Source organism: Molossus molossus, unplaced genomic scaffold, assembly GCF_014108415.1.
Source record: "Molossus molossus isolate mMolMol1 unplaced genomic scaffold, mMolMol1.p scaffold_m16_p_1, whole genome shotgun sequence".
Taxonomy (NCBI): domain Eukaryota; kingdom Metazoa; phylum Chordata; class Mammalia; order Chiroptera; family Molossidae; genus Molossus; species Molossus molossus.
In genome coordinates, this window is record NW_023425344.1 from 195,466,018 (window position 1) to 195,610,196 (window position 144,179).

Consider the following 144,179-nt stretch of genomic DNA (forward strand, 5'->3'; position numbering starts at 1 on the left):
AGTCCAGTGGATTCTCTTTCTTTCTGTCCTTTGGTCCCTACATTATAACATTCTTGCCCTTTATTAACTAAAATGTCATGGAAAAGAATGAAATTGTTAATATGAATGCACTGAGGATGTTTTGGAGGAAAAGATACAATGGAAATCTCAAGGGCTAACAGTAAAAAAAAAAAAAAGACCATAAATACATAGTGCTGATGACCAATGACCGGTGAGTGTCTGTGTGTTGTGATGCTATTTGTAACACCACCTTCATTTGCCTTCATGTCAGAATCATAAAGGGATGAAGTTTGAGGAATTTTCTGCTTTGCAGAACAAAGTATGTCTATCTTGTTCCGATCCCTGCTACAAAGAAACTCTACAAAGGCACCTGTCCAGAGGCCTTTCAAATGGTCAGTCTATGCCCATCTCCATCGCGTTTTCTTCCTGACCCCGAGGGAGACGAGCGGGAAGCCTGCCCCTCACCTATCGAGTTCGTCCCAGAGCCCGGGGACAACCCTGCGACCCACCCCAGGGCCGTGGGAGTCAGGGCAGGGATCCCAGGCACAGCGACACGGCTCTCCAGGCCCGAGTTCCTGTCTTTGTCTCACTGGACCAGGACTTGGGTGCAGATCCCAAGGGCTGGAAGGAAGGGACGCGCAGGTCTACAGAAAGCTCCCCAAAGCTCCGCTCTGAGAACTGGGCGAGCAGACAAGCCCCTGCCGGCTGTGCGGTGCCCTTCAGCTTCCGTCTAACGGCAGCACCGATGCTGCATCAGGCTGTCAGCTTTGGCTTCGTTTTGCTGTGGTGAATAAAAACGAAGCCACTGCTAAAGCCACCAGCAGTAGCTGTCATCACGTGGCCATGTGTGTGAGAACAAGGCCCCCAAAATCCCTCCCCATTTTAGCTTTTACAGGTTATTTTGAATGAAAATGGTCACTTCATGTATTTCAGAGATAGTTACCTTGTCTGCACACGCAGGTCCTAAATAGTGTCAGAAAATAAGGGCCTTGTCTGCCCTTCGGCTCTGCGACAATGCCCTCCCGGGCTTCTGCTCGGCCGCCAGACGGCGGGCTGCGGAGCCCAGCAGCCGAGAGGAGGACTCTGATGTGCTCTGTCCGACACAAATTCGTAAACAGTCCGAGTCCCAAGGAGTACACAATATAAATGCTTTATTGCTAGCACAGAGGTTTCTTTTTAAGTAAATTAAAAGAAATAAATCTTCATTTTCACATTCTATATTGCAGTTCCAGGGTAACTAGCTGGTTACTGGATATGTTCACTGGGACACGCTATAGGGGAGCATGACATTCACGTGGAGAACTCAGAAACGTGGCATCTCTCAGAGCATCGGCCACTGAGTGCACTGTCGTTCGTAAATCACAGCAAGTGGAGACTCCTTTACAGTGCCACGAGCAGACAAGGGTTAGAAAGAGAACACCGGCGTGGTTAGAAAGCAGAACACAGTTAAATACAGAAGGCTATATATGTGTTGCCCATATTCCATATACTCTAGGTTATGTTTAGTACTTTTAAATAAATGATCTTCATCTAGGTGAGAGATGGGGTTGGATGTGGCAGCTGGAAGGAGGGAAGGAGGAGAGAAAGCGGACACCACGCACATCACACCGTGGGCTCCCTGGGAAGCAGAGGCCTGCGTGGCTGGGACGGGGGAGCCAGCGGCTTCCCGCCGCCCCGTCGGGACACAGGAGGCTGCACGGGGGCACTGCTGCGGCAGAGCTCTGGTGTGGCAGGGCAGTCGGGGCGCATCGAAACCATGCAAATGGAAAAGAAAACCTCCCAGCTTGGCCAGATTTTCCAAGGTTCCTGCCAGTGGGATTGGGGCATTTTAAGGCCTGAGAGGCCAAGGTAACACCCAGAGCACTGGGAGTAGCAGCTGTGTGCGGCAGGGGCTGGGAGGCAGGAGAAGCAATAGATCCAGCTGCAGAGATAAGTCACTTGGTTAAGAACTGTCCAGCGGTATTGGAACAAAGTTATTTCTGCAAGGCACCCAGCATTTTCCAAATTCTCGAGCCTACTCAGATTGTTTTGGTTGATTTTAAAGATAAACTTTGGGAAAGATCTTAGTAATCTATGAAAACAAGCCCCTCCCTGCCTCATTCTAGGATAACCGAGAAGGAATTAAATGCACTTGCGCACACAGCCCCCGACACACAGCCCGCGCAGGGCCGAGCCGGCGGGCCTCTGCATCGCCTGCCTGAGCTTTCACTCGTGTCACTCATGGAGGCAAGAAAACACTGGGTCTGGAATCTCCCACGTCCTTCCTTCCTTCCTCATGTCTGCAGGGTACAGCTTCTGGCATTTTCAGCCTGGCCTGGCTCTAACTAAAACCATTTCATGTTTTGCTTTGAAGAAATGGATGACATGAAACGGTAATTTGGCTGCAAAACCTTGGAAAATTGTTCCCGGCCCAAACATCTGCCCCATGAGCCCACTGCGAGCGAGCGAGCGAGCGCAAGGAGCAGGAGGGAGGGCGAGCAGGAGGCCTGGGCAGGAGGGCGGGGCCGTGGAAAGGCCGCTTCCTTCAGGGGCGCGCTCTTTGGGACGGAAGGCATCAGGTAACACGGCTCCCTCGTTCAGCCCCCTTCAGAAAGATACCCCGATGTGCCAACAGTTACCCCTCTGACCTTCACCCCACCTTCCCCTATTTGGTATCATGAGGGGATCCCTTACAGAGTGCCAAGAAACTGTACCCAGCCAGTCTGCTGTAGTGACGCAGTGACCAGCCTGGCTGTATGTTATCATTTAAATCTTTAAATAAGGACCGAGTATCAACTTGGATTCCTGAGAGCTGGGCCCCACAGGGAAAGCAGAGGGGGTCGTGCAGGCGGGCCTTCACCTTCCTTCTTGGCCTTCTTAGGAATTCTTCTGGGGGATCTTTACCGTCACAGTCTTAACTTCGGAGTACTCTCGCAAACCGAACTCTCCCCTGAAAAGCAGAAAGGGGCAGTGTCACTGAGCGAGGGTCAGTCCTGGGAGGGTGCAGCTCACCACCTGCTAACAGGGGCCCTGGGGGTCAGGTGAGAATTCCCGACGGAAACCCAGCCTCCATCTCAGGGAAAGCAGTCATGTTATAAGCAGTCACTGTTTCTTAAAGGTACAGCACGATTTGTCCTCACAATATCACACAGGAAGGCCACAACTCCCAACTACTCAGAGAAATGGGCCTGGAGGTCCGTCCTGGCCAGCAGTCACCAGGGACCCAGCTGTGCCCCTGGGTGGGCACTGTGGGCAGCGGCAGACCCAGGTCTCTAACACCGGGGCTGTTTCTACCGCAGGCGCCCTGGCTCTTCAGGAACACTTGTGTTTCCTCTGCAAACCCTGTCCCTGCCGCTGGACACCCAGGACACGTCTGTGCTCTGGTCGCGGCCCCAGAGCCAGTCCACCCTGACTGAGAGGACCATGAGATCCCAGGCTGAGGGCCACTCTGTTTGGGATTCGAAATTCCTTCTCATTGGTCCCAGATCTAATACGTGGAAATGACACCCAAAGGCCTACCACGGAAGAGCACCAATCATCTGAAATGCCTCCCATACACAATCCTGAATAAACACTGTCCGTAGCCCTTAGTCATCAAAAGCACTAAAAATGAACTGAGAAGTGGTAATAAGCTGTTTCCCCAGCCCTGTCCCAGTCTCTCCTTTGGCCACTTTCCTTCCTGGCTCACAGAGCCTCTGGGAGCTTGGTCATAGATCAAGGGTTGTCATTCTTGGTAAACACACATAACCGAGCAATTACTTTGGGCAGCACTGCTCTGGCTGGGCAAAGGAGAAACGCAGTAATTAGCCCCAGCCTCTGAGGAGCCCGCAGGTGGCTGGGCTGAGAGGGAGGGGTGGAGCAGGGTCACCTGTCCAGGCAGCGACAGGAGACTGGGGCAGCCCTTCCTGGCCCTCAGGACATGCTCAGAGTCATTCCAACCGCTGCCTTAAGGACCCTGCCGGGAGTCAAGCCTTGTGGCTATGTTGCTATTTTTCTTCACTTTTCTTCTCTAGCCCCTCTCATCGTCACCTCTTGTTAATAGCCTTTTCTTTCTTTTCTCTCTCTTACTGTAAAACCAAGCATGTTCTGTCTTTTTCTTTAAAATGCTTTCGTTCTCCCCTTCTATTCTTTGTAAAGTTACGATTCTGTGAAGCTTGTCCTGCCGCTCAGCAGAAGCGGCTCCCATCCTGCTGTTTACAGAGCCCTGGACCCACTTTGACCACAGCCCGTCACAGCGGGAGGGCCGCTGGAGCATCTGCCTCCCCCAGGGCCCGGCTCTCGCTGACAGAGCCCCCTGCCCTCCACCAAACCCAGGGCATGCGCACAGTACCAGCTCCAGGGAGGGAGGGCTCTTCCCATCCCATCCCCCAGCCCCACCCTGTTGGCACACCATCTCTGCTAGGAAAATAAAGTGAAGGAGCACGCAGAGATGTATTTGAATAAGAGAGGGCTGAGAAGGGCTGTCTTAACAACAGGACCACACAAAAGCCAAAGTTACTGTGCCGACTTCACAGCGAGGCCTGCTCTACAGGACTCATGCTGCTTCCTCCCGGGAGTCCCTGCATCCCTACACAAGGCTCCGGTCCCCTGCCAGCAGGTCCTCCAGCACCAAGGCCACCTGAGCGGACATGCCCGCTGCCCCCGGACATCAGAGAGCAGCCAGGGGAGGCTGGGGCCAGCGTGCTGCTCTCTCATCTGCACTGGCCACTTTGTTTACAGGAACGGGAAGAATAAATTTGGGATTGCCCCACTTGGTATACAGTTCCCCATCAGCTCTATCCAGGCTCTGAGTCTCCATTACCTGCTCAGCTCTCTCTGAACTTTTTCCTGCCCTTGGGCAATCTGAGTGTGCCCTTCACCACGGACATCATCTGCCTCCTGCCTGAGGCAAGGTCACTCCCTTCTGGTTCCTGGCTTGTGCACGCACTTAGGGCGGACAGACCCTGACCAGGCTGAGACACACAAGGAAGTCTACAGGGTCAGAGTCTGCAGGAAGCAGACCACAGGAAGTCTACAGAAAGCATATGGTTGCTTCCAAGTGTGACGGTTGGATCCCAGAATCTTTGGGTGTGCAATGACTTTGAAATCCTGCTGGACTGGAGGTAATCCTCGTCTGGGTCCCAGGCAGCCACCTGCAGCCACGATCCACACACAGGCTCCTCGAGACCAAGGAGCAGACTCAAATCTGCCACAAAGGCAGCACTGCCCCTGGGCCCAGGGCCTCAAAGAAAGCCAGTGAGAGGTCCTAGGGCAATGGACAGGGTGCAGGAAGAGCATCAGCTGGGGGTCAGCAGACAGGCGCGCCAGCCCGGCTTCGCCCTCACTGGCTGTCTGACGTCCATCCTTTCGGTACCAGGCCTCTCTCAGGCAGTGGTTCTCGAACTTCAGCACACATAAGTATCACCCACGAAGCTGGCTTCAGGTGCAGACTCCTGCCCACCCCACTGGAGAGTGTTTCTGAGGGTCTGGGAGGAACCCAGGAGACTGTCATACAGGCAGTTACTTGCCCCACTTTCAGAAACACAGCTGTGAGGTCTCAGAAAGCCTGAGGCTCAGTCTTCAGTCCGTTTGCCATCTCATTCCAGGGTCTTCCTCTCAAATCTACTTAAATTTGCTTAATCCAATTAATGTCTATAGTGCACACAGTTCCAAGCCAAGGGAACAGCAGGTACGTTGTTACTAAGGTGCCGTGGCCACTGTGTGTGGTCACCTTCGCGGCTGGACAATGTTGTCAGGGCACAGGTGCCCTTAGGAGGCTGAATTCCTGTGTCTCAGCCAGACCAGGCTGTATTCCTAAAGTGAACCAAACTGGCACGCCTGCAGATGAGGTAAGATGTTCGATTTGGGTGTCTCTCAGCCAGTGCTGAAGGAACCCAGTAAACAAACAGGGATTTCTGCTCAGGGCGTTGTTTCCCTGCCTGTCCTTTGGCACAGCAGCATCTCCCAGAGCAGGGTCTCAGGCCGCCTGCATCAGAATCATTCCCGAAGCTTGTTGAAAATGCAGATCCTGGGCCCTAGCCCAGACCCGCTAGTTCAGACGGAGAGGGGCCCCAGACGGGCATGCCTAGCGTGCCCCTCCCCCCGGTGCAGGGACTTTCTGTGCCCCAGCCGCTGTGTGAGCATCCACGCACAATGCGCAGGCGCACACCTGTGATCCCGGGAAGCCTTTATTTAGGGTATCCTAACGATGCTTCTCATCTTCAAAACTTGTGTCCTTTGTTTTTAAAAGGCTGAGGTTCACGCTTCCTTTCCAGTCCCTTGACTGTGACACATATTTTATATCTTGGGCTCTATGGCCCCCTGTCTCAGAGGAGCCTAAATGAGGAAGGAAAGGAAGGGCGGAGCAAGTGAAACGGATGGGTTAGCTGAACAGGCAGAACGGAGGGAAACAGCCCAAGCCTCTGACCCGGAGCCAGAGGCCAGCCCGTCAGAGTACCTGCAGAGGGCAGCCCTCTCCACAGCTCTCCTTGGGGGAGAACTCAGCAGCTCCCTGGCCCTCCATGGAGCTTGTTTCCAAAAAGTGCTAACTCCTGTCTCTGTTCCACACAGAGGTGGGCAAGGAGACATCAGGGACCAAAGCTGCACGGAGTCTGCTGGCCATGAGTTGACGATTCCCTCCACACGCAGGTTAAGTGGAGGTTCTAGGACTGTATTAATGAGAAGAGTGGCGGCCAGGACAGGGCAGGCTCTTTCATCCGAAGCGTTTCCTACCACTCTGGGTTAGTTATGAGAGAGAAACACTCGGGGGGAGGGGGCAGGCAGGGACAAAGAAGCATATAATTGAGACAAGATGAAGTGAGTCTCATCAAAGGGTTCTGTCTCCTAATTATTTTTAACTGCACTGGGACAGCCAAGTCACTACAGCACCTACAAGACGCATCGGGAGGCTGTTCTTCAGTGTCTTGGGCCACTGTTCTGGGTGGTTCTGACACAGCCAAACTGTTCCTGGACCACCTTTCTGATGTTTCTGATCAGAACAGACTGGACCTGGACAATGTCACAGCCTGAACCCTGGCAGGAGGCTTGACCACGAAGAGGGGAGCCATCAACCAGCACTGATTTATTACAAGTATATTTTATGCCCATGATTCGCCCTGTTAATGATCTGTAACAGGAAAGCCGATGTGAAAAGCATTCCCAGAACCAGCGACTGCTCCAAACTCTCAGAGCCTGGGGAGTACAAGCCCGGGGGCAGGAAATGAAACGACAAGTTGAATGCAGCTCAACAAACGGAAGCAGAAAGGAAGGCCCTGTCAAGTTAAGGAGAGGGTATGAAGACTTTATAAAAGCTGAGGAGTACCAATAACTAAGCAGACAGGGCCGAGGTTGGTCATGGGTTCTGGCTGTAAAGCAAGTGAGAGGAACTGAAGGCCAGAAGCAAAGGCTCAAGCAAGAGCAGGTCCTCCCTGGCATTGCCAGAGACAGAATGGAACCTGGTGACATTAGCTGGAATTTAGAAAAAATTCTGCCACATTTCCAAAGTAATATGTTTATTAGGAAAAAGGCGGATCACCTACCTAACACTCATCTACAGTACTTGATCAGTAACGACGACAGCAACTAACATTTTCTGAAGGTTTGCCAGACACTGTATTGGTTGTTTGGCATCCTTAATCCTAACATTTAATCCTCACGGTAACCCTCTAGGTAGCTACTATAATTATACCCATCTTATAGATGAGGAAACTGAGGCTTAGTAAGATTAAGTAATTTGCCCAAAGCTGCACAGGTTTAAGCTCTACCGCCAGGATACACATCTGAGCAGGATGATTCCAGAAACTCTGCTCTTTGCCTCAAAGCTACACCTACTTTATGGTTTAATGGCTAGAGGCTAGGATGACCAGCTAAAGTATCTAAAGCATGGGAACCCTCTGTGTTAGTCTTATGGGTTCACGGCACTTCCCCCTAACCACACAGTTCTCCCACAATGCCTTTACTCACTCCTCCCACACCGCCACTTTCTTCCTCCACCAACCCTGAAAAAAGATTTCCCTCTACCTAAATTCCAGTCTCCACACTAGATCCTGTCTGGAGGTTTCCCAGACTTCTCCAGCTCACGGTGGTCTTGGACTCCTCTGGCACTTAGCAGTCTTTCCTGGAATCCTCCTGATTCTTTCGATGACGTGCATTTCTTTTATCTAACACGATTTTAAGTACCTTACTGAGCTGCATCTCCCTCCACCCTGACCAAGCATCATGCTTTGCACACAGTACATGCTCAATACTTGTTAGCAGATTGACTGTGAACTAAGCATTTGCTCAAAAAAAAAAGATGCATCCAGCAATGGCTGAGAGAAAGGGCACGGACGGCGTCTCCTCTCTGAGTCGCAGGATTTAGAAAGCACGGATCCAGCGCCTTTCAAAATAAAAAAAAATATTTTTTTGGATTATGTGGGTGGGTATCAGATCAGGAAGACCCTGGCTATCATTAATCCTCTGAATGCCACTCAAAAAATCCATGTATATATGGATTCTGAAGCCTGCAAATAAAATCCCCCTTGAGTCTCGACTTCCTCTGCTTCTGTCCCGGGTTTCGGGTCCTTAGCACTGCAGGACTCTGCCCTGACCCTGGGCTCGTAGTCTTCACGCCCGGCCCCCGTGCTTCCTTGGCTGGATATTCCTCGAGACCTCGGTCCAAATCGCAGATCTGTCCCTTACTGGCCACACAACTTGGGCAAGCTATGCAGCCCCTCTAACCCTTGCTCCTCCTCTGAACCGTCTGTAATATAAAGAAGAGTATTTACCCTATGAGATCACTGTGAAAATCGAATCAGACAATGTTAGGAGAGAAGTTAGCATAGCAAAATGTAGATCAGACATTTAATTAATGGTATCATTATTGTTAATACAAATTCCTTCTAGTGGGTCTTCTTCCCATAATTTCTGCCAAAACATCTCTATGTGCCAGGACCCTTGGCCTTAAAAATGCTGGGGTCTCCTCAGCTCCCACAGAATGCCCCTTAAAGCCCTCTGAGATTCAGTTTAAACCCTTCACCCATCCTGTGTCCTAACTCTGCATTCCTAGACTCAGAGAACTGACAGGTGCTGACAGGTGACCTAAGTAAGTGGATGAGGTGTGTGTAAGTGAATGACAACCAGCATGCAGGTCCCAAAAGCAACCGGAAGGGTGGGGGAAATGGCTAACGGCAGAACTCACGGCTACAGCAATGTTGCCACCGAGAGATGAAAATAAGCAAGGCATCTAGCCTTATTCAGAGCCTCCTCATTTTGGAATGGCAGGTAAAGATTTTTAAATGTTGTGAGGCAAAGCTAAAGTTTCCGCAGGCCAGCTCTGCCCTGGGCTAGCAGCGGGTGACCGGTGTTCTAAGTACACCGCGCTCTGGTTTGTCCCCGGACTGTTCTACGTTCGTTGTACCTTCGCGCCTTTGCTCTTGCTACTCTCTCTGCCTGGAATGCCTGCTCCGGAAACTGGTGCCGTCTTCTCTGCGCGGTCTTCTCTGATCTCACCAGGCAAAATTAGTTGGTTTTGCCTCTGTACGTACCAGATGTTTGACATTCTTCTCTAACAGCCCTTATTATATGGAATTACTGACACATTCATTTTTCCCATCCCCACCTCAGGTAAGAGAATTGTGTTTACTCATCTTTGCCACGTGCAGCGCAGTGCTTAGCTTACAGTGGTGCATGTTCAAAGCAATGTTTGTCCAGTGAATGAGAGAATGGAAGTGCTCCTCCCAGCTGCTACTCACAATCCCTGTTTCTCTGCACTCACCAGCAACTTCGGACACTTACATTTCTCTCCCATTTCCAGACATCTTGAATCCCCCAAAGGGGCTCTGGGCATTTAAGGCATTGTAACAATTGATCCTGAAAGAAGGAAATAGCATTATTGTCAGTGTGCGTTCTGCTTGCACAGAAATAACCCCCCAGGTGCAAAACTCCTTTTGTAAGTTTTATTTTTAGCCCCTTTTTTTCCAGATGAAAAATTTATAATTTAAGATTTACTCTGATTTCCTGGTCTAGCCAGTAAAGAGCACATCCCCTCTCAGGGCGCAGTCTGGCGCTTTCGGTCTTCCCCATCCTTCCAGAGGCCACATGCACTCTCCCCGGGCCCTGGAGAACCGCGAGGCCTCTGCACACCTGTGGGACGTGCTGTGCCAGAACGGCGACACGCTGCTCTTACCAAACAGTCCCAGCTTGCATTGCAGAAGACACCGTGAGGGCCTTGTTGATGTCATTGGTGAAGACAGCGGCTACGAGTCCGAAGTCGGAGTTATTGGCTCTCTCGATAACTTCATCCATCGTCTTAAATCTCAGAATTTCTTGAACGGGGCCAAAGATCTGCAACAAAATAGTTTGACCCCACATGGTTGTTTTGCCATTCCTTCCCCTGCTTTCCACATTTCAAAGCAAGCTTTCTCTGCCTTCGTTATTTAAATAATGTTTAAGCTCAGCAGCACAACACTGAAATATCCCAAACTTTCCCAGAATAAAATTACCTAGGAGTCTATCATGAAAGTGTGTTTAACACCCCCACGCGCCACCCTCCCCGGCATCACGTGGCTCTGCGGCGGGCACAGGGGCGTCTCCGGGAGTCTGGGGTGAGCGGCTGGCCTGCAGGCTGGTCTGCGTGGTCCTCTGCCGCACACATGTGAGGCTGCCCGGCTGCCTTTTCTTTCTTGGTGAACAGCCCGGTGCCCCACAACTGGCTATTCCGCTTGTCCTGTTGGCTCCTAACAACTGCAATCGTGCAGCATGTCACCTACTTCCCTGCCTTTTTAACTTCCTCTTTGAAACGGAGAATTCCAGAGCCATGTTTACTGCTGTAGTCCGACTCTGATATCATTTACTAGAAGTGCTCTGGAAGCCATCCCAAGAGAAGTGGCCTTCGTTAGAATCCTGTACTTGACTTTTACCTCCTCCTTGGCAATCCGCATGTCGTCAGTGACATTGGAAAACACCGTGGGCTCGATGAAAAACCCCTTCCGGCCCAGCCCTTTGCCGCCACACTCCAGCTTGGCGCCCTCTGCCACGCCGCTCTGGATGAGTTCCAGGATCTTGTTGTACTGCTTCTTATCAATCTGCAGAAAAAAATTACTTAATTACGCCAAGTAAAATCTTCTATGAGAAAGGAAATATGCACGTTTTCAAGAACCATTTGTGATTTTTTTCAAAGCTTCATGTTTCCTAGTCAAATTATATGAAATGCTGTTATTCAAATATTTTTGATCCATGAAAAATGGCAAATCTGTATGGTTTAAACTAATATACCAAGAGTTCCAATAAGTGAATGTCTCTGATGATACCGCTGAGTCAGAAATATCAGTTTAAGATTTAAACAATGTTTCTAAATGATGGAAACACTACTGAATTGATTATTCACTGTGTGAGGAATAACTGCCTTCTATAACCAAGTGAAGAGTTTGACAAGTTGTACTGATACAAAAAAGATGAAAACAATACATGAGTTAACACACACCTCTTTACGTGGTACATCAAATCCTATTGGGGTAAGTTTTTAAAGAAATTATTACACCTTTAGAGGGAAGAATTGCATTTGAAGAGTGAGGGCGAGTTTCCTACTCCATAAATAAGGTCAGTCTTGCTTTCCCAAAGTTATAGGCTTATCACTCTATTATTATGGTAAATGATACAAAAACCTACATTCACCTGAGTTTGAATGCTCAGCTAGAATGTCTTTCTTCTCTCAACTGGCCCCAAAACATAGGAGGCACTGTTTCCTATTAGAAAACCCCAGAACCTAGATGAGATCGGTTCATGTATTCCTTTAAAAATTCTCAGTCTGTCTACAGCTTAAAACCAGAACTCCACCTGGAATACGCCCTGAGGACCGCGGACAGCTGCAGCACTGGAGTGCGTGCTGCGGGGCTGGGTGGCCTCCCCGTCCCACTACAGTGCACGAGCCGAGGGAGGGACAACCGCACGGCAGAGGGGAAGCAGACAGCCCTGCATGTCCTCACACCCACTATCTACAGATGATCTCCCCAGCAGGTCAGGGTGGTGGGGAGAACCCTTTGCAGCTGGAAAAAGGATCAGTGGCGTCTGAGAATGAGAGATGCCCGGCCTCCTCGCCTGGGCCTCTGTAAGGATGTCTGAAGTCCAGTGCCCAGGCTGGCGCCGGGCTCTAGTGTCAAGACCCATCTTGTCACTAGTCACAAGACCCATCTTGTCACTTGTCACTTGTCACAAGTAGGTCTTTAGGGCTGGGAGAGTCCAACTTACCTCCAAAGTTCAGAGTATCCTTAAGGCAACCCTAAGCCTTTAGGTTTCAGAAATAAAATTCAGAAATGAAAAGAGAATCCTAAGACACAAGCGATGCCTCACCAGCTACTTCTAGCCATGAAGACGAGGCAGAAGAGGAAGGAGGCAGCGGGAAAAGGAAGGTGGTGCTTTGTTGGGGGTCCCACTAGAGTGACCAGTTTCTGTGCTCACCAGGGGTTAGGGAAAGAAAGGGACATCTGTGACTTCTCTACCTGAGGCCCCTGCTCAGTGGTGGGGTCAAAGGGACTCCCCACTATGCGCCTCTTGGCCCGCTCCACGCTTCTCCTCACGAACTCCTCGTAGATGGACTCCTCCACGAAGATGCGCGAGCCCGCCGTGCAGCACTGGCCTTGGTTGAAGAACACGCCCTGGTGAGCCTGCTCCACGGCATAGTCCACTGTGAGAGGAAACAGTCGTGTTCGAAACACCGCTGCACCTGCGGAGGGGCCTGTCCGAGCCACCTCCCTCCCCTCTCCACGGCCCAGGTACCATGTCAGGCTGACACAGAGCAGAAGCGTGAGTAACACAGCGAAAAGCATTAGCTTGAGAATGCAATGAGTTCTGGTTCTAACACACCCTGATGTTACTTGCTATGTTAACTTGGACATCTTCACTTTGAGTCCCTCTCTTGTTCCGTAAATAAAGGAATTGGAGCGCGTCATCTGTAACAGTCTCCATCCCCATATCCGGGGCTGGGCAGAGCGCAAGGGCGTGACTGTGCCGGGCTGTGGGACGCTGTGAGGGACGTGAGGGACGTGCGGGGGAGGGGGGGAAAGCCGCTGCCCTGGCTGTTGCTACGCTGGATATAAGCCCATGGTGGCCAGATTTCCAATTTTAAGAAAAAAACAGCGATCAGTATTTCTCATGTAGTTTTTTTTAAAGCACTGTGTAATATCTAGACATATAAACACAATTGTGCCAGCATTTGGCTGTGACTGCAACCCCTAATCTATAGGGCCCTGTGGCTGTTACGCTTACTTAGTATTTTGGTGAATTAAATTGTAAGAGCAATGGCTTTTTTTCTTAAAGACATTACACTTCCTCTATATTTACGTGGAATTGTACAATAGCCTATGATAACTCTTTCATTTCCATCTCATACTTCAAGATAGTATTAAACCTGGTGTGTGCTAGCTGCTAAATGACTGAATCAATCCATCAACATCATGTCAATGAAGTGTCTACTCCTCAGGAGGATTTAGCTGTAAGAATTCTGATCCCCTTGACATCTGGCATAAAGCTGAGGCTGAACTCTTTGCAAATTCCAGGCTGGGGCTGAACTTCAGGCAATCTGTGTTCTGTTCCCTCCAGGGGTGCAACTGGGGAGCAGCTCGGCCTGGCAGGATGTGGAGAGAAAGGATGACTGAAAGAGGCTTTGGGATTTCATTCCCTGGAAAGTTTTTCAAAACAGAGAGACCACACCTGTGCAGAGTGAGCGAGGCAGTATCCTGCCTGGAGACATGGGGTTTCCTAGGTTACTGCTTCAAGCCTCCCTGAGGTCCTCCTGCCAAGGCCTAATCACCTCCAATTTGGGCCTGTTCGAACAGAACTGACCATAGTGTGTCGTCATCTTGACTGAAAGGCATGGGAGCAACAGAAAGAGGTTGGGATAACTAAAGGAGAAGGGGGCGAGGGTTGGGAAAAATGTGGGCAGGGCTAATGAAGTAGAATTTTTAATGATCTACAAAGCCACCAGGCACACTAGAGAAGTTTCGAATTTCTTGAGTCTAGGCAGAGAGGTTATGATCCAGGTGTTCAGAAGCTTAGTGCATTGGTCCTTCCACTACACAACACTGACCAGGCCTTCACCCCTACTCTGCAACATCACACAATCAAAATGCTCTACACTGTCTAGAAAATAAACCCTATTCAGGTCCCCATTGATAAGTGCTCTTTCCCAACATTAAACTGTTTTCCCCTTTGAAGGAAGGGTCCAGATCCTTCTTCTCGAGTGCCTCTAGCTTCAGAGATCTTTTTCTTGGTGTCCTGTCAAAAGCAGAGATACGACAGAGCACTGAAGGGCATGTGCCGGGACACATATGAGGCCTGTGGTTGACTTACAATCAGCATCTGCAAAAATAATATTGGGACTTTTCCCTCCAAGTTCCAGAGTTACTCGCTTCAAATTACTTCTTCCAGCTGCTTCTTGGATAAGCTTTCCAACCTGAAAGGAAACGGAGAGAGGCTTTGCACATGTGCAGCTGAGCAGGTCAATGGCCAGAGCTAGCTCCAGGCAGCAGGGACGGAGCCTGCACAGCAACACACCCACGGGTGACACAGGAACAGCTCCGGTGTGCAGCTCATGTGCATGAGATGGAAGTCACTGCCTCAGCAACGAAGAATGCCACCAGCTCCTCCGAGTCTGCCTCAGCTAACAAGAGCCCTCTTGCCAAGAGGATACCCACCCCGGGGTGTCCCACATCCACCCACCGATGGTGGCAGGGGTGTAAAGGCCCCGTCCTTTCAGCCGACCACAGGACAATTCCGAGACCACATATGTTATTCCAGGCCCACACGGGTGGCTGAGCTCGTGCCCTGTGCCCACTCCCCTCAGCAGAAACCTGATGGACAACCTGCACCAAACCCCATGCCAGGGTCTTCCCCTGGAGAACCTGACCAACGGGCGCTGCTCTACTGGAGGGCAGAGGTCACTTAAAGGAAAATGTTGGGATACCACGGAGACCACGTACACAGTTTGCTCTCGTCGAGATAAAAAATGCTACTTAGCCTGGGTCCTATTGAAAATTCAGTATTTTAAAAGCCTAGAGAAGAGAACTGCTGATTTACGTTGGATTCCTCCAGCCCCTGTTGAGATCCTCAAGCAGTGTAGAGATGTGATTAAGAGAAAAGGCTATGGGCCTGAATTTTTTTTACTAATTCTTTTTTTTTTAATCCTCACCTGAGGACATTTTTCCATTTATCTTCAGATAAAGCGGGAGGGAGAGAGGGGGAAGACAGAGAGAAACATCAATGTGAGAGAGACACATCAAGTGGCTGCCACCCACACGACCCCAACCGGGGCAGGGGACAAATTGCAACCGAGGTACATGCCCTTAGCGGGAACCGAACCCAGGACTCTCTGGTCCGCAGGCTGACGCACTAACCACTGAGCCAAACCAGCCAGGACTTAATAATTCTATTACTTACTGTCTGACCTTGGGAAACATACTCAGCTTCTCTGAGCCTCAAGGTTCCCTCCTCTGTAAATGAAGCTAAAAATAGTATCTACCTCAGAATTTAGTTGTCCTGAGGATTAAGTGATATAAGATATGTGGCCATGAGAACCGGCCTGGCACACAGGACATGTTCACATGTCAACCACACGCAGAGTGAGCTGCTGGGGCCTCTTCCTCCACCTCAAGTGCAGGGAAGGAGGTCATGCAAAGGAGCTACACATCCTCCCATCAGGTCTCCCCGGCATAGGTCTCCCCTGCATATGCCTCCCCAGCAGAGGTCTCCCCCACACAGGTCTCCCCAGCAGAGGTCTCCCCGCACAGGTCTCTCCCTACACAGGTCTCCCCTCACAGGTCTCCCAGCACAGGTCTCCCCGCACAGGTCTCTTCCTCACAGGTCTCCCCACACAGGTCTCCCCCTGCAGAGGTCTCCCCTCACAGGTCTCCCCACACAGGTCTCTTCCTCACAGGTCTCCCCTCACAGGTCTCCCCACACAGGTCTCTTCCTCACAGGTCTCCCCGCACAGGTCTCTTCCTCACAGGTCTCCCCTCACAGGTCTCCCAGCACAGGTCTCCCCGCACAGGTCTCTTCCTCACAGGTCTCCCCACACAGGTCTCCCCCTGCAAAGGTCTCCCCTCACAGGTCTCCCCACACAGGTCTCTTCCTCACAGGTCTCCCCTCACAGGTCTCCCCACACAGGTCTCTTCCTCACAGGTCTCCCCGCACAGGTCTCTTCCTCACAGGTCTCCCCGCACAGGTCTCCCCTCACAGGTCTCCCCTCACAGGTCTCCCCCCACAGGTCTCTTCCTCACAGGTCTCCCCACACAGGTCTCCCCCTGCAGAGGTCTCCCCTCACAGGTCTCCCCACACAGGTCTCTTCCTCACAGGTCTCCCCTCACAGGTCTCCCCACACAGGTCTCTTCCTCACAGGTCTCCCCTCACAGGTCTCCCCACACAGGTCTCTTCCTCACAGGTCTCCCCGCACAGGTCTCTTCCTCACAGGTCTCCCCGCACAGGTCTCCCCGCACAGGTCTCCCCTCACAGGTCTCCCCTCACAGGTCTCCCCCCACAGGTCTCTTCCTCACAGGTCTCCCCACACAGGTCTCCCCCTGCAGAGGTCTCCCCTCACAGGTCTCCCTGCACAGGTCCTCCCTCATAGCTCTCCCCGCACAGGTCTCTTCCTCACAGGTCTCTTCCTCACAGGTCTCCCTGCACAGGTCTCTTCCTCACAGGTCTCCCCGCACAGGTCTCTTCCTCACAGGTCTCCCCGCACAGGTCTCCCCGCACAGGTCTCCCCGCACAGGTCTCCCTGCACAGGTCTCTTCCTCACAGGTCTCCCCGCACAGGTCTCTTCCTCACAGGTCTCCCCGCACAGGTCTCCCCTCACAGGTCTCCCCGCACAGGTCTCTTCCTCACAGGTCTCCCCGCACAGGTCTCTTCCTCACAGGTCTCCCCGCACAGGTCTCCCCGCACAGGTCTCCCTGCACAGGTCTCTTCCTCACAGGTCTCCCCTCACAGGTCTCCCCGCACAGGTCTCCCCGCACAGGTCTCTTCCGCACAGGTCTCCCCGCACAGGTCTCTTCCTCACAGGTCTCCCCGCACAGGTCTCATCCTCACAGGTCTCCCCGCACAGGTCTCTTCCTCACAGGTCTCCCCGCACAGGTCTCTTCCTCACAGGTCTCCCCTCACAGGTCTCTTCCTCACAGGTCTCCCCGCACAGGTCTCTTCCTCACAGGTCTCCCCGCACAGGTCTCTTCTTCACAGGTCTCCCCTCACAGGTCTCTTCCTCACAGGTCTCTTCCTCACAGGTCTCCCCGCACAGGTCTCCCCTCACAGGTCTCTTCCTCACAGGTCTCTTCCTCACAGGTCTCCCTGCACAGGTCTCTTCCTCACAGGTGTCCCCTCACAGGTCTCCCCACACAGGTCTCTTCCTCACAGGTCTCCCCGCACAGGTCTCTTCCTCACAGGTCTCCCCGCACAGGTCTCCCCGCACAGGTCTCCCCTCACAGGTCTCCCCTCACAGGTCTCCCCACACAGGTCTCTTCCTCACAGGTCTCCCCGCACAGGTCTCTTCCTCACAGGTCTCCCCGCACAGGTCTCCCCGCACAGGTCTCCCCGCACAGGTCTCCCCTCACAGGTCTCCCCCCACAGGTCTCTTCCTCACAGGTCTCCCCACACAGGTCTCCCCCTGCAGAGGTCTCCCCTCACAGGTCTCCCTGCACAGGTCCTCCCTCATAGCTCTCCCCGCACAGGTCTCTTCCTCACAGGTCTCTTCCTCACAGGTCTCCCTGCACAGGTCTCTTCCTCACAGGTCTCCCCGCACAGGTCTCTTCCTCACAGGTCTCCCCGCACAGGTCTCCCCGCACAGGTCTCCCCGCACAGGTCTCCCTGCACAGGTCTCTTCCTCACAGGTCTCCCCGCACAGGTCTCTTCCTCACAGGTCTCCCCGCACAGGTCTCCCCTCACAGGTCTCCCCGCACAGGTCTCTTCCTCACAGGTCTCCCCGCACAGGTCTCCCCGCACAGGTCTCCCCGCACAGGTCTCCCTGCACAGGTCTCTTCCTCACAGGTCTCCCCTCACAGGTCTCCCCGCACAGGTCTCCCCGCACAGGTCTCTTCCGCACAGGTCTCCCCGCACAGGTCTCTTCCTCACAGGTCTCCCCGCACAGGTCTCATCCTCACAGGTCTCCCCGCACAGGTCTCTTCCTCACAGGTCTCCCCGCACAGGTCTCTTCCTCACAGGTCTCCCCTCACAGGTCTCTTCCTCACAGGTCTCCCCGCACAGGTCTCTTCCTCACAGGTCTCCCCGCACAGGTCTCTTCCTCACAGGTCTCCCCTCACAGGTCTCTTCCTCACAGGTCTCCCCTCACAGGTCTCTTCCTCACAGGTCTCTTCCTCACAGGTCTCTTCCTCACAGGTCTCCCTGCACAGGTCTCTTCCTCACAGGTGTCCCCTCACAGGTCTCTTCCTCACAGGTCTCCCCTCACAGGTCTCTTCCTCACAGGTCTCCCCGCACAGGTCTCTTCCTCACAGGTCTCCCCGCACAGGTCTCTTCCTCACAGGTCTCTTCCTCACAGGTCTCCCCGCACAGGTCTCCCCGCACAGGTCTCCCCTCACAGGTCTCTTCCTCACAGGTCTCTTCCTCACAGGTCTCCCTGCACAGGTGTCTTCCTCACAGGTCTCCCCTCACAGGTCTCTTCCTCACAGGTCTCTTCCTCACAGGTCTCCCCGCACAGGTCTCTTCCTCACAGGTCTCTTCCTCACAGGTCTCTTCCTCACAGGTCTCTTCCTCACAGGTCTCCCCTCACAGGTCTCTTCCTCACAGGTCTCCCCTCACAGGTCTCTTCCTCACAGGTCTCTTCCTCACAGGTCTCTTCCTCACAGGTCTCTTCCTCACAGGTCTCTTCCTCACAGGTCTCCCCTCACAGGTCTCTTCCTCACAGGTCTCTTCCTCACAGGTCTCTTCCTCACAGGTCTCCCCTCACAGGTCTCTTCCTCACAGGTCTCCCCGCACAGGTCTCTTCCTCACATGTCTCTTCCTCACAGGTCTCTTCCTCACAGGTCTCCCCTCACAGGTCTCTTCCTCACTGGTCTCCCCTCACAGGTCTCTTCCTCCAGGTCTCCCCTCACAGGTCTCTTCCTCACAGGTCTCCCCTCACAGGTCTCTTCCCATCACCGTGCTCGTCCGCTTCCTCACAGGTCGCTCGTCCTCACAGGTCTCCCCTCACAGGTCTCCCCTCACAGGTCTCCCCTCACAGGTCTCTTCCTCACAGGTCTCCCCTCACAGGTCTCTTCCTCACAGGTCTCCCCTCACAGGTCTCTTCCTCACAGGTCTCCCCTCACAGGTCTCTTCCTCACAGGTCTCCCCTCACAGGTCTCTTCCTCACAGGTCTCTTCCTCACAGGTCTCCCCGCACAGGTCTCTTCCTCACAGGTCTCTTCCTCACAGGTCTCCCCTCACAGGTCTCTTCCTCACAGGTCTCCCCTCACAGGTCTCTTCCTCACAGGTCTCTTCCTCACAGGTCTCTTCCTCACAGGTCTCCCCTCACAGGTCTCTTCCTCACAGGTCTCTTCCTCACAGGTCTCCCTGCACAGGTCTCTTCCTCACAGGTCTCCCCTCACAGGTCTCTTCCTCACCGGTCTCTTCCTCACAGGTCTCCCTGCACAGGTCTCCCCGCACAGGTTCTCCCTCTCCGCACAGGTTCTCCCTCTCCGCACAGGTTCTCCCTCTCTGCACAGGTTCTCCCTCTCCGCACAGGTTCTCCCTCCCCGCACTGGTCACCCTCCACACAACCCCCCTCACACACACACGTCTCCCCGCACACCTCCAGACGGCCTATGCGCATCTACTGTTTCAGGAATGCTACTCGTTAGCTGCATTAAATGGTTTGTGGTTTTAGTATAACTCCACCTCATGGCAGAACTTTTAGAAATAAACTCTCATTTTGAGGGAACAAATATAGATGTCTCTGAAAGGTAAAGTTAGAGTCTCTTCATTGGCAGAACAATGTTACTCACCAAGGAGTGAGAAACACTAATGTCTGACCTTAAAGACGAAGGGGCAGACGTCAGCCCACCGGCCACAGGCCCCCTGCCTGGCCAGCAAGGCTCTCTCTTCTACCACAGGGTCAACGCCCCAGGAAGACGGGGTAACAGAGGCCCCGTTCTCAGGCAAACATGCTCTTCTTCAAGACGAAATACATGTACACAAAGGAAAGGAGAATGTGGCCCCCTGTTCCGGCAAGAGATATCACAACAAGAGAAGTCACCAGGTGAGATTATGACAGAGGCCTGAGACCCTGGCGGGAGAGGGAAAGCAGCGCCTCCACAGGGGCAACAGCACCGGGGGCTCCCCGAGGAGGCTGTGTCCAGACGCCTGCTCTGAGGGGTGTCAGCGGGTGCGGCTCTCTGCCCAGAGGACACCGTGTGAACTGATGGGGACTCATTTTACACTCCAGGACACTAGACGAGTGCTTTCTCAACGGAGATCATCACTGCGGGTCAGCGGCATATTACTCACTGTATGAAAACTAACATGCACTGAGTTGGTCTGTGTCAGACATTTATATGCATTCACTCATTTTAGACTCTCAAAACCTCTAAAAAGTAAGTACTGTCTCGTCTCAAGAGTTAGAAGTCAGTAGATGTTACCAGGTTACCCAGCTGGTCTGGGCAGAACCCGTTGGGAGTCAATGAAGCAGAATCCAGAGCCCAGGTGTGAGCTCGCTCCATCTCCCTCCTCCCTCCCCGCACCATTCTGCCCTGGCTGCCTCCTCTCTGTACATACTGGGCACCTAATGTGTATCTCACGTACCAGAATCTCATCCTCAAACTCCACACTGATTTCAAAGTGAGTAGAAATAGCACCTTTGTAGACACAAATGATGATCACAAATATTCTGCCTTCAGATGGACATTTAAAAAAATAAGGAAAATCGCCCTGGCCGGTCTTGCTCAGTGGTTAGAGCATCGGCCCACGGACCAGAGAGACCTGGGTTTGTTTCCCCCGCTAGGGGCATGTACCGCAGTTGCAGTTTGTCCCCAGTTCTGGTTGGGGTTGTGTGAATGGCAGCCACTCGATGTGTCTCTCGCATCAATGTTTCTCTCTCTCTCTCTCTTCCTCCCTCTCTCCCTCCTGCTCTATCTGAAGAGAAATGCAAAAATGTCCTCAGGTGAGGATAAAAATAAATAAATAAATAAATAAATAAATAGGGAAAATCAAGAAGAAATCACAGGTTTTACACACTGTAAGGCCTTGACTAAAGGTTTGGAGTTGGTAAAGAGAGCACTGGCCCGGTGGGCGTTACATTTCTGTTCGCTCTACTCCCCAACCTTCATCAAACTCTCTGTGGGTTGGTATATATATTTTTTTGCCACTGGGAATGTTGTCTAGTGATTATTTCTGTGGCTACAGTAACTATACAAACATCGTGCTCAGTCTATGGTCGTCAGAGAGGAATACCTAAGAATAATTTTTCCCGTGTCAATGCTTTGCCAGCCTCTCCTTAGAAACCAAATTTGTGCTAATCATGGTAAGGCAAATCTCAGATGAATAATGAATGCCTTCCCTTTTCATCTTTGGAAGAAGGTCAAGTTGCAGCCCAGCCTCCTTAAGAAAGAACTGGATGTGTTAGGCAACGGGAGAACCACTTCCATCTGGAGAGTCTTAAAAAACCTGTTTCCACCAATCTCCTTCGTGCAACACATATCCCCGGGTCTCCTACTGCATGTCAGGTGCAATGCTGGGCACAGTCCCTTAGCGACAAGGAACTCGCAGCTGAGAGGACTCCCATTTAACCTAGCAGGTGCTCAGTAAATGCAGTGTTGCAGTCCATTTAAAGGGAAATCTGGGTCTGACTCAATATTAGATCTGAGCAGATGAAAGTATGGTTCTGTAGCACTTTGTGAGACCACTCTGGGCCTTACCCGTAGAACTGGGCTAGGACGCAACCACTTCATTCATTGCAGTATCAGGTATCCTGTGCCTTCCCATGACATTCTCAGTTTCCAGGTCAGACTCTCTTTGGAGAATGTATTACCACTCATGAATTCTCCCTGGCGGTGGAGCGAGGTTCAGTGACCCCAAACAGGAGGCATGCCTGATTATCATTATCATGAGGGGGAGGGGTGGTGGGAGGACGAGATACAACTCCACAGCAGGGGACTCTTAACAGGAAAGAGAAATGTTTAAAAACAGTAAGTTCAAGTGAGAACTGACTCTGGATCTGCTTACCAAACATGATAGGTGTGATGGTGTTATGGAAACCAACCTAAACTATTACTGATACAAATACCATGTGAAGGTTTCCCAAATTAAAATCTATGGGGTTAGAAAGTCTAAGAACAAACTAAATAGACATCCAACAAAGGCCTGGGATTCACCGGGACATCTTAGATGGGAAGTAGTAAGTAGGGTTCCTTGGGGATATGTGCTACACTGGTCCTACTGAACCCCTTTAGTGCATGATCAGAAGGTGGAAGTGCATGTTGGGATAAATGAGGCTGCAAGGACATCCGCTCAGGTCTTCTGAGCAGCTAAAAGTCAAGTCAATAGGGATGGACTTCATAGAACCAAGCCCTATTCTGATGAAACAGGCAATCTGTAAGATAAAACAGATAAACATATAGTTTGGGAAACATACAGTATGTGAATATTGATTAAACAGGATAAAGGCATAGAGACCACATTTTTCATCATTATCTTTTTTCCCCCAATCAGCAAAGAGTTCACAATATACTCTTATTATACCTCCTGCACCATCTCTGACAGCCCGACTAATTATAACCACGCTCAGGTCTGTGGACTTGGCCCACAGCAGTCAGAAGGCCTAGGTACTACAGACTCTGGCTGGCTCCTAACTCCCTTTCAATTTGGGAAAACCACTTCAAGTCCTTGGGCCTCAGTTTCCTCATCTGATGAATGAGGCACAAGCCAAGCAGTGACTTTGTCCCTTCGGCCTCCAGTTGGTTGGAGGAGTTAAAGACACAGAGGGCCCCTGGAGCCCCCACTCATTCTGAGAGTCCATCCACAATTCTGCATTCTTCTCGCCTTATGGAGCAGAAGTAGTTTTTCATAGAAGCACCACAGCTGCACTGAATGGTAGACAAATCTGATCTTTTTTTCAGTTTCTTGCATGGAGCTCATTATGAAAAAGTGATGGTGTTCCTATCATGTGGTTTCCTAACTTTGCACTCCCTGCAGAGTCTCTCAGCTGTATCCGTGTACCCAAAACAGGGGAGCAAGGGCAGGGAACTGGGGGCTCCCCCACACATAATGTAACTGGGCTAATTCTCAGCAGGAATGTTGGCACAGGTCAACTCTGACTCCCATCCTGGTTTTGAATAGTCTTCAAGATTGATATCAGGAGTATCCCTGGATGAGCCACAATGTACCAGAATCATGTTCACAGCAACGCACAGGGTAGGAAATGAAACTCAGCATTTTGCATAGAAAATAATTTGTTATACAGAATAAAAGAGAACATGGATGGCTTTCCATGACCTTTATTCAAGGATGAACAGTTTCTAAAGCTGGGTAACATTTTTCTTTGTATTAATTACCCATGTTAGGATGGATTTCTTCTCAAAGATAATTCTTTCCCTTGATTAATTAATTGTGCATATTAGGGTGAATTTCCTCTCAGAGATATTCCACCATTTTTAGAAACAGAAAAATCTATAATCGAGATCTCAGTAAACTGGTTAAAGATGCCTGCTTTCTGCAATATATTTTCATTTCTTAAACCTCAAACAGATTGACTGTATGCTCCAACCCTCCCTTGCTTTCTTAATTTTCATGGTTATGCTCACTGGCTCCAAATATGATGGAATAGAAATGCCCAACATGTGTATTATTGGATAGTCCTTAACTTTCTACAATATTCAAATCAATCTGTTCAAATTTCTACCAGAAAGTAACAGGATTGAGGTACCTAAATAGGTTATTTAAGTGGTAACAGTAATTTCAAAACTTTACCTGTGAAATTCAGATTATGAAAACCAATACATCCAGCAACACATTTCCAGGCTCTTTCTAACTATTCCCACCATTACTCAGCCACACGGAACCACCTGCCCTTCCCAGAATGTGCCTGTCTTTGTATACTCTGTTTCATCTGAAATGCCTCTTCTCCCCTTGTTTCCTCCATACACTGATTTCTTCAGACCCACCTGTCACCTCTCCTGACACTAGCTTTCCACACCCACCCTCCCCACAGGTTTTAGGGTCCCAGCTCCACTGGCTGATCTCACATAACTCACACTGTTTTCCTTTAATAGTTGTCTGCCTCATTAGGCTGAGTTTGTGAACCGAGGGACTCCCCCTCTCCCCCACCTCCTGATTTTCAAATTTGATGAGTCAATGGGTCAGATCATGACAGCTGCTCTCGAAGGCTCTGGAAATCAGAGGACATGAAGTCTTTAGGGAAACAGAGGTGAGAGGCTGGGACACAGGACACTTACTTCTAAAGCTCAGCTTTGCCACAACTCAGCCTGAATTTTAGCTGTCCTCTTCCTACTGACCTCTGGCTTAAATTTCTGCATCTTTAATGCAGGCAAGGCTCTGTGGTCCTGACTCCACACTGGAGTTCTGCACACGTACACACTTTTTCTGAGTCTGGATTCTCCTTCCAGAGTGTCTGATCTGCATCTGGAGTGGCGCACACAGGTGTGGGGATTTTTTTTTAAATTCTCAGAACTTGTCAGTGTGTTGTTAGGGTGAAGAACCTTGAGATTAAAGACTCTTTATGGGCTTTTCTCTCATACTGTCTCTAACCCTTCACTGTTTTAGGTTTCTAATTGTTTAATGGTATCATTTATTGTGCACCTATTATGTGCTCCTTGTTCTCACAAACATTATATCATCTTCATGACAACCCTGTGAGGCAAGAATATCACCCTATTTTAGAGCTGAAAAGACAAAACAAAACAAAACCCACCCACGACTCAGAGAGGTCAGGAAATGCCTTGCTGACAGGCACCAGGGAGCGGCAGAGCCAGCGGCCTCCCACAGCCCACGCCAAGCCTAGGGTTCTCTTTGCTCCCTGGTAGCATCTCTCTGTGGTTCCCACTTCTCTTCTCCAGATGTTCCCCTGGGGTTAGGGCCCCTCTGCCAGGAACAGAATTCCAATAGCTAAACACACTACCCACAACTAAGAGATATTCCACATCGACTGCCCTGCACACTTAGCCATTCTGTTGTTACATATGACTCTCCCTTCTTAGTCCAGATAAATGCTTTAAAAATCAAGATTTTGATTTTTTGGTTGCTTAGATAGGAAGAAGCCTGGTATACTCTGGTCAAAGTTACTTCATGCAGTCCCACTAACTAGGGGACCTACAGAGTGGGCATCTTAGGACCTGTTCGTGCTCAGCCTGCGCTGAGCAGAGAAACCTACATCCAATGAAGGAATCTCGTTGGCAGGCAGGGTCACCAGCCCACCGTTCCTTATTCTTCAGTACTCAGGTTAAGATGACAGCATTAAAGGGGGAAAGGAAGAAAGCTAATAATTTAAAACCTGCACACTCAATGGTTTTGACACATCAAACTGGTATATTTGATTTAAATGCTGGACATTTAGTAGCAGAATCCTACAACCTTAGAAAGAGGCCCATTTGCTGGGTTTTCTTTTGTTTTTGTTTTTGTTTTTGAAAAAAGTGAAACTGTAGCATGCTGCTTTCCCACCTATGAAGAAGGAGCGGCTGTGCAGAGAAGACAGCTGACCTGGCTCGGGGCTCAAGCAGCAGAGGGTGACCGAGAGAGCGACCGCGCCGCGCACTGTGGCATTCATCTCACTTAGGGAATGAAAGGGGAACCCCGGCTGCGTACATTAGAATCAGTGATAATACAGCTGTTAGCCACAAACATTTGCTTGGCACGAATCAATCTGGACTCTCCTGTAGTTCGCTTTGATGGTCTCTATTATCTTGTTGACTAATGATGAAATCATGGTTTGTTAACTTAACTGAATAAAGGAAACACCATACAAAGCAAAATGCAAACTGTTTTCCTATACTTTATGAGGTTGTTTGTTGCCTCTGTATTCGCTAAAGTCCTTCCATATCCACTTATTAAATATTTACATGTATTGCCTGTGTATTTAGCTGCAGAAGTAGGAATTAATTGTCTTTAATCTGAGTAACTTTGTTTGGTTTTAAAAGGCCTTTACTAAAGTAAATGGAAAGCAGCCACCTGAAATAAGCTTCCTGCAGCTGTCACAGACATTTTGTGATGTACCAACAGGTCCCCCTCCCTTGGGTAATCGAAACAAAAGTCATGTTCAAATCCGTATGTAAGTGACATGTGCCCTCTGAAAGCATCTATACAATTTCCCAAGTAGCCTACAAAATTAAAAAAGGATGGGTAAAGAATAAAAAAATATAAGCTGAAAAGGGGGTTGAGGATTATGTGATCATTTGACTGCCTGTGAAAATGCTCCACCTGCCACCATTAATATGGCTAACAGTAAGTTGGCTTTCATATTCTAGACAAACGCTTCTCCCTCGGGCTCTATTGTCTGTCAGTGATATCCTTCCAGAGAGGAAACTAAGAGACACTCCAGAGTCCACAGGATTGGTTCCCATCCAAGTGAACGCAAGCCTCTCTCTGGAGAGAAATATGCAATGTGCACTGTCAGAAAACGTAGCTGAGACGTCCTCTATTCACACTGCGGTTAAGCTACCACTGTGGGAGCCGCCTGAACAGCAAAGCTCTTCACAGGATCCCTTCCACCTCATTCCCGTCGCCAAATGTTCTCTTCTGTCTCTCGGTTCCCCCATTTAATCTCTGTATCTTTGAAGATTGCATGTTTCATTTTTACTGCTCTTCCTATGAAGATAAAGAAATGCCTATACTATACAAAGCTACAGCTTTGTTAAACGAATTTTTTTTTTTTTATCCTCACTCGAGGACATTTTTTCCATTTTTTGTTCAGATAGAGCGGGAAGGAGAGAGAGGAAGAGAGAGAGAGAGAAACATCGATGTGAAAGGGACACATCGAGTGGCTGCCACCCGCACGACCAACCAGGGCCGGGGACAAACTGCAACCGAGGTACGCGCCCTTAGCGGGAACCGAACCCGGGTCTCTCTGTACCGCAGGCCGACGCTCCAACCGCTGAGCCAAACCGGCCAGGGCTGTTAAACGAATTTTGAACTAACTTCTTTTTTCCTTTGGTGCTGAGGAGAGAGGTTATTGCTGGGATGGGAACACAGGCACAGCAGACATGAGTGGGACCTGCCCGTTTTCACAAACGTTTTATTTCAGCACAGATCAACAAACTCAGAGCTGCAGGATTTTCCTTAAATGGGCCTGGGAATGTAGTCTGGAGCAGGACCCAACTACTCGAATTGTACATAAACTACTGATTCTTAAACGTTAATGACCATACTCATCGCTACAAAACCTTATTAAAATGAGCATTCCTGGACCCCATTTCCAAATGTTCTGAGAAGACGTGGGGTGGTGCCCATGAATCTGCATTTAAATAAGCCCCGCCCCCCACTCCCTCTCTATCACTGTAGCCTAGGCAGTCCTGCACAGCTGCTGGAAAACAACGCTAACTACATTACACTGATTGCAAAGGACCCTGCCCCTGCACCTGAGTTCAGTTCTGGCAAACTTAGTTGAGGAGTGGCCCCCGATCTAGGCCACGGTGAAATCGTAAGCAAGTTCCTTAATAGGTACCAAGTGTCCTCTTCCAGCACTCTCTCTAAATCCAGTACACTCTACCACTTAAAAAAGAGAGATTCAGAATCAGTTTATCCAAGCAAGCACCTGGGCAATCTTCCAAAAAGTGAAACAGAAGAGCAAATACACACACACAAAAACCCAAACATTTATTAGAAGACAAAAATATTTGTAAAATATTTATAAACGCTATAAAACAAACAAAAGGAAAGTAAAACTGCCAAGGGTGAGCAGGCATCAGCTTTTGATAGACATATTCTTTGCAAATGGAAGTCAAATTCAGCTAATATTTACTGAGTTTTTACAATGTGCCGAGCAACAGAACTGGGACTTACAAATACATTACCTCAATTAATCCACAAACAAACCTTTAAGAACTTAAACAGCCCCTCTTAATAGATAAAGAAATGAGAGCTCAGAAAACTTAAATAATTGGCCAAGGTCACACAGCAGGAGAGGTGGGATCTGGTCCAAGGCCAGTTGAATCCAGCCCCTCCTATTATTATCCCACACTTTCCTAAGCATAAGCTAGTCTATAAATGTCATTTAAAAATAAACAGAAAACAATGGCAACTAATATTTATTGCCACTTGACTAAGAACCAGGCCCTGTTCTAAACACCTTAGATATTCCAGTTTATTTCATCCTCACAATCCATGAATTGGGTAAAATTACCACTCATCTACAGACAGGAAGTCTGAGAGCTGAAAAAATGTGAATAACATGTACTGTGAACAACTCCACACAATCATTATAGGGGTTTCAATTATGTCTAGTTTTCTGACATGGGTATGACATCTTATTTAATCTTGATTGCTTTTAGTATGATTTGAAGGCTGTGTTTGGAACTTCTCATTGAAAAAGTGAGGAATTCCTCTAGTTTTTTTGTTTGTTTTTGTTTTCATTTTTAGAGAAAAGTACGGTGTGATGTAGCATTCTTTCCAGCTTTTTTTTTAGCAAAGGAGTAGGAGCACTTTATTTTCCCTTAAGAGACTCTAAATAAAGGATTGAAAGAAACTAATTCAAGCAAAACTACATTAAAACTCTTAACTTCATAAATTCATTTTAAATTCTATGAGGTCTTTGTTGATCATGAGATTGATTATTAACTATTCAGCTCAGTTATTACCTGTGCTTATGATAAGCCACTGGATAGTTTTGTAGATGAAAATTAACTTGGCCTGAATGTAGGTGAGACTACTGTAATTTGAGGATTAAAAAGATGATTTGTGAGACATGGGTATAGGGGAAAACCTGATATTTTACCTAATTTCTGCACACTTTTGTGTCCCTTAAATATTAAATGCTTTCACTAGAACACAAGGATTATGTGTTCAGCAATCACTGAACATCTGGTGTCCAGCGTTGGCTCCATCCACCAATTGTCCGGGGCACTAGGAAATCAGACACACACTAACTCCTCAACATGTCCCATCTGTCATAATTAAGTCCTTGGGGCTTTTTTCTCCCAACCTCTGTAAGGTTTTTCACTTCTAGAGAAACTTTTAAGTATACATACTGAATCAGTATCTAATCTACAGCTCTGGAATTCAAATGCCTGTGAAAAGTAGAGCTGCCTGAAATGACAAACATGAAAACTACATTTGTTATTGAGAAGCAACAGTGAAACCTCATCTCCCATTTTACATTCCAGCCAAATATGTACCGAGCGTTGTGCAAGTGCTGGTCCTTAATGTCAGACATGGGAAATGACTCTGAGAATTGAACAGTACCAGTATTTGTTGATTATCTGCCAATATCAAGCAACATACTACTCACAAGGGTCCCCCAGTTGGGGTTCCTCCAAGTCCTCTTTGTACTTTAGTTCCCACACCTCTTCAATTTCATTTTGTCCAAAGAGAAAAGGAAATAAACCTACATTCTCCCAGTTGTGAATATTAACAACTGTAGAATTAAGATGCAGAATTATCTTTGTCTTAAATATTATCTTTGCATCAAGTAGCTTTTTATTTAAAATTAAATACCTTCAACTAGCAATACTTCTTTTTTTTTTTTTTTATCCTCACCCGAGGATATTTTTCCATTTTTGTTCAGATAGAGTGGGAGGAAGGAAGGGGGGGAGGGAGGGAGGGGGAGAGAGAGAGAGACAGAGAGAGAGAGAAACATTGATGTGAAAGGGTCACACTGAGTGACTGCCTCCTGCACAACCCCACCCAGGGCCGAGGACAAACTGCAACCGAGGTACGTGCCCTTAGCGGGAACCAAGCCCGAGTCTCTCTGGACCGCAGGCCGACACTCTAACTGCTGAGCCAAACTGGCCAGGGCTACTTCTTAATGCACAGATACATTTAAAAAGCAAATATCATATGATCTCACTTATATGTGGAATCTAATGAACAAAATAAACTGATGAATAAAAGAGAACCAGAGGCATGGAAACATGGAACAGACTGACGAATCTCAGAGGCAAGGGGGAGGAGGGGCAGGAAGAGATTAACCAAAGAACTTCCATGTATATATGCATTACTTATGGACACAGACAATAGGGTGGTGAAGGCCTGGGGTGGGGTGGGAACTGAGTGGAGGAGGGCAATGTGGGAAAAATGGGAGAGACATCTGTAATACTCTCAACAATAAAGATTTTTTTTTTTAAGCATGTTGAGCAAGAGAATTTTAGTTCTAGCCTTAATCTTAGAAAACATCTTCAAAATCAGGAAATTTTTTTTTTTTATCCTCACTCGAGGACATTTTTCCATTTTTTGTTCAGATAGAGCGGGAAGGAGAGAGAGGAAGAGAGAGAGAGAGAAACATCGATGTGAAGGGACACATCTAGTGGCTGCCACCTGCACAACCAACCAGGGCCGGGGACAAACTGCAACTGAGGTACATGCCCTTAGCGGGAACCGAACCTGGGTCTCTCTGGACCGCAGGCTGACGCTCCAACTGCTGAGCCAAACCGGCCAGGGCAAAATCAGGAAATTTTTAAGTAAAGTGGTGCAGAACTATTTTTCTCTTCCTCCACACTCCCACACACATCCCACAATATTAGTTACATGTTCACAGTAACCAACATTCAATCACCTGAGTTAAACTGAAATCACACAAGTTTTCTAAGGTCTAGCATGGTATTTGATATTTAATATGTGCTCAATAAATGTTTGTGGAATTGACTTAAGATAGCTGAGGTTTAATATGTCAGGTCCTATATTCCAGGATGTCAGATGGAAGTATAATATATCAAACACAATCTAAAGATGCTAAAGATGCAATTTTAAAGCAAATTTTAGGAGGAAAAAGAAAGAAAAAATTGAGTTAGAACAGCAACCTTTCAGAATTAGATACTTTTAACCATGCTTTGAACAAAACATGTTCCACAGAGAGATTACCCTTCCTAAGTATCCCCCTGGATATGTCAGTCCTGGTTTTTAATGGCTCCCTCCTCCTATGGGACTGTGTACAGCCCCTTAGCCAGAGAGGCCATGCAGCTCCGTGAAGTGGAGGACAGGCTCTGGATACAACTCTCCAACCTACAACTTACCTGGAAGGTAATTTACCATGGTAATTACCATGGGCAGGTAATTTAACCTCCCCCAGCCACACTTTGCTCACCTGTGAAGATGTAGTGAGATGATATATGCAAAGCACTTAGCAGGTACCCAGCACACAGTAAGTGCTCAATCAATATTGGCTATTAATAACCATAATTAAAACTTTAAATACTTTTTAAAAACCATCCATTTTTAACAGCATTATTGAAATTTAATTCATTCCATAAAAGGCACCTTTTAACATGTATAATTCAATGGTTTTTAGTATATTCAGAGAGCTGTGTGACCATCACGATTACTGCAATCTAATTCCAGAACATTCATCACTCCAAAAACAAACTCCATATCCATTAGCAGTCGTTCCCATTCTCCTCCTTTCAGCCCCAGGCAACCACTCATCTACATTCCGTCTATAAATTTGCCTATTCTGGACACTTCATATAAATAGAATCATACAATATGTGGTCTTTTATAATTGGTTTCTTTCATTTAACAATGTTTTTAAGGTCCATCTATGTTGTACCATGTATGAGTACTTCATTCCTTTTTTATGGCTGAATAATATCCCAATGTGTGGATACAGAAATACTACAGTCTATTTATCAACTATCATTTGATGGACATGTGGGGTGTTTGTGCTTTTTTTTTATCCTCACCTGAGGACATTTTTCCATTTTTTGTTCTGATAGAGTGAGAAGGGAGAGAGAGAGAGAGAAATATCGACATGAAAGGGACACATCGAGTGGTTGCCACCCGCACGACCCAACCAGGGCCGGGGACAAACTGCAACCAAGGTACGTGGCCTTAGCGGGAACCGAACCCGGGTCTCTCTGGACCGCAGGCCGATGCTCTACCGCTGAGCCAAACCATCCAGGACTATTTGTGCTTTTTGACAATTAAGAATAACATTTCTTAATCTTTCTGTGTGGTCACATTACGTGTCTATATTAAATTTTCTTCATAATATATATATTAAGAAAATAATGGTCAAAGTTTTCTAAAGTTTACGAAACCTATGAACTCATAGATCCAAGAATTTCCAATGAACCTCAATTAGGAATAAAAAACTTCACAGAAGCATAATTGTTGAAAACCAGTAAAAATAGAGTATCTTAAAAGCAGCCAGAGAAAAAACATTATGTACAGTAAAACAAAGATAAGAACAACTTTTCATTAAAAACAGTGTAAGTCAGAAAAAAACCCAGAATGACATATTTAAAGTGTTGAAGTTAAATAAAATAAAAACTGTAAAATCTGAATTCTATATGTAGAAAAAGAAGTCATAAAAAATAAAAACAAGCTAAACACATTTTCAGACAGACAAAAGCTGAAAAAATTCATCACTAACAGACCTGCAGTATAAGAAATGTTACAGATCTTTACACAGAAGGAAAACATTATCAGAAAAGAATTTGGGCCTACACCAAAATAAGGCGAGGGACGGAAATGTCAAGTATGTGAATAGATACCAAATAATTTGTTTTCTCATTTTTTAAAAAGGTCCAAAAAGCTGATGGAACAAAAAGAGTAGCAAGGTTCTGTAGGAAACTACAGGACAAAAACAAGATAAAGGCCCTGGCCAGTTTGGCTCAGCAGTTAGAGCATCGGCCTGTGGTCCGGAGAGACCCGGGTTCGGTTCCCGCTAAGGGCACGTACTTCAGTTGCAGTTTGTCCCCGGCCCTGGTTGGTCGTGTGGGTGGCAGCCACTCGATGTGTCCCTTTCACGTCGATGTTTCTCTCTCTCTCTCCTTTCCTCTCTCTCCCTCCCACTCTATCTGTACAAAAAATGGAAAAATATCCTCGGGTGAGGATAAAAAAAAAATAAGATAAAGGATAAGATGAGAAATAAAGAATTCTCTTGTACACTAATAATACAATATGTGAAGTAACATAATACTATGTAATGGTAGACTCTGATTAAAAGGCATATTGTAATTACTGAAGCAGCCACTTAAAAAACAGGTATAGTCATCCCTGGCCAGTTTGGCTCAGCGGTTAGAGTGTCGGCCTGCGGACCAGAGAGACCCGGGTTCGGTTCCCGCTAAGGGCACGTACTTCGGTTGCAGTTTGTCCCCGGCCCTGGTTGGTCGTGTGGGTGGCAGCCACTCGATGTGTCCCTTCACGTCGATGTTTCTCTCTCTCTCTCCCTTCCTCTCTCTCCCTCCCGCTCTGTCTGAACAAAAAATGGAAAAATGTCCTCGGGTGAGGATAAAAACAAAAAACAGGTATAGTCAATAATCCAAAATAGAAGATAAAACAGAGTACTTAGTTCATCCAAAACAAGGCAGAAAGAGAGGAAAAAGGGAGTTCCAGTCAAGATGGCAGCATAGGTAAACAGGGTCTCGCCTCCTCCCACAACCACATCAAAGTTACAACTAAACTACAGAACAACCATCATTCAGAACCGCCTGAAACCAAGCTGAATGGAAGTCCCACAACTACGGAATTAAAGCAGCAGCCACATCCAGACTGGGAGGAGGGGCGGAGGCTGATGGACTGGTCCCACATCCATGTGTGGCGGATAGAAATCAGGAGGACACCTCAGCTGGGAAGGTCCTCCCTGAGGACTGAGGGGTCCCCGTCCCACACCAGGTGCCCCACTCAGGGTTCCAGTGCCAGGAAGAGAAGCCCCACAACTTCTGGCTGTAAAACCAGCGGGAACTGAGGCCCAGGGAGGCTGCGGCTGTGGGAGCCCCAGGCTGCTCCTCTTAAAGGGACCCAACATGGATTTACTCAGACTCGCTCCCTCTGAGCTCCAGTGTGAAGGAGGCAGCTTGAAAGGCACCAGAGACATACGGGGAAGAACTGAGATGTTTGGCATTGGGGCGAGGGCTGGAGAGGGGGCTTTCTCCGGGACAGACGTGCTGTCAGAGGCCTTGTTCCTTTGGTGAGCCCTTCCCTGGGGCGGCAGACAGTCGCCATATCTGGGACTCCAGCAACCTGGCTCACACTGGTTGCCCCGCCCTGGTGACTCCCTGAGGCCCCGCCCCACCCAACTTTCAGGCCCACCCAAGCTGTTGACAGTTGCTTTACCATAGGATTGGCCTGTCTTGGCTCCTGCTTCAGATTTTCCTAAATTCTCTCAAACAAGCAGCATCTGGCCTTAGGTAGTCCCATACCTCTCACTAAGTGGCCCCATGCCCGACACTAGAAGCAGCCTCATCAGATCACTTTGTAGCTTATGTTTGGTGGTCCCAAGTAAAACACTGGCAGTGGCTGACCTTGCCCCAGAGCCAGCACACTCAGTGGACAGCTTCAGACCAGGTGGAAGCACCACCACCCAACCACCTCCACAAGTGACACACTCAATGAGCGGACTCAGTGGGTACCAGAGCCCTGACGAAGTAAGTCTTGCTCTGTGTGGTGGTCTCTGACAGGGCTGATCCTCCAAGGTAGTCAGAGGCCAGTGGTCAGTGGGCACAGCCAGTCCTTGTAGCTGATCAGCCTAAGTAAAACCATCCCATTGACATGCCAACAGCAATCAAGACTCAATACAACAGAAGGGTGGACAGTCCACACAAGGGGTGCATCCCGAGGGTCCAGCTGGGTGATCTGGAAGCTGTGACACTGGACCCTATAGGACACCACCTACTACAATAGGCCACCCTAGGAAGCCCAGGAGACATAGCAACTCTACCTGATACATAGAAACAATCACAAGGAGGCAGCCAAACTGAGGAGACAGAAACACGTCCCAAGTGAAAGACCAGAACAAAACTCCAGGAAAAGAACTAAATGAAATGGAGATAAGCAATCTAACAGATGCAGAATTCAAAACACTGGTTACAAGGATGCTCAATAAACTTAGTGAGGATCTCAAGAGCATAGTAAAGGATCAGTCAGAAATGAAGAATGCACTACTTATATAAATAATAATTTACAGAGAATCAATAGAGTAGGTGAAGCCAAGAAACAAACCATCAATTTGGAATATAAGGAAGCAAAACACAGCCAATCAGAACAGCAAAAAGAAAATATAATCCAAAAAAATGAGGATAGTATAAGGAGCCTGTGGGATAACTTCAAGCACACCAACATTTGCATCATGGGGGTGCCAGAAGGAGAAGAGAGAGGGCAAGAAATTGAAAACCTATTTGAAAAAATAATGACAGAAAACTTCCCTAATTTGGTGAAGGAAACAGACATACAAGTCATACAGGAAGCACAGAGAGTCCCAAACAAGATGAACCTAAAGAGGTCCACACCAAGACACATCATCATCAAAAGGTTAAATACAACAGAGAATCTTAAAAGCAGCAAGAGAAAAGCAGTTTGTTACCTACAAGGGAGCTCCTATAAGGCTGTCAGCTTATTTCTCAAAAGAAACTTTGCAAGCCAGGAAGGGAGTGGCAAGAAATATTTAAAGAGATAAAAAGCAAGATTACAACCAAGATTACTCTATTCTGCAAAGATATCATTTAGAATCAATGACCATATAAAGAGTTTCCCAGACAAGAAAACACTAAAGGAGTTCATCACCACCAAACCAGTATTATATGAAATGTTGAAGGGTCTTCTTAAAGAAGAAGATTAAAAAAAATATGAACAATCAAATGGCAATAAATACATATCTATGAACAACTGAATCTACAAATAAAATGAGCAAGCAGAACAGAAACAGAGAACTTTTTGTTGATAGCCAGATGGGAGGGGAGTTGGGTGAAAAGATGAAGCAATTAAGTACAAATTGGTTGTTAGACTGATGAACCTCAAAGGGAAGGGGGGGGCGGGAAGAGAGAAACCAAAGAACTTCTATGCATATATACATAACCAATAGACACAGACAATATGTGGGGAAAGCAGGAGGGGGTGGAATTGGGGAGGAGGGAGTTAAGGGGGGGAAAAAGAGGGACATCTGTAATATATTCAACAATAAAGATAAGTTTAAAAAAAAAAAAAGAAGACATAGTAGGAAGACCACTATCTCAAGGAATAAACCCTGCTGACACCTTGATTTAGGACTTCTACCCTCTAGAATTGTGAGACAATAAATTTTGTTGCTTAAAGTGCAAAAAAAAAGGGAGGGAAAAGGAACAAAATTCTGAATGGGACAAATAGAAAACAAAAATCAAGGTGAAATATTTAAATGAAACCATATAACTCATTAAACAACAATCCAAAAATGAATACAGAAGAGTGTATATTATATTATCCATTTATACAAAATTCTAGACTAGACAAATTTAATAAAAAGCAGCAGCAGTTGCCTGGGACCAAGGATGTTAGCCACAAGGAGACATCAGAAATTATTTTAGGGCATGGAAAAATTCTATATCTTGATCTGGGTTATGGTTACATGAGTGTGTACATTTGATACTTAAATGAGTACATTTTATTATATGTAAATGATACTTCAATAGTCTTAAAAAAAAATCTTAAATGTGAAAACAGATTTGAACCCAAGCAGCCTGGGAACAAGTGATATGTTCTTACAGGGTCACTATGCCACATCCTGTCTGGCTTGAAGCATTAGGTCATCCATTCAATTAAGTTTCTAATACATGATATTGTGATTTTTTTTGTAAAGTGCTCAGTTTCTAGACTGAAATACCTTTGGAAGAAAATTTAAATGCCTAGAAATTAACTGATCAAGAAATGTGGAAGACCTTTATGGTGACATCAGTGATGAACGTGACAGGACAGATAGGGGATTTATATCATGTTCCTAGATGAGAAGTGAATCTTGTAGAGAAAGCAGGTATCCTAAATTTAATATAGAAAGGTAATGTAACACCAATCAAAATTCCAAAGAGAAATTTTTGGGAAGAAGGAAAGGTGCTTAGTAAATAGATCAGACTGCCCAGAAGTCAACCCATGCTTTTATGGTCAGTTAATATTTGACAAAGGTGGCAAGAGCATACATGGAGTCAAGACAGTCTCTTCAATAAATGACGGTGGGAAAATTGGACAAGTACATGCAAAAAATTAAACTAGACCAGCAGCTTATACCATACACAAGAATAAATTTAAAATGGATAAAAGACTTAAATGTAAGTCGCAAAACCACAAAAATATTAGAAGAAAACATATTCAGTAAAATCTCAGAAATCCCTCGCAGCAATGTTTTTGCTAATATGTTTCCAATGGCAAGGTAAACTCGGGAAAAGATAAATGAATGGGACTACATCAAACTAACAAGGTTCTTCACAGCAATGACACCATCAACAAAATGAAAAGAGAACCCATATTCAAGAGAGCAAATTCGCCAATGATACATACATTCAATAAGGGGTTAATTTCCAAAATATATAAAGAACTCATACAACTCAACAAAAGAAAGACAAACAATCCAATTAAAAAATGGGCAAAGGACCTGAATAGACACTTCTCCAAAGAGGACATACAGATAGCCAATAGACATATGAAAAGAGGCTCAAGGTCACTAATCTTCAGAGATGCAAATAAAAACTACTATGAGGTATTACCTCACACCAATCAGAATGGCTATCATCAATAAATCAACAAACAACAAGTGCTGGCGAGGTTATTGAGAAAAGGGGACTCTAGTGCACTGCTGGTGGGAATGCAGACTGGTGCAGCCACTATGGAAAACAGTATGGCATTTCCTCAAAAAATTAAAATTGGAACTGCCTTTTGACCCAGTGATCCCACTTCTGGAACTACATCCTAAGAATCTCGTAACACCAATCAAAGAATACAGGCACCCCTATGTTCATACCAACATTATTTGCAATAGCCAAGATCTGAAATAGCCCAAGTACCCATCAGCAGATGAGTGGATAAAAAGGCTGTGGTACATTTACACATTAGAATACTACACAGCTGTAAAAAAGAATGAACTCTTATCCTTTGAGACAGCATGGAGGGACCTGGAGAGTATTTGGTGAAGTGAAATAAGCTGCTGAGAGAAAGATAAACACCACTAATATGTGGAATCTAATGAACAAATAAACTGGCAAACAAAATGGAACCAGAAGCATGGATACATGGAACAAACTGGCAGGTGCCAGTGGGGAGGGAAGGGAATATCTAAAGAACATATATGCATATCCCATGGACACAAACAATAGTGTGGTGAAGGCCAAGGGAGGAGGAGGTGGGGGTGGTTGGAGGTGGGCAAAGTGGGGGGGGGGGTATCTGCAATAGCATCAACATTAAAATTTTCATAATTAATTATTTTAAATGGCTGTTTTGTTCTTTACTAGACTGCTTTGAATTAAAACAGGAAGCCTGTTGTATTAAGATTTATGGCTTGGCCATTATGTGCAACACTATGATGTGAAATAAAACATGAATATTTTCAATTAAAATTTTTCTACAGCAAAAAAAGAAAACGGATTTGAAATTTTATCTGAAAAAATGGGCAAAAAAAGCCAAAAGGTTCTGAAAAACTAAATTAACAGGTTATCTTGCCCACTACATTGCAACACATCTTTTAAAAACTAGTAATTAAAGTAATCTGGCACTGGCAAAAAAAAAAAAAAAAAAATAGGCAGATAAAATTTTGAGTCTCAAAACAGAAACATATATATATAGAAATTTATCACATAATGTTAATGTTTTATTCAAATGAGCTGCCAAGGGATAGATTGTTTAATAAATGGTGTGGAAGGAACTGAACACTCATTTATAAGAACAATAAACTTAGGCCTCATCTTTCATTATATATGAAAATAAATTCCAACCAGATTAAAGATTTAAACAAAAACAAAACCATAAAGGTACTGAAAGAAAATGTTGAAGACCATTTGTATAATCTTGAAGAGGTTTTTTTAAAGATGACAGGAAGCCCAGAAGCCATTAAGAGAAAGACTGAAAGATATGACTATATACAAATTTAAAACTTGTGCATGACAACTCATTTTTTTTTTTTAATTAGAACGCAAAGAACAAACTGGGAATATTTGCAAATTGTAGAAGAAACAGAAAATTAACATACTTAATACATAATGAGATCTCAAAATAAAACAGTCACTCTAATACGTTCTTGGTTATAAGCAAATTAACATATAAATATCCTTTTGTTTTGCGATACTACTTCTAAAACATATTCAACAGAATAACATATACACGTGCATGTGCACATACACACACACACAAATCTGATCTCTGAGCATTTTTAATACTCTATGTAATAAACTGTAAAAACGTGAAAAAAAAATGAAGTGTACAAGAATGAGGATTAAAATATGATACACTGATGCAAGAGTATTCTACTAAGCTATTAAAAAGAATGAAGGTGGCCCTGGACAGTGTGTTTAGTGGTTAGAGCATCGTCTCCACACCAGAGGGACTTGGATTCGATTCCCAGTCAAGGGCACGTACCTGGGTTGCGGGCTGGATCCCCAGACCTGATCCGGGTGTATGCGGAAGGCAACCAATAAATTTGTTCGTCTGTCTGTCTGTCTGTCTCGCTCTCTCCCAACTACCTCACTTTCTCTAAAAATCAATGGAAAGAATATCCTCGGGTAAGGATTAACAACAACAACAATAACAAAAAGAATGAAGGTAATCTATAGAGACTCATATACAAAGTATATCTTATTTTATATATTATGATCTCATTTTCATTATAAAAAGATCATACAATCCAAGCTACTCAACCAGCAACCAGAACCATCAGTTAGTTAATAAAAAAAAGGTTGAAGCATAGGGTAAGATACTTTAAGTACTTCCTTTTAGTTTTAGAAATATGTGCATTCTCCAGTCTTTGGAGCTAAGACCAAGGACTTTTCTTTAATTATGGGTCCACCTGTTCTTTCTGATTAAACCATACCTTTAAAATATTGTTTAAGATTTCTGGTTTCAGTTTCTTTAAAATGGAATGAGGAGTTCAAAACATTTGCAAAGCAATCCAGGTGCATGCTCTATCTAGATTTATATTTCCCCCCGTCTTTTACAATTGCCTTGTCCACTCTTCATTGACTGCAGTTTTTCTAACCATCTAGCCCTTAGCAAATTTTTTCAAAGCATTATACTTAGTTCAAGATTTTTAAAAATTGGTTTTTAGAGAGAGGACAGGGGAGAGAGAGAGAGAAACATGGATGGGAGAGTGAAACATCCATCGGCTGCCTCCTGCATGCACCCTCCCGGGGATTGAGCATGGAACCACCAACCTTTTGGTGAGCCAGACACGCAAGCCACACCATCCAGAAATATACTGAGTTTAAATAGGAACAATGATTCTCTTTTACACTCACATTTTGGTTTAGATGTTTCAAAATTATTATAAGGGTACAACTAAATAAAAGGTTGACAAAAACAAAACTTAATCATCTGTAACTATAAATTAAAACTCACATTTATTAATCAATCTCTTAGGAAGTATTTTAACATGAGTCAGTTTAACCAAGTATCATTAACTGTATCAGCTGATATACTCAAGTTCCTAGATCTGTGCTGTCCAATACAGAGCACCTGAAAAGTTGAAGTGTGAATTCAGATGTGCTATAAATATAAACTATATACCATATTTTGAAGACTTTGTATTGAAAAAGAATGCAAATGGGGGAAAAAGGAGAAACATCTGTAACAACAACCACAAAAAGAATGCAAAGTACTGGGATTATAATTTTTATACTGATAGTAAATTGAAATGATAATATGGAAATACCAGTTTAAATAAAATGTATTACTAAAATTAATTCACTTAAAATTTTTTTTTAATGTAGCTAATAGCAAAGTTTAAATTACAAATGTTGCTCTCATTATATTTCTGTTAGGTAGCACTGATCTAGACCTGCAAACATCCTTTGTTCAATAATGGTGTCATCTGTGAAGGTCTACTTGACTCAGACTCTCTTTTCTGTCACCTCTGGTACCTCAATCCAAGACATTTGGGAGCAACACTGTATTAGAAACCTCTCCAAGCAGACTTGTGACTGTAGCAGGTAGGGATCAACAAACTGGCTCAGAGGCCAAATTTGGCTTGCTGCCTATTTAGTATGGCTCACAAGCTAACAGCTTTTGTGTTTTTAAATGGTTGGAAAAGAAATCTTAAAAAGATTAATATTTTGTGAGGTGTAAAAAGTATATGAAATTCAAATTTCAGTATCTCTCGGTAAAGCTTTATGGGCCCGTAGCCATGCTCAGCCTGTACAGCGACTGCGTGGTGCTCCACGGGCCTCGCGGGGCGGCTGCGGCAGAGCCCGCACTGCCTGCGGAGTCTACGCTCCTTACCCGGCCCTTTCGGAACAAAGCTTGCTGACCCCTGCTCTCTATCCGACTCATGGGCATAGTTAGTTGCCAGTTGTATCTACAGGATCTGGTGGAAATAAATAGAAGAGAAAGCTTCCCATTTCAATCTCTACCAGAGATTAGTTTCATTTCCAGCTTCTCAACTTGCTTCTGACATTACTGTTCTTGACTCAAGAAAGTGTTCATAAACCCAGTTATTGGGAAACTCTCTTCTGAAATAGTGTATCTGTTTTTTTGCCTCTGCGTTCCTTTTATTTTCAAAGGTTTTTTTTTTTTTTTTCTGGGACAGATTTTACACAGATGGCATCACAAAAAGGATCAGAGAGGTCTGTGGCCTCAATGGTCGACTTGGAGATCTCCTGTTCCGGCTACTATACCAAGGCTGCCCTCGGAGGGCCTGGGTGCCCACTGCTTTTTGGTGTCCAGGCTCTAAGTAACATTTTCCGTTTTCTCTTACCCCCCCCACTCCTTCGCAGGATTGCGTCTCCACCCTTGGTTTCCCAGGTACCTACCTCGGTAGACCCTGTGAAGGCAATCTTGTCTATGCCAATGTGAGAAGCTATTGCTGCCCCAGCCGTTGGCCCATATCCTGGCAAAATATTGATGACTCCTGGTGGAAAGCCAGCCTAACAAAACAGAATGGGAGGAAACGTGGCGTGTAAGAGCTGAAGAAGCACACTCAGTCAGATATGCCCCAAAGGCCCCAGCCTCGCGGGGCGGGGGCCGCTCCTGAAGGCAGTTTCTCTTACCTCCTTGATGAGGGCTCCCATGTATAGCGCGCTGAGTGGTGTTTGCTCTGCTGGTTTAATAACTACTGTGTTGCCACAGCACAGAGCTGGAGCAATTTTCCAGGCAAACATCAGCAGGGGGAAGTTCCACTGAAAGGAAAAAACCCAAGGTTGATAGATGGAAAAATATCCCTCCGCTACTTTGTTTTCAAGCTGTGACTTCTCAGATTTCTCAGACTAGCCCTCAACATAAATCTTGTCCCACCACAAAGTGTAGATGTTTGGATTTTTAAATTACTTCATTAAGAATAAAATAGGACTGACCTTGAGAATCCAAATTACTAAATTCTAACTACCCAGCAAAAGAAATCGCACAGTGAGAACGGAGACTTTGCTTTTTCTTTGTTTTGTTTTGGTGTTTCATTGTTGTTATTTTATATGTTTTTAAAATGAGAGTTTGGTTCCAGTAAGTTCTTGTATATGAAAAGTTTTTCTTGCATTTGTGATTTTTACACCAGGAATTTCAGACTGGTATGAAAGCTCTCCAGTGTGGAAGAACTAGAAGAGAAAATTCCAGCTGTGAATTATATTTGAGTCAATGCGTATTTCAAGGTTGTGCCTTTTCTTTACATACATGTATTACTATAAAAACATAATGATAAAAAAAAAAAAGAACGCACCTTTATTTTTTGAGTATGCAAAAATTTTAGTTTGCTTCCTTTCCATTGCAAAATAAGCTCGTGGAGACTAAAAAAATGTATGTGAGTATCTGAATTTGGGGTCAAAAATGGTTTAAACTAATTTTAAAAGAATATTGAGCTTGAATTGTCATAAGCAGGCATGAGCCTCAGGACTATCAGGTGTCGTTGATAATTTCATTAAGAAAGAAAACAGAAAGCCTGGTCCCGACTTCAGTCCCTGACCACAACGTGTTTCTGCCTGAAGCATCTCAGCTGCCATCCTTGAAAGATTCTCACTGGCCCTGGCAAGCTTGCAAAAATATACAAGTGTCTTGCCTTCACCAAACACCCAATTTCTTTTCCCCTTAGTTGTTTATAAACTTGGGAGTCCACAGTGATGTTTCAGTTCCATCTACAGCATATAAATCTTGGGGCGCGGTAACTGAGTGGAGCTGGCTGACAAGCACTCTTGTCCTGTCAGTGAAAGCTGCAGCTCCCAGAGTCTGTGAAGGGCGAGGAGAGCAGGTCTCAGTTCCTGCCATTAAGGTGACAGACCTCACCCTGCTCGGATCCAAGTGGGGTTTCCCTGGTGGTTTGGGAGCAGAAGAACTTAAACCAACTCTCTCGTTTTTTGTTTTCATTCTCTAATATATTTCACAGTAACGCAGAGTTTGTAGCTCATGAAAAGAACATGAATGCCTCTCAGAAATCTGTGGCCCTCAAGGCCAAAGATTATCTTAACTCGTTCTCCTGTATTTTGAAAAGAGAAAACTTCTTGTCTACAGTGTAAGAGTTTAGTTTGAGCCTCCCCTAAAATCCTTGCCAGAACGATTAGCTGGAACTGTTGGGAGATTCGATGGTGTTTTGTATAGTGCCAAGGCTGTGTATGAGAGAGAGACAGAAAAAAAAGACAATGTTTAATGTTCCAATCCAAACACTAAGCACTACATCTATTTCCCTTTACAAGACACACAACAGCCCGGCATGGTTTCAATTATGACCGTGACGTTAATGGTACTGCTGTGTCTTCTGTAGAGTCTTCTATCTAGATTCTTGTGAAAAGAAACAGTGGGAAAGAATGGGATTAAAAGACCATATAAAACAATATGTCTGGAAAGATGGTGATTCACAGTTTTAAAAAATAAACAAGCAAATATAGCAAAGCATTAGTTTTCCATAAGCCGAATGGACATCCATAACCAAGGGCAGGTTATTAATACATTGGGCTTGGCTTTGCTTATTTTAATCATGAGAATTCCATGACTTGAGAACTCAACTCCTGGTAACGGAGCTGAAACCCTATTAACCTGTTCAAATAAGCATTTGCAGGGAGGCTGTTAAAGATATGTCAACAACATGAGCTCGGTTTTTTTCCCCCCAGTAATGGAAAACACACATCGCTGAGATCCATGTTTTATGTATCTTTAAGAGAACTGGCTCAAATGAAAATAAATATGAAGCACGAGGAGATACACTCACCGGGATGATTTGTCCGCACACTCCAATGGGTTCATGTCTTGTAAAGGTAAAATAGTCCCCATCTGAAAGAAATGGGCATGGTCATGACCACGGAATTCAGATTAGAAGAAAAAGATGCAGAGGGAGTACTTGCATGGCAGCAAAAACCAGAAATAAAGTTGAAAAAACATCCTACTCAACCATGTATGAAAGTTGGTAGAAGAGCTATTACTGGGCATAAAATATCTCCAGATATGGTGCGCAGACATCCAGAGACGAACCTCAAAGGCGAAATAAGGGGCAGGCTGATGACACTGGAAGCCATCCTGGGGGAGGAAGGGGACGGGTGGGGGAGCTAGAAACTGGAAAATATTCATTACTAACTTTTATATTAAATATTAAAATAATATTTATATGTAGAACAGTTACTTGATTTTAAATCTGAGGTACCTAAAATTTTTAAATAATTAACTAAAATGCTATTGGGTAAATTTAAAATGCTAAGCAACTGGAAAAGGTGAGGAGCAAAAGTGAGATCTATTCATAACTCAACCTGGGTGTCAAATGCACTTCCTGGGCCCTGGGGGGACACAGGCATATGTAGGCCTATTTCAAGAAGGCAAAAGTCGCCCAGGCTGCTGTTGCTCAGTGGTTGAGTGTTGTCCCGTGCACCAGGAGGTCACCAGTTTGATTCCCAGTCAGAGCACATGCCCAGATTTGTGACTGGGTCCCCAGTAGGGGGCATGCAGGAGGCAGCAGATCGATGTTTCTATCTCCCTTTCTATTCCTCTCTCTGAAATCAATAAAAACATATTTTAAAAAAACAAAAGATAAAAATCTACTTCAAAAAAAATTTCATCAATAACCCAAAGCCTCCACCCTCAAACTAGCCATGGAAATGAGGATTTAATAACCTTGTGTTCCTTATAGGAACAAAAGGCAACTGGAGTAATTATCCAGGAAAACCAAACCAAATTTTTCTTTAGGAAAATGCCATTATGTTTATCTGAATTGTTTTAAATGACTAACTGAAATTAACAAAGAAAGAATGGCTTGGTTTTTGTTGTTGTTTTTTTTTTTTTTTTCCTTTATTGATTTTAGAAAGAGAGGAAGTGAGAGGGAGAGAAAGAAACATTGATGAGAGAGAACATCGACTGGCCACCTCCTGCATGTCCCCCACTGGGGATCAGGCCTACAACCTGGGCACGTGTCCTGACCAGGAATCAAACCGGCGATCTCTTGGTGCTCAACCACTGAGCCACACTGGCCACAAGAATGGCTTGTTTTTACATAGGGCCTTTTGTTTCTGGTCCTGGGCAAAGTCTTTGTTTTTCCCTCAGTTGCCAACATTTTGGCCACTTCACTGATATTTGTTTTCTCTCTCAAAAGCCATCCCTCTGCCCTGGCCGGTTTGGCTCAGCAGTTAGAGCTTTGGCCTGTGGACCAGAGAGTCCCGGGTTCAGTTTCCGCTAAGGGCACATATCTTGGTTGCAGTTTGTCCCCGGCCCCGGTTGGGATTGTGTGGGTGGCAACCAGTCGATGTGTCTCTCTCACATTGATGTTTCTCTCTCTCTCCTTCCCTCTTTCCCTCCCACTCTATCTGAAGATAAATGCAAAAATGTCCTCAGGTGAGGATAAAAAGAGAAATCATCCCCCTGGAAAAGTAAAGACATTCAGTTAATACTCATGAAGAGCACTGATGCAGGTGGGGACAGGAGGGGCGTGTGGGTTGGGGGAAGAGAAAATGATGTGATGGTGTATCACTGTCTCACAACACATCTGAATCACTAATATTTATTGCACAGAATTGTTTGAAATTCAAAAGTATACATTTTATAATAATTAAAGGTCTCTCTCTTTCTCCTGGGCCTCTTCCCAGAATTGACAGTTACCTGTTACGGGTAGCATCCTTTTATTCCCCCACCCCCACCCACTCATTTCTTAAAATACAAATGGTATCATATTATTCATTCTTCTGCATCTTGTTTTTCCCCTATAAATCTAACGTATTTAACTGCTGAATGTTATTCCACTAGCTCAACAATGGTACTACTTATAGGCTGTCCTAGGGGACACCGAGATTGCTTTCAGTGCAGGCTATTATAAATAATGCTGTAAACACTGTCATCTTATATACCTAAGTTTTGTGTACAGACGACTCAAGAATTTCCATAGAAGTCTTTCTTTACAATAGTGCCAGTTATTACCCTTCTTCGATTTATAAATCTCCATAAAAGTGGGTTTTTAAAATATTAATACCTTTTTCATGTTTCAGATTTTTTTCCCCAGTAGATATAAATGTGATTTCAGGTTCTTCTTCCAAGGAAGCTTTCCATGGGGAGCAACAACACCAATCAATAGGCTAAAGAGGTTCATTTCCAAGGAAATCCTTCCCAACTAAACTCCACCATTTGGCTAAGATGATGGATTCAGGTGGATAATCACAGACCATAAAAATCAAAGTATAATGTCAAGATAGAGTAATAATGGGCTGAGAAAAGAATGGGAACAGGAACTGAAAAAGAACACAGGTGCTTATTTTAGCAGCATGTGTGGGAAACTGGATGGCTCAGGGAAAATCCACAGGCCCTCGTGCGAGCACAGTAGTGATTCCAAAGCATTTCCCCTTCTACATGCTGGGTGCTTACGAATTTAGTTGTTATTACTTATGTCATTTTGAAAGTTACTGAAGAAATGAAAGAGAGGAGAAAAAGGTGTGGGCAAAATCTTAAAAAACTGACCTCATGAGGAATTGAACTCAACTCCATAATTGTGTCCCAAGAGAAAGTGAGTTATGGGGAATGAAAACTTTCCTGAGTACCTAGTCACAGGTTGGACAATTAGCTGGAGTCTGGTACAGAGAAAGAAACTGAAGACTCTTCTGTCGCTACAGTTCCTCTAAGTAGTTAATAAAGAAATACTGGGTATTTTGGTGCTTGAACTCTTCCCAACAGAGCACTGAGTGAGAGAGATAAAGCAAGGCCCCCAGGCGTTGAGTTCAGTCTGTATTTTCATCTGGTCAGTTCAAGGTGATTCTGGACACCCCTAGTCTGATCCGGGGTGCCTGGCAAGCACGAGAGCTGTGTCTTCTATGTGCACCCTTGACTGGGGCTAAAGGCACCTCGGAGGTCCCTCGCAGCTGCGATGACCCGCTGCAAATCCCACCAAGCTTCTAGACTAAGTTATACAGAAACCAATCGTCAGAGCCATCTTCATAATTTCTGCTATATGCAACTATAACTTACTCTACTACTTCGTAAGTCTATTGAATGGTTACTTGTTAGCTCCCCCTTAAAGAAAATCTATGAAGCAACTGGTTTTGTGAGCTAGCAATACTTTCTTCTGATTTCTTCAAACCCAGTAATCGAAATCACGTTCACTGCTTTGTGTAGAGCCACCTTACATGCCACCAGGCCAGGTGGTGTGCTATACTGTGCTTCTCAAGTTCAAGTGTAGACACAAAGCCCCTGGAGATCCTGACCCTGCATCAGGAAGTCTGCGGGCGGTGGGGGGAGACTCTGCATTTCTGCAAGCTCCCAGGTGATGCCGGCCCTTCTGACCCACAGATCACACTCTGAGTAAGGAGGTTCAAAGGAACCAAGAGGATCAAGGGAGTCCACAGGTATCATGATGACCTACAGTTGCTTTACATTGACTTCATTTCTATTTATTTTTTGCCTCTCTGGTAACTCTACTAATTTGCCTGAAAGGAGTTTGAAGTGTAAGAGAATCTGATCAATGTTTTAAAAACTTTTAAAATAGCAAAATAAGAACAAAAACATATATATTTCTATAGAACCTCACACAATATATCCACATTCTTATTTCATGCCCCAAACAACTCTATGAGAATAAAAATATGGCAGCTATTATTATTATCAGCATTTTATAAATAGAGAAAATATGGTACAGAAGTTCAGAGTCATATGAATGGGTAAGTTGTGGCTCCTGGACTTGAATCTGGGTCATGAGACTTCAAGTTCATTACCCTTAGAAACATGTTAAAGACTGTTTTGTGAATAAGTTATTGGATTTAGGTGAATAACACAAACCATAGAATCTGTGTTATATGAAAAAGGAGTGCAGCCCTGGCTGGTTTGGCTCAGTGGTCAGAGCGTCGGCCTGCGGTCCGGAGAGACCCGGGTTCGGTTCCCGCTAAGGGCATGTACCTCGGTTGCAGTTTGTCCCTGCCCCTGGTTGGTCGTGCAGGTGGCAGCCACTTGATGTGTCCCTTTCACATCGATGTTTCTCTCTCTCTCTTCCTCTCTCTCCCTCCCTCTCTATCTGAAAAAAAATGGAAAAATGTCCTTGGGTAAGGATAAAAAGCAAACAAACAAACAAAGGAATGCAAATGGGGTAAGACCACCACCCTTCTGTGAAAGTTAAAGATGCTTCCTTGAGAATTTGGTACGTGGACAGAGAACTCACATGAACTCTAGGATATTAAGTTATAAAGGGAACGCTGCAGAGCAACACCCCCTTCCTGCAGTCGGGGAGCACAGGACTGAGCGCCTCTCCTCTTCGTCTAGGCAGATTGACTCGAAGGGGCGACCATGTTAACTTCTCTCTCCCTTCTGCACCTGAGATGATACATAATGAGTGCTCTTCTCTGCTAGAAAAAAAATTACTACCCATTTCCCATCGTTTAAGTTAATAATGCTCTCCAAATATGTCAAGATTACTTCAAAGGTCGTTCCCTTCATTTCTCTAGCTTTGGGCTATAGCACATTCGCTCGATGTAGAAAAACATCTACACCCAGCACAGACACTCGTTTGGGATTGCGACGATCCCAGGTCTTCTTACCAAACATGAGGCAGAGAGAGGTCAGACAATAGGAAAGGATGGCATTTGAGGAGGACACCAAAAAAATGTTCTGAATACCACAATCTGAGCCAACAAGTTAGAACAAACAACTATGGTGAAAACTAAAGAAAAGATTAGATACCAAAACAGAAATACTAAATCACTAGTGTGGGCCTTTTACCTCTCACTTAGTCTCTTTTGCATTTCACTCAAGAAAGTGAAAATTGTAGAGTAACAGATACTGCTCTTCCAGAGGTTTAAGACACACCCAGACAGAACTTTCCTGCTGTGTTTTTATACTTCAGTGTTTACATCTCTTGAGGAATATACCTTTTTTTATAATTAAATACTTTATCATACTATGAATTTGGTTGGACTATGGATCAAATTTTACCGAATATTTATAGATTGAGTCTTTTCTAGAATATATTAAGGAAAGTCTTTTCCCCTAGAAATGAGTAATAAAATAAGCTTCTGCTATTTGTGAAATACAATTGAGCCACTGTTCTATGTTCCTTTTTTTTTTTTTTTTGTAAGTGCCCCTAGCGGGAACCGAACCCGGGACTCTCTCGTCTGCATGTCAGTGCTCCAACTGCTGAGTCAAACTGGCCAGGGCTGTTCTGTTCTTTGATGAGGACTCATCAAATTACATAGGAGAGATAGAAATTATTTAGTTAATTAGAAAAATTTAATTATTTGGATTATTCCTTCCATGTAAACATTACTTCTTAAAGCAGACTGTATTGTTGCTCAAAAAAATTTTTCACGGAATATCTGACATTGGCACAGTCAATACAAAAACTAGACAGTGTAACTGGGAAATGTGTACAGTTAATAAAATCAGAAATATCTGAAATGTGCCAGAATTGAGGACCTCCAAAATGAACCTCAAGAACTAGCTCTCAATTACAATACTGAGAGTATTTGAAGAACTGCAGCTAATTTTATATACCTGGTCACACTATAAATGAGTTTATTCAGGGAATGAGAGTCTATCTTCCAGTCTCTCATCTGTGTACAGAATTCCCTTCCGAGGAGCTAGAAACCCTTCTGATTGCTCCAGCACTAAGCAATCAGCCCAGCTGCGCCGAGCCGTGCCATGTCCCCTGACAGAGTCCTATGTATTCGGACACTGAGCAGACCCCACTCAGCTGTTTAACACTTTACAGCTACAATGATAAACTACAAACACCTATACAAACACTGAGACTTTACATTACTCTGGACCTCAGTTTCTTTGTCTGAAAAATGAGGAGACTGGCCTTAGGGATCTCTTAGGTCTTTTCAACCTTGAACCTCTTTTAGAGGTTACATGTGAAGCAGACTTCATGTCCTCCTGTCACCACCAATTCAGGTCTCACTATCTACCCTGGGTTCTTCTTAGGTGGACAGAGCAACTAGCTTCTCCCTCTCGGTGAACAGTAAGATTTCACCATATGCCTTCTTCAAGGACAACACTAAACTAGATGTAGCTGTTGAAGGCAAAACCTCGGGATATGAGTCATTGTCTGAGCATTTTTCACCTATTCTTTAGTTTAACAAATAAAACTGAAAGGGGATGGAAGTGGATAAATAATTACATATGACCTGGGTAGTTTTTTAACCTTTTCTGTAGGCTAATATATCATAAAGCAAATGTTATGTCTTAAAGCACAAACTATATTTTCTCCACTTACATATCACAAAATCAATAAAATCAGCACTTGATAGTTACAGAGGAAAATCATATGCAAATCAATTAACCTCCATTTCTCCCTCCATTAATTGCAAAAAAGCTCTGATCCTTCCTCCATCACAAGGAGTTTGTGGACATGAGAGGATATAGTTTAAAATAATCAAAATAGGGAAAATAATACTCTGCCTGCTGGGATGCTATGAGATTAGAGATAGTATAATGAGCATAAATAAAGTGTTCAATAAATCACGGTAATGGTTCTTTATTATCATAATTAGAAGATGTCAAAGTAGAAGGGTTAGAGCACAGGACTTATGGTCAGAAATGATGACTGGATACCGTGGCAGGAGGTAACGACAGCGCTGTAAAGGGAACATCAAGGCCCTCATGCTTCTGCAGTAACATCTAACCGTGGGCCTGGAGTAGGATGTGATGGAGTGGAATGGGAGAAGCTCTCAGGCAGAGGAGAAACAACTGTCCAGTGGACGGCCCAGAGCAGTCACGCCACAACCCTTTTCTCCTCTTCCCAAATATCCCAGAGGGAGGCAACCCTACTCAGGGAGGGGGACAAGCAGATGCCTGCTCTCTCCCACTGATTATCCATCATGTAATCAAAGTGCTCTTTCTGAAATGCAATTTTGATCAAGGCATTCATCCATTTAAAATAATTCAGTGACTCAGCATTGCTATGAAATAAAACTCAGCACAGTTTACCCAGCCCGGAGCCCCATGGTCTGCTATGTCTGGCTATACTTCCAGATCCACTACCACACTGTACTCTCCTCCCTCCGTGCTTTGCACAGGTATTGCCAGCACCTGGGATGGCCCTATCTCCATCTTCACTTACCTACCCTTCGGTATCTTCTGGTATAGTCCACCTCCTTCTCAAGGAAGCCCTAATACTGGCCGAGATCACCTCTCCTCCGAGTCCCACTGACCTGCCTGCTCCCACATCTGAACAAGCCACGCTGCACTGCGTTGCTTGTCTGCTTGTTGGGTTTTCCTTACTATCCTATGCGCATCTTCCTTACTCTCCTTTGTAGCCCCAATGCTCAACACAGGACCTGAAACATAGCAGGTGCTCAAAAACAAAAAATCTGTCAATGAATTCATGTGTTCGCAGACAGGAGTGAGTGACTGGGAGCTGAAGTTGCCGCCCCATCGAGGAGGTGACGGAAGGGCTCTTCCCATTGTGGGTAGACTGCCCGCCTTGCTCACCGGGCAGGCGTGAGAGACGACAGCATAATTCTTCCCACTCTTTTTGGTTCTTTTTTTTTTTTTGCAGTGTAAAATTTTTATATTTAGAATTAGCCAGCTGGACTCAGTTTAGATGATCTCAATTTTGTTTGCAACATCCAAAGCATCATAGTCAGTGGTTCTTACCTTTTAGTGTCAGAGATGCTAAGCTGGATGATCCATGGAGTATGACTTAGTGTAACAAAGCAGTCTTATATTTTAAATTTTTTAAAAAGTTCAGCTTTATTTTTATGGGTGACCCGGCAGAACTGTGCTTTTCATCTCTGTTTCCTCCAGGAGCAGTGGCTCTGTATTCATGAATGCAATGTCCACACCAACTTTATAGAACATAACTACCAGGAGTAATGAGAATCAACTATATGTTAATCTAAAAATCTGCAGAGGGTGAAAGACTTCCCCAGGGTGACTGGCCTCTTCCTCTCCCTGCCCTGCTGAATGGGCCCCCATAAGCAGAGGGTCTACAACGGCTCAGACAGAAGGACACCCGGGTTTGATGTCAGGCCTGCTGCTTACTAGCCATGTGGCCTTGTTCAGGACCTAAACCCTTGCTGTCTCAGTTTCTCACCTGTAAAATGGGGGCGGAATCTTTTACATTCCAGCCTGCCTCACAGGATCACACACACAATCACAAAGATCGTGTATGTGAAAGAACATTCTACACTCTCAAGTGTTATGCACATATTAAATACATTATTTCTTTATGTTATAATTCCAAACAAAAAGGTATTTCATGAGGAATGTATGTAATGCAACAAAGGCCTCATGTTTAAGGCTAACAGCCTTCTTGTAGTCCAGATTTCATTGGGAAAAAGCCAGGAAGGCAGACACAAAATCAAGCTCATGTTAAATTACCGAGGTACAGATGACAAACACAAATGGATTATTTAAGAATAAATAAATAGCCCTGGCAGGTTTGGCTCCGCGGTTAGAGCGTCGGCCTGTGGTCCAGAGAGATCCGGGTTCAGTTCCCACTAAGGACATGTACCTCGGTTGCAGTTTCTCCCCGGCCCTGGCTGGGTCGTGCGGGTGGCAGCCATTTGTCCCTTTCACGTCGATGGTTTCTCTCTCTCTTCCTCTCTCTTCCTTCCCGCTCTAGCTGATCAAAAAATGGAAAAATGTCCTCGGGTGAGGATTTAAAAAAAGGAATAAATAAGTAGCCCTGGCCAGTTTAACTCAGCGGTTGAGTGTCGGCCTGTGGACCAGAGTGTCCAGGGTCGGTTCCCTCTAAGGGCACGTACCACAAATAAATAAATAAATAAATAAATAAATAAATAAATAAATACGACCCCTCATCCCCTAGTGTTCTCCTCTCACCCCTGGGTTAGTCCAGCCGCGGGGTGTGGGTAACTGCGCAGGAGCCCCCGGCCAGCCCTGATGCATCTGAAACGAGCAGACGGAGAGCTGCCAGGGCCACATCTGCCGGCATCTGCGGGGGTCACGGTGAGCGCTCGCACACCCCTAACCCCCGGCCTCCTAGGAGCTCTTTCTGCCTACATATGACCCTATGGAGAGTCCCTCATCCTGGTATTCCTCCAAATATGCCTTTTAAGAAAAATAAGGGGAACGTAAAATTACTTAGCACTTGAGAATTCCACACTTTTTTCCTTCACAGGCAGAACACCAGTTTACAAGTAAAGGTGGAGAGACTTCTGTGAAAGCCTGTTCTAAGCCCTGCATTTCTAACTCCCAGGTCGACATCCTCAGGACCTCCACACAGCAACAGAGGAAAATAATGAAGCATACAGACCAACCACTTCTACTGCCAGGACAGTTACAGTAGAGCATCAAACACTATCAGAAACTTCAATATCCACTACCTAATTAGGGTCTTCTCTCCTAAGGAAGCAAGTGAAAATCATGATATTGTTAGACCAAGTAGAGATTTATGCACACAACTTTCTGTTTCACCATATTCCTAAGTTATTTGTAAAACATTTGAATAGATATTTAAATGCCTGAAACATATTTGCTGTTTTAGCAGTGAAGTGGCAGGAGGGGTGGGGAGAAGATACACTAGGGCCTTTGGTCTTACTCAGCAGTTCCCAACCTGTGGGTGGCGACCCCTTTTGGGGGTCGAACGACCCTTTCACAGGGGCTGCCTAAGACCATCAGAAAACACATATTTCCGATGGCCATTCATAACAGTAGCAAAATTACAGTTATGAAGTAGCAACAAAAATAATTTTATGATTGAGGGTCACCACAACATGAGGGACTGTATTAAAAGGTCGCGGCATTAGGAAGGTTGAGAACCACTGGTCTTAGTCATCTACCTTTCTGACTGAAGCAGGGAGGCCAATTAAGAAAGGCTGACACATGTCCTGTCTTTGACAGGGTTTAATTCCTAGGTCCTCCAACAGGTTTGCTCCTACCAAGTAGTGATCTGCCTCACTTAGGCAGTGCCCAGGTCCTGCAAGTGATGCTGGAGAACAGTGCTTCTGTCATGTTCCTAGAGCCAGGACTGATCTAGGAATCTGACACCTGCTAAGGGCAATCCATCCTGAGTCTGCTGAACGAGGGAAACCTCTGGATAGATAGCAGGGAAGAGTGCCTATGATGTGCATTCCATTTTCTAAAGACAAACATTCCACATGTCGCCATCACTCTTGGAGGCAATTTTAAAATAGTCCTTCGAAGTCTCACCTATCTTCTCCACTCTCGCTGTGACATCTTCTCTTCTTGCCCCATGCCTAACTGAGGCACCACAACAGCCACCTGCTTGGTGCTGGTCTCGATGCTCTCCGTGCTACTCAAGCAGACCCACAGCCCAGGCATCAGCTGGCAGCTGGCTAGGAATGCACTCTCAGGCCCCACCCCAGGCCCATTCGGTCAGAAACGGCACTTGAAGAAGATACAGGTGGCACATATACACAACGAAGTTTGAAAAGAACTGCTCGAAGCCATCTGCACTACCAACCAACCATCCCCTTTTTATCAATCAACACTCTTGAGCCTAGGAAGGCCCTCACAGGGCACTCCCAAGTTTGCAGCGTTACTTCGCCCTCTTCCCAGCATGCTCAGGGAGAGCAGGTTGTTTTCTGGGGAACACAGGCAGAGAATATGGCACAGACTGAGCACATCCAGGAGCCACTCAATAAACACGTATTTTCTTTCCTTATATCTATTCACCACTCCCAACATCCACATAGCTCCTTCAGTCAGTCCGTTTCTGTCTGATACTTCTTCCTCCAGTATGTAAAATAGATCCTCCGGTGAAGTGAGCCTTCAGGCCCTAATGTTAACATTTCAGCTCTACAACTCATTTTCTGGGTTATTTGGAAAAACTGTTTAACTTCCCTAGGCCTCGGTTTCCTCCTCTGTCAATGAGGAGGTTAATACAAGTGCCTTCCCTTTGGGGTGCTGAGCAAACACTCAGTGTGGTGTTCGTGATCCCTAGTATCCAGGCTCGGATCAGGAACCCTCCACCAACTAAGTTTGGACACTTTCCCTTTCCTTTGAAGAACTACAGCAGTAATAGGCCAAGCCATACGGCTTTAAAAAAAAAGGTGTCAGGATGGTGGTTGTTTTTATAGATTGTGAAAGTAAGTCATGGTGAATATAGAAAAATATTTTTTTAAAAGAAATACATCATTCATAATCTCACCACCAAGAAAACAACTGTTGACATTTTAGAGTATTTCTTTCCAAACAAGTAGATCTTGCGTTTCACGAGGAAAAGAACTAAGTCTTAGTCTTCTCAGAACCTTCCCGACTTGCCCACGCCCAAGGCCTCTCCTCTCCCTGGACCCTGCCTAGCACCGTGCGGAGCACTCGGCAGCTGACACACACACACACACACACACACACACACACACACTCACCTGTGCCGTGGTGACTGATGTACCGATGTAAGTGGCTTAAGCCAGCACATACATGTGAACTGTCTACACACAGAACTAGGGACAGTATCAGTGATGTAACTGTTTGGTTCTTTGTTCGGTTCAGACTGCTCCAAGTGTGCTCATCCGTCTTCTACTGCTCTAAGTGTGTGATCTGTATTCTACATGACTGCTGTTTGTGTTTGGTGGTGAAGGTGTGTTTCCATGGAGCCCCATGTTTCCTTTTTCAATGTACTGAGATTTCACATACCTACAGGGATGGTCATCCCGTGAATTTTATCAGCCCAGCCTGCATAATACCGAAGGGTTTTGATGACCCCCTGCAAATCCACATAAAAAGCTTGCAGGAACGGTTTGCCACCATTGAGGGATTCCATGGTCTGTTGGAAAAGAAACAGAGAGAACTTTCCAGTGATACACAAAATAATTTTTGGAGCAGAATTAAAAAGAAAGCAAGAGAACACAGATGAATGTGAACAGTGATGCATACCTGGTAAACTCTGACTTCTCAAATACAAAGATTTTAGTACTGCAAGTTTAGTTTAGTTTCCAGTCAAAACCACAATGAAGCCCGGCCAGTGTGGCTCAGTGGCTGAGCATTGATCCATGCACCAAGAGGTCGCTGGTTCGATTCCCGGTCGGGGCACATGCCCAGGTTGTGGTCCCGATCCCCAGTGGGGGGCATGCAGGAGGCGGCCAATCGATGTTTCTATCTCTCTCTCCCTTCCTCTCTCTCTAAAATCAATAAAATAAAACAACAAAAAAACCCCACAATGAGTATATATATATATATGCTTTTTCTTGTGCCTGTGTGCTTCCTGTAATCACCATCCAAACACATCCAAACACATAAGCACAAGTTTTTTCCAAGTGATGATAAACAAATACTTTGCTTGTCAAACCACCTTCTTTTATATTCATGATCAGAGCTGGGGTGGGGGGGTGGGGGTGGAGTCTACACCAGTAATCTGAATCTATAAAGAGGAACAGGGACATGGGCTTTTATGCAACTGATGAGAATATAAAACGCTTTTCACAGCTGCCAAGACCCCTGCTGAGAAATGGAATATCCACGGTGCACAGTGGGTTTATTTATTGCCACCAAATAAACAAGATCTCCTCCAGGGAAGCCCAGGCTTTAACTACTTGAGGGCTGGCTTTTTGAAAATATTTATGTTAACAACCATTACATATTGAGAGTCTGGTTCATTTAATAAGAATAGAGATATTAAGCAGTTTTAGATGAGAAATGTTATTTGAATCACAGGTTCTTAAAGTGGGTAAATCTGTAACAAAAAGAATTACAAATGAACACACTGAAATTAGACAAGAGTATTTTGACTTGAGGAATTTTAAAGGTGGGACAAGTTGAACAAACAAAATAAACAAAAACGTGTTTGTAATCTCATGTCCTTCTCTATAAGCACATTTTATAATGCACACTGGTGTGAAACACAGCGCTGAAGAACTAAATCAGACACGTTCTCCATTCAATAACATAAAAATATCGTTACTTACAGTGCACTTTACCTGCTTACTCTGTGTATGAGATGAAATTCCTTTTAAAATGTCATGTTACTTAGCTTCATAGCTATTTCCGACTGACTTATTTTGCTTAGTATAATATTCTCAAACTGCGAACCACACGAGTTCACTCAGATGTGGGAAACTCGCAGACGACGACAGTAAGGCGGTTAGCAGAGGGAAGGGATGGGGAGTGGTGAAGGGGGACACATGTATGGCGATGGAAGATGATTTGACTTTGGGTGGTGGGCACACAATACATATACAGATTATGTATCACAGAAATGTACACTTGAAACCTATATGATCTTATTAACCAATGTCACCCCAATAAAAAATAACATAAAATAAAATATCATCTTACTTCTCACTGTACATCAGCTCACCTTTATTAAAGGTAATCTAATTATTTCCTAGTACTCTTTAGAACATTGATATGTTTGAGATACTACATTCTCCATGTCCAGCACAGAGCCATCTACACTGCACAGAGCGGAATGGAGTCAATAACTAAAATCTGGGCCACCTAAATGGCCCCTTTGAGCTACTGACACCAGCCCCGTTGCCTGAGCGCTGCCAGCCATAGGCTTATTTTCAACTGTGTTCACTTGGATACAGTATTAACTTCAGTTTTCTGGTCAGGAGCCCCCGTGTGTCCCAGAGGCTACCTCTTATCAACACTCAGTCCTCTCACGACCTGGTAGTGTTTAAAAGGAGGAATGCCATTGAGGTGTCATCACAACGAGACATATGTCAGAAAAAGAGTGTCATTTAAATTTTATGACATGAAAATATAACTGCAAAAATGAACCATGTCATCATCTAGTACATATTGTTAATCTAATGCTGTAAATATTGTATATCTTTAACTCAATCAAACTGATTCTTACAGACCATCAGTGTATCTCCCACTGACCATTTATGTGGCAGGAATGGTGCTATGGATTTTTTAAAAAGTAAAATACAATTTTCACTCTCAAAAATATTATAATCCAGTGAGGAGACACGCATACAGACTAGCGTTCCCCAAGGTATCCCAAAGAATTGTTTTGCACAATATTGATAGGTTAGCCAAAAAAATAGTGTTGAGGCTTAAATAAGTTAGAGAAACATTGAGCTGGGCTTTTTAAAGTCTTTACTATGCTTTGTGTCTTGTAAATCTCCAAGAAGGAGCTTGATTAGGAAATGTTTTTGCAGACAAATAAAGGTTACATATAGTGAGAGCTCCAAACCACCTCCACAGAGGACTCATTTTGTTCCCACACTCTGCACAGATCCCTGCGGGCTGGTGGGCGGAGGAGCCAGGGAGAAGGCGCTGAGGAAGGAAAGGCGCCCGCCTCTCCCAGAGCAGGACCCACAGGCCCTGCTCCCCAGGCAGACGGGAGCATGCAGTACTCCTGGCCTGAATGCCCTGGCTGAGCAAGGACGCCCTAAATATCAACAGATCACTGTGGGTCATCCGTGTACAGATCCCTCATGCACAGAACACACGTTTCCTGATGGTTCCAGTTTCCACAAAGTCCGTATTCTCTAACAAAATGACTTTTACTTTAAAAATGGCGATGACGACAAAAAATCACTAGACACTCTTTTTCTGACATAGGTCTCATTGTGATGACACCTCAATGGCACTCCTCCTTTTAAACACTACCAGGTCGTGAGAGGACTGAGTGTTGATAAGAGGTAGCCTCTGGGACACAGGGAAGCTCCTGACCAGAAAACTGAAGTTAATACCATATCCAAGTGAACACAGTTGAAAATAAACCTCGTGTAAGTTCCTGATGTAAGAAGAAGATTGTTTTAGTGAAAGAAAGTTGCTGAAAGTGACAGAAGAACAAGAGAGCAGAAATGCACAAGAAGTCCCTGTCGTGCCCTGTGCTTCTGAAAGACCCTTTTTAGCGAAGAGGGTTAACTCTGGGGAGGTAAAACTGTCCTTCTGGATTCTTAGATGAATCATTTGGTTTTCTGCGAGCAGCATGGTGACTCTCCTGCTGCTCAACTGTTGTGTTTTGTTGGGGGGGGGGGAGGCCGGAAGGTCCTTACCAGCCATGGGAAGCTATGGTTTTGTTCTTCAAAGTTCAGTGAGAAGGAAGAGACACTCAGCTGGTCCTCCACTTACTTCCCCCACAAGACCACAAAGGCCCAACGTCTCTCATTTTTTCACGTGTATTACTCACTCCTTAGCTTGTCCCTGGGTCTGCTTCACGTCCCATTTTCAGAACGAGTGAGAAATCTACATTTCAGTGGAAAGGCACATTTGAGGTGAAGACGACGTTTCCTTAGGCTACTTACTGCAAGCACTGCCCTGTCCCGTTCCACCAGGTCCGCGAGCTTCTCCAGCAGCCGTCCTCTCTCGGAAGCATCCGTCCTCCTCCACACGGAGCCCAGAGCAAAGGCCAGGCGGGCCGCCTGCACCGCTTTGTCTATGTCTGCCTGTTGAGAGAGAGCACAGTGACGCAGATGACACTCCAAACCAAGAACCAGATGCTCCCGTGAAAACGTGACCAAATGGCGGCGGCGGTGTGTGGAAAGCGATTTCATAGGGAGTCTTTCTTCTAAGAAGTACATACCTTGTCTGCTTCTTGAACTTCACACACCTGCTCCCCCGTGGCTGGGTTATAGACAGGGAAGGCTCGCCCGCTCTCTGAGTTCTGCCACTCGTTGTTGATGAAGATCTAAAGGAGTACACAGCAGAATGGGCTCGGTGAGAGAGCTGGCGGGAAGCCAGCAGCCAAAGGCAATCTGTTATGGAAGTACCACGGTAATCATTCTTATTCTATACACTGGCTGCTGTGTGATTAAAGTACAGAATCTGAAGAGTGGTGAAAGACCCTTAAACGGTATGCAGTCCAGTTTCACCTCGAATTCAGGTATTTCCTCTACGGTATTTTTTAACTTCAATGTCATCCAAAGATTAAATATAGTGAAACTGCCATTGAGAGAGTCAAACAGGAATGAAAGGACAGAGTCTCATAAACATACAAAACATACACTGAGGCTGAGAACATATTTATTGCTCCATTGTCCAAGCTCTGGCCAACACATGTAAGGAGTAAGCCGTGGATTAAACTGACCGTGGTCAAACCTGAGGTCCTAGTTTCTCAGTCAGAGGCATTAGCGTCTTCACAGGGAACCTTGAAGGTGTTGAAATAAGCCTTTCCTTAATTTTCAGGCAGATCCTGAGCTGAGCAATGGCTCTGACCAAACTAACTAGTGAATCAAATAAGTTACAAGTCAAATCCAAGTTACATTTCTTTCTTTTTGCTTGGTAGGCTACATGGCTTAGCAAAAGGAAAAGGTCTATAACTTTCAAATTGGTCTCGCTAGGCTTTCTTAAGAGACTTGTCTTCCTTATATAAAAAAATGAAGGTTTTGTTAAAATAGCAGAGACTCATGATTTAAAAAATTACTTGAGTCTATTTCTCAGATTTTTAAGACATGCGTTAAAAGAGAAGGGGAGCCCTGGCTGTTTTGGCTCAGCGGTTAGTGTCGGCCTGCGGTCTTGAGAGACCCGGGTTCGGTTCCCGCTAAGGGCACGTAACTCGGTTGCAGTTTGTCCCCGCCCGGCCCTGGTTGGTCATGCGGGTGGCAGCCACTCGATGTGTTCCTTTCACATCGATGTTTTTCTCTCTCTCTGTTCCTCTCTCTCCCTCCCACTCTACCTGAACAAAAAATGGAAAAATGTCCTTGGGTGAGGATAAAAAAAAAAAGAGAGAGAAGGGGAAATACAGGCAAAGAACTTTTTTTTTTAACCCTCACCTGAGGATATTTTTCCATTGATTTTCAGAGGGAAGGAGGGGGAGAGAGAGAGAAACATTGATATGAGAGAGACATATCAATTGGTTGCCTCCTGAAGGACCACAACCAGGGCCAGGGACAAACCGCAACTGAGGTACATGCCCTGGACCAGAATCGATCTGGTCAAGCAGTCCCACAACTCTTTGGTCCGCAGGCTGACACTCTAACCACTGAGCAAAACTAGTCAGGGCATAGGAAAATAAATTTTTCTTTTAATTTTGAAATTGAAACAGAAATACGACTAATATTTTGGACTATAAAAGCTCAAAGACTACTCAGAGATATTTTACTCTATAAAATTTATGCCATGACAATGAAAATTTCTGAGTCATTCAGAGATAAGCTGATCTGTTATTGCCTCCCATTTTAACAATCACAGATGAGGCTAAATCAATATACAGTGACAATTTTAAATATTATTCTAGATTATTCCAAAGCTTTGCTTTTTTCCTGGCTTTGATAAAACAATGAGCTTGTGTTGAAGTGTTGAAGGAGTTATTGTTTCCTGAAGGCTTTTTAAGATAAAGGGGAAAAAAAACACCTTAATTCTATACAGCACTTAATACAAATGTATTTAGCACAAACACAATGACCTTGTAATTTCATACATTCTATAATTTTAAAATATAATTTATAAATATGATTAACAGAATGTATTCGTTGATTCAATAAATACTTAGCTACTTGTAGCCACAGAAGCGGCAAAGCTGACAGAGTTTCAGCCATCCAGAGAGCATCTTATAGTCTCTAGTAGTTTATTAAATACTCACAACAACCATAACAGCAGGATTTCATTATCTCTACAAAAAATGAAACAACTGAGAGGCCGCAAGTTGCGAGTCCTAAGAAGCAGATTTTCATAGTGGCTCCGATTCAGTCTGTTGCTCTTTCCACTATACCATGGTCTCAGGATTGTTCAGCCCAAACAAACACAACTAGTTAGTTAATGTTTGAGTCTAGATTAGAGCGATAGTTCTTGAATTGCTGGTCTAGTTCTCTTTTCACTCCACTTAACAAATTTCCTAACAGTTCACAGCTCAACATATCCGATATTACTTTGAAAGACCATATGATCTCTAAGGTAACAAAAAAATTAAGAGGTTAGCTTCATTAAGGATTCACATCCAGAGTATTATTATCTGATTTAAGGAACAAGGAGTCTTGTCAATATTCCTTATTTCTTTTATTCACTAATTACCCACTTATTAATCTTTGGACTATCATCACGATCCAATTTAGATCTTAAGCTTCTTTGTTAAGCAGTTCTAACTATTTGTAAGGATTAATATTTCATGACTTTTATTGTTTCTTAGAGGTCTTCCAAAGATTAAAGAGAAAAATTACTTATTTTTAATAAAATAAAACTCATTCTCTTACTCTTATCATTTAAGTCCATTGATCATTTTATAAACCTAAGATACATTAGGGGGTCTTAGCTATCTTTTCTTATACCTTAAAACACCTTGCTCTCTCTTAATCCTAGAAACTATTTCATCATCACTCATCGATTACTTCCAACTATGCTAAAAAAAAAAAATCCTAAAACAATAAGGAAACAAAAAACCAAAACTGCCTAGAAATGAATAAATAAACAGATCACCCGTTTCCTCATCCTTTGATTTCTTATTGTATTGTCCAAAGTGATGCATTATCTTTCAGAAGGGTATAAAAAAGTCTGGAGACACCATCTTTGTCACATTCTGTCTCATTTTTCACTGAACACAGTTAAGAATTCAGAAATTGTTCATGTCCATCCATAATAGGAAAGAGAAGAAAATTAACAAAGACAGTTCACAATTGTTACATGAGTCAGAAGATGAAGGCAGAGACAGAAACACTATAGAGACTCTACTGATGAGTGTGAAACTGACTAAATAAGCAAAAGCTTGGACTATGAGTCTTTTAGACAAATAAATACATTTTCTCAAACTGAAAAATCAAAGAGAAAACAGTTTATAAACAAAAAAGAAGGAAATATGATATTTTGACCAGTCATTCAACAGGAAGAACTTAATCATTTATAATTTTTCAACAAGAACCTGAACCATATTGTTTTGATAAAAGGACATGTGACAACTACTTTTATCTTTTATGATACGTGTGGATAAAAACTGACTTGCTATGATTCATAAATGAGCAAATGCTGAAGGTAGGTGTACATGCAAAGGTGGTTTGGATGTAAAAATAAAAAAGTTCATTGGATTGATCAATCTAATTTATGGTGTTTGTTTTTAAACTGAAAATAAGAATGTTTCTGTAATTATGGAACAAAAAGATCCATCGTCTTTTTTTTTTTTTTGCATTTATCTTCAGACAGAGTGGGAGAGAGAGAAATATCTATGTGAAAGAGACACATTGACTGGTTGCCACCAACACGACCCCAACCAGGGCCAGGGACAAACTGCAACCGAGGTACGTGCCCTTAGCGGGAACCGAACCCGGGTCTCTCTGGACCATGGGTTGGCGCTCTAACTGCTGAGCCAAACTGGCCAGGGCTGGCCATCTTCTTTTTTTACAAAATTATGAGCCTTCAAACTTTTCAATGGTATTACATTGTGACAATGCACATGAAAAGAAAAAAAAACAAAACAGAAATAATAAGCTAATCTATCAGAAATGTGATTAAAATCTGGAATCAGTATTTATGACATGAATGTTTCCGGTTTCATACATGAAAGCTCATAAACACATTGGTGCACTCAAAGGCCATGCCTCTTTCAGGTACATATACCTCCCAAACCAGAAAAATGCAGAAGAAAATTTGGCTTGCTATATTTAAATTCTTACTTTGTGGGTTTCACTATTTATTTACTTCTATAAATTTTTCATAAAATAATTTAAATTTTTAAAAATATAAAGAGTCCATTGAGCCCAAATAGTAAATGTGATGACTATTTTCCTGGTATGACAGAGGTTAAAATATTTTATATTTTATTGTGTTACCTTTTTTGTAGACCCAGCCATACAGTATGGTAATTAAAAACTCGTACTGACAACTTTGTTGGTACACAGAATAGTGAATACCTCCACAATACTTCAAGGTTTCCAGCTTCTCTGGGCCATTTCAAAAGTTTTGAATGCTGTCTAAAGTGCTCTTCTCTGACCAGGCTTCTTGTAGAACTAGTTTATTTCAGGACTATAGCAGGGAAGCATAAAATGATCCTGGACTATTGTGGCACCAGAAATCAAGTACATGTCCAAAAACTGATGGGACATAGTGAGAGGACAGGAGCCAACATGAAGAGGCTCCCAAAAGGGGATCATTTAAACAACAAAATAACAATATTAATGAGTTATTATTCATAGAACAAAAAAAGCATCCAAGAGACCATACTGATAAAAAAATTTTTTTTAAATGAGCAAATAAATAAAGGAGGGATAGGACAAAGCTCTTCTTCACAGTCACACTCCAGCTAACAACAGTGAAGGAAGGACGGAACTGGACCATCAGCATTTGTCAAACACCACAGTAATAACTGCTTCAGGCAAAAATCATCAACAGATGGTAAACTTAGTGGCCAAGAGTATAATGAAAAATTGGGTGTTCCTGTAGTCTCCCTCAAGATACTTATTAATTACAAAGAGAAAATAGTCACTTCACATTGAAGAACTTGGCAGAGAGCACCTTAATCAAGTGATCAAAGTTAACGTCACCAATGATGGGACAAATTGATATCATATGCTCCTTATATGACACACTGGGGACACAGATCTTTCTGTGGTAGTCTTACTCAAAGGCATAACCTGAATTTAATCATGATGAAATTATCAGGCAAATCCAAATCAAACCACATCCTACAAAATATGTGGCCTTAATTTTTTACCTTTCTAAGCACCAAGGTCATGAAAAACAAAGAAAGATTAAAAAAGTGTTCCGAAATAAAGGACACTAATGATATATAAAAATAAACAAATCATGAAACTGTGGATTGGGATCCTGAACCAGAAAAATATATATTATTGGGACAGTTGGTGGGATTTGAATAAGATGTTTGGATTAGATAATGTATCCATGTTAATTTCCTGCTTTTTATAATTCTATGGTGGTTATAAAAGATGTAAACATTTGGGGAATCTGGGTGAATGGTACATAGGAATTCTTTGTACTATTTTTGAAACTTCTAAAAATAAATGTGAAATTATTTCAAAAGAAAAAGTGGGGAAAAAACTAAAAGTTGGAGCTACCCTTTGGCATCTACCTTTCATACTATAAACGACCAAAACAAATTTGTTAAATGAAAAAATGAAGATTTAACATCTATCATTTTACAAGATTTCATCCTTGAATGTGTTTGCAGAAAATCAAGTAATTCAAGTTCTGCCTCAAAATATGGCCCAATGCTGCCCTGGCCAGTTTGGCTCAGCGGTTAGAGCGTCGGCCTGCGGTCCTGAGAGACCCGGGTTCGGTTCCCGCTAGGGGCGCGTACCTCGGTTGCGGTTTGTCCCCGGCCCTGGTCGGTTGTGCGGGTGGCAGCCGCTCGATGTGTTCCTTTCGCGTCGATGTTTCTCTCTCTCTCTCTGTTCCTCTCTCTCCCTCCCACTCTACCTGAACAAAAAATGGAAAAATGTCCTCGGGTGAGGATAAAAAAAACGACAAAAAAAAACATTAGCCTGTTCCTGGCACACTGGTATTAAAAAAAAAAAAAAAAATATATGGCCCAATGCTGCCAAAATTATTCCTTCTAAATTTACAAATTATTTCAATTAAAATGCTTGTTAATAACTGTAGGAGAAACTGCTGCTTTGCATTTTACAGAATTTCAGATATGTTTCAGGACGATGTAGCTTTTTCTTGTAAAGATGTTCAACTCTAGCTAAATTATTTGAGCTTGCTCAGTTTTTTCATTTGTAAAATATACAAATATTGACTTATAACATTATGTAATTCTGTGATGCTCTATTCACATGCAAAAGGAGGAGATGACCCATAAAAGAAGGTCCCTGTCTGTTCTAGGTTTCTAAGACGTAGTATGATTAGCTCATAAACCTAACTTTTTTTCTATGGTTGTGAAGAACTGTCTGTTGATATTTTATGGGTTGCTGTTGGTATTAAAAGACATAATGAATGTGATAAGCACTTAATTAACATTAACTAGAATGGAATGTCTGCTGGGAGAGCACATGAATCATTGTCTAACACCTTTCCTGATAGAATTAGAAATTTAATACCTCCCACCCAAAATAAAATCTGAAACACACAGACAAGTAAAGAATATTTGGGGGCACTAAAGTTTTCCTTCATTATACTGTATTTACTATATACAAAAGAATATATGTAACATACATGTGAATTAAAATGCATTACAGTAAAACGCATCATAAACACACTAGTCAAGCACTAAAATATTATTACTATCATGGAAGCTACTTGTGTGTTTCTTCCTAATTCCATCCTCCTGCTTGATTCACTATCCACTGTCCTGAATTTTAACTTTTTAAAAAATTCTTAAATATATTACCTTTTTTCTTTTTTTTGCTTTTATGGACTAATTATTAGTTACAGATTTCTACATATATTTATTATATCAATCTTGTGAAATGCATTGTTCAGATCACCTTGATCTTTATTAACATTTTTTCTGCTTGTTCTATTGATAACTGAGAAGCTGTGTTGAAGTCTCCCACTTCAGTAGGTATGTATGCCTTAGCTCCATCATTTTTATCTTTATAAATTTCAGATTATTTTATTAGTGAATATAAGTCTGTAACTATTAAGATTCTCCAGTAAAACAGAACCATTTATCAATATGAAGTGACCCTTTTCATTACCGATAAAGCTTTGTCTCTTAAAGCCTATTTTGTTTAATATTAGTAAAGCTACCTAAGTTTTTCTTTAGTATTTTCCTAATATAGCTTTTCCCATCCTTTTACTCTTAATTATGTCTTTATTTTTATATGTCTCTTTAAATGGTGTATGACTAGGTTCTATTTTATTCAATATGAAAATGTCTGTCTTTTAATTTGCAGGTTGAATACATTTGTATTTATTGTGATTATATTTTCTGTTACATATTGTGATATTTGGGCTCAATGCTTCCATTTGTCTTGCTTTATTTCACTTCCTATTTTCTCCTTTCTTGCCTCTTCTTTAAAGTTGATTAATGTGGGTTTTTTTGAAATCCAGCATTATCATTTTTATTATTTTTTTTTAATTTTTAATTTTTTTTTGTTACAGATGTTTCTCCTTTTTTACCCCACTGACACTCTCCTCCCCATCCCCCACCCCCACCCATCCCCAGCTTTTGGTCCATGTCCATTGGTCATGCATACATGCATAAAATTTCTGTGGTTTATCTCTTCCCACCCTCCCATCCCCTCTTCTGAGGGATGTCAGTCTGTGCCCTACATCCATGTTTCTGGGTCTCCCGTATTCCTCAGACTGTTATGTTCATTATATACCATATATAAGTGAGATCATGTGGTATTTGTCTTTATCTGCTTGGCTTGTTTCACTTAGGATAATACTTTCCAGGTCCCTCCATGTCATCTCAAAGGATAAGAGATCTTTCTTTCTTACAGCTGCATAGTACTCCATTGTGTATATGTACCACTGCTTTTTTATCCATTTGTCTACTGATGGACACTTGGGCTGTTTCCAGATCTTAGCTATTATAAATAGTGCTACTATGAAAATGGGGGTACATATCTTCTTCCTGATTGGTGTTTCAGGCTTCTTAGGGTATATTCCTAGAAGCGGGATCACTGGGTCAAATGGAAGTTCAGTTTTTAATTTTTTGAAGTAACTCCATATTGTTTTCCATAGTGGCTGCACCAGTCTGCATTCCCACCAGCAGTGTACTAGAGTCCCCTTTTCTCCACACCCTCGCCAATGCTTGCTGTTTGATGATTTGTTGATGGCGGCCATTCTGACAGGTGTGAGGTGATACCTCATTGTTGTTTTAATTTGCATCTCTCTGATGATTAGTGATGTTGAGCATTTCTTCATATGTCTCTTGGCCATTTGTATGTCCTGTTTGGAGAGGTGTCTATTCAGCTCCTCTGCCCATTTTTTAATTGGGTTCTTTGTCTTCCTTTTGTTGAGTTGTATGAGCACTCTATATATATTGGAAATTAAGCCCTTATCTGATATATCATTGGCAATTATGCTCTCCCATACAGTGGGTTGCCTTTCCATTTTGATGAGTTTCTTTTGCTGTGCAGAAGCTTTTTAGTTTGATGTAGTCCCATGTGTTCATTTTCTTCTTTGTTTCTGTTGCCTTAGGTGATGTATCAGTGAAAATTCTGCTGCATGTGATGTCTGAAATTTTGATGCCTACATTTTCTTCTAGAATTTTTGTGGATTCGCGGGTCACATTTAAGTCTTTTATCCATTTTGAGTTTATTTTTGTATATGGTGTAAGTTGATGGTCTAGTTTCATTTTTTTTGCCTGTGGCTGTCCAATTTTCCCAACACCATTTATTAAAGAGGCTATCTTTACTCCACTGTATGCTCTTGCCAGCTTTGTCAAATATTAATTGAGCATATTGCTTTGGGTCTTTTCTGGGTTCTCAGTTCTGTTCCACTGGTCTATATGCCTATTCTTGTGCCAGTACCAGGCTGTTTTGATTACAAGGTTGATTAACGTGTTTGCTATTGTTCATTTTACAATTCAATTTCCCCTTTTACTGGTTTGGAAGTTGTACACTATTTTTCTATTCTTTCATTGGTTGTCAATAATATTTTATCATGTATATTTAATTTGAAGTCTAAAGCTAATATATATCCTTAACATTCCTCCAAAACAATTAGAAAGGCTTTAGAAAATTAAATCTAATGGCTTTCTCCAAGATTTTGTTATAAAATTATTTTTTACAGAAAATCATTTCTTTTTTTTTTATTTTATTCTTATGATTCTTTAGAATTTCAGTTAGTAAAGATTTATTGAGGGTTAAAGCCTGAAGCCTAAACATATATTTATTGCACCCTCATTCTCAAAAGATATCCCCAGAAGACAATTACTTTCTCACACTATTTGAGGATATTATTCCAATATTTTCTATCCTGCAATGGTGTTTATAAGAAGTCTGGTGTAAGTCTTTAATTATCATCTTTGTTGATGATTTGCCCTCTTTCTTTTTTTGCAGGTTTTCTTGTAGTTTGTAATAATTGAGCATTTCTTATTTTTTGTTCAAGTCTTAATGAAAGAGACTATCTATGCTTCTTCTAAGTACAAAAACACAGTGATATTTTCAACTTAAAAAATGTTGACCCATCCAGCCGGTGTGGCTCAGTGGTTGAGCGTCGACCCATGCACTAAGAGGTTGCCAGTTCGATTCCTGGTCAGGGCACATGCCCAGACTGTGGGCCCGATCCCCAGTGGGGAACATGCAAGAGGCAGCCAGTCAATGTTCTCTCTTACTGATGTTTCTATCTCTCTCTCCCTTTCATTTCCTCCTCTGTAAAATCAATAAGGGGGAAAAAAATGCTGACCCTATTTCTCATGAAATATATATACACCCAATCGCTATTTTTTTTCTTGTAATAGGTTTCAAAATATATTTTAAAAAAACTTTTAATTTTTAAAGTTTGGTAGATCATATGTCTATGGATAAAGTAAAAACTCTAGCTCTATCAGTTTTGTTAGCTCTGATACACTTTGAAAGTCTTCATGGAATCAGAGACAAAACAAAAAATAATAAATTGTTCTGACTTTAGATGTCAGCATTCTTTTTGTTTCATCATTCATCATGTGTAAAGTATGTTTTCAGGGTGGCTCTTGTTTGTAATACAGTATTCCTCCCCCACAAGATTAAGAGCCCATGTTTACCTCACTAAACACCCTTGTCAATATAGATATGGTTTTACAATGATCCTCACAGAAGGATCACTACAGGTATCACATTGGTAGCATGACCTTACTTTTAGGTTTGGGCTCTGATGCCACTTCTGCATGTAGGAGTCAATCTCTAATAAGCAATAGCTTGTGAAACAGCTTTTAATAAGTTCATGAAATTCTGATCTAGCACCTTGGCAGATGTCTCTGACTCTTATTCGGAGCTATAAAGAAATGTATCTCTGTAGGCTAAAAACTATAATCCTAAAAAAAACCCAATAATTTGATCTACTGTTTTCTGGAGAATAACTAAGTCAGTTCTTTTTTTAAAAAAAAAATGTATTGAATTTATTGGGGTGACATTGCTTAATAAAATTATATAGGTTTCAAGTGTACAGTTCTATAATACATCATCTGTATATTGTATTGTGTGTTCATCATCCAAAGTCAAGTCTCTTTCCATCATCTTTTATTCCCCCCTTTACCCTCTTCTACCTCCCCCCCTCCCCCTTTACCTCAGCTAATCACCACACTGTTGTCTGTGTCAATGAGGGTTTTTCTTAATCCTTTCATTGTTTTCACCCAACTCTCAAACCCCCTCTCCTCCAACAGCTGTCAGTCTGTTTTCTGTATCTATGAGTCTGTTTCTATTTTGTTTATTTTGTTCATTAGATTCCACATATAAGTAAAATCGTGTTATTTGTCTTTCTCTGACTGGCTTATTTCCCTTAGCATAATATTCCAGGTCCATCCACGCTGTTGCAAAAGATAAGATTTCTTTCTTTCTTATAGCCAAACAGTATTCCATTGTGTAAATATAGCACAGCTTTTCATCCACTCATCTAGTGATGGGTACTTGGGCCGCTTCCAAATCTTGGCTATTATAAATAATGCTGAAATGTACATAGGGGTGCATGTATTCTTTCGAATTAGTGTTCTGGGTTTCTTTGAATATATTCCCAAAAGTAGAATCTCTGGATCATAAGACAGTTCCATTTTTAATTTTCTGAGGAAAGTCTATACTATTTTCCACAGTTGCTGCACCTGTCTGCATTCCCACTAAAAGTAAATGAGGGTTCACTTTTCTCCACATCCTCACCAACACTGGTTGTTTATTGATTTATTGATGATAGCCATTCTGACAGGTGTAAGATGATATCTCGTTGTGCTTTTAATTTGCATTTCTCTGATGATTAGTGACATTGAGCATCTTTTCATATGTCTATTAATCATCTGTATGTGCACTTTGAAGAAGTGTGTATTCAGATCCTTTGCCCATTTTTTAATTGGATTGTTTGGGTTTTTTTGGTGTTGAGTTGAATAAGTTCTTTAAAAATTTTGGATATTAACCCCTTGTTAGCCGTGTCATAATATGATCTCTCATTCAGTAGCTGCCTTTTCATTTTGTTGATGGTTTCCTTTCCTGTGGAAAAACTTTTTAGTTTGAAGTAGTTCCACTTGTTTATTCTGTCTTTTGTTTCCCTCCACCAAGGAAATATATCAGAAAAAATATTGCTACGAGAAATGTCTGAGATTTTACTGCCTATGTTTTCTTCTAGGATCATTATGGTTTTGAGTCTTACAGTCTTTAATCTATTTTGAGTTATTCTTGTATATAGTGCAAGAAGATGGTCTAGTTTCATCTTTTTGCATGTATCTGTCCAGTTTTCCCAATGCCATTTATTGAACAGACTGTCTTTACCCTATTGTATATTCTTGCCTCCTTTGTCAAATATTAATTGACTATATAGGCATAGGTTTATTTCTAGGCTCTCTATTCTGTTCCATTGATCTATATGCCTGTTGTTATGCCAGTACCATGCTGTTTTGATTACTATGGCCTTGTAGTGTAGTTTGATATTAGGTAGTGCTATTCCTCCAACTTTGTTCCTCTTTCTCAGGATTGCTGTGGCTACTTGGGGTCTTTTGTGGTTCCATATAAATTTTTGGAATATTTGTTCTAGTTCTGTGAAATTCACCATTGTTATCTTGATAGGAATAGCACTGAATCTATAGATTGTTTTGGTTGTAAGATTTGCCATTTCTGTCTGGTTGCCTTTCAGATCTTGTCTTTGGTGTTCTTAAGTTTTATCACAATATGTCTAAGTACCGATTTCTTCTTTATTTACCTTCACAGTTAAAAACTGTGTTTAAAGTGCCTGTGAATTTTTGTTTCTTTTAAGTTCTAGAATATTATTAATCATTATAATTTATTTGAATATCATTCTCTCTATTCTCTCCTTCTGAAACTCCAAGTGTTACAACTTTTTAGTCTATCCCCAATGTCTTTTAACCACTCATATTTTCCATCTCCCTTTTAAATATATATTTTAAGTAAAAATAGCCTTTTTGCTTTTGTAGATGTGGGATATACTCTTCTAAGCAGTTCAAACTATACAAGAATGAACAGGTAAGTTTTAAAAATCACCTCAGCCCTGGCCGGTTTGGCTCAGTGGTTAGAGTGTCGGCCTGAGGTCCAGAGAGACCCGGATTCGGTTCCTGCTAAGGGCACATACCTTGGTTGCAGTATGTCCCCGTCCCTGGTTGGGTTGTGCGGGTGGCAACCACTCAATGTGTCCCTTTCACGTCAATGTTTTTCTCTCTCTCTCTCTCTTTCTCTCTCCTGCTCCCACTCTATCTGAACAAAAAGCGGAAAAATGTCCTTGAGTGAGAATTAAAAAAATTAAAATAAAATAAAATAAAAATCACCTCAAATTTCATCATCCAGAGATAATCAAAATTCACATCCTTCTAGACATACCTCTAGGCCCACATATGTGTATGTAAATAATTTCACAAAATAAGATCAACTCTACATGAACTTTATGATTGTCTTTTCAAAAACTTAACAATATGCTACAGACATTTTAAAATTGTTTCTTTGCATGCCTATGTGTGTGTTCACACATTATGTATACAGATGTGTGTGTATGTACATGCATGTGTATATGTAGCTTAACTTATTCAAACTGTCCTCTATTGAGAGACATTTGTTTCCATAAATCTCCTTTTTTCTCTGTACTACAATTAATTTCTTCAGATCTATCATCCAATTCTCTTCACTTAGATCTAAGCTAATGTCAATGTTTATATTTTTATTTCTAAAAGTTCTGCTTTGTTCTCTTTCAAATCTGCCTGGTCATTTTGTTTTGTTTTTAAAAATTAATACTTTAATTTTTAGAATGGTTTTAAATTTACAGAAAACTGAGCAGATAGCACAGAGAGATCCATACATCCCCCCCATTGCCTTCCTCAGTTTATGTTATTTTTAATATCTTACATTAGTGTAGTACATTTGTTATAATTGATGAAATAGTATTGATATATTATTATTAACTAAAGTCTATAGTTTACATTAGGATTCACTCTGTGTTGTATAGTTCTGTAAAGGGTTTTGAAAAATGTATGTGTCCACCAGTACAGCATAATAGTGTCACCACCCTAAAAATCCTGTGCTCTACCCTTTCATCCCAGCACCTTCCCCACTAAGCCCCTGACAGGTATCTTTTTACTGTATCCACCGTTCTGCCTTTTCCAGAATGTCATATAGTTGAAATAATACAGTAGAGAGCCTTTTCAGACTGGCTTCTTTCACTTAGCAATTTGCATTTAAGCCATGTTTCTTCATGGCTTACTAGCTCACATTTTTAATGCTGAATAATATTCCATTGCATGGATTTACTGCAGTTTGTTCATTCATTCACCTTTTAAAGGACATTTTACTTGCTTTCAGTTTGGGAAAATTATGAATAAAGTGGCTATTAACTGTTATGTGCAGGCTTTTTTGACATAAATTTTCAACTCAACTAGGAAATGCCTAGGAGAGTGATTGCTGGATCACACAGTAAGACTATTCATAGCTCTATTAAAAAAAAAAAAAAAAAAAAAAGCCGAACTGTCTTCCAAAGTGAGTATACATACCACTTTGCACTTCCACCAGCAATGAATGAATGCTCTTGTTGCTTCACATCCTCGCCAGCATTTGGTATTGTCAGTTTTTTTATTTTAGCCATTCTAATAGTGTAGTGACATCTCATTTTAGTTTGAAATTCCCTAATGACATATGATGTTGAGAATCTTCTTACATGCTTATTTGTTGTCTGCATATCTTCTCTGCTGAGGGGTCTTAGATCGTTTTCCTATTGTTTAATTGAATCATTTGGTTTTCTTTAGTGTTAAATGTTAAGGGTTCTTTGTGTATTTTGCATGCAAGTCCTTCATCAGATATGTGTTTTGCAAATATTTTCTCTGTTTATGGCTTGCCTTTTCATTCTCCTTCAGTGTCTTTACAGATCAAAGGTTTTTTGTTTTAAGAAAGTCCAATGTATCAATTTTTCCTTTCATGGATCATGCTTTTGGTGTTGTATATCTAAAAACTCATTGCCAAAACCAAGGTCATCTATATTTTCTCCTATGTTATCTTCTAGGAATTTTATTGTTTTGCATATTACCACTTATGTTTATGATCCACTTTGAGTTAATTTTGTGAAAGGTATAAACTCGGTGTCTAGATTCGTTTTTTGCATGTGAATGTCCAGTTGTTCCAGCACCATTTGTTGAAAACACTATCCTTTTTCCATTATTGCCTTTGCTCCTTTGTCAAAGATTACTTTTACTATATTTGCGTGAGTTTATTTCTGAGATCTCCATTGATGTATTTGTTTATTTTTTGGCTAATAACACAAGTCATGATTACTGTAACTTTACAGTAGGTTTTGAGATTGAGTACTGTCAGACCTACAACTTTGTTCTTAATGTTGTGTTGATTCTTCACAATCTTTTGCCTCTCCATATAAACCTCAGAATTGGTTTGTTTATATCTACAAAACACTTATCAGGGTCTTATTGGGATTGCATTGAATTTACAGATCAAGTTGGAAAGAATTGACATCTTAACAATATTGAGTTTTCCTTTCCACTGAATATCTTGTAAGTTCTCCTTTTACATATTTCATCAGAGTTTCATCATTTTCTTCATAAAGATCAGGTACACATTTTGTTAGATTACACCTAAGTATTTCTCTTTTTGTGGCAATGTAAGTAACATATTTTATTTCATATTCCAATTGTTTATTGCTGGTATATAGAAAAGCAAATGACTTTTATATATTAACCTTGTATCCTACAACCTTATTATAACCACTTATTAATTCCAAAGGGTTGGGGTGTTATTTGGGGGGGGGGGGGGGGGCCTTGGTCAATGATTAAGGATTTTCTACGTCATCCATGAACACAGGCAGTTTTATTTCTTCCTTCCCAGTCTGTGTACTTTTATTTCTTTTTCTTTTCTTATTGCATTAGCTAAGACTTCCAGTACAGTGTTGAATAGGAATGTAAGAGGAAACATCTTGCCTTGTTCCCAGTCATAGAAGGAAAGCATCTAATTTATCACCATTATGTATGATGTTAGCTATAGGTTTTATGTAGCTGTAGGAAAGTTCCCCTTTATTCCTATTTTGCTGAGATTGTTTTTTTAAAACATGAATGAGTACTGGAGTTTGTGAAATGCTATTTCTGTATGTATAGATATTATGTACTTTTTCTTCATTATGCTGTTGATGTAACAGATTACAATCACTGATTTTTTAATACTGAACCAGCCTGTATAACTGGAATAAATACTGCTTGATTGTGGTATATAATACTTTTTATACATTGTTGGATTTTATTTGCTGATATTTTTTAGTATTTTTGCATTATGTTAATGAGAGGCACTGGTTTGTAGTTTTCCTTTCCTGGTTTTTGAGTAATGTTAGCTTCATAGAATGATTTACAAAGTGTTCCTTCTGCTTTTTTTTTTCCTGGCAAAGACTGTAGAATATCGGTATGTTTGATAGATATCACCAGTGAAATCATCTAGACTTGATGCTTTCTTTTTTTGGAAGACTATTAATTACTAATTCAATTTCTTAAACATACAGACCTATCTTGGCTTAGTCAATATGGGTCTCCACTCTCAGCTCCCACCAACAACTATGTTTTTCCTTTGGGTCTCTTAGGTTAACCTCCTGAGAAGGGCATCTGATTGGTTTCCTACACATCTTTTCAAATCAGTCAAGAGCTGTAAATTAAATGGCTGCTCTTGAGTCCAGTCATCTGGAACCAGGAAAAAGAAATCATGTAGTACCATTTGAGACCATTTAAGGACCAAGTCCTGGATCAGAAGAATTTCTTTTCAAAAGAGAGGCAGGCAACAGGTGATGAATATTTCAAGAATAGTACCACTCTGACAGGTGTTGAGATTTTAAGGATTTTTGTTTTGTAATGCCTTTGGTTTTGGTATAAGGGTAATGCTGGTCTCAAAGGATGAGTTGGTAAGTATTCTCTCCTCTTCAATTTTTTGGAAGAGTTTGTGTAGAAGTGGCAGTTTTTTCCTTAAATATTTGATACAATTCACTAGTAAAGGCATCTGGGCCTGGATTTTTCATTTTTTATTTATTTATTTTTTAATTTTGAGAGTAGATTATTAAAGCTGGGGACAGTGAAACAAGGAAAGGCCTAGGATAGAAGAGGCAACAGGAGGAAGCCGGGGGGGGGGGGTGGGGGGAGCTGCTTTGGTTCTCTAGAAACGTTATGGGAAAGAAGTGAACCAAAATCTTACTGGAAAGTCAGAGAACAGGCGGCCTTGGAGAAAGGTTCAGGGTTTTAGTCCAGAACGGGCTGCTGTCCCTTGGTTGAAAGTCTCCTGGGGTCCCTTAGAGTTTAGGAGATGCACGCCTGAGGGGAAGAGGGGAAAGGGGAAGGCACAGGCATGTTCCTGGGAGGGAGAATGTGCCTGGATTTTTCTTTGTAAAACAATTTTTTTAGCTACAAATTCAATTTCTTTTATAAATATAGGGCTATTCAAGTTATCTATTTCTCCTTGTGTGAGTTTTGGTAGAATGTGTTTTTCAAGAAATTGACCCATTAGTTATCAAACTAGTGGCACTGAATTATTCATAATATCCTCCTATTATCCTTTAATGTTTATAGAAGCAGTAGTGGATGGTTCCTCTTTAAATTCTAATATGGTAATTTGTCTTCTCTCTTTTTCTCTTTTTATTAGCCAGGCTAAATGTTTACCAATTTTATCAATCTTTTTAAAGAACCAGACTGTGGTTTCACTGATTTTCTCTATCATTTTGCTGTTTTCAATTTCATTGATAACTGCTACAATTTTTTTAATGTTTTCTACTTGCTTTAGGTTTATAATGCTCTTCTTTTCTGTTTCTAAGGTAGAGCTTACACTATTTCTTATTTTATAATATATGTATTTGATGCTATAAATGTTCCTCTAAATACTGCTTTCACTGTATCCCCTTAATTTTTATAAGCTGTATTTTCATTTAGTAAAATATTTTTAATTTCTCTTGAGATTTTTATTTTTTGATCCATGTGTCAGTGAGAAATGTATTGTTAATCTCCAAATATTTGGGGATTTTCCAGCTATCTTTCTGTTATTAATTTCTAGTCCAATTCCATTATGGTTTGAGAGTACATTTTTTTGTATAATTTGTACTTTTTTAAATTTGTTAAAGTGTGTTTTATGACCCAGAATGTGGTCTATCTTGCTGGATGCACCATGTAAACTTGAGAAGAATGTGTATTCTGCTGCTGTTGAATGGAGGTTTACTTTACCACTCTTAGAACTGGTATTGGCATTTGCTTCTAGAGAAAACCCAGCTTTGCATTTTTTTTCAGCTCTCTGATTCATTTTTCAGATCACTGTTCTTTTAATGAATACATTAATAATAATGTATGCAAGGATAGATGCTCTTAGATAAACCACAGAACAATATGGTAACCAATGGACATAGACAACAATGCTTGGGGGAGGATAGGGAGAAAGGTGTCTGGGGGGGAGGAGAAACAATTATAATAAAAATAAATAAATAAACAAACAAACAAACAAAATGTAAATAAATAAAAATACAGATAATAATAAAGGCAAGATGTAAATTTTGACCCAAGAATTAAAAGATGCTTTTACATTTAAAAAAAAAGGAGAGATGCTCTCACTATTTCTATTTAATATTGTAATAATATTTTATATTCTATCATGTAATAAAGCAAGAAAAAAAATGAAAGGTCAAAAGGTTGAAAATAAAATAAGTAATATGGTCTTTATTTTCAGATGACATGATTGTCTGTGTAAAATTTCCTTAAAAATCTAAAAAACAGTATTAGAATTATAAATTAAATGAAGTCCCAAGATACAAGACCAATATACTATTAACAAATCACTGGAAAATTAAAATTAAATATATATATTTATACACACATATTTATTCATCCAAGATCTAGTTGCACGTGATACAGGATTCTTGAGAGTACACAGTTACTTTAATGCCAGATGTGGAAATCCTGGACAGCAACTTTTGGCAGCCAGAAACTATTAACCGTTTAAATTATGCAAATTTAAGCCCTGGTCGGTTTGGCTCAGCAGTTAGAGCGTCCGCCTGCGGTCCAGAGAGACCCGGGTTTGGTTCCCGCTAAGGGCATGTACCTCGGTTGCAGTTTGTCCCCGGCCCTGGTTGGTCGTGTGGGTGGCAGCCACTCGATGTGTCCCTTTCACATCGATGTTTCCCTCTCTCTCTCTTCCTCTCTCTCCCTCCCACTCTGTCTGTGCAAAAAATGGAAAAATGTCCTCGGGTGAGGATAAAAAAAAAAAAAATTATGCAAATTTAAAATAATCTCAAAAAGACTCTAAAGAAGAGTTATGACTTAGTTGCAATGCTACCATTTCATAAAATTCAGCGACCTGCAAAACTCTTTCCCACACCCTCCTTTCCCACAGGTTGATAGAACAAAAATAGCGTGAGTTGGAACTAAGAGAGAAAGGAATAGCTGAGCACAAATTTGACTTCACAGGAAAACTTGCAAAATATTTATTAAAGGCCTATTCTAAACACAGAGTTGTTTGTAGGTACTACTGAAAATCCACAGAAGACCTGTACTCTGCTGTCCTCAAGCTGATAATCATGTTTCAAAGACAAGATTACTTTCAGGAAAGTTAAATAATGCAAGACACTCTATGCCTCAGTGCCAAGATGAATGGTAGAGATAAGCATTGCAGGAGTACTCTTCAGAGAAGGAAAATACCAGTGTGGGCTGACATGTTAGAACACTTCAGGGGAACAAGAACTAATGAGGGAGTGTGACCTGAGGTAGGGAATGGATAAGGCAGAAGAAAGAAACTCTATCCCTAATAAAATGATTCAGCTGGCCTGATCAGATCAGCCAGCTTCCTTCACTTTAGCTCCTCTGAAGATTATCTGATAGCCTGGTTTAAGGAGCGTGACAGAGAAGGAAGATGGTAGAAATTTAGCTTCTCTCCTTCTCCCTGCAAAGTCCCTAGACCCTGCTAGTGGCCTCAGGGGTTGAGTGGCCCCTATGTCCTGGGCACTAGCCTCTACCACAGCTTTGATCTCAGAGTAAGCAGGGCAGCTTCAGGCAAGCAGGACTCAGAAACCACGGAGATCCAGTCAGAATATTTCGGACTAAAACTCATAAGGCTTGTCAAAAAGAGTCATAGAAGGAAGACAGAAGGAAAACGAAAAAAATCTAACTATGCTATAAATTAACCACATTTAGAAAGAGCAATGATTAAAGGGAGTAAAAAATGCCACAGAGGAAACAGAAAGAGGAGACTTTTTTTTTTTTTTTTATCCTCACCTGAGGACATTTTTCCATTTTTTGTTCAGGTAGAGTGGGAGGGAGAGAGAGGAACAGAGAGAGAGAGAGAAACATCGATGTGAAAGGAACACATCGAGTGGCTGCCACCCGCACAACCGACCAGGGCCGGGGACAAACTGCAACCAAGGTACACGCCTTTAGCGGGAACCGAACCCGGGTCTCTCAGGACCGCAGGCCGATGCTCTAACCGCTGAACCAAACTGGCCAGGGCAGAAAGAGGAGACTTTTAAAAGACAAAGACAATGAATATTGAAAAATAGTGTTAGAAAACAAATATTAATTTTAAAAATATATAGTTCTGTTAAAATAAAAGAAACTGGGAAAAATAAGCCTTATATATTTCATGTTGAGAAACAATAAATTGAGAAAGGAACCCAGAATGAAGGAAGGTGGAGGGTAGAGGGACCAGGACAGGGTGTGACAGAAAAGAGGTGGAACTCATATCCCATGACAGTTCAGGTATTCAATATTTTGAACTATTCAATGCTGAATGAAAACACTGTTAGAAAAGGCATTAAAGCAAAACCAACCAGAAAACATACAAAGCCTAGAGCATGAGAGCAATTTGATAGCCACAGACTATAAGAATTCTGCTATTTACAGAAATGTATCATGCTCTTGCTTTTGGTCAATTTCTGCGTTTGGCTAGTAACCCCACACAATGGAGAAGGAATTATACTGTAGGGGAAGTGTGGTATTCCTTGGGTAGCATAATCCTGATATTCGTAAGTATATATACTTGAGCCAAAAGATTCTCAGAAGCCATGCAAAGAAATGCAGAAATAAAGACAAGGAGTCCCTGGCAATGGGTAGGGACTTTTTTGTTTTACAAAGTCTAGTCTAAACACAGCTGAATTCATGAGGATATGACTCTTAAGATATGGGTGTCCATGGTCTCTTCCTATTAACACCCTCCCTTCCCTTCTTCCCTTCCTTTCTTGTCATCTTCAACAGTTTTTACTGAGTGCCTACTCTCTTCTAGGCATTGTACTTGCTAGTGTCTCCTTAGATTTCTGTATGTTCTTTCTTTCCCAGGTGAAGTAAATTCTGTCTTTCTGGCTAAATATATCTGCCTGTCTCCAGTATATGATCCCAGGAGTACAAGAGGGCTAAAGGGTCCCTATACTAGTCATCCCAAGAGACAAAGGCCTCTGCTTCCATGTAGAGCATCAAAACACCCCCAAATAATTTTGTAAGAGTAAAAGATATAATTCCCATGACTGATCCCTTGTAGAAAAGAGGTAGCTGAAACTACACTATGTGTAGTTGGGGTACCAACCTATTTACTGTCCCGTGACCCCTATATCTGAGAATGCTGTTGATATCTGTTTTAGGAAAAGTAATAAGAAACAGCCAACTGGTCTGAGCAGCCTTGACCAAGTCATGCTGCATTACAGCAATTGTAACTCTGTTGAAGCAACATGGCACTAAAGCCAAGTGCACACCAATGTCGTTGTGACATCTTCCCACATTGGAAGAGACTATACATGCCATCAGTGTTGTGGCAGAAGGCAATGGGAATTGCTACTGGTAATGGTTAATGTTCATTTCTTCCTGTTCCACTTTCTATAAACAAGGTAATGCCTATACAAGCTCATTACTGTAAACTGAGCACATTTAAATTGGCAGTAAAACCAGAGTATTTACTCTAGTGCACATATAAAGTGCCTCATCCAATGTTTTGGAAATGTTTCAAGTTTTGAAACCAAGCAGCTGGCAGCTTTACAAGCCAAACCTTACACTTAAATCACTCACTCTGGAAAGTTTTTGGGTGTCCCGTGTCAGGTAGTACCAGTCAGCAGACATTCACTCCCCAACCCCTTGGATTCTTTTGCAATAAATTTGCATTCACAGGGCTCTTATAATTCTTCCAGCACCACAGACTCCAATGGCTGTTGATTAAATGTATATCTCCCATGCATTTAATCTGACTTTCATTATGGCCACTTCGTAAAAACGCCACAGACTGGACAAGCGATGACACACAGCAAGAAGCTGGAATCCCTGCAAAGCCTCAGGTTGGGTTTTTTTCTCCTTCGTTATTAATAGTGACCATTTTGTGGCCTAGCTCTAAATCAGCAAAAGTATTTGACAGCAAATGTTCCTATCTATGGATTATATATAACCCGTCCTAAACACCAGATGAAAAAGGGATAACCCCAGGAAGGGAAGGGCTTGCTTCATGTAAATCATGTTACAAATTGGACAACACCCAGAGAGTTCATTGTTCAACCTCAATTGTGAAGGCCATTCCCATTTACTATTCCCCAAGAATCGATGTTAATTAAGGCGGACTAAGACCATAAATCAGCCTGGGAGTTTTACAATGTAACTCAGCATTAAGCATACATATTTATATTAAAAGTAACTGATTAACCACTAGAGTTTTTTCCAGAAGTTGTTGAGGCCATTTCTTTATAATGAAGACATGTCACCTTTCATTTTTGTGAAGAGAGGAAATGAAAGAAATATTATCTTCTAAAAAGGTGCATTAAAGCCAGTAAGTGATTCACAGCACTGACTGTTGGGAGAAAGGGAGGAGCTGAAGAGAGAGGGAAAAGAAGAAAAGGGAACAAGAGTTACATGTGGGAGGGGAGGCAGATGGAATCTTTCTTCTATCTGCCTAAAAGTCATTAGTTCTTCCTTTATTCACAATCATTTCTCAATTTCTTATGCATCTACTATATGTTAGACACTATGCTAGGCACAAAGGGACTGTGGTTAGCACTATTGTGGGGAAGACCAACCCAGTAAGAGCTCCAATAATATGATGTGGTCACAACGTTCAAAAGTATTTATTGAATACCTACTATGAATATGCTCCAAAGATCATCTATTTTATATTCTAATTTTATAAAACACTAGAGACAGGTAATCTGTGTGCCGTCTCAGATAAATCCAACCAAAGAACCACACCTGCCTCACAGGAGGAGGTGATGACGTGCCTGTGTTCTAGTCTAGATGTTCTGCAGGTTTCTCGCTAAATGTCCCCAACTCCCCAGCCCTGCTTCTCTGTCTATGAGAGAACCGGGCTTGGTAACCAGACAAGCACTTGTGATACAAATCCTCTGTCCAGCCCCTGGACACACATGCATAATTAATCACGACACTTCCCAGGTGAACTCTTGAATACTTTCAACGTGGCATTTTGGAAAGCTACTACCAACTGAATGGAAGGTGTCATACCTCAAGACTGGTAGTCTAATGCTGTGTCTAAGGTACTGTCTATAGAAAACATGCGGCCACCAGTGGGCGCTCAGTGAGAAAGTGCATCTGATGTTCTGGGACACCAGGTCTGCTTTGCTCCTTCTCTAAGTGCGTGTTGATGTTTCACACCCATGTGAACATATCTCCGTGCCCACAGCAGAGTCGGGGTTCAAAAGTGACTGCCTCCTTTTCCAATTATGTCTAATACTTGGAACTCATGCACTAGAAAGATACCATTTGAAAAAGCGACATTTAGCTGGAAAACAAACATTTTGAAATCTATGCAAAGTAATCACCAAGATCAACTGGAAATCTCCCACCTCCCCCTAAAAGAACTGGTTTTAGTTTCTTGTTTAGAAACTACATTGTATGTCAAGATCAGACTTTAAAGCCATCTTATTAAAGAAATATTTTAAAATGCACTAATAAATGAATAGCTTTTTCTTGGTCTAACTACGTATAGTGGAGGCCACTTTGGTGAGGAAGAAATATATTCAAAAGATCTGGAAGGGGCCTAGATACAACCGATGCAAATGGGAAGTTATATAATTTGTCAAAAATCCAGAGACTTGCATGAGGTCACACACCACCCCATTAGTGGTAGAATTGAGACCAAAATCCCCATATCCTAACTCCCATATCCCAGCATTTCTTCTAAATTTAATTTTTGCTGACATTTCCTTAGAAAGCAGATTTGATGGTTGGGCAGGGACTATGAGCAATATCCCCTAAAAATTATTCAGCACAAGGAATTTTGCTATAGTCCCTGTTTTCTTCAGCACAATCAACACAGGTGACTGCAAAATAATGTTTCATTTCCTTTCTTGAAAGCCAGGTGTGTTAGGGACACAGCAGTGACTCACATTCCTAATGCGATTCTGCTTAGAGTGAGGTCCCAGACCACTGCAGTGTCCCCAGGCGCAGAAGCAGGAACTTCTTCCAGAGGATACACAGCAGCCAGACTACTGTGATCCTCAGGTAGGAAATTCTCCTCCTAGGCATATTAAGGAACAGTTCTGGGATCTTACAGCCACAGGGCTATAGTTGAGGGTCCAGGAAAAGGACTTCAAAACCTGTCCTAATGCCTTTTCACAGGAGGGTTGGTTTGGGATGAGCAGAGGGAAAAGGGAATGGCCAACCCTAACTGATTTAGGAGCTGATCATGACTGAACTGCATCAAAGTGATTCCGTTTTCATATGTTTCTTTCTCGGAAGAATCCAGGTATTCAAAGCTGAATAAGAAAAGGGCATCAAATGCCAAAGGCTTTATGAAATGGTCACAGATGTTTGGCTCATAGTTTCTTCTCCCAGCTAAGGGAATTAAAATAAAAATTCACAATGGCACTTTATTAGGACACTCCACACAGGCATTTGAAAAACCAATCTGTGAGTACAATTTCCTTCTATAAATATTTCATAGCATCCTAGATTCTGGGCACCTGGGCAGGAAATGTCATGTACTTCTCCATCTGAGAAATTTTATTCCCTTCCTGGTGGAATGCTTTTAAGAACTCGAACAAGGACAATACTCTACTGCAACAAAGGTTTTCTGCGAAGTAAAAGTGTCCCTCCCCGCCCTGGCTGGTTTGGCTCAGCGGTTAGAGCGTCGGCCTGCGGTCCAGAGAGACCCAGATTTGGTTCCTGCTAAGGGCACGTACCTCGGTTGCAGTTTGTCCCTGGCGTTTGTCCCCAGCCCTGGTTGGTCGGTCGTGTGGGTGGCAGCCACTCGATGTGTCCCTTTCATGTTGATGTTTCTCTCTCTCTCTCTCTCTCTCTCTCTCTCTCTCTCTCTATTTTCCTCTCTCTCTCCCACTCTATCTCAACAAAAAAATGGAAAAATGTCCTCAGGTGAGGAAAAAATAAATAAATAGATATATAAATAAATAAATAAAAGTGTCCCTCCCCAAACCTGAGAGGAATAGACATCTCATAGTGTCCAAGAGAGGTGGTGTGAAATATGAATGGAGTGGATGGTGTACCCCTTGAGTGAAAAAGCAAAGATCATAAAAGTGGGCGTTTTGAAAGCCAATTCAAGGTAACAGGGCTGGTTTATACAATAAAAAGGAACCATCAGGATAACAAAGTAATATGCAGGTCTATTCTCCCCAAGACAAGCATAGAGACTAAAGTTGCTTAACTTGGTCAATCACAAAAGGTCAGTGTAACGAGGGTTATGTCTATGCATGTAAAACTAACAATAGAAATAAGGAAATTCATTGAGGACTAAGATGATTAATCTTGCATGTATTCCTTTGTATTCCTTATAGAACAAACTAGAATGGAGATGCTAGAGTTGAAAGATGTCTGTTTAAATACCAGTCTGCTTTTACCACTTGTGTATCCTGAAGGATTTTAGACTCACATCCTGAGCTTTGTTTCCTCTCCGTATAAATGGGGGTGGGAGGGAGCCTATCTGCCTTGCCAGGCTGTTGCACAATTAAGGAGATGATATGTGCCCTGGCTGGTCTTGCTCAGTGGTTAGAGCATCAGCCAGAGGTCCGAAGGGTCTTGGGTTCAATTCTGGTTTGGGGGAGGCACGTGCCTCGGTTGCAGGTTCGATCTCAGTCCCTGTCTGGGTTGTGCGAGAGGCAACTGATCCATGTGTCTCTCTCACATTGATGTTTCTCTCTCTCCCCCTTCTACTCTCTCTAAAAATCAATGGAAAAATATCCTCAGGTGAGAATTAACAACAACAACAGAAAAACAGAAGATGATACATGAATGTGCCTAAGGCTTTGCTGCCTCAAATGGAAGTTTCTCCCTTTCCTAAGCACCTTGAAAAAAGATCTCCTGGCTTCATCTGACATGTAATCAGTGTTCAAAAGACAAAATACATCACAGTACTGGGGAAAGAAGTGGAGATGGGATAAGGAATTCAGATTGGCTGTTAACAGGGATCTGATGCATCTACAAGTTGCTTTAGGTTGTTTTATAAATCTCAGCAATTACTTGGATAAAGATTCAAAACCGTGAAGCTTAGCCTTGCAAGCCAAGCCACATCACTTGGCCACTCCTGCAGCCGGAAGATAATCCAGGACAAATCAGGTTGACCACACTTTCCCTGGACCACAGCAAAGTGGCTGTGACTATGGAGAAAGGTTGCCATGAATTCTCTGACTGGGGAATCTAAACCCCTGAGGAATTCTCAAAGCAGCAGGCACTAACAGGAGTTAGGTACAGATAATTTCCTATCCTCAATGAATCTTTGACATAAAGCTGCCATGTTTTATTTCAGTAATAAAATGTTTTGTTATTTTAATAGTAAATGCTTCAAGTGATTTGTATTAAACCTTGCAGTAGATTGTGCCTTGGAGAGTTGAATTTTACTCACCTTGCTGCTAAACTGCTTTTTGGTTCATCAAAGGAAAGTACCAGATAGCAAATCAATAACCACACTGATCTATTTACAGAAAAAAGTTCAATTAGTTTTAAGTAGTGCAAAGAAGTAGTTTGAGGACTGTCATATATTAGTTATCTCCTTTTACATGATTAATCCATTATTTCTACAGATGTACTTTAAAGAGACTTATGGATAACAAAGAACAGACAGCACTATCATTTAACTATATAAAATTAACTTTCTACTGTTATAAAATAATCATATTGATGTTCACTTCGGTATGCTACTCTGCAAAGAAGCATATACTTGCATATTATAATCAAAAGTAATAAAGGTGTTTTTAACTTGAATGAAGAAATCCTCATCTTATTTTACTTCTAATTAAGAGGTTACCCATATAAAGTAAAATAATGAAGTGAATGATCGGGTCACTATGGAGGGAGGACCTTCCTACTGAAATATCTAGGTAGTCAGAGCAAAAGTGGTTCTATTGACTTCCATTCTGCCCTCTGCTTCACGCCAAAACATCTGGCTAAAAAGTGAAAAAACACCCAAATGGCATTGTATAGGAAAACACCTAGATGATTGATTGCATTTTTTACTTTAAAGTCAATGTTTTGATATTATAGAGATGTGGCCTTTGTTCAATAGGTGTAATTTTTACTGGTAAAAAACAATTTCACAAAGCCTGCTTTGACAAGGACTAATTTATTAATTCTAATTTTAAATCAATTAACAGTTTTAAATAATGGACCCAATATCGTAGCCATGAACCCCACTTATCCTAGATCCTAGGCTGAAAGGCAGGAAAAATGAAAAGACTTCACTAGAAAAGACTGCAAACTAGACTTTCAAAGTATGCAGACAGCACAAAGTCAAAAGAAATAAATTAGAGGCAACATTTTAAAACAGCTTTAAAATATGAATCTAAAGTGATTATGCCAGATTATTTTAAAGTAAATGTTGTATGCCCAACACATTCCACTAATGTGCAATGATGGCACAAATCGTGTGGATGTTGTAAACAGAAAGAAGTTAGGACATTAGTAGGTAGGTAGCAGAGAGCCACTCAGCTTCTGTCATATACATCTAACCTCAAGGTCTGTTTCTGAAAGTGAAAGGACACTGATGAGAGTACAAAGACAAAAGGTCATTAGTCATGTTCCCCAGAGGACAGTTCAGTTTGGCCAGCCTTTCGGGGAACAAATGAACTGGGAGGTGAGGTAAGGTGGGGGGCTGGTGGGGGGGGCTGGCCTCATTCCCAGAATGAGGCTGCTTGGATCATTCAGATTAAAGAGCTCTGAGGTAATTCTAGGGCCCTGTGATACAAATTAGGGCAGACCAAGTGTTCCATCTGATTTGGGATTCCAAACATTGTGGCAGGATATCTCTACCACAGACCTAGACTGTCTGATTTCCCCAGGCTCCCTTAGTCATGTGGCCAGGTTTGACTAGCACCCAGGTGGAATCTCACAGAAGTCTTTTGGGCCTTCTTTAACCACAAAGATGGGAAGGTGTCCTGACATCAACTTCTGCCTCCCCACTGCTTTCATATGGTTTCTTAATGGGTCAGTTCCTATGTGTATAAAGATTACGAGATGGTGTGACTTAGGTGTGTCGTTTAAACTTTCTGTGGCTCAGTTTTCTCATCTGTGAAATAAGATAATAGAACCATGTCATCCAGTGGTCATAAGGATTAAACAAGGTATCTGATGATTGAAAAACCTGGCACAGTGTGCACTTAAACTTTTAACTGATTCTAATTCTGAATGCAAACAACCAAGTCAAGGCAATTTATTAGTGCTGTTTAAAAGCTAGTCACTTCTTGTAGTGTTTGCTTATTCATTCATTTATTCTTCTCTCTATAGCTAGTAACTAAGACCTGTCTGCCAAACCATCAGAGACACAAGGGACAAAAGGCTGAGGGAGAAGGTAAGGAATGTGAAGGCCATCCAACCCCTTAACTGGTCTCCTGGAATTTCTGATTGCTACCCTTTTCGGCCTGCCATGAAGACAGGCTGAAGCAGGCTGGTTCAAACATACCAGGGTGGCCTGGCCCTGAGCGCGTCTAACCAGCGGTGTGGGAAACGCTGAGAAGAGGAAACTCAGGGAGAGGGCTTTAGCTCCCTCCTGTCAGTCTTAAGAAAGCTGAATGGAACCTGATTTCTTTTCGTCTTGGGCTTGGAAACAAATGTTCCTTTGCCTATCTTCCCTGGGTTTAATTAGTCTTCTGTCTTTCTCAGAATTCACTCTGTTCATTTGCAAATGGAAGACATCAGAAAGGCTAGTGAGGGGTGGGTGTGGGTGGGGGGGTGGGGTGGGGGCAGAGGCTGAAGTGTTTATTTTCAAAGCCACAGGGGTCCCCATTTGAAAAAGCACCCAGCTTATCTCAATGTTTTTGTTTGTATGATTTTGAATTAAAGGTTGGAGCAATTCATTTAGGAGATTAAGCTGTCTTTACAATGTGCCTAGTTGTCCTATTTATTCACTAGTATTGCTAGGGTTAAAAAAAAATCTACTATACTCTTCTTCATTATTCAAGTGCAACAATTGTGAAGGATTCCTTTGGTCTTTTATCTTATTACCAATTAATTTTACATCAAAATGATGTTTATCTTCTGGTCACAAATAAAAGTCACAAACCAGGTGTATAACAGTTTAGGGTTGCCAGTTTTAGCAAATAAAAATACAGGATGCACAGTTAAATATGAATTTCAGAAAAACAATGAATTAAATTTCAGTATAAGTAGGTCTCAAATCACTGGCAAATCATGGGGAATACTTACATTTTAAAAGTATTCATTATTTTCCTAAAATTCAAATTTAACTAGCCGATGTATATTTTATCTGCAACCCTACCAGGTTTTCATGGATGCTTATGTGTTCCAAGGATGCCACGTGAAAACTAGGGAGAAATTCCATTTTATTATTATACTTAAACTTGCTCCCTGCAGAGCTGAAGTACTTCATTAGTCAAAATAATTCCCAGATAAACAGATAGATATCCCAGGAAATCAAATGAATTTTGACTACAGGATGAGATCTAGTTTTAACCACCAAAGTCCATTCCATTTATGGTAACGGATTCCATTTATGGCCATCTCATTAAGAAAAAGTAGAACACAAAAGGGACAACTGGTACCTTCAGTTCAATTAGAAGTTAATGTCATGAATTACACACTTAAACGCCAATATCATCTTTCATTTATATTACAAAATAAACATCCCGTGCAAAGAGGGGCTGAAACACCCCAGTTTATATCTTAAGGTTGAGGAGGCCTTTTGAACCAATAAATAAGTGGTTTTTCCACAGGAGTCCAAACATTTGTTTGTCACAGTAACAAAAAGCAAGCTGAGTTTTATGTAGCGTGATCATTTTCATGTATCTATTGATATAGTTAAATGTAGAGAGGGATTATTAAATTCTTTTTTCAATTAAAATTAAAACATTCACCCTTGATTCAAATCTTAGCAAATATTTTCAAACATAATTATACATACTTTGTACTTAAACAATTAAATTCTTCCTCTTTCCTCTTGGTCATTACAAATATGCAAAAAGGTCTACGTGTTGTCTTCCCTTATCCCAGAATTATATTGTAATATTTGTAATAATTCATTCCAAAAGCCCCTGAGTTAATAACATGTGGCGATGAATTAATAAGCCTAACTGTGCATGGCTCATAGAGTTAATTTCATTACCTTGAAGTCACATCTAATATTTAAGAAGAAAGGTATGGGTTGTTTTTGTTTTTGTTTTGTAGACCTCAAAGGACCTTAATTTTTTTTAAAAAATAGGTACTTTCCTGGAAAAGGAAAAAAGAAGAAAAGGGGATATCAAATGAAAAGCTTGAATTAAGCTTCAAATATTTGGTCAAGAAATGCTTATTTGCCATATAAATAAAATACCAGAAAAATCTTGCTAAGACTTGATTTTGAAATAAACCTCATGCTGGAGGTAAGTCTTGCTAAGAAATGCCACTGAAAGCTGCCACTTGACCCGGAATTCCTTTACAAGAAAAACTAGCCCTAACTACATGTGAGACCTGTATGAGAAACTGCCCGAATGTCAACTTCATTTGCAGTGGCCCCATATGGCCTGATCACTCTCCCTGGCATGATAAATCACTGGCAGGATCCTTACCTTCCTACCTTTGATCTCTGCTCAGCAAGATGTGGTTTTGATGTGAAGAACTCCAGATCTCTTAGGTCAGAGACAAATAGCAGTGGCACTGACCTGCAAAGTGCTAAGTCTCTATTAGACTCAAGTGAAGAGCCGTAAGCTTCTGACAAGTTCCCTCTCCACAGTTTACCAGACCCACCGTGGTTTTCATGAGCTCAGACTAACAGAAAAGTGGCTGATACAGTTTGGAAGAAAAGCGGCCAACAAGCCTCTTCTTTCTATCACTATTGCCAAATACTACAATCAATTTTCCCTAAGATTTAAAGGAAGAAATTCCCTTGGAAGTCATTGCTTGAATTTCTAGTCCTATGAATCTTGAGCGAAAACAAAAATTTTGATTTCCAGTGGATATTTACGACACTGCTAAATCGTTCACTTATATAAGGAGAATGATTAGCAGAGATTTCTATGGACTACTCTTTGGTGATTATAAGGACATCTTAGGGGTCCCATGAGGGGACATTATCAAATGTACAAATCATTTAACAGTAATAATAAAAATAAAGATCTTAAATAAACCTAGAAAAACACATTTGAAAGGCTTCTTGCAAAAGAGTTGTGTTCAGATGTAATTTGTCACTGTAACAAAAAACAAAACTGCAGAATCGTTCCAAAAATTGTAAGATTAAAATTGGTGTGAACTTCAGTTGGCTGAAATAATGAAGAATTCTGAGAAAGCAAAAAGTATGCTATCATTTTAACAGCTTCATTATTTCAATAGCCATCCCTTTTATACCACTCACAATTAGAGACACTCATAAATAAGCCTCTCATTAGCTCTCTATGGAACTGAGTCAGTGACTTGGCAAGTGTTCATTAAAAGCAAAATGTTTGGTTTCTTTAGCTAAATGTGGTTTCTGTGCCCATATTTGTATGTATTCATATATACTAAATGTGGAACAATAATCTCTCTCTTTAATTCAGCTCATCAAGAGTTCCAAAAATCTCTCGGTTCTGTGTACTTCTTTTCTAAGCCCTCTCTTTTTCTGTTGGAATTCTTGGTAATGACACCAGAATGTGGGCAAACCTCATTAGTCTCCCTGCTGTTTACAAGACAGGATTTATGCTCAATGTGCTGAACACAATCACACACATCACTAAACGGCTAGAACTACCACCCAGGCTCTAATCTGAGAAATTTTTCACTCACTACAAATACCTATCAGCATGGAGAAGCATGGAAGAGCAATTACAGCCAACACATGTAGTCTTTTAAGAGTACACCAATAAATACCCATTTGTGAAGGTTAATTTAATGCAACCCAGGATGTTATCTAGAATAGTATATGTCACCAATTCAATCCATTAAGTAATTACTAAATTCTCAAGAGGGCTCACAGAAGTCAAATGTGGTTATTCCAGGTTCATTGCTTCTGGTGTCCCTAGGGACCATTTAGGCCAGCAGCTGGCAGAGCCGACTACAAAGGTTCCCAGGCATAACCAAGCATTTCATGAAAACAGGTAATGAGTCTAACCAAGGAGTGAGAGTCGTGAAGAGCCTGTCCTGAGAGAAATACTTAAGGAAGCAACAGAGAAGCACAAGTGCATAAAAATAGAGAAGGAGATGAAAAAGATGAGACGAAGGGGTAAGGCTGACTGGGAAGTAGAGGAGAAAGGGACATGTGTTCTCTCTAGAAGTGACTGACGACAGGGAAATCTGGAGACTAAGATCTGGTTTAAGGAGACAACTCAGCAGCAGTTTCCTAAGAGAGGATTTCTGAGCCATTTACAATGAAACATTAATTGTGCACCCCCCCTCCACCCCACCCCCACCACCCTCTGTCACTGAAACTCTGTTAAAGTTTGGACATTGCCTAATTTCTGGGGTCACTCTCCATTTCTCTAATCTGCATCCCCACTAAGGTTACGTGTAATAGATGGATCTAATAGTCAAGCCTTAGTGAGAAACCACTGCTTCTAAAAGACAAGACGGGAAGATACCCACCCAACTCCCTGACAAGCGGTTCTCCCAGAAATGATGGTTTATGGTGGGAGAAGCAGCATTAAAAGGAATGTAAAATATATTCACTTTCAACAGTCTCACACATCCTCACTTCCAAGTGAATCTAATAACCACAACAAAGAAAAGCACTTTTTGAATGAAAAAAACAAACAAACAAACAGGTGTTATTAAGGGCCATGTGTGACTACCCAATCAGTGAGAATCTAAAAACAGAGTTCTTTATCATAGCCTAAAGAATCACACCTACCCAGGTGATTCATACCTAGAGTGTTGATGATATCAATAGTTTTTTTCTTTTTTTGTTTGTTTGAATGCGCATTCTCATCTTTATGTCAGGTTGAAATTGTTGCTAATGGTAGCTATGACAATACGAACTAGAATTAAATTTGAAATTTGTAGTCTGGGATTATCCAGCAACTCAGCAGAGCTTCAAGCTAAGAGTTCAAATTATATTGCCTTTGTTGTGGTTCTTGTGTTTGTTCTATTGTTATGAGCAGGAAAGGAAGAGGATTACTTGAGTCCCGAAATTGCCACCTATCAGGCCTGGAAAAATTATTTAACTTGAATATGTTTGATTTTCTCACTTATAAAATGGGGATGTTAACATGATATCCATATCATAGGACTGCCACAAGTATTAAATGTAATCATATGTGAAAAGCACTTTGGAAATTGTAGCATTAATAATAAAAGCTGTAGCTATTAGTAGCTATTAATAATAAAAATATAAAAAAGTATTCATTCAATAAACATTTCCTAAACATTTACACTATGAGACACTGAGCTAGATGCTTCAGAAATATCACGATGAATAGGAGTTTATAATCTAGTACAGTTTAGGAGCGAGGAGTTACACAGAAAAATATAATGCAAGGCAAAAAATTGTACCATTTAGGAATAGTACAAACAAGTAATATGGGCATTCAGAGATTATAGGTTCTTCCTTTAAAAAAATAAAGTGTGTGCCCTGGCTGGTTTCGCTCAGTGGTTAGAGCATCGGCCTGCAGACCAAAGAGTCTCGGGTTCGATTGTGGTCAAGGGCACGTACCTCAGTTGCGGTTCATCCCCGGCCCTGGTCAGGGTTGTGCAGGAGGCAGCCAGTCAATGTATTTCACTCACATCAATGTTTTTCTCTCTCTCTCTCTTCTTCTCTCTCAGCCCCCTCCTACTCTAGCTGAAGATAAACAGAAAAATGTCCTCAAGTGAGGATTAAAAAATAAAGTGTGGGGCCAACTCTGTTAGTTCTCACATAACTACTATGCACGGAAGGGCTAGATTCAGTTTTAAGGTTGAAAAATTTCTTTCTTCTTCAGTAGCTTCTCCAGAATTAGATGCACATGTGCACAGATCAAATAACTTGCAAAATACAAGCACAAGTCAATGGATGTGCAACATCAGCTTTGAGTTCAAAACACAGTAAGTCAAAACATTAACAAAATACAAAGTACTGTTATTTTCAAGCCTGGTGCTAAGGAATAATTTAAATTCTCTAAACTAAGGATAAAGCACAGTATTAAATCAGTTATTCGAGATAAAGATCTTTCTATTAGATATTATTTTTCACATTATACTCACTGTCATCTCTCTACTTTTTCTCCAGTCCTAAAAACAAACTGCACACAGTGAAGAATTCATCTATTTATCAGGTAATGGCCCTTTGAAAATGAGTAGTGTTAGTGTGTGAGTGAGTGTGTGTGTGTGTTAGAGAGAGAAAAAAACACAACAGTGGCTACCATTTGAGCACTTATTCTCTTCTAGGTAATATAAGGAAAGTAGCCCCACTGGTGTGGCTCAGTGGTTGAGTGTTGACCCATGCACCAAGAGGTCACTGGTTTGATTCCCAGTCAGGGCACATGCCCAGGCTGTGGGCCAAATCCCCAATGGGGGGCATGCAGGTGGCGACCAATCGATGTTCTCTCTCATTGATGTTTCTATCTCTCTCTCCCTCTCCCTTTCTCGCTCTCTAAAAATTAATAAAGAAAAAAAAATTTTAAAGAAAGTAGGGAAACTAGTCATGACATGAAAAGTTAGAATCATCATGTACCCCAGAGTTTTCTACAATGATGGCTTAAAGGGAGGTTTATGGACGAACATTAGTGCTGTTAGTTTAGGACCAACATGTATTAAAATCATCCACCAAAGTAGAACTAATTTCTGATATTTTCCCATTATGGAGAAGACCAGCTTAGAGAAAAACCACACATTCTGGACCTCCAAATCTTATTCCAAAATTGCATAGAATACAATTTTGAAAAATTCTTGACACATTATATTGACTGACTTTCCTATATGTTACATCATTTGTCCTTAAGACTTATCTGTGTTCTTATACATAAACAAATACCAATTACAAGTGGATTAAGACATAAATGCAAAAGGTTAAAGATTTAATCATAAAAATAAACAGTCTGAGGAACGGGGTAGTCCCAGAGACATGGAAGTGGGGTACAGACTGACAATCCCCAGAGAGGGGGTGTCAGGGAGATAAACCACAGAACTTATATGCATGTGTGCATGAACAGTGGACATGGACAACAAAGCTGGGGACAGGGTAGGGAGGGAGGGGGAGGGGGTATCGGTGGGGAGAAACATCTGTAACAAAAATAAATTAATTAATTTTAAAAAGAAATAAAAATAAACTTTGAGAAGGCTACATAGAATATCCTGAAAACCTGAAATAAGAATGGATTTCTTAAACAAAACACCAAAAAAACTAAACATTTTATTTAAAAGATAGAAAAATTCACCAGCCAGTGTTGCTCAGTACATTGAGCATTGTCCCATGGACTGAGAGGTCCCAGTTCGATTCCCGGTCAGGTCACATGTCCCAGTTGTGGGCTCAATCCCCAGTAGGGGGCGTGCAGGAGGCAGCTGATTGATGTTTCTCTCTCACATCAATGTTTCTCTCTCTCTCTCCCTTCCTCTCCCTCTAAAAAATCCATAAAAACATATAAAAAGAAAAATTCTTTTCCATTTGCATTTAAAACTATATGCACCAAAAAAGAAGAAAGAAAAAGCACAGGGGGAAGAAAATGTTCACATAATATATAACTGTTAAAGAATTCTAATCATGAATATATAAACATTGCTACCTGTCAGGAAAAGCACAAACAGAAATGTGAAAATGATATACTGGCCAATTCACAAAGGAAAAAAGCCAAATGGCCAATAAATGTATAAAAAGATGCTCAACCTTACAAGAAATCAATGAAATGCAACTTAAAACAGCAATGAGATATCATTACACACTTATCAGGCTGGCAAAATTTAATAAGCGTGAGAACTCTAAGTATAGTGAGAATGTAAAGTAATGGGAACTTTGATATACTGCTGGCAGCTGTGGAAACTAGTTTAACTGTGTTGGACAGAAATCTGTCAATCCATAATTAAGTTGTAGATGCATATACCCCACAAGCCAGTAATATCACTTCTAAGTATATATCCTAGAAGGTCCTTTCACACAGGTGTATGAAGAGGTATGTTCAGGACTAGGAAAATGGCAGCGGAGTGAATGAAAGCTACACAGAGATATGTTCAGAATGGTTAAAGCAGCATATTGTAATAGTAAAATGCTGGGAGCATCTTAAATGTCAACAGTAGAAGAATTAAGAGTTGTAAGATATTCAAGGAATGGAATGCATGCAACAATGACAATGAATGAATTGCAGGTACATACAACATGGGTGAATCTTGAATATATTATGCAAACAAATCAAACTGCAGAAGGATATATACACCATGCTACCATTTACAGAAAAATATTTAACATGCAAAACAATAGCATATATTGTTGTGAATATGTGTACGTACACCGAGTGGAAAGATAAATGGCTCTGAGGAAGGAAGGGGAAGGGAGAGAAGAAAATTAAGAGTTCACAGGGAGGGCTTCAGTGTATTTCTTTAAAAGAATTAGAAGCAAACATTGCAAAAATGTTTGTTAAGAACTAACAAATTTGGGTATAGGTACGTCTGCTATATTTCTGTCTATAAGTACGTTTGTTATCTTATTGTCTATAGTCATCTGTAAGATTTAACATTTCATTTCCTGTCAAGTATGTATAACAATACAGTATGCTGGTGATCTGCTGAGCTGCAAACATCTCTTTACCTTCTGAATCTTCATGGTGCTTAAAGTGCACTCGTCCCAAGCATTTAGCATCTTCCATCATGCACATAGTTATCTGTGTACATGTCCTCACCCCATGCCCAAGTGGGGATCCTCTCCAGCTACCTTTAGGACAAAGTCCACATCTATGTATCTTCGTGCAAGACAGTGACTAACAGTACTTTGTATATAAGAGGCTCTATTAAATGAAAAATGAATAAATGAATGAATGAATTCAGGGAAGCAAAAGGGTAGCTCTTGTTGCAGTTAAAAATAAAAATGACCCCAAGATAATACAATTAGATATAACCTTCCCTATGAAAATCAAGTTACATTGGTACATTGGGTATCCTACTCTAACATATAAATGAGGCAGAATTCACTGGTTTCAGGCTTGTTAGAGAATTTAACCAGTCTCATACTGGTTCCTGATCTCTTCCCAAAATAGATCCAGTGAGGAAGTCCAATTTTCACACCTAGGGAAATAACACTTTGTTACCCTTTGTAGATGCTTTAGACATTTCATAATTTTGTCTTCTCAGGAGAGGTGTTATTTCCTTTCTTCCCACTCTAAACTCTCCATCATTACTCACACCTCAGCCCACAGATCTGATGTGTTTTGGTGCTGGGATTGGAGGAGGACAAAAATAGTTTATTTTTGTCTGATAGTGGGTTTACTAAATCCACCATATTTTGCCAGATCCATTTATGCAGAGTAGTTCCATCCTCGCTGTGGGAAGAGCCACACAACTTATACCATTTTTTTGGACTCCGTTTAATTGTTAAGAAACCCTTACAAATGACCTGGCGCAAAAAAAAACAAACCAGAAACCTAAGCCTGGCCGGTGTAGCTCAGTGGTTGAGTGTCAACCCATGCACCAAGAGGTCGCTGGTTCGATTCCTCGTCAGGGCACATGCCCAGGTTGTGGGCCCAATCCCCAGTGGGGGGCATGCAGGAGGTGCCCAACTGATGTTCTCTTTCATCGATGTTTCTAGCTCTCCTTCTCACTTCCTCTCTCTACAATCAATAAAGAAAAAGAAAATTAAAAAACAAAAACCGAGTCATTGGATTTGAAATCAGAAGATTTAGGTTAGACAAATCAAAATTATGTATGAGAAAAATATACAAAAATATATTATTTTAATTATTTTGAAGTTGTTTCCCTATATTTTATTTATTTTATTTTTATTTTTTTTATCCTCACCCGAGGATATTTTTCCATTTCTTGTACAGCTAGAGTGGGAGGGAGAGAGAGGAAGGGAGAGAGAGAGAGAAACATCGACGTGAAGGGACACATCAAGTGGCTGCCACCTGCACGACCAACCAGGGCCGGGGACAAACTGCAACCGAAGTACGTGCCCTTAGCGGGAACCGAACCCGGGTCTCTCCGGACCGCAGACCGAGGCTCTAACCGCTGAGCCAAACTGGCCAGGGCTGTTTCCCTATATTTTATAATGAAGATTAGAAAGTGTTGTGATATCTATGGTATCCTAAATTCTTCTAAATAAGAGGCAGGTGTTTCCAGGTTTAACTGGACAATAGGTTCTATCTTTCCAGAGATCTAGGAATAAAGAAACTGCTACTTTGGCTCTCCAGAGGTCAAATTGTGATGAGGAAGGAAACAGAGCAGCTAACTACCTCTGGTGGTAACAGAGCTGAGCTGGAGGAAAAGGAAAGCTGCCTTCTATAATAAACATGAGCATGTTCACTCAGGACATTCTAACTTTCAATCACATTCTGCAGAGGTCAATAAACCCATGTTTAGCCCCAGGGAAGTTTTGTTGAGAGCCGAGCAAAAGTCTAGGTGGTGGAAGCACCCAATTATTATTCCACCTGGAATTTTCAAAGGCTGGAAATGTCTGCGAATCATGTGACCCAACAGAGACTTGCTGTAAATAAACTCATTAAGAGTTAAGATTTTGAAGGGAAACAATTTGAACATAACTCAGGCCAAAAACCAAGCAATAGAGAAATGCCAGGATTAATAAATTCCCAATTTGGATAATCTCATATATCTGAAAGGTAAAAATGGAGTAATAACAAAAAAATGGAATAGAGCTCAAAAATATGTCTAAAAAGGCAATTAAAATGAATAAATACATGAATCAAGGTGACATGGCAATCATTTCTCTATGCTTTAGACTTGGTGTCTGAAGAGAAATGACTGGCTTTCAAATGACCTGTCACAGCAAATAAAAAAATTAAAGAAATGCTAGAAGGTCTTTCAAAATAGTTACTGCATGGTGCTTTTACTTTCTGGAAGGTGAAGTGCCCCACAGATGGGCAGTTGGGACCAGTGAAAATCTCTTCATTTTTAAATTATATAACTTAACATACCTTCCCATTTCCAAATAGTACTTTCTTCCTGACAATGTCTTCATAGCTGTTATACTCTTAGGTCGATGTCTTTGTCCAAACTACTTAAAACGCCAAAAAGGCTCCTTGTAAGCTGACGTGTAGGCCCAGGCAGTTGGGTATACTGAGGCACAGTAGTGCTGAATTTTGGCACAAGTGTCAGACACCTAATTTGATTATTAGGATACAGTCATGTGCTGCTTAACGACTGGGATATGTTCTGAGAAATGCACTGTTAGGCAATTTTCATCTTGTGTGAATATCACAGAGCAAAATTATATAAACCTGAATGGTATACTCTAGTACTATACCACACATTATAGTCTGTAATGTGTGTCTATACTTTTAAAAATTTATTTTCCAATTACAGTTGACATGCAATACTATATTAGTCTCAGATGTACAACATAGGATTAGACATGTATACCCCTGATAAGTCTAATACCCATCTGTCAGCATACATAGTTATTACAATACTATTGACTATATTCCCTATTCTGTACTTTACTTTTATAACACCGGCTGGGCAGTAGGCTTCGTTACACCAGCATCACCACAAACACATGAGTAGTTATAGTTTAAGCCCTGACTGTTGGCTTTTCTTTTTATACTGCAAGTGCCTGATTTAAGCTCTGACTGCTGAGGCATCGACTTTAAAGAGGCATCACTTCTAGGAAGGCTGTCTGGAATGCACACAACGCCAGGCACAGGACTGGAGAGTCAGTCCACCTCTGCACACTTGGCTGTTTCAGAGATCTTGTTTAATTTAGATAACTGACCATTTTAGACTACTTGTGTTTTATCTGCCCTTGCTTTAAGTTCTTGCTCTTCTATGTTGAATCCACCAATAACGAGTGAGTCAGTGCGAAACACTAGCACATGCTCTCTCTCCTCAGGACCTCACTGTGCTGGGGGGCACGCGGGAGCTGCAGGGCCAGATGAGCGCCCCCAGCCATTTCTAGCTGACAGCATGACTACGGATAGGCTGAGGTGGCACAAAACAGTCATGCCTTGGGCTACAATATCACTAGGGGATAGGAATTTTTCAGCTCCATTTTAATCCATGGGATCACTGTAGTAAATGTAGTCCCCTGCTGATCTAACCACTATTGTGTGGCACATGACTATACTGGATGGGAAACTGTTTGAGTTGGTGACGTTTTAGTAAAGATAAGACCATGGAAGGGAAACCTCCAAGGGATCCCATTTGATGAAAATTCCAGTGTAAACATATAAGCTACACAGAATATTAAACTCCGATGACTAATTAAACAACTAAACGTTGGCCTGTTCATAAAACTCTACTGATTATATAATTCTGATCTTTCTTCGTGGGCCATTAATTTGGAACTACAAATGTAATCATCACTTAACAAAAATGAAATGGAATTAGCCCTTGGCTGATTGTCATTATATGCTATTGACTCTCACACGCTGCTTACTGAGTCCTGACAGAAGCCCTGTAAGGTAGATACTATTATCTCAATTTTGACAGATGTAGAATTTGATACCCAGTGAAGAAACTCCAAGAGGAGACACCATCCATAACTGTTCACATAGCTAATTAAGCACATGGCTAACCAAGATTTAAAGAAAGGCCTATTTTAACTCAGGGCCTTTCTTTTTCTTTCTTTTTTTTTTTTTATCATCACCCGAGGACATTTTTGCATTAATCTTCAGATAGAACAGGAGGGAGAGAGGGAGAGAAACATGGATGTGAGAGAGACACATCAACTGGCTGCCACCCACATGACCCCAACCAGGGCCGGGGACAAACTGCAACCAAAGTACGTGCCCTTAGCAGGAACTGAACCCTGGTCTCTCTGGACCATGGGCTGACGCTCTAACCACTGAGCCAAATCAGCCAGAGCGAGCCTTTCTTTTTGTAAGTCAAGGCGTTATAAACTTTTTCTAATTTGAAGGCCATATGGTCTCTTCTGCAAACACTTGACCCAGCCATTGTAGTCCAAAAGCAGCCACAAACAATATGTAACTGAATGAGTGTGGCTGTATTCCAATAAAACTTTATTTACAAAATTAGGCAGACACTCTGTAGTTTGCTGACTCTTGCAAGCTGTCACTAACACAACTAAAAAGACAAAAATATCCATCAGGCCCTGACTGGTTTGGCTCAGCGGTTGGAGCGTCGGCCTGCGGTACAGAGAGACCCGGGTTCGGTTCCCGCTAAGGGCACGTACTTCGGTTGCAGTTTGTCCCCGGCCCTGGTTGGTCGTGCGGATGGCAGCCACTCGATGTGTCCCCTTCGCGTCGATGTTTCTCTCTCTCTCTGTTCCTCTCTCTCCCTCCCACTCTACCTAAACAAAAAATGGAAAAATGTCCTCGGGTGAGGATAGTAAAAAAAAAATATATATATATATATATATATATATATATATATCCATCAGTATTTGTATTCCATTATCCATTTTAGAAAGGCTTGAATGAGAACTGTGCATGTTGGTATGTGAGATGTTTTTCGTTGGGTCATGGTTTGATCCTCGTGATACAACAGAGAACTAATTATGCATGCCTGGCTCCTCTTAAGCCTGCCTCCCAGAAAATGAGACCTCACAGAACAGGCTCCCAGAGAATCTTCTACTCTCAAATAAAAAAACGAATTCTTCATTTTATAGATAAAAAGGACAAAAGTGTCTCAGCAAATGATGATTTATGTGGTAACAAGCCCATACGGCAGAAGGCATCAGGACAGGCAAGACCCCAGGAGAATGATCTAATTCAAGTTTTACAATGAATTCGATCAGCTCCCCTGGGTTAAATGGAGATGATACAAACATCAAAAAGATGTGCAATTACAAAAAAGTACTTTTTTTGAAAACGCGAGGTTCCCTCTAAACGTAAAGTTTGATTAACAACTTATGATCAAGACAGAAGACAATCTTGATTATGGCTTGGAAGCAACTATACCCATATCATCTTATAAGAAATGATCCCTGGGATAGGCAACAATCTTACCCCAGACATAAAAATCATAGAAACATCAAAACTAGTAATTTAAAGTCAGAGAATCAAAAGTCCAATTCATATTTTCTCCATGTTTGCAATAGAAGCAACATAAAATAAAGATTTAAAGCCTCTCTCTCTCTCTCAAAAATTTAACTATTAGGAAAAGTAAAAGGTATGGTACAGAAAGCTCTATTTAAAAATCCAAGCCAACGTCTTCCTTATCAATTATTCCTACTTCTTCCTACTCTCTCGCCTTCCAAAGGTATTTCAAGAATCTTAAGATATATATGAAAATGCTAGGTAAACTGTTAGGCCTTATGAACAATGTAAGTGGCATAAGTACTGTCATTATTGTTATTTTTACACTGATTAACTGAACTACCACCAGGCTGACAACTAATTTTTGGCTCTCAATGCTTCTAATGAGCCCCCGAGCTCCCAGAAGGTGGATCCTTCCACATCCCAGCCAGTAAAATGGAAAACACAGTTGTTACAAACATGTCCACTCAAATGTCCTTTTAACTGAATTGAAATTGATCCCAGAATACAGATGTTCAATAAAAGGTTCTTAATTGAATAAATAAAAAAATAAATAGTAGTTACCCAATGCACATCAGCTCTGATCATCAGTTGATGGCCTTTTATTTTCCCTCTAATTTAGTGGGTCAATACCCCATAAATGTCCCCCTTCTTCCCTCTGTTCTAGCTCCCCACAGTATCAGATGCTGGAGTAAAACACAATGCTTTATGTTATTGTGAGTTATGGGCATAAACTCTCACTAAAAAAGTGATCAACAGAGAAAGAGTGTGGCACTTGTGGGGGGGAGGGCAGAGGAACTGGGAGAGCCACGAGAGATGACAGAGACGATGGAGAAGGTAGGGGTATTAAGGTGGAAAGGTGGAAGGTAGGGGTAATAAGGTGGAAAGTTTCCAAAGACCTGGGAATCTGGAGAAGATCTCTGCAGTTCCGGGCAGACAGTAAAGTACTAGACCTGATTTTACAACGTGTGTACTCCTGTGATATAGTCAACTATATAAAAATTCTAAAAACCAGCCTGATAAAACAAAAATAACCCAGAAAATCTTTTATTCATAAAAGCATAGCTAAAAGCAATCTGACTCCTATGCTAGCTGTTAAGCTTTCTTCTTTGGATACAAGTAAGAGACTATACATTCTTTCTGCCTCAAAGTAGTCCACTCATTCCTTCATGTTGGTGCTGTTATCACTCTTCCTTGACTAATACAGTCTTTTTTGTTAGTTTGTTTAACATATTCGTTAATAAGAAATCACTTTTAAAACTTGAGGTCTAGCTTACTTTATTAGAGAAATAAAAATAGACATATTCCACAGATGGTTTTGCCACTGATCATTAGTCTAAAATGGGTAGTAGACCTTCAGAGAGGTAGGCTTATTTTAAAAACTAAATGTAATTGCCTGAAAGTCAATACACACAAAACCAGAAGTTTAGCCCTTTCAACATCCTTGGAGATTGAACTTTAATTTTGGAGCATTTTCACTAGACTTTTGACAAACAAAGGCAGTAACCTTTTTTTTTTTTTAGAAGAAAGAGAATGGTGAAAAAATACAGAAAACACGAGATCACAGTGCAGTTTTCTAAATGCATGCTATTTGAAATTCTCAATAGCAACTTTATGTTGGTCCCAAAATCATATTTTAAAAATCTATCACAATAGCCTCCTTTAGTGGATGTATTTGTTTAACAAGACAAAAATGGTACATCTGTATTGTACCATTTTCTGACACAAATAGTGTTGTTTCCTATGTGTTATTTGACAAGCCCTCCAGCATAATAATTTTTAGCCAATTATTACCGCTTTAAAAATTCCTAGTGAATGTGGTATCACTGTTCTAAAGGACTAGCTATCCATTCTATCTTACACATTCTTCTGCTTAAAAATGCTAATATAATTTCCCTCACTTGTGATCATAAGTGAACTTAAAATAAAAACAAACCTCTCCATTAATCTTATTCTCCTTTTAACTAAAACAGCATTTGCCATTACCCTTGGCTACCAAAAGAGCAGCTTTTGCACCCCATTAAAAAATGCTGCTTGCCCACAACGCCTGTCTCAGAAAATTTCGAAGTCTCTCTAAAGAGCTGAGGAGGAAAGCTGCGGGGAATGTTCACAGATACCTGATTTTACAAGGTTTTGTGAAAAGAGGTCGCCTTTAGATTAGTATTACTTAGTGTTTATGAGGGTTGTTTGTCAAGCCAAAAATAAGGTGCCTCCTCCCCACAAATTAAAGAATCAGGTTACAATCCATTATTTCATTTCTGATTGTTTTTCTTTGTAATAAGTGGGAAAGTGGATACTGGATAAAAGTCTCCCCTGAGCAAAAAGACTCCACATTAAAGACTTCAATTAGCTATAAATCAGTTGTCTTTCCTACTGGGGGAGAACAAGAGAAAAAAAAAAAAAGCTGGGGCAGTTGGAGAAAGAGAGCTGGAAGAGCTTCCAAATTAAATTCCGAAATACCTACTGCATACCTAAAACTCCTTTCAGGGCTGTGAGCAAAATCCCATCAAAAGTAAGGCTAAAATTAAACCCTCCCAAATTTGAGGACTAGGTCCTCTCTTAGAAGTAGGGCTTACATCTTAAGAACTTTCAAGTGAGGCTGAAGAGGTTAGAGACCTCATAAAACAAAACTTGTATGCTGCAGGCTCTCCCCGCTTGTTCCTGAACCCAGAGATGTGCCACACATTGGCACTATTGTTACGCAAATGATGCCTAAATGGCTGTAACCATTAACGACCTCTCATTAAAACGGCTTTCAGAAATTTGTCACACCATTTAAAAAAGCTAACAGGTACATCAAATTCATCTAACTCGGCACTCAAAACACGAACCACCCTGATTTGTAACCCAAACCTCAACGCGAGTAAAATGTTAATATTCGGATGATGGTTTTTGTATTTCTTTCAACCATTAAGTCAGAACCAAACAATTTACTTCTTGACAAAATGTAGTTTATCTTGTAACAAGCATGATGAAAAACAACTTTAACCATACTGGGTGTACTCAGTGTGTGTTTAAGTTAATCGAGAGAAGTTTAGGGTAGAAATCAACTGAAAGAAATAGAAAATCCAACAAGAGAACTAAAATGAACAAGAAACATGACTTTAAACCCCATCTGTCCTCCCCTCCAACACTATAACATTATAACCCCCTCCATGCGTTATTAATAATTTCTTTCTATGTCGAATTTAGGAAAAGAAAGTAAATTCAAATTATATTAGGTAGCGGACACATTCTCTTTTAATGTGGGGTAACAACAAATGCCGGCCTGGCAATCCCAAGATGTCAGAGTTCGTTATCAAGAATTTTTTTTCCCAGTTCAAAAGCGAACCTGTGGATTTACGCAAATGCAGACTGTCCCAGGTCCCCAGGAGAGCGGCCCCTGCCCCGGCCGCCGCTGCGGTGCGACGCGACCCGGGGCCCCGCAGCCAGGTTGCCAGGAGGGCTCGCAGCGGCCTGAGCGCCGGCCCTTGACGATTCCCACGCAAAGCCCTGCGCGCCGTCGGGACTTCCGAGGACCTGGGCGGACCGGGCCGAGCGGCCCCTGAAGGCGGACGGCCGACAAAGGACGGCGGGCTGCGTGGCCAACCGGGCGGGACACCCTCCGTCCCCCTCGGAGGAGCCGCCGAGGCGCGACGCCTTCCCCGCTGCGGTCGGGACCCCGGGGCGGGGTCGAAGGCGGCTGCAGAGGGTTTGCGGGAAAAGCCGTTGACCGCGACCCCCCAGCGCCGCGCTTCTCCTGGCGGGACGTCCCCGAGGTGTCCTAAGCCCCCGGGGACTTCAGAAGCCGCCACCCCGAGCACGGGCGTCCCTTCCGCTGCGCGGGGATGACAAGCCGCCCCGGCGACCCCCCGCCCCGACCCCAGGAGGCCTCCCTCGCCCCCTAACGGAGCACGCAGAGGAAGGAAGGAAGGTTCTAGAAAGTTTCCGTGGACGGCGGTCCTCGCCCCGCTTACCTTGGTGTACTTGATCTCGAGGTTGGGCGTGGGCGACGGCAGGAGGTGCAGGGACGCCATGAGGGCGGCGGGGTCGGCCTTCACCTCCCCGGGCATCTCGATCTTGCTGGAAGTCATGGTGGCGGCGGGGTCGCTGGCCCCACGGGCTGTGCGGGCTGTGCGGGCTGTGCGCGCGGGCCGGGCCGGGGCGCGCTCGCCCGTATATAGGCAGGTGTCAAGCTGGGGCTCTTCTTATTGGACGTGAGGGCCGAGGCGCGGGGGCTGGTCCATCCTACCTAGGACTCTGGGCACAGCGGATTTACATAAAGCCCGCTGCCCGCGCTCGCGCCCACGGTCAAGGGCGCCCGCGCCCCCGCCCCGCCGGAACGGCGCACGCCCACGCCGCCCGCGGTCCTCGACGGCGCAGCGGAACCTGCGGAGCGGCAGCGGGCTCGGGGTGCGGCCCGCCTGTCTCCGCCTGGGGCAGCGTCGGGGGAGGCGCACCTTGGCGGATGGCGGGCGCGGGTCGTGGCCCCGGAAGCAGGGCGGGAGGGGTGGCGGGGACCCCCGACCAGCCGGGCGCTGACGCGGTCCCCCGAGCGGGGCGCTCAGCCAGAGGAACCGGCCCGGGACGCAGCTGCAGGGGGCGCGGAGATCCCCTCCCACCCGCGTCCCGGGGCCCTCCAAACTCCGGCTCTGCTTCCCTCCCGGGGACCAGGCAGAGGGCTCCCAGTTCTTGTGCCCTGGGCAGGGGCGGGGGACCTCCACAGCGATCCCCGCACACACCCACTCCCGCTACGGAGCCTGAGGTTCGCCTTGGCCGCAGGGTCAGGGACGGGTGCGAGCCACTCGCCTCACACTCAAAATGAGGATCCCCGCGAGCCGGTGGACTCCGCGGGGCCCTCGGCAGGCTTCTCCCGCCCAGCTGCTGCCCTCTGCCGGCCGGGCTCGCCCCGGCGGTCCGGGCTGCGCGGGTAGCTGCGGGCCTTGGTCCTCACATGCTCCTCCGAGATGTGTTTCATTCCACCTTCTAACCTTTCTCCTGGGATCCTTCCTTCCAGTTCTTGCGCTCCTCACCCCACAACACACAAAGATACACTTGTTTTACTTTTTCTGTACTTCACTCGAACCGCTACCATCCCCTCGGACACTGGGCCACTCACTTAACTGCCCCTTTGGGGTTGAGCTTTCATATTTGCACCCCCTGTTGTGTTTCCATAGCTCCAATAGGCCTTCTTCTGTTTATGGGAGTCTAAAAGTCAGCATGTAAGTGTCCGTCAAGAATCCAGCGACCCCATACCATAATGGACTTAGGGTTCAGTGGGCTAAATCTGGGGTCCAAGTAAAAAGATTTCTGTAGGTCACTTCACCTCCTCACTCCAATTGTAAGCCCAACAGGGCCTACTGATTCTTATCTTAAATGCCATTTCAGAGTCCTTAGAAGCCCATTTCTTTGGTGGCTAAGTGTCAGCCAGAAAAGATCTTGCTTCAAGTACTTTCAGTACCTAAAACTGCCCAATGTTCATTGCTTGGATGCCAAACAATGCAAATAGACCAAAAAATACTTTATTTTAGTATTAGGTCTATAGAAATAACTTTCAGCTTCTCAGGACTTTAATTATGTACCCAATTACCTGAGTGAATTGTTTTCATGGACAAACTAGGGACCTTAGCATAGGCAGTTGAGAGTTTTGGATTGACACAGGATCTCTATACCCCAAAATTGTGCCTTAATAGCAGTTTATGTTCATGAGATACACTTTTTTATTAAAGCCTTAGGCAGTGGTTCTCAACTTGTGAATCGCGACCCCTTTGGGGGTGGAAGAACCCTTTCACATATTTCCGATGGTCTTAGGACCCCCAGACACCACTCCTCTTGAGGCGGGTCCGCCCACATGCAGATACGGCCCACACACTACATGAGGAACTATATTAAAGGGTCCTGACATCAGGAAGGTTGAGAACCACTGCTAGAGGGTTAGAGATACAACTGAGAAATAAAAGAGTGCGGTTTTAGAATTAGTTGTTGAGAGAGGGAGCAGTGTGCAGCAAGGGAAATAAATTGACGATGCTGGTAGAATAATTATGCAAATATATTCTGAGCACTTTCCAACGTAAGACAAGGTGCTAGAGGCTGAGTTACAAACAAGAGGGACAGCCCTTGCTGGCAGTGAGCTTGAAACCCTTCCCCCCAGAGAGGTAGATCACTGACTATAAGAGGTTGTGGGGAAACATTACAGAAGAACATTGACAACACCATCTGGCTGCCCCACCATGGAGACCAGCTCTCTGGGAACACTAGCCTTTGAGCTGTGTTGGAAAGGAGAGGTGAGGCTTCAACAAGGAAGGAAAGGGTGGCATAGGCAGAAGAGTCAGCAAGAGCAGAGGCCTAGAAATGTGAGAATTCTTTTTAGGGGACATCAGTGTGGCTGGTAGAGCAGCAGATGAGGCCGGCAGGGCAGTTGATTCAAGTTGTGGGGACCTTAATTCTTGAGACACTGAGAAACTATCAAAAGGAGGGTTAGGGTTAGAGGAGAAAAGGGGAATCTGTAAAAATTAAACTGATAAGTGAATATTGTCAGGAAAGACTATCACAAACTAAAAACCATTCATTTATATTTCTTCTCAAAGTATAAGATGGGGTTGTTCGTCCATGACCCACTTCTTTTTTTTTTTTTATCCTCAGCCGAGGACATTTTTTTGTTTTGTTTTTGTTTTTGTTTTTGTTTTTGTTGTTCAGAAAGAGTGGGAGGGAGAGAGCAAAAGAGAGAGAAAGAGAAACATCAACGTGAAAGGGACACATCGAGTGGCTGCCACCCACACAATCCAACCAGGGCCGGGGACAAACTGCAACCGAGGCACATGCCCTTAACGGGAACCGAACCCAGGTCTCTCTGGACCACAGGCTGACGCTCTAACCCCTGAGCAAAACCGGCCAGGGCTGTGACCCACTTCTTGCTTGCTAACTGCAGTTCTATTACCACGGCTGGAAAATCTCTCCCAAAGAAGAAACAGTATGGTGAAATTAGTATTAGCATTTGTTATATAGTGAGGTAAAACAAATAAAGAGATTCCCTTCTCCAGACAAGAAAGATCAGATCTCTTGGCTTCTTATAAACATCGCCAAAAGATCTAGTACAGTGATAAATGACAGAATTGTTCCCTGATGGCTACTTTTGTGAGAGATTTGCTCCCCAACTAGATAGTCAAGTGATCAGCACAGGAACTGTGGCTTCTATTTCTCTTGTTCCTTCCCTCAATTCCTAAAACAGCATGGAGCACACAGTAACCATTTAATAAAAATTTTTGTCAGCAGACACCTCTGGTGGGATGTGGGGTGGGGCTGGGAGGGGGGTGTAGAGGAATAGAGCAAAAAAGGAAAAAGAAAAAGAGCCCTGGCTGGTGTGGCTCAGTTGGTTGGCCATCACCCTGTGTACCCAGGGGTTTGGGCTCCATCCCAGTGGGAGACATGCAAGAGGTGGCCCATCGATGTTTTGCTCTCATATAGATGTTACTCCTTCTCTCTCTTCTTTCTTTCTCTCTAATAATAATAATAATGATAATTAATAGTAATATTTTTGGTGAGGTGGGAAGAGATAAACCACAGAACATACATGCATGTATGCATGACCAACGGACATGGACAACTAAGCCGGGGACAGGGCGGGGGTGGGGTGGGGAGGAGGTGCCAATGGGGTAAAAAAGGAGAAATATCTGTAACAAAAAAATAAATAAAAACTTTTAAAAAAAATAGTAATATTTTTTAAAAGAGATAAAGAACTCATGGACACGGACAACAGTGAGTATGGGGGGGGGATGGGTGGAGGTGGAAGAGGGTATGGAGGGATAAATGGTAATGGAAAAAAATAAACCCAAAATAAAGTATGTTTATTGAGTGATATGAGCAAAAGACTATGGCCCTGTTTGACTACTTCTAGTGTAAGTGTAAGTTAATTTTCCTAGCAGTCTCATTAAAAAACATTTTCTTTTCCTGATCTTAGATTTTGTTTTGCTTTGCCCCATCTTCTACTATAAACCTTTCTGAGCATAGATTTTTAAGAATATTTTTCTTCATATAATCATCCGCTGAAAAAAAAATTCCCATCTTCAGCTGATTACAGCCATTTTTTCCCCAAGCTCTTTAATTCACAGTGGGACAGTATATGTCTTCTTGGTTTCTGTCCATAGAATTTATTTTTCTGTTTCTTACTTTTAAGGTTGCCTTAATATCTCTTCTCATATTCTTATTCCTTCTTCCTCTTCTTTCTTTTATTATCTTCTCATTTCCTCTATGTATTTCTTTTTTTTCTTTATTGATTTTAGAGAAAGAGGAAAGGAAAGGGAGAAAGAGAGAGAAACATCAATGAGAGAACATCGATTGGCCACCCCCTGGGAACTGGGCCCCAAACCTGGGCATGTGCCCTGACCGGGAATCGAACTGGTGACCTCTTGGTGCATGGGTCAACGCTCAACCACTGAGCCACACCAGCCGGGCACCTCTATAGATTTTAAATGGTTAAAGTGGCAGTCTTTCCCACAACGACCTTCAGGTTGCTAACATTTTGAATTTCAGTCTTTTCCCGGATTTGGTTAAGAAACATTCCCCAGCCACCCACCCTTATAGTGTTTCCTTCTTCCACTCTCCCCCATCTGTAATTATTTATTGTTTAGGATACATATTGTTTAAAACCTTCTGTGCAAGGGAATGTAAGCTACAGCATGCTCTATTTATTTCCTTGTGAAAACAATATATTAGGCCTGGTGGAGCCAATATCCTGGACTTGTAGAGGAAAAGAATCAGTCTGGCTTCATATTTCCTCACCTAAACAATAGAATGCAGAATTGTAATTTTAAGACATCAGTTTTATGTAAACTTTGACTTTAAGGTATGAAACCATAGCAATTTAGGCTTATTTTTAGTTTTCAGTTAAGGAGGGGAAATATTTCTTATTTGAGAAACATGCTTTAGAAATCAATGAGGGCAACTGAATGGAGCATAAAGATTCCTCCCAGAGAAGGAATACTTTTGGTTTTGACAGTAACTGAATGCCTAGCTTGAACTCCAAGCTTCCGTATTCAGGGGCTGTCCCAGCCTCAGGTAGCCCTGCTTAATGGCCTGCCTGTTCCCGTTACTAACCGTGATGACAGCCTACCTTTCCTAATAGATACACTTGCATTTTAATTTATCTGCAAAAATAAATCACACATTATAGCATTTCTTCCTTCTGGGTTAATTGAATCAGTTCCTCAAATGTCTTTAAGTCTCATGATTGGAAAGGGGCATATAGTTTGAAATATTTAAAAAATTAGGACCCTTGGGTTATATGCAGAATGAGTGCTTATTTCAGATATAAGTGTTTCCTAATGATCTCATTCATCTCAAACGGGATATGCTGGGCTACTTTATGTGAAATGTTTCCTGAAAACTATAACAGGGAAGCTTAATGTATGGTATATTTATAGAGAAGTGGTATTTAATTTATTAACAAAAGCTTGTATAGAGCTTTACATATTTCAACCCAGAAATGCTTAATGAAGTATTTTGGACTCATTATGAAAACTTCTATTAAATAAATTCCACTTATATTTTTATTTAATGTGAATATTAACTTTTTATTTGGGATCTAAATGCTCATTTAATTATCCTTTTCCTTCCAGCATCTATAAGAAAAGAGGCTGAGACTGTGGCATTTATTAACCATAAAAATTCTCTACATATTAAGTCCCTCGTGGCCCTATGTGGCCTCTGGTCACTGTGGTCTATGAAAAGGGGTATTTATGGTTGCAAGGAGTATATTCCTAATTGGTTATGACTCCAAAAATCATGTTTTGATACAAAACACAATTCTTGCCTTTTAAAATATATCCTCTACATTTTGGGAATCTCATGAGACTATTTTAAAAGTGGGAATTAGGTTTGTCTCTGTTGTAAAGCCCAGTTTCACCTCATATATGTTTAAAGGCTTCAATCTAGGTGCAGAGATGAGCTCAGTACTGTATCAATAATCACACATAAGAGGCATAGGGAAAAATTAAAAACCCAGCTATGCCCCCTTTTCCAACAGGCCCAAGGAAAAAGGCATTAGCTCCCTCTGCAGTTCATGGTATGTATGTGCAAGTGAATATTATTTAAAATGCTATAGCTTGAATGCAATGTATTTTATCTGCTACTGATGAGAAATCTTCAGAGATGTTACATTTTTAATTTGAATTACTTTGGAGGAAAAAAATCTCAGAATTCAGACAAGTTTTAGACTACAGTCATTTAGGAGAGGGACTTTCATTAGAAGACCTTTTGACTTTGAAGAAAAGAATGATACTGTTCATTAGCCTGATTTACCACAGAAAATGAAGTACTTAGAATACTACAGTTCAGAGCATGCAATATCCCCAAGGAGGTTACATGGGTGTGTCTCAGAGTAGAAGCAATTCTTTTTATAATGGTAGAGAAAGAAGAGTTACTAACAGGCAAGCTCTAGAATTTTATATTTTTCTCTCACCCAAATAACTGCTTGGCATGTAACTAAGTTAAGTTTGTTCTTTTTATTCCCATGTTCCTTAGTTTGCCTTTTTCTTTTTACTTTTAAAGTTCTTTACATCCACACATAACTCTTAGTTGTTACTACTTACTTTAGGATTCTCTCATTCTTAAACATAAACTTCTTTCCCAAGTCCTTCTGCCTTTATATAGCCATTCACCCAGAGGGTCTTTGGGCTTAAGAAAGTCTCACATGCTATTTGGTGATATTTGGGGCAGGGATCCATATTCATGTCCACTAGAAAATGAGACCAAATGAATAGTCATGGTTTCCCTCTTTTATAAGCTGGAATGAACCACTGGAAAGATAAAGGAACACTTCAGATGTCTTGACAACAGAGAGAGAATGCCAGCCTCTTTCTTCTCAACCACACAGGTCGAGCTGCAAAAAGCATAGGGTGAAAATGGGAAGTGTTCAGAGATGTCAGTACCGACATCCAATTTGGACTTCCAGCCCCAGACTACAGAGGAGGGGTGTCTTCCTTCAGGTATAAGTCTTCCCCCTTTCAAAGCATCTGTGATGCCCTGACTGCTGTTGCTAAACCTGGATTTCTTTCCTCCTTCTATTAATCAAATAGCTTTGAACAAATACTAATACTCACTGATGATACACTATGAGCCAAGCATTGACATAGAGTCTGTGACAAGCAAAGAAGAAGTCTGCGGAATAACAGCAACTGCATGTGGGAAGTTATTCAAGGGCCATAAGACAGAAAAGAAGTCAGAACATGCAGTGCAGAATGAAAGGGAAAGAGGATTCAGAGGGGAGAAAACCTGATCACAAAAAGCCTCACTAGGGCTTGCCAGGGACCTCCGACTCTTCTAGGTGCCATGGGGGACATAAGACACAAGAGCTAAAGATAGCATTTTCCAAAATGGGTCTCTACAAAGAACTTCTTTGACAGTTTTTTAGTTTAAAGGTAACTAATGTTATCCACTAAGTTTAATTCGTAAAATGGAATTCCCAAAAGCAAATACTTAGAGCTGAGTTTGCCTGCTTCTTTCTGAATCCGAGTTAAATGTTCTCAAGTATAAGACCCTTTAGTACAGACCTAGACAGAAGAGAAAACAGAGGACGGGCCAAGGCAGCTTATTTTTTCCCACTTAGGAAGCAAAGAGCGTTAAGTAGGACACTAGGTCATGTTTTTAATGCTTATATACCTGCTATAGATTAATGTTGCCACTTTATTCCTGCTTAGTCGGAGGGTCAGGTTCGTGGACCACTCCAATGGTTTTGAACCCAGGTTCCCATTATAATCATTTAGGGATGCCTGGTCTCATCTCCAGAGATTTCAATTAGTCTAAGAAGGGGCCCAAGGCACGGATGTTTTTAACAAAGCTTCCTGGTATCTATAAGGCACAGCCTAATTTGAGAATCACTGGTTACCCCACAGCAGGTTAACTCTGTGGGGTTACTTGAGTCCACTCTGCAACCTCTGGATTGGAAAGGTGGATTCCATGCTTCCCACTTGGTAGTGCTCTTTGATTTGCTATTTTTAATTTACTATTTGAAAAACACATCAAGCCTCAAATGGATTGACCTTTCTGCTAATGTATTTCACCTAAATTAACAGAGGCAATTAACTAATTTATATTGGAATTGTGCACTTTCCAGTTCACATTTATCAATTCTTAAATGCTTGATCTGGTGTTGCAGTTTAAATTTTTTATTATTACCCTTTAAATCTGAAGAAATGTCTTACACCTAATTAGCCAAACTTACATATTCAATTAATAGATTCATTATGGGCTAATGAATATGGAGGCCGCACTTAGGCAACATCTGCCTGACAATTGGAAAGATTCAAACTTTTCTTGAAAAGAGAAGAGTCTGCTATGTAACTAAAACGGCTTGAATTTCGAGTTTTAATGTTTCTGCATGCTATAATGCTCTAAAGGAGTTTTATGGACCTGCTAACATAGGAAAGACAATATGTTGTCCAGAGATGATGCCTTTCCAGAGAAAAATGGCAAAATCAGAATTGCAAAAGATTTACACATCTGAAGACATTTTTCAATATGAAGACGTATAGGTCATCTCAAATGGTTGAGGTTTTCTAACCTGAGTTATTCATAAAAACTGCTTAAGAAAATAAACTCAGTGAAAAAATTAATATCACAAATTAAACAAAACTTCTAACTTACTATAATATACTTTATAATTATTCCAAACTTATGTGATTTTATAGATTTAAAGATATGGCCAGAAATTATTTTGGGAACTAGAGATTCCAGTAGAAAGTTACATTTAGAATCTAGATAATTCAGAGATCTAAAATGAATTTCCACAATGTTATCAGTTATTAATATTCTGGCTTTTTAGTTATCTGGCTATGAATAAAGAGACATTTTTAGTAATTATGAATCACAAGTTTCAGGAAAGGTGGGTGAGAGCTAGAATTTACTTGAAAAACTATTTTTAGATGTGTCAAGACTATGAGGAAAATAATCAGAAATCCCTTCTAGAGCATGTGATATCTTCCACATCAAAGCATGAATTGAACAAGTGACTTTGGACCTATGTCTGCAGTGAGCAGTAAGAGTATTTCAGGACATATGCATGCTACTCTATTGGGGCATTATAAGTCTTTTTATTTATTCATTCATTCATTCATTCATTCATTCATTTTATGTTCCTTACATTCAAGCTGACACTTGGATTATTAAAAGATCACATTCTTACTTTCATTTATTCAAGTGTAAAGTCCCAATATCTGTAAGAGTAGCAAGTGTACATTTACCAAATATTCTAAAAATGAATTATTGCTATATTCATGTTTTACACTAATGACCTCTTATGTGCCTAGCACTGGCTAGACACCCTAGCAGTATGAAAAAGAAACTGTAAAGTCTGGTCACACCTCAAAGAATTCATAATTTGATTCTCATAAGGACAGTCTTCATAACTGACGACAAATATACCTAGGTCCACAAGATTTCATATGTTCTAAGGGTGATTTACCCTCTTCAGTACCTGAAAAAAACTGCCAATGTGAGTAAACCTTCCCCATGCTGCTGTCAGTAGAAAGAGCACAGGCCAAAAGCACATTTAATAAAGAATTATGAAGGATCTGACTTTCAGTGACTGTCACCCTAAACATCTACTGACTAACACCATTCAGGCCTCAAGAAAATGCTCTTCTTCATCTCTTGTTCTGTGTCCTGAAGACACAAGACTACGTTGAATGCACTGGAAGATTAGTGAGTCAAACGGCTGTCATCATTAGAAAGCAGGAAGGATATGAGCAGAGCAAGCATGGAGTGAGAGAAAAGACAAACGAATTAACCTATGAAATCCTTCTTCTCAGTATGAACACAATACATTTTTTCAAAGTGGAAGTATTGTTTCCCAAGAGTGCCAAATGTCCATTTTCCTGATCCTTTTTGTGTTCCAATTGATATTTTTCAGGAAGTCACAAAGTAATATGGCATTCATAATAGTTCTATATATAAACTGAGGAATACTTTGCAACATTAAACAATTTAAAACACTCTTAAATTTTTAGATATGTAGGTCTAGACATAATGTTCATGAAACAGGTTATCTATTCCCTACTTTGACAACTAGATGGACATTGAGCTCTAGAGTTGCTAATAGTTTCTATTTATAGAGATATTTGGTAAGAAGAGGATCCAAGATAGCAGCAGAGTAGGTAAAAGTTATCCTCACCTCCTCCCAGGATCAAATCAGAATTACAACTAATTATAGAACAATCAACCTGAATAAGCAACTGAAGACTAGCTGAAGAGAAGTTTAATCAGCAAGGATTTATAGAAGAAGCCACTTGGAGACTAGTAAGAAGGGTGGAGATGGGTCAAGGGCTGGCCCCATGCCTACAAGTGGCAGTTGAGAATCTCGAGGGATATCTCTGCTGCAAAGGTTCCCCTGAGTTGTGAGGGGTCTCAAGCCCATGCCAGGCTCCCCAACCCAGAGCACCAGAGCTAGGAAGAGGAGCCCATATAACATCGGGGATTCCATCTGCTAGGGAGAGATGGGAGTCAGCTAGAAACCCAGGCACCCTCTTAAGGGACCAGCACACAAAATCTTGTTTAGAGCCAGTCACCCTGAGCTCATGCAGAGGAAGGGTGCTCAGAGTGGACTGGAGTCATACAGAGAGAGACTGAGGTGTGGCTTCAGGGAGAGGGCTAAAGGGACAGCCACCAATGTTCCTGTACTGAGACTCTTTCCCACACTGCCCACAGATACAATCTTTCCTGGTTCAAGCACTCCCTTCTACACAGCAACAGCCTGGGTCAATGCATTAGCCTCACACTCCCAACTCCCTGTGGCATCACCCTGCCAAGCTTGAACCCTGCAGAAGACTCAGCTGGCTTCAGCCAGTCTGGGCCCAAGGTACAAGCTTTCTTGGAAGGCTCCCAAAAAGGTAGAGGCAGACTCCAGGGGTGGCAGAGATGCACAAGGATAAACTGAGTTGTGTGGTTTTAGGGAAAGGGCCATTCTTTTCTTGCGCACCTGAAAGGCACCACCATTCTTGTGCAAGCCCTCACTCCACATGGCCAAATTTTGGTCTGTTTTAGCTTGATGAACTCTGCTGTCCTGCTGATTTTCTGAGACCCCACTCCACCACAAAGGTCTGCAGGCCCCAGGCAGGAGGGGGCTGGCCTTGGTGTACACTGAGACTTTTGCTGAGTTGCCTCTGGCCCACCACTGGTGCTGAGTTTGAATCTATATCAACCTGGTGAACACCACTAACTTCTACCTGGTGATTCACTGAGAACCTGCCTCACATAACTCCTATACCTCCATAGGCTCTTTCACTGACTGAACCTAACAAGCAGTAGGAAAACAGAAGCAGGCTTGGGCCTTTTGTTGACCTGTCTCCAGGTTCGGTGCTGGTGGAAGCCAGCCCTGTTATGCAGCTTGGACCCTCACATGTGCAACCAGGCCCAACAGAGGTGGCCACAAACTGTAGGTCCTTTGAAGCTCCAAACAGGGCAGGTCACAAGCAGATCCTGGCATTGACCTTCACCAGAGTCCCTCCCAAGAGACCTGAGAAGCAACAAGCCTGGTGGCTGGCTTCAGGCCACATCAGAGCATGATGTAATTAGCTCCACAAGTAGCATGACCAAAGGGCCGTCTCAGCAGGTACCAGACCCTGCAACAGTGAATTCCATTTTGTGGAGTCAGCCTCTGCATAGCAGCTCATAAATGTGGTAGGGGCAATCCCCATAGTCAACCAGCATGAGAGTCAACCTGACCCATGGACAGGCCAATAGCAATCAAGATTAGATTACAAAAAGAGGACTCACATAACTCACACAAAGGACATTCTTATAGCACCTAACTCAAGGGATCAAGAAGATTGCGCCACTGAGTCCCATAGGACACATAGAATATAAAGCCACCATCCCAAGACTAGAAGACATAGTACACTGACCTAATGCACAGAAACAAAAATACAGAGAGGCAGCCAGAATGGGAACACAAAGAAACATGCCCCAATTGAAAGAACAGAAGAAATTCTCAGAAAAAGAACTAAATGAAATGGAGGCAAGCAATCTACCAGATAGAGTTCAAAACAATGGTTATAAGGAAGCTCAAGGAACATAGGGGAAGAATGAATGAATTCATTGAGAGCTTTAAAGGAGATATGAACATAAAAAACAACAACATAGAACCATTAGAAAGAAAACAGAAATGAAGAATACATATCGGAAATGAAGAATATTCTAGAAGGAATGAACAGCAGACTAGATGAAGCAGAGGATTGAATCAGTGATTTGGAAGACAAGGTAGCAGAAAACACCAAATCAGAACAAAAAAAGAAAACAGAATTTTTTAAAAATGAGGATATTTTAAGGGACCTCTGAGACAACTTAAAACTTAACAACATTTTATTATAAGAATATGAGGGGAAGAGAGAGAGAGAACAAGGGGTTGAAACCTATTTGAAGAAATAATGACTGAAAAGTTCCTTTACCCGATGAAGGATGAAGGCACACAAATCCAGGAAGCACAGAATTCCAGACAAAATGAACCCAAACAGGCCCACACCAAGACATATCATAATTAAAATGTAAAAGGTTAAAGACAAAGAGAGAATCTTACAAGCAGCAAGAGAAAGACATTTACCTACAAGGGAGCTCTCATAAGCCTGTCAGTGGATTTCTCAACAGCATCATTTCAGGCCAGAAAGGATTGGCACAAAATATTCAAGGTGAGGAAAAACGAGGACCCACAACCAAGACTGTTCTACCCAGCAAGGATACCATTTAAAATTGTAGGAGAAATAAAGAGCTTTCCAGACAAGAAAAAGCAAAAGGAGTTTATCACCATCAAACCTGTATTACAAAAAATGTTAAAGGGACTTCTTTAAGATGAAGGAGAAAAAAACAAACAATCATAATTATGAAGAATTACATGGCAGGGATTCCAAAATGGCAGTGGAGTGAATGGAAGCTACACAGACCATCTCCCAGGACCAAACTGGAATTACAACTAAATAAAAACAAATAGTCAGGAAAATGCAACAGAAAAGCAGCCTGCGAGGATCATATAACCAGGGACACTGACTCGATCCTGGTAGGATTGCGGAGGCACAAGAGGAAGGCTGTGAGCCCGCTGTGAGCAGTGCCCTTGGGTTAAACTCCCAAGAGGCTCCACAGACTGGAGCTGGGACAGATGCTAGAAGAGCCAAAGTTTGCCCTGGCTGGTTTGGCTCAGCAGTTAGAGCGTCGGCCCACGGACCAGTGAGTCCTGGGTTCAGTTCCCGCTAAGGGCACATACCTTGGTTGCAGTTTGTCCCTGGCCCCATTGGAGTCGTGTGGGTGGCGACCAGTCGATGTGTCTCTCTCACATTGATGTTTCTCTCTCTCTTCCTCCCTCCCTCCCACTCTATCTGAAGATAAATGCAAAAATGTTCTTGATGAGAGTATAAAAATAAATATAAATAAATAAATAAATAAATAAATAAATAAATAAATAAATAAAATAGCCACAGCCACTCAGCTTGGGCTCTGGTAGAGGGAGGGTGGACTAGACTGGAACTGTGTGGGGACACTCGGCATTTGGAGGGCACTCAGAGTTTTTGCTGAGTTGCGGCCACACAGGACTGTGATCATCTTACTGCTTCCCAGGGCTCTGGGGTGAGGCAGTGGCCCCTCCCTCAGAGATTCAATCCCACCCAGGTGGGTCATTGAAATGCAAATTGAGGCTCATTAACAATCACCATCTGCCCCAACCTCGGGAAATCCCCTTACACTGAGCACCTGAGGGAATTTTTCATTCAACTGAGAACCCAAGGCTCTTCAAGTAACCTCTACTGATAGCCTCCAGGCAAAAAGCTAGGAGATAATTGCACCATTCCTGGCCTAGCAACTCTAACCAGGAAAGTAAGACTTGACAATGGTGTTTAACGTGGGTCCTCCCTTGCTCATCCAAACCCAGGAGAGGAAGCCACAGAACACCAACATCCACAGGGAAAATTTGGTAGGCTCCAAAGCCCACTGTGATGGACAAAATGGTGAAACAAAGAAACAAAAGCCAAATGAAAGGACAAGAGACCTCTACTAAAGATGAGATCAATGTGGAGCAGTTAAGCAAGTTAACAGAGCTACAATTCAGAGCCATGATCTTGAGGAAGCTCAACAGCATGAGTAAGGACATCAACACCATGAGTAAAGATAAAGAAATGTTGAAAATCAATCAGTTGGAAATCAAAAACCACCAAGACGAAATGAAGAATGACATATCAGAAATAAAGAACACATTGGAAGGTCTAAATAGCAGAGTAGAGGAAGCTGAAAACTGATCAGTGAATTAGAAGACAGGGTAGAAAAAAATCGACCAATCAGACAACCCAAAGGAAAAAAACAATTAAAAAACAGAGAGAACCGAAAAATGACGGCGGAGTAAACGGAGCTACACAGACCGTCTCCCAGAACCAAACTGGAATTACAACTATAACACAGACAAATCGACGGGAAAAACCAACAGAAAAGCAGCTTGCGAGGACCATACAACAAGGGACACTGACTCCATCCCGGTAGACTTGCGAAGGCGCGAGACGGGGCTGGGAGCCCACAGGCTGTAAGCGGCGCCCTCGGGTTATACTCCCAGGCGGCTCCACAGCGCAGCCGGGACAGAGGCTGAAACAGCCACAGCCACTCACCTTGGGCTCCGGCAGAGGGAGGGCGGACTGGACTGGAACTGTGTCGGGACACTAGGGGTTTGGAGGGCGCTCAGAGCTTTGGCTGAGTGCAGCCACTCAGGACGGGGGCCACATTGCTCCTTCCCAGAGCTCTGAGGAGAGGCAGCAGCCCCTCCCTCGTAGATCCAACCCCACCCTGTGGGCCATTGAAGTGTTAATTGAGGCTCACTAACAACCAGCATCTGCCCCACCCTCGTGAAAGCCCCTTGGCTGAGCACCAGAGGGAGTTTTTCAATCAACTGACAACCCAAAACTCATCAATTAACCTAGACTGCTAGCCTCCAGGCAAAAAGCTAGAGGATAACAGTACGTTTCCAGGGCTGGCAACTTTAATCAGGAAAGTAAGACTTGACAGTGGTGTTCAACGTGGGTCCTCCCTCGCTCATCTAAACACAGGAGAGGGAGCCACAAACAGCAGAACACCAACACCCACAGGGAGAACTTGACAGGCTCCAAAGCCCACAGTGATAGCCAAAATGGTGAAACACAGAAACAGAAGCCAAATGAAAGAGCAAGAGACCTCCACCGAAGATGACATCAATGTGGAGCAATTAGGCATGTTAACAGAGCTAGAATTCAGAGCCATGATCTTGAGGAAGCTGAACAGCATGAGTAAGGACATAGAGACACTGAAAATAAGCCAATTGGAAATTAAAAACCAAAAAGAAGAGATAAAAAATGACATATCCGAAATGAAAAACACGTTGGAAGGTTTAAAAAGCAGAGTAGGGGAAGCTGAGGACCGGATCAGTGAATTAGAAGACAGGGTAGAAAAAATCAACCAATCAGAAAAACAAAAGGAAAAAACTATTAAAAAACAAGAAGACAGCTTAAGAGAACTATGGGACAACTGGAAACGTAATAATATTCGCATCATAGGAGTCCCCGAAGAAGAAGAAAATGAGCAAGGGATAGAGAATATATTCAAAAAAATAGTGAGAGAAAACTTCCCTAATTTGGTGAAGGAAGAAGGCATTCAAGTTCAAGAAGCACAGAGAGTCCCAAGTAAGAAGAACCCAAACAGGCCCACACCAAGACACATAGTAATTAAAATGCCACAAATTAAAGACAAAGAGAGAATCCTAAAAGCAGCAAGAGATAAGAAACAGGTTACCTACAAAGGGAACCCCATAAGGCTCTCAGCTGACTTCTCACAAGAAACACTACAGGCCAGAAGACAATGGCATGACGTAATCAAAGTCATGAAAAACAAGAATCTGAATCCAAGACTACTCTACCCAGCAAGGCTATCATTCAAAATAGAAGATCAAATAAAGAGCTTCCCAAACAAAAAAAAAAAGGCTAAGGGAATACATTAGCACCAAACCAGCACTGCAAGAAATGTTAAAAGGACTGCTGTAATTAGCAGTAGAAATGGAGAAAAAAATAGAACCACACTAAACGAAAATGGCAATAAATAAGTACATATCACCTTAAACGTAAATGGATTGAATGCTCCCATAAAGAGACACAGAGTAGCTGATTGGATAAGAAAGCATGACTCATCTATATGTTGTTTACAAGAGACCCACCTCTCAACAAAAGACTCACATAGATTGAAAGTGAAGGGATGAAAAAAATTTTCCAAGCAAATGGAAAGCAAAAAAAAGCTGTGGTAGCAATTTTCATATCTGATTAAATAGATTTCAAAATGAAGACCATAACTAGAGACAAAGACGGCCACTACATAATATTGAAAGGATCTATCCAACAGGAAGATATAACCTTGATAAATATATATGCACCCAATATAGGAGCACCAAAATATATTAAAAATCTTCTGGAGGACTTCCAAGGAGAAATCGACAACAATACAATCATAGCAGGGGACTTCAACACCCCGTTGACAGCACTGGATAGATCCTCTAGGCAAAAAATTAGCAAGGAAACAGAGACTCTAAATGAAGCACTAGACCAAATGGATTTAATAGATATCTACAGAGAATTACACCCCAAAACTACAGAATACACATTCTTCTCAAGTGCACATGGGACATGCTCAAAGATAGACAACATGATAGGACACAAATTAAATCTCTACAAGTTCAAGAAGATTGAAATCATATCAAGCATCTTCTCAGATCACAATGGCATGAAACTAGAAATCAATTGCAACAAGAACATGCAAAGACATTTCAACACATGGAGGCTAAATAGCATGTTTTTAAACAATGAATGGGTCACCGAGGAGATCAAGGAAGAAATTAAAAACTTCCTGGAAACCAATGAAAATGAACACACAACAACACAAAATCTATGGGATGCAGCGAAAGCAGTTCTGAGAGGGAAGTTCATAGCACTACAGGCCTACCTCAAAAAACAAGAAAAATTTCTAATTGACTGTCTAACCTCACAGCTTAAAGAATTAGAAAGCAAACAAAAAGAAAACCCCAGAGCAAGTAGAAGGAAGGAAATAGTAAAGATCAGAGCAGAAATAAATGACATAGAGACCAAAAAAACAATTCAAAGGATCAATGAAACAAAGAGCTGGTTTTTCGAAAAGATAAACAAGATTGATGGACCCTTAGCTAGACTCACCAAGAAACAAAGAGAGAGAACCCAAATACACAAAATCAGAAATGAAAGAGGAGAAGTAACAACCAACACCACAGAAATACAAAAGATCGTTAACAACTACTATGAACAACTATATGCAACAAATTCGACAATCTAAGCGAAATGGACAAATTTCTAGAAACACACAGTCTCCCAAAACTATTCCCGGAAGAGATAGAAAACTTGAACAGACCAATAACAACTAAGGAAATTGAAGAGGTAATCAAGACTCTCCCACCCATTTACCATCGCTCCAAAAAAATTACGATACCTAGGAATAAACTTAACCAAAGAAGTAAAGGACCTATTTGCAGAAAACTACAGGTCATTGAAAAAAGAAATAGAGGAAGATATAAAAAAGTGGAAGAACATACCCTGTTCATGGATTGGAAGAATTAACATAATTAAAATGTCCATACTACCCAAAGCAATCTATAGATTCAATGCAATCCCCATCAAAATACCAATGACATATTTCATAGAACTAGAACAAATACTTCAAAAGTTCATATGGAACCAAAAAAGACCCCGAATAGCCACAGCAATCTTGAAAAAGAAGAACAAAGTTGGAGGGATCACATTACCAGATATCAGGTTATACTACAAAGCGACTGTAACCAAAACAGCCTGGTACTGGCACAAGAACAGGCATATAGACCAGTGGAACAGAACTGAAAACCCAGAAATGGACCCAAGGCAATACGCTCAATTAATATTTGACAAAGGTGGCAAGAGCATACAGTGGAGTAAAGACAGCCTCTTTAATAAATGGTGTTGGGAAAATTGGACAGCTACATGCAAAAAAATGAAACTCGACCATCAACTTACACCATACACAAAAATAAACTCAAAATGGATAAAAGACTTAAATGTGACCCGTGAATCCATAAAAATTCTAGAAGAAAATGTAGGCAACAAAATTTCGGACATCATACGGAGCAGAATTTTCACTGATACATCACCTAAGGCAACAGAAATAAAGGAGAAAATGAACACATGGGACTACATCAAACTAAAAAGCTTCTGCACAGCAAAAGAAACGATCATCAAAATGGAAAGGCAACCCACTGTATGGGAGAACATCATTGCCAATGATGTATCAGATAAGGGGTTAATTTCCAATATATACAGAGAGCTCACACAACTCCACAAAAGGAAGACAAAGAACCCAATTAAAAAATGGGCAGAGGAGCTGAATAGACACCTCTCCAAACAGGACATACAAATGGCCAAGAGACATATGAAGAAATGCTCAACATCACTAATCATCCGAGAGATGCAAATTAAAACAACAATGAGGTATCACCTCACACCTGTCAGAATGGCCGCCATCAACAAATCATCAAACAACAAGTGTTGGCGAGGGTGTGGAGAAAAGGGAACTCTAATACACTGCTGGTGGGAATGCAGACTGGTGCAGCTGCTATGGAAAACAATATGGTGCTACCTCAAAAAATTAAAAATTGAACTTCCATTTGACCCAGTGATCCCACTGCTGGGAATATACCCTAAGAAGCCTGAAACACCAATCAGGAAGAATATATGTACCCCCATGTTCATAGCAGCACTATTTACAATAGCTAAGATCTGGAAACAGCCCAAGTGTCCACCAGTAGACGAATGGATAAAAAAGCTGTGGTACATATACACAATGGAGTACTATGCAGCGGTAAGAAAGAAAGATCTCTTATCCTTTGAGACGACATGGAGGGACCTGGAAAGTATTATCCTAAGTGAAAGAAGCCAAGCAGAAAAAGACAAATACCACATGATCTCACTTATATACGGAATATAATGAACATAACAGTCTGAGGAATACAGTAGACCCAGACACATGGAAGTAGGGCACAGACTGACATCCCTCAGAAGAGGGGATGGGGGGTGGGGGGGTGGGAAGAGATAAACCACAGAACTTATATGCATGTATGCATGACCAATGGACATGGACAACTAAGCCGGGGACAGGGTGGAGGGGGTGGGGTGGGGGGTGCCAATGGGGTAAAAAGGTAAAATATCTGTAACAAAAAAATAAATAAAAATTCATAAAAAAAAAAAAAAAAAAAGACTCTCCCAGCAAACAAAAGCCCAGGCCCAGATGGTTTCACGGGGGAGTTTTACCGAACATTCAAAAAAGAACTAACAACCATTCTCCTCAAACTATTTCAAAAAATTCAAGAAGAAGGAAGACTTCCAAACACGTTCTATGAGGCCAGCATAATTCTAATTCCAAAACCAGAAAAAGACACTACGAAGAAAGAAAACTACAGGCCAATATCCCTGATGAACATAGACGCCAAAATCCTGAACAAAATATTAGCAAATCGAATCCAGAAATACATCAAAAAAATTATTCACCATGACCAAGTGGGATTCATTCCAGGGATGCAAGGCTGGTACAATATTCGCAAATCAATAAACGTGATACACCACATAAACAAAATGAAGAATAAAAACCACATGATCATATCAATAGATGCTGAAAAAGCATTCGACAAAATCCAGCATCCCTTTCTGATAAAAACGCTCAGCAATGTAGGAATAGAGGGATCATATCTCGACATAATAAAGGCCATATATGAAAGACCTACAGCCAACATCATACTCAATGGACAGAAACTAAAAACATTTCCATTAAGAACAGGAACAAGACAGGGATGTCCACATTCGCCACTCTTATTTAACATTGTACTGGAAGTCTTAGCCACAGCAATCAGACATGAAGAAAAAAATAAAAGGGATCCAAATTGGAAAGGATGAAGTGAAACTGTCATTATTTGCAGATGACATGATATTGTACATAGAAAACCCTAAAGACTCCATCAAAAATCTATTAGACTTAATAAATGAATTTGGCAAAGTAGCAGGATACAAAATTAACATCAAGAAATCGACGGCATTCTTGTACATCAATGATGAACTCACAGAAAGAGAAACTGAAAAAACAATCCCATTTACCATCGCTCCAAAAAAATTACGATGCCTAGGAATAAACTTAACCAAAGAAGTAAAGGACCTATTTGCAGAAAACTACAGGTCATTGAAAAAAGAAATAGACGAAGATATAAAAAAGTGGAAGCACATACCCTGTTCATGGATTGGAAGAATTAACATAATGAAAATGTCCATACTACCCAAAGCAATCTATAGATTCAATGCAATCCCCATCAAAATACCAACGACATATTTCATAGAACTAGAACAAATACTTCAAAAGTTCATATGGAACCAAAAAAGACCCCGAATAGCCACAGCAATCTTGAAAAAGAAGAACAAAGTAGGTGGGATCACAATACCAGATATCAGGTTATACTACAAAGCGACTGTAACCAAAACAGCCTGGTACTGGCACAAGAACAGGCATATAGACCAGTGGAACAGAACTGAAAACCCAGAAATGGACCCAAGGCAATACGCTCAATTAATATTTGACAAAGGTGGCAAGAGCATACAGTGGAGTAAAGACAGCCTCTTTAATAAATGGTGTTGGGAAAATTGGACAGCTACATGCAAAAAAATGAAACTAGACCATCAACTTACACCATACACAAGAATAAACTCAAAATGGATAAAAGACTTAAATGTGACCCGTGAATCCATAAAAATTCTAGAAGAAAATGTAGGCAACAAAATTTCGGACATCATACGGAGCAGCATTTTCACTGATACATCACCTAAGGCAACAGAAATAAAGGAGAAAATGAACACATGGGACTACATCAAACTAAAAAGCTTCTGCACAGCAAAAGAAACAATCATCAAAATGGAAAGGCAACCCACTGTATGGGAGAACATCATTGCCAATGATATATCAGATAAGGGCTTAATTTCCAATATATATAGAGTGCTCATACAACTCCACAAAAAGAAGACAAAGAACCCAATTAAAAAATGGGCAGAGGAGCTGAATAGACACCTCTCCAAACAGGACATACAAATGGCCAAGAGACATATGAAGAAATGCTCAACATCACTAATCATCAGAGAGATGCAAATTAAAACAACAATGAGGTATCACCTCACACCTGTCAGAATGGCCGCCATCAACAAATCATCAAACAACAAGTGTTGGCGAGGGTGTGGAGAAAAGGGGACTCTAATACACTGCTGGTGGGAATGCAGACTGGTGCAGCCGCTATGGAAAACAATATGGTGCTACCTCAAAAAATTAAAAATTGAACTTCCATTTGACCCAGTGATCCCACTGCTGGGAATATACCCTAAGAAGCCTGAAACACCAATCAGGAAGAATATATGTACCCCCATGTTCATAGCAGCACTATTTACAATAGCTAAGATCTGGAAACAACCCAAGTGTCCACCAGTAGACGAATGGATAAAAAAGCTGTGGTACATATACACCATGGAGTACTATGCAGCGGTAAGAAAGAAAGATCTCTTATCCTTTGAGACGACATGGAGGGACCTGGAAAGCATCATCCTAAGTGAAAGAAGCCAAGCAGAAAAAGACAAATACCACATGATCCCACTTATTTGTGGAATATAATGAACATAACAGTCTGAGGAATACAGTAGACCCAGACACATGGAAGTAGGGCACAGACTGACATCCCTCAGAAGAGGGGATGGGGGTGGGGGGATGGGAAGAGATAAACCACAGAACTTATATGCATGTATGCATGACCAATGGACATGCATGACCAATGGACATGGACAACTAAGCCGGGGACAGGGTGGAGGGGGGTGGGGTGGGGGGTGCCAATGGGGTAAAAAGGTAAAATATCTGTAACAAAAAAATAAATAAAAATTCATAAAAAAAACAAAAACAAAAACAGAAAGACAGCTTAATAGAACTGTGGAACAACTGGAGACATAATAATATTCGCATCATAGGAGGCCCCAAAGAAGAAGAAAATGAGCAAGGGTCAGAGAATATATTTGAAGAAATAGTGACAGAAAACTTCCCTAATTTGGTGAAGAAAGAAGGCATTCAAGTTCAAAAAGCACAGAGAGCCCCAAGTAAGAAGAACCCAAACAGGCACGCACCAGGACACATAATAATCAAAATGCCAAAAATTAAAGACAAAGAGAGAATCCTAAAAGCAGCAAGAGATAAGAAACAGGTTACCTACAGAGGAAACCCCATAAGGTTATAAGCTGACTTCTCACAAGAAACACAGAAGAGAATGACATGAAGTAATCAAGGTCATGAAAAACAAGGATCTGAATCCAAGACTACTCTACCCAGCAAGGCTATCATTCAAAATAGAAGGTCAAATAAAGAGCTTCCCAGACAAAAAAAGGCTAAGGGAATACATTAGCACCAAATCAGCACTGCAAGAAATGTTAAAAGGACTGCTGTGTAGAAGAAATAGGAAGAAAAATATTACCAAACTAAACAAAAATGGCAATAAATAAGTACATATCAATAATCACCATAAATGTAAATGGACTGAATGCTCCGATAAAAAGACACAGAGTAGCTGATTGAATAATAAAGCATGACTCATCTATATGTTGTTTATAAGAAACCCACCTCACAACAAAAGACTCACATAGGTTGAAAGTGAAGGGATGAAAAAAAATCTTCCAAGCAAATGGAAAGGAAAATTAAGCTGGGGTAGCAATACGCATATCTGATAAAATAGATTTCAAAATGAAGGCCATAACTAGAGACAAAGAAGGCCACTACATAATATTGAAAGGATCTATCCAACAGAAAGATATAACCTTGATAAACATATATACACCCAATATAGAAGCACCAAAATATATTAATAATCTTCTGGAGGACTTCAAAGGAGAAATCGATAGCAATACAATCATAACAGGGGACTTCAACACCCCGCTGACATCACTGGATAGATCCTCTAGCCAAAAAATTAGCAAGGACACAGAGACTCTAAATGAAGCACTAGACCAAATGGATTTAATAGATATTTACAGAGAATTACACCCCAAAACTGCAGAATTCGCATTCTTCTCAAGTCCACATGGAACATTCTCAAAGATAGACCATATGATAGGACACAAACTAAATCTCTACAAGTTCAAGAAGATTGAAATCATATCAAGCATCTTCTCAGATCACAATGGCATGAAACTAGAAATCAATTGCAACAAGAACACGCAAAAACATTTGAACACATGGAAGCTAAATAGCATGTTGTTAAACAATGAATGGGTCACTGAGATCAAGGAAGAAATTAAAAACTTCCTGGAAACCAGTGAAAATGAACACACAACAAAACAAAATCTATGGGATACAGCACAAGCAGTTCTGAGAGGGAAATTCATAGCACTACAGGCCTACCTCAAGAAGCAAGAAAAATTTCTAATAGACTATCTAACCTCACAACTTCAAGAACTAGAAAGCAAACAAAAAGAAAACCCCAGAGCAAGTAGAAGGAAGGAACTAGTAAAGATCAGAACAGAAATAAATGGCATAGAGTCCAAAAAAAACAATTCAAAGGATCAATGAAACAAAGAGCTGGTTTTTTTTTTTTTTTTTTTTTTTTAATCCTCACCCGAGGATATTTTTTCCATTTTTTGTACAGATAGAGTGGGAGGGAGAGAGAGGAAGGGAGAGAGAGTGAGAAACATCGACGTGAAGGGACACATCGAGTGGCTGCCACCCGCACGACCAACCAGGGCCGGGGACAAACTGCAACCGAAGTATGTGCCCTTAGCGGGAACCGAACCCGGGTCTCTCCGGACCGCAGGCTGACGCTCTAACCGCTGAGCCAAACTGGCCAGGGCAAAGAGCTGGTTTTTTAAAAGATAAACAAGATTGATGGACCATGGGCTAGACTCACCAAGAAACAAAGAGAGAGAACCCAAATACACAAAATCAGAAATGAAAGAGGAGAAGTAACAACTGATACCACAGAAATGCAAAAGATCATCAACAACTACTATGAACAATTATATGGCAACAAATTCAATAATCTAAGCAAAATGGACAAATTTCTAGCAATACATAGTCTCCCAAAATGAACCAGGAAGAGATAGAAAACTTGAACAGACCAATAACAGCTAAGCTAATTGAAGATGTAATCAAGACTCTCCCAGCAAACAAAAGCCCAGGCCCAGATGGCTTCACAGGGGAGTTTTACCAAACATTCAAAAAAGAAGTAAAACCCATTCTCCTCAAACTATTTCAAAAAATTCAAGAAGAAGGAAGACTTCCAAACTCATTTTATGAGGCCATCATAATTCTAATTCCAAAACCAGAAAAAGACACTACAAAGAAAGAAAACTACAGGCCAATATCCCTGATGAACATAGATGCCAAAATTCTGAACAAAATACTAGCAAATTGGATCCAGCAATACATCAAAAAAAGTATTCACCATGTCCAAGTGGGATTCATCCCAGGGATGCAAGGCTGGTACAATATTTGAAAATCAATAAATGTGATACACCACATAAACAAAATGAAGCATACAAACCACATGATCATATCAATAGATGCTGAAAAAGCATTCGACAAAATCCAGCATCCATTTCTGATAAAAACCCTCAGCAATATGGGAATAGAGGGATCATATCTCAACATAATAAAGGTCATCTATGAAAGACCTACAGCCAACATCATATTCAATGGGCAGAAACTAAAAGCATTTCCCTTAAGAACAGGAACAAGACAAGGATGCCCACTTTCACCAGTCTTATTTAACATAGTACTGGAAGTCTTAACCATAGCAATCAGACATGAAGAAAAAAATAAAAGGGATCCAAATTGGAAAGGAGGAAGTGAAACTGTCATTATTTGCAAATGACATGATATTATACATAGAAAACCCTAAAGACTCTATCAAAAATCTACTAGACTTAATAAATGAATTTGGCAAAGTAGCAGGATACAAAATTAAGGTCAAGAAATCGATGGCATTCTTATACACCAATGATGAACTCACAGAAAGAGAAACTGAAAAAACAATCCCATTTACCATTGCGGCAAAATAAATAAATAAATAAGATACCTAGCAATAAACTTAACCAAAAAGGTAAAGAACCTATTTGCAGAAAACTACAGGACATTGAAAAAAGAAATAGAGGAAGATAAAAAAAAGTGGAAGCACATACCTTGTCCATGGATTGGAAGAATTAACATAATGAAAATGTCCATATTACCCAAAGCAATCTATAGATTCCATGCAATCCCCATCAAAATACCAATGACTTATTTCACAGAACTAGAACAAATACTTCAAAAGTTCATATGGAACCAAAAAAGACCCCGAGTAGCTACAGCAATCTTGAAAAAGAAGGACAAAGTAGGTGGGATTACAATACCAGATATCAGGTTATACTACAAAATTACTTTAATCAAAACAGCCTGGTACTGGCACAAGAAGGCATATAAACCAGTCGAACAGAACAGAGAACTCAGAAATGGACCCAAGACATTATGCTCAATTAATATTTGACAAAGGAGGCAAGAGCATACAATGGAGTAAAGACAGCCTTTTTAATAAATGGTTTGGGAGCCCTGGCCAATTTGACTCAGCAGTTGAGCGTCTGCCTGTGGACCAGAGAGTCTGGGTTCGATTCCTGCTAGGGGCACATACCATAAAATAAATAAATAAACAAATAAATAAATAAATGGTTTGGGGAAAATTGGACAGCTACATGCAACAAAAATTAAACTAGACCATCAATTTACACCATACACAAAAATAAACTCAAAATAGATAAAAGACTTAAATGTGACCCGTGAATCCATAAAAATTCTAGAAGAAAATGTAGGCAACAAAGTTTAGGACATTATACACAACAGAATTTTCACTGATACATCACTGAAAGCAACAGAAACAAAGGAGAAAATGAACACATGGGACTACATCAAACTAACAAGCTTCTGCACAGCAAAAGAAACAACCATCAAAATGGAAAGGCAACCCACTGTATGGGAGAACATCATTGCCAATGATACATCAGATAAGGGGTTAATTTCCAAAATATATAGAGTACTCATAGAACTCAACAAAAGGAAGACAAAAAACCCAATTAAAAAACGGGCAGAGGACCTAAACAGACACCTCTCCAAAAAGGACATACAAATGGCCAAGAAACATATGAAGAAATGCTCAACATTACTAATCATCAGAGAGATGCAAATTAAAACAACAATGAGGTATCACCTCACACCTGTCAGAATGGCTGCCATCAACAAATCATCAAACAAGTGTTGGCGAGGGTGTGGAGAAAAGGGAACTCCAGTACACTGCTGGTGGGAATGCAGACTGGTGCAGCCACTATGGAAAACAATATGGTGTTACCTCAAAAAATTCTAAATTGAACTTCCATTTGACCCAGTGATCCCACTTCTAGGAATATACCCTAAGAAGCCTGAAATCTAATCAGAAAGAATATAGCAGCACTATGTATAATAGCTACAATCTGGAAACAGCCCAAGTGTCCATCAGTAGACGAATGGATAAAAAAGCAGTGGTACATATACACAATGGAGTACTATGCAGTTGTAAGAAAGAAAGATCACTTATCCTTTGAGAAGACATGGAGGGACCTGCAAAGTATTATCCTAAGTGAAACAAGCCAAGCAGAAAAAATCAAATACCACATGATCTCACTTATTTGTAAAATATAATGAACATAACAGTCTGAGGAATAGGGCAGACCCAGAGATGTGGAAGTAGGGTATAGACTGACAACCCTCAGAAGAGGGGGTGGTGGGGAGAGGGAAAAGATAAACCACAGAACTTATATGCATGTACACATAACCAATGGACACGGACCACAAAGCCGGGGACAGGGTGGGAGGGATGGGGAGGAGGGTGTCAATGGGATAAAAAAGGAGAAACATCTGTAACAAAAATTAAATAAAAAAAAAATTACATGGCAATAAATATGTACCTATCAATAATCATATTAAATGTAAATAGATTAAATGCTTCAATCAACAGACATAGGGTAGCTGAATGGATAACAAATATCTATATATATACTGTTTAAAAGAGACCCAACTCAGAGTGAAATCACACAGAGACTGAAAGTAAACGAATGAAAAATATATTTTATGCAAATAAAAAAAGTTTAAAAGAAAGCTAAAGTAGCAATACTTATACTAGACAAAATATACTTTAAAACAAAGGCTATAAAAAGACACAAAGAAGGACATTACATAATGATAAAGGGATCAGTACAACAAGAGGATATAACCCTTGTAAACATGTATGCACCAAATATATGAACACCTAAATATATAAAGTAAAGTCCTGGTCCATTTGGCTCAGTGGTTAGAGTGTCGTGGACCAAAGAGTCATGGGTTTGATTCCAGCCAAGGACACATACCTCAGTTGCAGTTCATCCTTGGCCCTGATCGGGGATATGCAGGAGGCAAACAGTCGATGTGTCTCTCTCACATCGATATATCTCACTCTCTCTTTCTCTTTCCCACTCTATCTGAAGATAAATGGAAAAATATCCTCGGGTGAGTATAAAATATATATATATATATATATATATATATATATATATATATATAAAGTAAATATTGATGGACACAAAGGGAGAGATCAACAGTAATACGGGCATAGTAGGGGATTTGGGCACTCCATTGACACCAACGAATAGATCTTCCAGACAAAAATGCCAACAAGGAAACAGTGGCCTGAAATGACACACTGCACAAGATGGACTTAACTGATATTTGCAGAACATTTCATCTTAAAGCAGCAGAGTATACATTCTTTTCAAGTGAACATGGATCATTTTCCAGGATAGATTACATGTTAGGCCACAAAACAAGTCTCAATAAATTTAAGAAGATTGAAAGCATATCAAGCACCTTCTCTGACCACAATGGTATGAAACTAGAAATCAATTACAAGAAAAAAAAACAAAAAACTAGAAAACAGAAAAAAAGGTTAAATAACATGTTACTAAATGATGAATTGGTTAGCAATGAATGAGATCCAGGGAGAAACCCAAAGCTACCTTGAGATAAATGATAATGACAACACAATAACCTAGAATCTATGGGAAACAGTAAAAGCAGACCTAAGAGGGTAATTTACAGCATCACAGGCCTACTTTAAGAAACAAGGAAAACTTCAAATAAACAATCTAACCTTACACCTAGAGGAAATACAACAAGAACAAAAAAACAAAGCCCAAAGTGAGAAGAAGAAAGGAAATAATAAAGATCACAGCAGAAACAAATGAAATCATGTAAGAAAACCACAAAAGATAGTTCTTTGTAAAGATAAACCTTTAACCAGAATCATGAAGAAAAAAGACAGAGACGACCCAAATAAAATTAGAAATGAAAGAGGAGAAATAACAACTGGCACCACATAAATGCAAAAATAATAAGTAAATATTATGGAAAACTATATGTCAACAAATTGGACAATCTAGAAGAAATGGATAAAGTCTTAGAAACATTATATCTTCCAAAATTGAATTAAGAAGGAACAGAAAACCTGAACAGACCAACTGCAATCAACAAAATTGAAGCAGTAAAAAAAAATTAAAAATGAAAAAAAACCCAGCAAACAAAAACCCTTGACTGAATGGCTTCACAAGTAAATGTTACCAAACAATCATAGAATAACTAATACTTATCCTTCTCAAACTATTCCAGAAATGTAAGAGGAGGAGAGGATCCCAAGCTTATTTTATGAGGCCAGCATTATCCTGATTTCAAAACCATAGAAAGACTTTACAAAAAAGAAGAAAATTATAGGTCAATATTCCTGATAAATGTAGATGCAAAAATCCTCAACAAAATATTAGCAAACAAAATTCAACAATACATTAAAGAGATCATATACCATGATCAAGTGAGATTTAATTCTAGGTTGCAAGCTTGGTATAATACTTGCAAATCAATTAACGTGATACATCACATAAACAAAATGAAGTATAGAAATCATATTTATATCAACAGATGTATAAAAAACATTTGACAAAATCAAGCATCCATTTATGATAAAAGAAAACTCTCAGTAAAGTAGTAATAGAGGAGACATCCCTCAACATAATAAAGGCCGTATATCAAAAACCCACAGCTAACATTATAATCAACAGGGGAAAACTAAAAGTTTTCCTTAAGATTAGCAACAAAACAGGGATGTCCTCTTTCACTGCTCTTATTCAACATAATACTAGAAGTTCTAGCCACAGTAATCAGACAAGAAGAAATAAAAGGCATCCAAATTGGAAAGGAAAAAGTAAAACTGTCATTATCTGCAGATGACATGATACTATTTAGAGAACCCTGAAGATTCCACCAAAAAACTACTAGACCTGATAAACAAATTGAGTATAGTGGCAGTATATGAAATAACTGTTTAGACTGTTGCACTTTTATACACCAATAATGAACTATCAGAAAGAAAAATTATAAGAAAACAATCCAATTTACAATTACATAAAAAAAAACACCTAGGAATAAATTTAACCAAGAAGGTAAAAGACCTGTACTCAGAAAACTATAAGACACCGAAGAAAGAAATTAAAGAAGAGCCCTGGCCAGTTTGCATCAGCATTTAGAGCATCGGCCTGTGGGCCAATAAGTCGCGGTTAGATTCTGGTCAAGGGCATGTACCTTGGTTGCTATTCACCCCAGCTCTGGTTGGGGTTGTGCGAAAGGCAGCCACTCGATGTGTCCCTTTCACGTCGATGTTTCTCTCTCTCTTCCTCTCTCTCCCTCCCAATCTATCTAAACAAAAAAAAAAAAAAAAAATGGAGCAATGTCTTCAAGTGAGGATAAAAAAAAAAGAAAAGAAAAAGAAATTGAAGAAGATACAAATAAATGGAAGCATATAACATGCTCATGGATAGAAAGAATTAACATTATTAAAATGTTTATACTACCCAAACCAATCTATAGATTTAATGCGATTCCTATCAAAATACCAATGGCATTTTTCACATATCTAGAACAAATAATCCAAAACTGTATGTGGAACAATGAAAGATCCCAAACAGCCACAGCAATCTTGAGAAAGAAAAACAAAGTTAGAAGTATCTTGCTACCTAGTATCAAACTCTACTATAAGGATATTGTAATCTAAACATCATAATAGCAGACCTATAGATCAATGGAACAGAATAGAGAGCCCAAAAGTAAACCCACCCCTACAGGGTCAATTAATATATAACAAAGAAGACAAGAACATACAATGAGGTCAAGACAATCTATTCAATAAATGATGCTGGGATTTTAGTACAGTTATGTGCAAAAGAAGTGAAACTAGACCACCTTCTTACACCATATACAAGAATAAACTCAAAATGGATTACAGACTTAAAGGTAAGACTTGGAAACATAAAAATCCTAGAGGAAAACATAGGCTGAGTTGTTGGGTTTTCTTTTTTCCTATTTCTTAATAATTTTATACTTGTTTACCACATTTCAATATGGAAAGAGCACTGATCAGGTCAGGAAACCCAAATCTATTCCTGACTATTTGTGTTGAGCCACTGAAAATGTTTTCTACTTCATCTGATAGAAAATGTTCATGCTAATGTGAGTATGTCTTCATGAGAACATGCCAAATCTTATATTAAAATATCTGCATTTTTTAAACTACAAAAGGAAAACCATTCCAACTCTTTGTCTATGTTATAATGCTATTCTCAAAACTGAGGAATAAAGAATTAGGGCACAGATGAGCTAAACAAGTTGTGATATAAATGAAATATAATCATTATGTTACATCTTCATAATTCAACAAAAGCAATCAAAACACTGTTAGGAACTGGGGACTATTAAGATGTGTAAACCGTCATTTCACATCGAAGAGCTCTATATTCATTCAGGCCAGCAGGGAGCAGAGTGGTGACATCATGCTTGAACAGGTGTGCTATGTAGAGTACTATGGAGACCAGAGAGAAAGTGGTTATGTCTACTTGGGACTCAGGAAGATAGTATTTGAGCTGTGCCAACATTACAGGAGAGCACACAGGCAAGACTAGCATAGGGTAGGAAGACTGGGGAACATTTTGGAAAAGAAAGCAAAGTTAACATACCTGTCGACTCTAAGTTAACATACCTGTAGAGGAATGCTTAGGAAATAAGCCTAGATGATAAGCTAAGAAATTGATTTAATAGAAAGGGGAGCTAGAGTAAATCTGTTCTCTCTCTCTCTCCCGCCCCCTTCCTCCCTCCTTGTCACACTGGGATATTATGTGGGTTAGATGGTAGCAAGTCCTAGATAAGTGTGATGTGTAATTTATTGCCATTCAACATCATAAATAATAAGGCAAAGCAGAAAAGGCTCAAAAGGTCTATACATGAATCAAAAGATTCCCAGGTGTGAGAGGAATTTCTAGGGCCACAGGAGGAGAAGGCAAAGTGATAAAAAGGAAAGGGTTGTGAGATGCGTGAAGGTGCTGCTAAGAAAAAGGTAGGAACTCACTCTCAGTGATGGAGCTACAATGCCTTGCAAGGTGAACTAGCTTTGTGCTAAATTTTTCTTCATCAAGTCTGTATCTTCTAGCTCACTATCATTCCACCTGTACTGTGCCTTCTCTCCACCTTTAATGCTTCTGTTTTGGCTCTGGTCCTCTGCATCTCTTGAATAGTATATGTAGTTCTATCAAGTTCTACACAAATGAGAATGAATTTCAGTAAAGTAAAGTGATACCAGATCAGTTTCTGTGAAATGTGGGAAGCAGAAATGCTCTCAGCCACCAATGGGAGAAGAGGATATCTGCACTATTATGTGATCATTTTGTCTTATTGTTTATGATCTTGTACCACCCTTTATGCTGCTGATAGAATGCTCTTTCAACATCTCTAATATGATCACGTTACTCTTCTTTATAGTGGCTTCTCATTGCCCACAAGATGAAACCCAAACTTCTCTTTTTTACTTTTTAAAATTACTTTTATTTTAAAATTACAGTTGACATACATTATTATATTAAGTTCAGGTATACACCCCAGTGATTAGACATTACATAATTTACTAAGTGATCATTCTTATATCTTGCACCCATCTGACATCATACATTATTGTTAGAATATTATTGACTATATTCCCTATGCTGTACTTTATATCCCCATGACTGTTCTGTAACTAGCAATTTATTCTTCTTAATCCCTTCACTTTTTTCACCCATCCCTCCAACCCCCTTCCCATCTGGCAACTGTCAAAATGTTTTCTGTTTCTATGAGTCTGTTTCTGTTATGCTTGTTTATTTATTTTGTTTTTTAGATTTAGTTGTTGATAGATATGTATTTATTGCCATTTTACTGTTCATATTTTTTGTCTTAAAATATCTTTTTAAATTTTACTGTTGAAAGTATTACAGATGTCCTCCCTTTTCCTCCATTGATATTGTTTATGTTTTTTATCTTTTCTTCATTTTCTTCTTAAAGAAAGCCCTTTAACATTTCATATAATATTGGTTTGGTGGTGATGAACTCCTTTAGCTTTTTCTTGTCTGGGAAACTCTTTGTATGTCCATCAATTCTAAATAATAGCTTTGCTGAATAGTGTAATCTTGGTTGTCAGTCCTTGCTTTTCATCACTTTGAACATTTATCAATCCCTTTTTACTTGAAATGTTTCTGTTGAGACATCAACTGACAGTCTTATGGGAGCTCCCTTGTAGATAATTAACTGCTTTTCTCATGCTGCTTTTAAGATTCTCTCTGTCTTTAACCTTCTGCATTTTAATTATGATGTGTCTTAGTATGGGCCTCTTTGGGTTCATCTTGGGACTTTCTGTGCTTCCTTCACCAAGTTAGGGAAGTTTTCTGTCATTTGTCCAAGTAGGTTTTCAATTTATTGCTCTCTTTCTTTTCCTTCCAGCACCCTCATGATGCAAATGTTGGTAAACTTGAAGTTGTCCCAGAGGCTCCTTACACTACCCTCATTTCTTTGGATTCTTTTTTCTTTTTGCTGTTCTGATTGGGTGTTTTTGCTTCCTTATATTCCAAATCACTGATTTGATTCTTGGCTTTATTTACTCTGCTGTTGATTCCCTGTAAAATATTCTTCATTTCAGTTAGTGTATCATTTACACTGGTCCTTTTTTATACTGTCGAGTTTCTCACTAAGTTCCTTGAGCATCTTTATTATCAATGTTTTGAACTCTGCATTGGGTGGATTACTTGTCTCTATTTTGTTTAGTTCTTATTTTGGAGTTTTGATCTGTTCTTTCATTTAGAATATGTTTCTTAGTTTCCTCATTTTGGCAGCCTCCCTGCGTTTGTTTCTATGTATTATGTAGAGATGCTACATCTCCCAGGCTTGGTAGAGTGGCCTAATGTAGTAGATGTTCTGTAGGTTCCAGTGGCACACCTCCCTGATCAGTCAAACTGGGCACTCAAGATTTCCCCCACTACCCATGCTGTGTACACTCTCCTGTTGTAGTTGAGCTCCAATTTCTTTTGGCACATCAATGGGAGGGATTTACCCTCAGACCAATCAGCTGCAAGGACCGGCTGCAACCATTGATCACTGACTTCTGACCACTGTGGAGAATCAGCTGTGCAGAGGCCCACTCCACAGATTAGGACTTTCTTCAGTGGGGCTCTGGTGCCTTCTGAGTCCACCCCTTTAGTGTGTCATTTGTGGAGGTGGTTGGGTGGCAATGTTTCAACATGGTCTGAAGCTGTGCATTGCCTCTGGGGCCTCCTGGGAGGTACAGGCCAAGGTCAGTTGCCGCCTGTGTTCTGCCTAGGGCTACCAGCATGAGCTACAAAGTGATCTGCAGATAGTTGCTACTTGTGCTGGGCTTGGAGGTTCACAGGAGAGGCCAAGCAGTGAACCAAGGCTGGCTGCCACTAGTACTGAGCCTGGAGCCAATTAGTGAGAGGAACAGGGCATGCTGAGACCAGAATATGCTTATTTGAGAGATTTTAGTAAAATCTGAAGTATGAGTCAGGACAACCCATTCATATGGAAAAGTGACTGGAAACAGCTTTGGTGGGCCCGAAAGTTGGGTGGGGCAGGGCCTTAGGGAATCACCAGGAGGCATGCAATGTGAGCCAGACTGTCTGCAGGCTTTGTGGGGGGAAGACTCATTAAAGGAACAATGGCCTTCACTAGTCATTCTGTCTGGGAGAAAGCTGTCTCCCCAGCTCTTACCTTGATGCCAGACCTCCCCATATGTCTCTGGTAACTTTCAAGCTGCTGCCCAGTGCTGGAGCTCAGAGGGAGGGAGTCTGAATAAGTCCACACATGAGCTCTTTAAGAGGAACTGCCTGGGACTCTAGAAGCCCTCCTTCTCTGCCAGTCTCAATCCCCGCTGGTATTTTCCATCAGAAGTTGTTTGGGATTCTCTTCCTGTCACTGGAACCCTGGGCTGGGAGGCCTGGTGTGGGACCGGGACCCTTTGTTCCTCAGGGGGGACCTCTACAGCCAAGATATCCCTCCCAATTTTTATCTGCCACACCTGGGTGTGGGACCAGCCTACTCGTGTTGCCACCCCTCCTACCAGTCTCCATGTGGCTTCTTCTTTAATTTCCTAGCTGTAGGACTTTCATTCAGCTAGGTTTCAGGTGGTTCTGAATGGTAGTTATTCTAAAATTCAGTTGCAATTTTAATGTGAAAGCCCAAACTTCTTGACATGGCATAACCTTATCAGAGCTGTGACTTTGAAAGGTTAATTATATAACCATGTGTGAGGAAAGAGAAAATTTAGAAGTAGAGCGTTTATTCAAACCCAATAAGGGAATTCAAGACCATCTAGGCCAGCCTTTCCTAGAATCCCCTCATCACTTCTGAATATAATAGATTCCTAGGTTCCTCCCAGGCCTGCTGGAAGGGTCCCCCAAGCAAGAGAGCCTGTGTGTTTAGCAACTTGTACTCTCCCAGAGAATTCTTATGCTCAGGCAGTTTGGGGAACAGTAATAAAGCCCAAAATATTTTACAGCAGATGAAGAAACTCAGGTCCAGAGAGTCGCACCAGTTGCAGAAGCCCCCCCAAAATGAGGTCCTGGACCAAAATGAAGGGACTGCAAAGGAGGATAGCTGTGACTGAGACTGCAGACCTCTTACCAGAGTGTCCAATCTAAGGTCCACCTTGAGGCTCCCGGGATTGTGCGATCCTGCCAGGGGGGGTCTCTCAGCAGCAGGGGCTGGAGAGGCCGATGGGAGGACAGGAGAGTGAGAAACTCCTGGAATACATTCTGCTGAAGAACCAGGGTCAGGCAAAACAAGATACTTTTGCTCCCAGCTTCTGTTTGTTCAGAGAGCTTTGAAGATAAGCAAGATTTGCCTGAGGACAAAATTGTGAGCACAGCAGAACTTGTAGATGTTGACAGCCTTCCCATTTTTGCTTTCTTTCCTTCCTTTGTCCCTGCAGTGTGTCCCTGTGCTCAACCCTTTCTTTCCTAGCTACATGGAAATGGCTTGTCATCATCCATACTTTGACTGAGGCAGTGTTCGGCCTTGACCACTTTAGTATTATCCCAATTCCTCCCCACCTCTGGTGTGTGTGTGTGTGTCCATTTCTCTTGTTCACAAATATAAGGCTTTAAGTATTTCATCCCAGACAAGAAAATACCATATGATTTCGCTTATGTGTTGAATCCTAAAAACAAAATAAACAAGCAAGACAAAAGTAAACTGATAGAAAAAGAGAACAAAAAGAGACCAACCCCCCTCCCCCGCAACTGATGGTTGTGCAATGGGAGAAGGGTTGGGAGACTGGGTGAAAAAGGTAAAGGGATTAACAAGTACAAATTGGTAGTTACAAAATAGCCATGGGGATGTAAAGTACATCTTAGGGAACATAATCAATAATATTGTAATAACTATACATGGTGTCAGGTGGGTATAAGACATTTTGGGGAATCACTTTGTAAGTTATATAAATGTTCAACCACTATGCTGTACACCTGAAACTAATACAATATGTAATGTTAACTGTAATTTAATTTTTTTAATTTAAAATTAAAAGTAAAGTATTTCAGACAATAGTGGAGGTAAAAAAAATATGTGCAATAGGTCAAGGGAGCACCTTACCCTTGAAATGATCATCTCTCAGAGGATGCCTGAAAGCTTTGTTCAGCCAATCAACACACATTAATGAGCGGGAACCTTGTGTTAAGCATGGTGTTAAATATTTGGCTGCTGGAAGAAACCAAGAGAAATATAAAAAAAGAACAAGGTTGAGGCCCTGGCTGGTTTGGCTCAGTGGTTAAAGCATCAGCCTGCGGACCAGAGAGTCCTGGGTTCGGTTCCTGCTAGGGCACGTACCAAAAAAAAAAAAGAAAAGAAAAGAACAAGGTTGAATCATTTCCTTTGAGTTGCTCACAATCTTGTGATGATAAAACTCAAACAGATAATACTGTGAAATAAAAATATGCATAGCACATACAGGGGCCTAGTGAAGAAAATAGTTAACCTTCTTGTGAGCTAGGACAAGAAGGCTTTGCAGAGATGCTACCATTAAATTTGGACTTGAAACATGAGGAGGTTTTCTCTAGGGAGTTAATAGGGAGAGAGAAGGACATTCCAAGTACAAGGACAGCATATCTACAAAGGTGGAGAAGCAAAGAAAAGTTTGTCATGTTCAAAGAAAAAAATTAAATAAGACTGATGATTAGTATTGAAAGTGTAGCATGAATGGCAAGGAGTTGAAGGGAATGAAAAGGTAGGTTGGTGGTGAAGGATCAGGTAAGTAATGCAGCAGATGGCGCTTTTCAAAGATGACCTCACCAATATATATCTCATCTCACAGGATCTTACATTCCTCTGTCTAGAGGTGGAGTATGTGTTCTCTCCTTGAACCTGAGCTGCCTTTATATCATTCCTGACCAATAGGATGTGGCAGGAGTGATGTTGTGTGATTTATAAGGCTAGGTCATAAAAGACAATATGGATCCTGCCCAGCATGCTTCTGTCCCCCTCCCTCCCTTTTTACTTTCCTTCCTCCCTTTCTGCCTCCCTCTCTCTCTTTCTGGGCCCTTGTCTTTGGAAGTCAGATGCTGTGAGGAAAGCCAGACCAAATGGAAAGACTAAGTATGGGTGTGCTGGGCCTCAGGTCCCAGCCAGGACCCATCCAGCGTCAGCCATCAGATGTGGGATGGACAGGGCTTCAGATGGTTTAGGCCAGTGAGTCTTCTTGCAGGGCTCCAGACACAACAGAGCAGAAACAAACCATCCCTGCTGTATTCTACCTGAACTTCCATCCGCAGTAACCATGAGAGTAAAAAAAAAGATGATTGTTTCAAGTCACTGGGTTTGGGGGTAATTTTTAATACAGCAACAGGTAATGGGTATAGTCATGCCAAGAAGTTGCACTTTATCTTAACATCACTAGGGAACCAGTGAAGATGTTTTCATCAGGGAAGTGGCATAAGAATCGCAAATGAGAAAGATCGCCCTGGTGGCACCATGGAAATAGGCCAGTGGGGGAAGGGTGGCTTAGGAGAACAGGAGGCCACAATGGCTATCCAAGCCAGTGAGAATGGTAGGGCAGAAACCACTTCAATTTTCTGGAAAACTTTTATGACTTTAGTTAAGTTTTAAAATGCTCTACTTCTATGTACCCAAAAGTGAGAGTCAGTAAGAACAGCAGAATACTTGAGCTGATTCCTTCCCACTCTCTCCTACCCCAACCTTTCCTCTGCTCCTTCAAATCCAGATCCTGGGCTTTCAGAATCTATTTCACTGATCCTTCCATTCCTACCTAATGATGTGTAGATGCCAGCAGCACACTCCTAGTTTGTGTCTTCTCCTTGCCTCTCTCCAAGTATGAAGGTCATGGCGCCAGAGTCATAACCAAGAGCTGTTGTTGCCTCTCGCTCATCGGCATCAGGGTTCAATGGAAACCTTAGTCCAGGGATTTCGTAGGGGGCATGAAAAGACATGTTTGAGGGAAAGAGGATCTCAACTGGTGGGGAGGTAGAATATGGCCTTTTAAACACAGATGAGTATAATCATGATAATCATGATACAGCATGAAAGTTAGCATAAGGAGCAGAGGCCTTGGGCTCTGTCTCTCCTTCCCCTTCCAGGTTAGGACACTGTGGATGCAACATATGACTAGACCCCTGTCCCCTGGTACCCCTGTCCCAATTTTCTGGAGTAAAAAATAGTTGAGAAAAACAAAAAACTGGTCTCAGTCAGAGTTGACAGCCATGCTGACCTACATCATGGTTTGGAAGCTGCTCCGCCCTCCGAGAGAGACCTACCATAGGAGAGAAGGGGCTGAGATGAGCTGGGCTGAGGACCACCCCCCCACATCAGAGACCATGAACCACCCCCATTCCCTCCCCACTCCCTGAGTTTGCGGCACTCCCCTCCTTGAGGGACTATTGTCCCTTTAATAAGTCTACTATGCTTTGCTGAGTCTCCGCCTTGCTCTCGAATCCCTTCTTGCATGGTGACAAGAACCTGCATCCTGTCACTGGGTTGAGGACTCCCCTGGCCTCCCCATGAGCCGTCCGGCATCAATGAGACTTATATGAT

General features: G+C 41.8%; 1 protein-coding gene across 1 annotated transcript; it reads right to left on the reverse strand.

The window, feature by feature from the left end:
* Positions 1 to 2,451: 2,451 nt before the first annotated feature.
* On the reverse strand, positions 2,452 to 105,744 carry ALDH1A2 (aldehyde dehydrogenase 1 family member A2). The gene is made up of 13 exons (XM_036260618.1): positions 105,572 to 105,744; positions 59,782 to 59,886; positions 59,504 to 59,644; positions 55,938 to 56,067; positions 44,134 to 44,195; positions 41,996 to 42,124; positions 41,759 to 41,872; positions 14,284 to 14,386; positions 12,435 to 12,619; positions 10,857 to 11,021; positions 10,124 to 10,281; positions 9,733 to 9,807; positions 2,452 to 2,929 (listed from the first exon to the last, which is right to left on the reverse strand). The coding sequence occupies exons 1-13, from the start codon at positions 105,686 to 105,688 to the stop codon at positions 2,857 to 2,859; spliced, it is 1,557 nt and encodes a 518-aa protein (XP_036116511.1). The 5' UTR covers positions 105,689 to 105,744; the 3' UTR covers positions 2,452 to 2,856.
* Positions 105,745 to 144,179: the final 38,435 nt, after the last annotated feature.

Bases quoted from the DNA above. Each gene is read 5' to 3' on its own strand.
- ALDH1A2 (XM_036260618.1), bottom strand. From the start codon at position 105,688: ATGACTTCCAGCAAGATCGAGATGCCCGGGGAGGTGAAGGCCGACCCC. The intron at 59,887-105,571 runs GTAAGCGGGGCG...GTACTCCTTTAG, and splicing joins TCGAGATCAAGTACACCAAG to ATCTTCATCAACAACGAGTG. The intron at 59,645-59,781 runs GTATGTACTTCT...CTCTCTCAACAG, and splicing joins AAGTTCAAGAAGCAGACAAG to GCAGACATAGACAAAGCGGT.